Source organism: Ranitomeya variabilis, chromosome 1 (genome assembly GCF_051348905.1).
Source record: "Ranitomeya variabilis isolate aRanVar5 chromosome 1, aRanVar5.hap1, whole genome shotgun sequence".
NCBI lineage: Eukaryota > Metazoa > Chordata > Amphibia > Anura > Dendrobatidae > Ranitomeya > Ranitomeya variabilis.
The window spans coordinates 544751345-544895523 of NC_135232.1; the positions used below are offsets into that span (position 1 = coordinate 544751345).

At 47.0% G+C, this 144179-nt stretch overlaps 1 protein-coding gene across 1 annotated transcript in view; it reads left to right on the plus strand.

Annotated features, from left to right (window-relative positions):
- Positions 1–2334, plus strand: part of ILF2 (interleukin enhancer binding factor 2) — a 4196-nt gene extending 1862 nt beyond the window's left edge. The window contains exons 6-14 of the mRNA XM_077255000.1: positions 185–287; positions 355–420; positions 491–607; positions 678–756; positions 905–992; positions 1061–1122; positions 1197–1311; positions 1387–1477; positions 1953–2334. Of these exons, the coding sequence (XP_077111115.1) occupies positions 185–287; positions 355–420; positions 491–607; positions 678–756; positions 905–992; positions 1061–1122; positions 1197–1311; positions 1387–1477; positions 1953–2110 (879 nt within the window). The 3' untranslated portion in view covers positions 2111–2334. The remainder of the gene's footprint in view (positions 1–184; positions 288–354; positions 421–490; positions 608–677; positions 757–904; positions 993–1060; positions 1123–1196; positions 1312–1386; positions 1478–1952) is intronic.
- The last annotated feature ends 141845 nt before the right edge of the window (positions 2335–144179 follow it).

Consider the following 144179-nt stretch of genomic DNA (forward strand, 5'->3'; position numbering starts at 1 on the left):
TATGCATCCGCATGGCCTGCGTACCCAACGTTAAAGATGGGTGTGCAGGACGCATGCAGACATAGGCGGAGCTGAAGGAAAAGGTGCTGAAGTGGGCGTGGCTTAACGGAGGAAGAAGGCTTTCATCCGCAGCCCTGCCGAAAGCCAGTCTGAAACCAGCGTAACACTGTTCATTTCCACGCAGCAAATTGAGGAGGTTCGGCAGGTGGGCTCCTACAAGAAGGGCACAATGACTGCTGGGCACAACGTGGCTGACCTCGTGGTCATCCTGAAGATCCTCCCCACATGTGAGTGACTGACTTTGCAGCCCCTTTTTGCCATCAAATCAGTCCCCTAACCAGTCTTTTCTTACAGTGGAAGCAGTCTCTGCTCTGGGAATGAAAGTTGTAGAGACACTCCGCACCCAGGACCCGTCTGAAAGTGAGTGCCCCTTGCCCTTTCCTGCCTCTGGTGCATGGACTCCTCACTCACGTCTCATTTCCTCCTGCAGTTCTCACCATGCTCACCAATGAAACCGGCTTTGAGATCAGCTCCGCAGATGCCACTGTGAAAATCCTAATCACAACTGTGCCTCCCAATCTGCGCAAGCTGGACCCTGAGCTGCACCGTAAGTGACGCCGCCTGCAGATGATGCTAGTGTGGGGGCTGTTGTGTGACTAACATCTCGTTCTCATTAGTTGACATCAAGGTCCTACAGAGTGCGCTAGCTGCAATCAGACATGCTCGGTGGTTCGAGGAGAATGCATCTCATTCCACGTAAGACCTTGGTCACTCTGACTTCTGGGGGTGGGGCTCTGGCCTCCTTTAATGCTCCAGGAGTCTCTTCATGACTTGTAACTTTATGTTGGGCTCTGGCCACTATTGCCTCGTAGGTCGGTACCTCATGGTTTTTCTCTCCCTTCAGGGTAAAGGTCCTGATCCGTTTACTGAAGGACCTGAGGAGCCGCTTTCCTGGGTTTGAGCCTTTGACCCCATGGATTCTGGATCTGCTGGTAAGTAGTCTCCCCTGCCGTGTGGACCGTGTTCTTGGCCCAGTCGCTGACTGTCTTTTTATTTCCAGGCTCATTACTCCGTCATGAACAACCCGTCCCGGCAGCCGCTGGCACTGAACATGGCCTACAAGTAAGAGCGGACCCTGGCACCTGGGCAGGGGTGACTGTGGATGGTTGTATAACTATGTCTGCTTTACCCGGCAGGCGCTGTGTCCAGATTCTGGCTGCCGGGCTCTTCCTTCCGGGGTCTGTGGGTATTACGGATCCATGCGAGAGCGGTAACTTCAGGGTGCACACGGTGATGACCCTGGAGCAGCAGGTAAATCTGAGCAGGCAAAGCAATGGGCATCAGATGGATGTCTGGGATCTGATCCTTTCTTCTGCCCCCCTGCAGGACATGGTGTGTTACACCGCACAGACCTTGATCCGCATTTTGTCCCATGGAGGATACCGCAAGATCCTTGGCCTGGAGGGCGACGCCAGCGGTAAGTCACCCGATCTGGGGAAAGTAGACCCTTGTCCCATGGTGGATCCTCTAACCCAGAGGCCCCAACCTTTCTGACCTTGAGAGCCACATCCATTTATGAAAGGGGGTGGTGAGCCACATTCAGCTCAGAGAGGGTAGGGAGCCAAAACCAGCTCCTTCCCTACTCACGGTAGTGACACTGAGAGCCTCCATTACTGGTATAATAACAACCAAAGCTTTTCCACTGAAATCACACCAAGGCAGTATGCCAAGCTCCATGGTTTCCTATCTCTCTATATTCAGATCTGCTCTTGTGTGTAACCCTGCACAGAAGTCACCGTTTAGAGATCTGCACTTAATAGTTATTCACACCTGGTGCTAATGCACCAAGCTGGCAGGCAGCCACGAGTCACACATCATGGGTTCGTGAGCCACTTAAGGCTCCCGAGCTACAGGTTGGGGACTACTGCTCTAATCACTCCATGTCTCTGCAGCGCTTGCCTCCGAGATGTCCACCTGGGACGGAGTTATTGTGACCCCGTCAGAGAAGGCGTATGAGAGACCCCCAGAGCGGAAGGAGGGCGAAGATGACGAGAGTCCTGATATTCCAGAGGGAGCAGAGGAAGAGGAGAACATGGAGACCCAGGAGTGACCTGGAGGTGCATTATTGGGGGTCTCGCTCCATGGGGTCAAAGTCCCAAAGTCTTTCTCTCCAGATGACTACCACCTGTTTTGTTTCTTGGCGTAGATATGGGACCACCCGGGTCCCCTTCGGACCAGCCCCCACTATGCAATTTTTTTTTTTTCCTTCTCGTGTTGTGGTTATTTTATACTGTAGATTTTGTTCTTAAGAATAAATTTTTATTTGGTTAGTTATCCTGGCTCCCTTGTTCTGGGGATCGGTCTGTAGAGTGGGGTTCTTGTGAGCTGCATTATTGTGTGTGTCTTTAGCAGCCTGTGCTGGCTGAGAACAATGCCATGGACGAGATGTGAATGAGTTTTGTAGGGTTAAGGGTGTGCTGGTGCCAGTCTGCTCCCGGCAGCCTACCCTTAGTCAGTCGCTGGTTCTTTACAGCCACCCCAGGGAGGGCTGCAGCAGCTGAGCATCACAGGCACCGATTCATTGCTTAATTTTTCTGATAGTGTCTTAGACGGTGACTTCATGGTAACACTGCTCCTGCCACATGTGGGGACTAGCAGTGGCAGGCTGACCCACAGTCATTGCTGACGCTCCCACTACCTGATCTGCTGCGCCCTTTTATAAGAAGAAAGTGGAGGCGAGCGGTGGGACCTGCCGTTTATCTAATCCTCTCCTGTGTGATACTGTCGGGTGTGAAATGATGTGGAGGCATGGGTCTTGGAGGCTGGAGGCCCTGGGGTGGATGTCTCCAGGTGTTTCCCTCTGAGGTTGACCATGAATGCAGTGTTTATAGTGTATTGGCTCCTGCTGCAGCAGAATAGGTTCGGATCCAGATACAATAATGCTCTGCTGGCATCGGGAGCAGAGCCAGTGCGGGAAAACACGAGAGTTGGGGGGATACAGATATATTTCAGCCCCCCCACAAATCTGCGATAGAACTTAGTCACAGCTCCCCTTACCCTCAGGTCAGCCAGGGAACTGCACATAGGATAAGTAGTCACTGGAGAGGCTGCCCTATTATGTACTGGTTATGGATGCACTCTGTAGTGACTATATATAAAATGCATTTTCTCTCTATATAAATGTAAAAATATAACTCGCCAGTCCCAGGCTCAGAATATATTTATAAACGTCTGGTCTCACAGCCAGGATCCCCTAATAACATCAGAACGGTATGCTGCCTCCAGTTCCTCGTTGGCTATAAGACTGGTCTGTTATCAAGCTTATATCTGGTCACAACCCCAGGTAGCGTATAAAGGCCCCGTCTCACATAGCGATTTACCAACGATCACGACCAGCGATACAACCTGGCCGTGATCGTTGGTAAGTCGCTGGGGAGCTGTCACACAGACAGCTCTCTCCAGCGACCAACGATCAGGGGAACGACTTCGGCATCGTTGAAACTGTCTTCAACGATGCCGAAGTCCCCCTGCAGCACCCGGGTAACCAGGGTAAACATAGGGTTACTAAGCGCAGGGCCGCGCTTAGTAACCCGATGTTTACCCTGGTTACCAAAAAACAAACAGTACATACTCACCATCTGATGTCCGTCAGGTCCCTTGCTGTCTGCTTCCTGCTCTGACTGAGATCCGGCCGTACAGTGAGAGCAGAGCGCAGCGGTGACGTCACCGCTGTGCTGTACTTTCACTTTGCGGCGCTCAGTCAGAGCAGGAAGCAGACGGCAAGGGACCTGACGGACATCAGATGGTGAGTATGTACTGTTTGTTTTTTGGTAACCAGGGTAAACATCGGGTTACTAAGCACGGCCCTGCGCTTAGTAACCCGATGTTTACCCTGGTTACCAGTGAAGACATCGCTGGATTGGTGTCACACACCGATTCAGCGATGTCAGCGGGACCTCAACGATCAAAAAACGGCCCAGGCCATTCCGACACGACCAGCGATCTCACAGCAGGGGCCTGGTCGCTGGTACGTGTCACACATAGCGAGATCGCTACTGAGGTCGCTGTTGCGTCACAAAACTTGTGACTCAGCAGCGATCTCGCTAGCGATCTCGCTAAGTGAGACTGGGCCTTAAGTACTAGCCGGACTCATAGATGTGGGAGATCTTGTTTTGAGATAAAAGAGCAGCCCAAAATTAATTGATATTTTGATTGCCAAAAGGCATACTAGAGAAAATAAATATGTACAGTGTAATATACAGGTAAAAGTAAGGTACAGGTATGGGATTGCAGTTAGCTGTATGTGTTTTATGTTACCGTTTCTTATAACTTGTGGATGAAGGGAAGCTGTTATCCACAGATACCTTCTTAGTTTCTGGTCTGTCTCCGCCTGACGTGACGCGGCTTCCATGGCAGCACAATGGCACTGGCTAAAGTTGTGTGGCTAGCTCTTAACCCCTAGCCCTCCCATATTCACCACCGCCTCTCTGGGTTGGACTGAAATCTCCTCCCTTGACCTAGCTGAAATAATTCACAATATCTTGATGTCATAACTTCCTAGTGCTAGGTCCAAACGGGGCGACTGACTTCTCGATGGGTTCGTTGGGGCTGGACTGATATGCAGAGTCCAAACTTTGGTTCTGGATAGCCAGTCTCTACCTCTATATCTGGGACAGCTAGGGAAAGATGAGAAATGGGTATGTGCGGAGGGCTCCCAGGGTTCTGGTGGTATATTGGACTTAACCCTGAGATGCACAGTACTCTCATAATTCATCTCTAGGTGTCTGTGCCCAAGTTTCTACGCTTTCCCTTGATGGCTGATTGAAGTTGGCTGCCTTGGGGAAAAAAAGACAGCAGGGGTCCCAGCTCTGCTCCTCCTCGCCTGGCCTTTAATTCACTGGCCAAGTGGCAAAGTCCTGTTCTTTTGGGAGTTTGTGTATTTATCCTAAGGGTGGGGGCCACAACACTGCTGTGAAGAGAGATCTCTGGATAAACTATGGGGCCTGAATTAATAAATCCAAAATGGAGTGTCCCTCCCTTTTAGAGGGCACTAGGGGGTATCACATTCCTGTGCTTCCCCCGTGTGCCCTTCCGCAACCTCCCTTTGCCAGTATAACCTGTCGGCATTCTTGTGGTCACACCCCCTTTTGTGGCAAATGGTGAAGTGATATTGTTGTAGCACGAGGCTCCAGCGTCGCAACCTCCCATTCGTCCCGGAGACTGTGTAAACAGCTGATGGGGTTGTCTGTCTCCACAGTGAAGTGGTGCCCGTATAAGTAGGTCTGCAGGGCCCATACAATCGCCAGGCATTCCTTTTTCCATCGTGGCCACTTCCCTCGGCAATAGCTTCCTGCTCAGGTATAAGATGGGAGGTTTCTGGCCTGTCGAGTTAACCTGACTGGATACAACACTGAGGCCAAAGTCGCTGGCATCGGTCTGTACTTCAAACGGCAATTCAAAGTCAGCAGCTTGTAGTACTGGTAAGCTAGAGAGAGTGGTCTTGAGTGCCTGGAAAGCTGTCTCGCAGGGGACTGTCCAGTCCACTGCGATGAGCAGATTCTTGGTGAGGTCTCTCAGAGTGGCTTTGCCTTGGTACTATAGTGTGGGATGAACTTCCTATAGTACCCTACAGTTCCAAAGAAGGACATCACCTGCTTCTTGGTCCCGGGGGTGGGCCAGAATGCAATGGCATCCACTTTCCGAGGCTCTGGCTCCAGAAACCGCCCACCCGGTGACCCAGATCGAGGATGTCACTCATGCCCAGCTGGTATTTTTCTGGTTTCATGGTCAAACCTGCCCGTTGGATCCACCCGAGAGCTCCTGTGCCAGATGCTCTAGGTGATCCTCCCAGGTGGGACTGAAGACGGCAATATCAACCAGGTAGGTGGCCACGTACCCTTCAAAGTCCCTTGAGCAGTGTGGTGACCATCCGCTGAAAAGTGGCAGGGGCATCAGGGTGGACTCGTACAGTCCAAAAAGGGTAATAAAGGCAGAATGTTCCCGTGCCTCATGAGTCAGGAGAATCTGCCAATATCCCCAGCTCAGATCCATGATGGTCGGGTATTTAGCCCAGGCCAAATGGTCGAGCAGGTCATTGATGCGTGGTATGGGGAATGCATCAGTGAGTGTTACAGCATTTAGCCCTCTAGTCCATGCAGAACCGGGTTGTTCGGTCTTTTTTTGGGGACAAGGACTATGGGCAAGGTACCCGGACATGCTGCGATCTAAAAAGGTGCGCCGCATGTCCGTAATCGCAGGGCCGCCGGGTGTGTGTTACCACGCATAGTGGAGACGGGATTTCATAAAATCCCCTCCACTATACTGTAACATCTGGACGCTGTGGCTCCACGCAGCGTTCAATCCGCTGCTATTCCGGATGTAAAACGGCATGTGGACACTTACCCTTACTCCGTGGTGTAACTAATTTGTCATGTGCCGCTCTCTGCACGTGACTTGGGTTGTTCCTGCAAGGGTTAATCTATCTCCCCACTCAGTCCAGGATTCAACCTCTGTCCTATGCTGTAATGGGAGCATAAATCACACACTGACCCAGGCCACACACCCGCTTATACACGCTGCCATCACTCACCGAATACATGGGCGATGAGTCCCGGAAATATTAGTACTAATAATGTCTACCACTCATAAGGCTCACACACCTTAGGTTATGGATTCTTTAAAGGGAAGATGCCATCAAAAAATTTTTTTTTCCAGCGATTGAAAAAATGTAAAGAATTAATGTTTACATTTTATTAAAAAATATTATCATTTGTTTTTAATTTAGTAAAATATGAAAAATAATTTTAAAAGGTTTGGCATTTCCACTTTTAAACACTAAGGGGAGCAGCTAATGAAATTTGACAAAAACCTAGTGTACAACTAGCTCACATTACTGCACTGCAGTAATTATGGGCTGAGTCTGCTGACATGGGTGTGATGTCACTCCTCTCCTCCCCTTCTGGTGTTTGCTAGGGGATGAGAGGATTCAGGAACACAGTGTGCAGCCATTTTGTTGGTGACTGCAAAGCTATACTGACAAGTAGACAGTCACCGAGGATGGCAGGCAGCAAGGATTCTGGGAGATATATGGTGGAGGGAGCAGGGTGACAGCAGCACAGAGTATTTAAAGAGAGCAGTGTGCTGGTCTATGGGGGGCACCCTGTTTGGTGTGCAGAGCAGCCAGGGATTGTACATAGAGCGCTGTCTTTTATACACATGGATGGACCGTCTCCTCAGAAATCCAGGAAACATTTCTGCTGATTGATGGCCTGTTCTGATCCAGACTTTGCATGCAAAGACCCCATTCCCCTCCTCAGATCTTGTCCTGGCGATGTCTGAAAGCGAGGTGACAGGCGCAGTCCGGGGTGATGCTGGGAAGGAAATGTAGCCATATAGTAACGATAAACATGAGACCCCTCTCTTCAGCTGCCTTACCAGCCCTCCCCTGAAGGCACCTAACTGGAGGTCATGCTGCCCCCTCTATTACCCCAGACCCGCGTGCAGCTGCTCAACCGGAACCACCCTAGATTGGGTCCCCTTTCTGCAGATAATACTTCCATAGTGTTCTCACATAATACCGCCATATAGAGCACACAATACCGCCGTATAGAGCACACATAATACTGTCCTATAGTTCTCACATAATACCATCATATAGATCGCAAATAACGACGCCAGAGTGTTCACATAATACCGCCATATAGAGCACACATAATACAGAGCACACAATACCGCAATATACTTCACACATAATACCGCCATATACTTCTCACATAACGACGCCATATAGATCTCACATAATACCGCCATATAGAGCACACATAATACCGCCATATAGATCTCACATAATACCGCCATATAGAGCACACATAATACTGCCATATAGAGCACACATAATACCGCCATATAGAGCACACAATACCGCCATATAGAGCACACATAATACCGCCATATAGAGCACACATAATACAGAGCACACAATACCGCAATATACTTCACACATAATACCGTCATATAGATCTCACATAATACCACCAGTGTTCTCACATATCGCCATATAGATCACACATAATACCGCCATATACATCAAACATAATACCGCCATATACATTACATAGTACCGCCATATACATCACATAGTACCGCCATATACTTCTCACATAGCGACGCCATATAGATCTCACATAATACCGCCATATAGATCTCACATAATACCGCCATATAGAGCACACATAATACTGCCATATAGAGCACACATAATACCGCCATATAGAGCACACATAATACCGCCATATAGATCTCAATACCGCCATATAGAGCACACATAATACTGCCATATAGAGCACACATAATACCGCCATATAGAGCACACAATACCGCCATATAGAGCACACATAGTACCGCCATATAGAGCACACATAATACAGAGCACACAATACCGCAATATACTTCACACATAATACCGCCATATACTTCACACATAATACCGTCATATAGATCTCACATAATACCACCAGTGTTCTCACATATCGCCATATAGATCACACAATACCGCCATATACATCACATAATACCACCATATACATCACATAGTACCGCCATATACTTCTCACATAACGACGCCATATAGATCTCACATAATACCGCCATATAGATCACACATAATACCGCCATATAGATCACACATAACGGAGGAGAGGACTGCATAGGAGAGGATTAGATACACAGCTCAGTCAGTATCATACAGGATAGGATTAGATACAAGGCTCAGCACAGTATCACATAAGATAGGATTAGATACATGGCTCAGCAGACAGTATCACACAGGATAGGATTAGATACACGGCTCAGCAGACAGTATCACACAGGACAGTATTAGATACACAGCTCAGTCAGTATACAGGATAGGATTAGATACAAGGCTCAGCACAGTATCACATAGGATAGGATTAGATACATGGCTTAGCAGACAGTATCACACAGGATAGGATTAGATACACGGCTCAGCAGTCAGTATCACACAGGATAGGATTAGATACACAGCTCAGCAGACAGTATCACACAGGAGAGGATTAGATACACAGCTCAGTCAGTATCACACAGGGTAGGATTAGATACAAGGCTCAGCACAGTATCACACAGGATAGGATTAGATGCATGGCTCAGCAGACAGTATCACACAGGAGAGGATTAGATACATGGCTCAGTCAGTATCACACAGGATAGGACTAGATACACGGCTCAGCAGACAGTATCACAGGATAGGATTAGATATACAGCTCAGCACACAGTATCACACAGGATAGGATTAGATACATGGCTCTGCAAACAGTATCACACAGGAGAGGATTAGATACACAGCTCAGCACAGTATCACACAGGAAAGGATTAGATACATGGCTCAGCAGTCAGTATCACAGAGGATAGGATTAGATACACAGCTTAGCACAGTATCACACAGGATAGGATTAGATACATGGCTCAGCAGTCAGTATCACACAGGATAGGATTAGATACATGGCTCAGCAGACTATCACACAGGAGAGGATTAGATACACAGCTCAGCAGTCAGTATCACACAGGAGAGGATTAGGTATACAGCTCAGCAGACAGTATCACACAGGATAGGATTAGATACACAGCTCAGCAGACAGTATCACACAGGATAGGATTAGATACATGGCTCAGCAGTCAGTATCACAGGATAGGATTAGATACATGGCTCAGCAGACTCACACAGGAGAGGATTAGATACACAGCTCAGCAGTCAGTATCACACAGGAGATAGGTATACATCTCAGCAGACAGTATCACACAGGATAGGATTAGATACACAGCTCAGCAGACAGTATTACACAGGATAGGATTAGATGCATGGCTCAGCAGACAGTATCACACAGGAGAGGATTAGATACACGGCTCAGCAGACAGTATCACACAGGATAGGATTAGATACACAGCTCAGCAGTCAGTATCACACAGGAGAGGATTAGGTATACAGCTCAGCAGACAGTATCACACAGGATAGGATTAGATACATAGCTCAGCAGACAGTATCACACAGGATAGGATTAGATGCATGGCTCAGCAGACAGTATCACACAGGAGAGGATTAGATACACAGCTCAGCAGACAGTAACACATGGGAGGAGATACACTGCTCAGAGTCAGCACCACAAGGGATAGGATTAGATTCCCTCTCCCCCTCCCCACTGATACTTACGGCTCCCTGCTGAGTCCTTTCTCCCTCCTTGGTCTCCTCCTATAGCTGCAGGGCTCCTGCCATTATCCTTGGAAGCTGGAGCTCACAGAGGCAGTGTGAGCTCCAGGAAGATGGCGCCGATCTCCTGCCTCTGCTGTGCTGTGGACGGCTCAGGGGGCGTGGCCAGACCAGAGCAGAGAGCAGCTTATAATGATAGGTATAGAGTCAGCTCCCGACCGCAGATCTCTATGCCCAGGGCTGCCGTAATTGCAGAGTGTAAGTGTCGTGCAGCTTCACTTACACTCCTGCAAAGCAAAATGGCGGTGCCCAGTGGCTGAAAAAAAAATAATAAAAAAAATGTTAAAGTTAAAAAAAGGAAATTTGTATGAAAAATAATTCTTTATATAAACAATTATTTTTAATACAAAAAATAAAATGCGGCACCTTTCTTTTAAGAACATTCAAGGTTCAACTTGTTAAAGTTTTATACTTTAATACAAAAAGGTTCAGTGCTTACAGTAAGAAAAGGTATAAAAATATAATGGCATACGACTTATGCAAAACACTATAGAAGTAAACAGGAGAAAACTTACAGAAATCATCTAACTGGTAGTTTGCTTTCTGCTCCCTGAGGAGTGGTGAATATGGAGTTGGTGGAACACATCAGCGTTGGCTGCCCTCACATGTGAACCCGTTTCTCTGTATACAGCCCTAATTTATAGCTTTGGTCTGGAGGTCAGGTTTCTAGACCAGCCCCTCAGGTTAATATCATAAATGCTTGGTTTTTGATTAGACCATGGCCGTGCCCCCAATGAATATATTTTCTCTTGAGATCCTTTGTGTGAAAGCTCTCACAGAGATACCATCAGGCCATAATTAAAGGGACTCTGTCACCTGAATTTGGAGGGAACAATTTTCAGTCATATCGGCGGGGTTTTCAGGTGTTTGATTAACCCTTTCCTTACCCGCTGGCTGCATGCTGGCTGCAATATTGGATTGAAGTTCATTCTCTGTCCTCCATAGTACACGCCTGCGTAAGGCAAGATTTCCTTGTGCAGGCATGTACTACGGAGGACAGAGAATGAACTTCAATCCAATATTGCAGCCAGCGGGTAAGGAAAGGGTGAATCAAACACCCGAAAACCCTGCCCATATGACTGAAAATTGTTCCTTCCAAATTCAGGTGACGAGTCCCTTTAAAGGGAACCTGTCACCTGAATTTGGCGGGACCAGTTTTGGGTCATATGGGCGGGGTTTTCGGGTGTTTGATTCACCCTTTCCTTACCCGCTGGCTGCATGCTGCTGCAATATTGGATTGAAGTTCATTCTCTGTCCTCCGCAGTACACGCCAGCGCAAGGCAATATTGCCTTGCTCTGGCGTGTACTCCGGAGGACAGAGAATGAACTTCAATCCAATATTGCGGCCAGCATGCAGCCAGCGGGTAAGGAAAGGGTGAATCAAACACCCGAAAACCCCGCCCATATGACCCAAAACTGGTCCCGCCAAATTCAGGTGACAGGTTCCCTTTAACATCTCTCTTCCAAGAGCTAGGAGGTGTCAAATGTTACCTTTGTTCTTGGCTTCCAGCAGGACCCCCTGGTGTGATTGGAGACAGAAGTCTACTTGTCTTAGGAAAATACATATTAACACCTGGGTGAGAACCTGCAGCTTTCAAGACAGATGTTACATTATTGCCAGTGACACAATAAATCTATATAGTTCACGGCACACACACACACATACACATTTCACAAGTACAGATAAAGGTAGGGTGCAGGTATGAGATTGCAGTTAGCTGTAAGTGTCAAGTTACCATTCCTACCATTCCTTATAGCATGTGGACCCAGGCAAGCACTCGAGTCCATAGGTACTTTCTTAGTTTCTGGTCCGTCTCCATGCATGACGTGACGCGGCTTCTATTGCAGAACAATGACACTGGCTGAAGTTGTGTGGCTAGCTTTTAACTCCTAGCTCACCCCCTCCCATATTTGCGACCCCACCTCTAAGCTGACCTGAAATCTCCCCTGACCTCGTAGCTGAAATAACTCGCAATATCTAGAATGGGTCATAACGTGCCAGTGGGAGGGCCAAACGGGATGACTGACATCTCATTGGGGTTGGACCGATATGGAGAGCCCAAACTTGGGTCGGCAACAGTAGCATAGCTAGGGTTTCATCTTTGGGGATGTGAAAAATCTGTGTGGACCCCTAACCAGGTAATCCTGACTACAGCTACGTGGTGTACCCTAATTGTGATTATAGGGTAACATCAGCAGATGACTTTGCTGTGATTGAAAATAAATCTATATCGTGTTCCAAATTATTATGCAAATTGGATTTAAGTGTCAAAGATTTAATTGTTTTGTTTTTCAAATAAACTCATGGATGGTATTGAGTCTCAGGGCTCAATGGATCACTGAAATCAATCTTAAACACATGTGATAATTGGTTTTCCAGGTGATTCTAATTAAAGGAAAACTACTTAAAAATGATGTTCCACATTATTAAGCAGGCCACAGTTTTCAAGTAACATGGGCAAGAAAAATGATCTCTCTGCTGCCGAAAATCAAATAGTGCAATGCCTTGGTCAAGGGATGAAAACATTAGATATTTGCCAAAAACTTAAGTGTGATCATCGTACTGTTAAGAGATTTGTGGCTGAATCTGAGCACAGACGTGTTCGTGCTGATAAAGGCATAATGAGGAGGGTTTCTGCCAGACAAGTTCATCGGATTAAGAGAGCAGCTACTAAAAAGCCATAACAGACCAGCAAACAGATATTTGAAGCTGCTGGTTCCTCTGGAGTCCCTCGAACCTCAAGGTGTAGGATCCTTCAAAGGCTTGCTGTAGTTCACAAACCTACTATTCGGCCACCCCTAAATGGTGTTCACAAGCAGAAACGGTTGCAGTGGGTCCATCATACATGAAGACTAATTTTCAAACAGTCTTGTTTACTGATGAGTGTCAAGCAACCCTGGATGGTCCAGATGAATGGAATAGTGGATGGTTGGAGGATGGTCACCATGTCCCAACAAGGCTGCGACGTCAGCAAGGAGGTGGAGGAGTCATGTTTTGGGCTGGAATCATGGGGAAACGGCTGGCAGGGCCCTTTAAGGTTCCTGAAGGTGTGAAAATGACCTGCAAAGTATATCGAGTTTCTGACTGACAACTTTCTTCCATGGTATAAAAAGCAGAATCGTGCATTCAGGAGAAAAATCATCTTCATGCATGACAATGCACCTTCTCATGCAGCAAAGAATACCTCTGAGTCATTGGCTGCTATGATCATAAAAGGAGATAAACTCATGGTGTGGCCACCATCTTCCCCCTGACCTCAACCCTAGAGAGAACCCTATAGAGAACCTTTGGAGTATCATCAAGCAAAATATCTATGAGGGTGGGAGGCAGTTCACATCAAAACAGCAGCTCTGGGAGGCTATTCTGACTTCATGTAAAGAAATACAAGCAGAAACTCTCCAAAATATCACAAGTTCAATGGTTGCAAGAATTGTGACGGTGATATCAAAGAAGGGATCCTATGTTAACATGTAACTTGGCCTGTTAGGATGTTTTGGAGTTAAATAGCTTTTTTGTTCAGTGAATGTGACCTCCTAATGCTGCAAATTCAACAAATGAGCATTTTCAGTTCTTTAAAACATCAAATGTTTAGAGATTCTACTGTGCCTAATAATTTGGAATATTGAGTTTTTATTCATTTTGGAAATTATACTGTTATCATTGGGAGGTTCTTCAATAAAATTCGATATATACTCTAACGGGTGATGATGATTAGACTGGCTGTCATTTGCACCGACCATTTAGGAAAATCTGAGAAAAATATAATTTACATAATAATTTGGAACATGGTGTATATACAAAAAACAATACTGATATTATTATATGGAGACCATATAGTAGTAGATACCAGTCCTACAAAAAATGTAAGCGATCACAGCACAATTATAGATGGTGACTTACAGCTGACGTTCTTTCTGATTAAATCTTTCACTTTTCCCGCATTTTCCATCTGGCCCAGATCAAGATGACAAATTCGGCTGCAGAGATCACAACACAAACACATTTGACTTCTCACATTTCCTGCACCGTCCATACAGAATGCTGTAGATAAGCCCCTGATGCCGGTGGTCGCAGCTCATCTTCGATTTTTGGGGTGACAGGTGGTTCCCTTTAATTAATAATGGGTCCGGAGCCAACCCACTTAGTAGCGTAATTCACTTCAGAGGACGTAACAGTACGTTATATATAAGGAGAAACAAAGCTAGTAATTTTATATATTTTACTCCCAAAAAGTAGGCAGTATTTACAAAAGAGTAAAAAGATATTATAAAAGAAGACAATTATCGTGTGTGCAGACAATTACAAATAAAAAGGGATTTACGGTGAAAATCAACTTACAGTTTTTTCGTGTCATTCAATGGTACACCATGTAGTGGCTGGAGGGAGGGGACCTTTCCCAAAATCTTCAGGTCATAGTGCACAGCCTGATGTAGCTGAATCCCCGGGAAAAGACTGCCCCCTTGTCTGGGCCTCTGAGTTTTATACCTTTGCCCAAAACTAAGGGTCTCCCCACTGGATGACCTCATGGGGTGGGCAGAGCTATGTAATGCACTCCTCTTTCTTGAGTATATGAAAAACATCCCTCATATCTCTGCGTATGAACCTCGTAGAAAGACGACACCCGTGTCGTTATGCTCAAGCGTGACATGGGGGTTCGTTTCAGTATAGACATAGGGTAGCTGGGTGACCCGGATAAGTAGTAATCAGTTTCTCCATTCTGCTGGTTCTGGAACCTAGAAAACTCAGTGGCTGGTAGTTCTACCGAGGCACATGCCAAAAATGTATTTATCCCACTGCTATCATTTACCGGTGCTATGATATTTACGTTTGCAAGAACAAATAAACCTTGTTTTTTTTTCCCATGTGCTCCTACTTGTACTTTCAGTTTAAGGTCATAAAACTCCTCAGTGAGGGTTGCTGGCACCTGGTCTCACATTATAGCTCTATAGCAGGGGGGAGGGAGGGTGAGTGAAATCGCAGAGTGTGTCTGGAACCATGGTACCTTCTAAAAAATTACTCAGAACATGACATTTTTACATTATCGTGACACCTCAATTCTGAGTCTCTGCCGTATATGTCCTTATGTCATGTCGGACGCTGTTCAGACCAGTTCGTTCGACAGACCGGTAATTCCGCTTTTGACCACTATTTGCTCATTGGCGTCGGCTAGATTTTATCTAGCTGTTCCGGGTTTAATTTACCTGATCCTCGGATTGGAAGCTGGGCCATGCCCATTGCCTTTAAATAGCTCTCCTGAATTGGGCGTTGCCGATTATAGCTTCTGTCTTGTGCGTTGTTATCTCGGTCTGGAGTGGAGAGCTGGTTGTTGGAGATTCGTTGCTGGTGGTGTATTTTCCTTAGTCTTATTTACTCCTTCCTATATTTGTATTTATTTTGCCCTGCACATTTATAGTGTATTCCTGAGTGACTGCGGCGTGGTGTATATTTTCCTTTATCCTTGTCTGTGCTAACTGTGGGTATTGGTGAATTACATCTTCACTGGGTGGTGTGCGGAGGTTTTCAGCCTAGGGTTGAAACAGGAGACAGGGCGAGGGTCGAGGCCTGGACATGCACACCATCAGTGTAAACCCCAGGTAGAGGGTCAGTCAGGATTTCCCTAGTCTGAGGGAAATTGCAGGGGCCCGGGTTATTAGCTCTTGCCCACCTAGTCTCCCCGTGACATTATAATCGGCCCAACAACAACAAAAAAAAAGGGGTTTCTTTTTTTTGTGTTTGTCATGGATCCCATGACTTCCATAACCCACCAGTTGGAGGCGCTGTCCCTACAGGTCACTGAGTTGAGGGGGGCAGTACAGCAACAGGGACTAGCAGTATCTAATGTGCAAGCTGGAGCGACAGGAAGAGTTGCTGAGCCTAAATTTCCTTTGCCTGAAAAATTTGCTGGGGAACGCAGTAAATTTGTTTCTTTTCGTGAAGCTTGCAAACTATATTTCCGTATGCGCCCGATCTCCTCGGGTAATGAGGCTCAGCGTGTGGGCCTGGTGTTGTCATTGTTAAGCGGGGATCCCCAAGCATGGGCGTTTTCTTTGCCATCTGATTCTGCTGCATTTGACTCTGTGGAGTTTTTTTTTCCTCCCTTGGGAAAATCTACGATGAACCTGACAGAATGGCTCTAGCAGAATCTAAGATACGCACTATTCGCCAGGGGGAGCGAGTTGCAGAGGATTACTGTTCTGAATTTCGTCGCTGGGCGATCGATACACAATGGAACGATCCAGCATTGCGGAGTCAGTTTATACATGGGATTTCTGGAAGGGTTAAAAAAGCCCTTCTGATGTACGAGACTCCTACTTCTCTAGATTCCGCTATGAGTCTGGTTGTCCGCATTGATCGCCGTTTGCGTCAGGGGGAGCATGAGACACCGCCTATGGGAGAGGGTTTAGGTTCACATGAGGTTGCTGCAGGTGAGCCCACGGAACCTATGCAAATCGCAGGGGTATCACATGTGAAGCGTCGAGTCCCTGAGCTCAGGAAGCAGGGAGCCTGTTTTTACTGTGGTAAAACTGGTCATTTTGTTAACATCTGTCCTCTTCTGTCTAAGAAAAACGCAACGGCAGAAAACTTCTAAGCTCAGAGGGTGTGGTGGAGACCAATCTGAGCTTATGTATATCCTCCATGGTGGTTTCTCAATGCATGCTCCCTGCTAAGGTTATAATCGCTGGCAGTGAGCTGCCAATTACTGTTTTTGTGGATAGTGGTTCAGCCACAAATCTCATTGATGAGGAGTTTGCGCGCACAGCAGGTTTTAGGATTGAAAAACTGTCTCATCCTATCCGCGTGGTCACCATCAATGCTGCTCCTCTCTCTCAGGGGGAGATTACTGAATTTGTGGCTGAGGTGAAACTCCACATTGGAGTTCTACATTCCGAGCGGGTTACATGTAAGGTGCTCAGGAATCTTCCTGCTCAGGTGGTTTTGGGTTTTCCTTGGTTGTCTATGCACAACCCGGTAATTGACTGGAAAACTCAGGACTAGTGTTGAGCGATACCGTCCGATACTTGAAAGTATCGGTATCGGAAAGTATCGGCCGATACCGGCAAAGTATCGGATCTAATCCGATACCGATACCCGATACCAATACAAGTCAATGGGACTCAAGTATCGGACGGTATCCCTGATGGTTCCCAGGGTCTGAAGGAGAGGAAACTCTCCTTCAGGCCCTGGGATCCATATTAATGTGTAAAAGAAAGAATTAAAATAAAAACTATTGCTATACTCACCTCTCCGACGCAGCCTGGACCTTACCGAGGGAACTGGCAGCGTTCTTTGCTTAAAATGCGCGCGTTTACTGCCTTCCGTGACGTCACGGCTTGTGATTGGTCACGTGCCGCCCATGTGGCCGCGACGCGACCAATCACAGCAAGCCGTGACGTAATTTTCAGGTCCTGAATGCCTAATTCTAGGCATTCAGGATTTGAAAATTACGTTACGGCTTGTGATTGGTCGCGTCGCGGTCACATGGGCGACGCGACCAATCACAAGCCGTGACGTCACGGGAGGCAGGAAACGCGCGCATTTTAAAATTACGTCACGGCTTGTGATTGGTTGCGTGCCGCCCATGTGACCGCGACGCGACCAATCACAGCAAGCCGTGACGTAATTTCAGGTCCTGAATGCCTAATTCTGCATTCAGGACCTGAAAATTACGTCACGGCTTGCTGTGATTGGTCGCGTCGCGGTCACATGGGCGGCACGCAACCAATCACAAGCCATGACGTAATTTTAAAATGCGCGCGTTTCCTGCCTCCCGTGACGTCACGGCTTGTGATTGGTCGCGTCGCCCATGTGACCGCGACGCGACCAATCACAAGCCGTAACGTAATTTTCAAATCCTGAATGCCTAGAATTAGGCATTCAGGACCTGAAAATTATGTCACGGCTTGCTGTGATTGGTCGCGTCGCGGCCACATGGGCGGCACGCGACCAATCACAGGCCGTGACGTCACGGAAGGCAGTAAACGCGCGCATTTTAAGCAAAGAACGCTGCCGGTTCCCTCGGTAAAGTCCAGGCTGCGTCGGAGAGGTGAGTATAGCAATATTTTTTATTTTAATTCTTTCTTTTACACATTAATGTTGTTTTGATACCGATACCCGATACCACGAAAGTATCGGATCTCGGTATCGGAATTCCGATACCCGCAAGTATCGGCCGATACCCGATACTTGCGGTATCGGAATGCTCAACACTACTCAGGACATAATTCAGTGGAGCGAGTTCTGCCAGGAGAATTGCCTGGCCACATGTGTGGCTGCGGTGACTTCAAGCGTTCCGGAGTCACTTCTGGATTTTGTGGATGTGTTCTCTGAGAAGGGTTGTTCAGAGTTGCCGCCACATCGTCCCTATGACTGTTCTATTAGGTTTAAACCAGGGGCCAAATTGCCTAAAGCAAGGATGTTTAACATCTCCGGTCCGGAGAGACAAGCCTTAAAAGATTACATTGCTGAAAGCTTGAGCAAAGGGTACATCAGGCCGTCATCCTCGCCGGTGGCAGCAGGGTTCTTCTTCGTGAAGAAGAAAGATGGCGGATTACGCCCGTGTTTGGATTTCAGGGAGTTGAACCAGATTACGGTTCGTGATCCATACCCTATGCCACTGATACCAGATTTGTTCAACCAGGTGGCAGGTGCTAAGTGGTTTACCAAGCATGACCTCAGGGGGGCGTACAACCTCATAAGAGTCCGTCAAGGTGATGAGTGGAAGACGGCTTTTAATACCCCTGAGGGTCATTTTGAAAATTTGGTGATGCCATTTGGGTTGACTAACGCACCTGCAGTGTTCCAACATTTCATCAATTATGTGTTCTCCCATGTTTTGGGGAAATTCGTTATCGTGTACCTAGATTACATTCTCATATATTCTTGCGACCGTAATGCTCATTTAGATCATGTCAGGCAGGTGTTCCAGCTTCTCAGAGAGAATAAGCTGTATGCTAAACTTGAGAAATGTGTATTTTCTGTTCAAGAGTTGCCTTTCTTGGGTTATATTTTGTCTGCTTCTGGTTTTAAAATGGACGCCGCTAAGGTGCAAGCGGTGCTGCATTGGGAAAGTCCTGATAACCTGAAAGCACTTCAGCGGTTCCTTGGGTTTTCTAACTACTATAGGAAATTTATCAAGGATTTTTCCATCATTGCTAAACCGCTAACTGACATGACTAAAAAGGGTACCAATTTCTCCGTTTGGCCTGAGGCTGCTGTGCGCGCATTTGAATTTCTTAAGAACAGTTTTGTTTCAGCCCCCATTCTTGTGCAGCCAGACGTATCAAAACCTTTTGTTGTGGAAGTCGATGCGTCTGAGGTTGGTGTGGGGGCGGTACTATCACAAGGCTCATCTTTGAGTGGTTTGCATCCGTGCGCCTATTTCTCCAAGAAACTGTCGTCTGCCGAATTTAACTACGATATCGGCAACAGGGAGTTGGCAATTAAGTTGGCCTTTGAGGAATGGTGACACTTCTTGGAGGGGTCGGTACATCAGGTAACTGTTATTACCGATCATAAGAATCTGCTGTATTTGGAGTCAGCCAAGCGTCTGTCCCCCAGGCAGGCTCGCTGGGCATTGTTTTTCACGCGGTTCAATTTTGTTGTCACTTATAGACCGGGGTCTAAAAACACTAAGGCGGATGCTCTGTCCAGGTGTTTTCCGGGGGGAGAACCTCGGGAGGATCCAGTACCCATCCTCCAAAAGGGTGTTGTGGTTTCGGCTCTAACTACCGAGGTTGAGGCTGAGATTGCCGAGGCTCAGGAGGAGGTACCATCTGAGCTTCCCATCAACAAATCTTTTGTACCACTTCATCTCCGCTTAAAGGTTTTGGCGGAGCATTATGATGCTGTCCTGGCTGGCCACCCAGGGGTTAGAGGTACCTTGGAGTTGGTGTCACGTCGGTTTTGGTGGCCCAAGATCCAACAGGACGTGGTCTCATACGTGTCAGCTTGTACCACGTGTGCTAGGGCTAAGACGCCCCGCTCCCGTCCTGTTGGCACACTACTTCCTCTTGAGGTACCTAGTAAGCCGTGAACGGAAATCTCCATGGATTTCATCACTGATTTGCCCTCATCAGCTGGGAACACGGTCATCTTGGTGATTGTTGATCGGTTTTTTAAAATGTCGCACTTTGTGTCTTTGCCTTCGTTGCCTAACGCTAAGACTCTGGCTCAGGTATTTGTGCAGGAGGTGGTCAGACTTCATGAAGTTCCGTCTGACATCGTGTCTGATAGGGGGTCTCAGTTTGTGGCAAAATTTTGGAAAGCATTTTGCTCACGGCTGGGGATCAAGTTGTCTCATTCTTCGGCGTTTCATCCTCAGTCAAATGGTCAGACGGAGCGTATGAACCAAAATTTGGAACAGTACTTACGCTGCTTTGTCTCTGATAACCAGGAGGAGTGGTCTACCTTTCTTCCTTTGGCTGAGTTTGCCATCAATAATCACCGCCAGGAGTCGTCTGGGGAGTCTCCATTTTTTTGTGTTTACGGGCTACATCCAGCGTCGGACTGGAGTACCTTGGGCCCACCAGAGAAAAATCTTTCTTGGGGCCCACCATGCCGTTTAAAAATACCACACAGGATAGATCCTATATACCACACCACACAGGAGAGCTCACGGATCCTCTATATACTACACCACACGGGAGAGCTGACAGATCCTCTATATACTACACCACACAGGAGAGCTGACAGATCCTCCATATACTACACCACACAGGAGAGCTGACAGATCCTCTATATACTACACCACACAGGAGAGCTGACAGATCCTCTATATACTACACCACACAGGAGAGCCGACAGATCCTCTATATACTACACCACACAGGAGAGCTGACAGATCCTCTATATACTACACCACACAGGAGAGCTGACAGATCCACTATATACTACACCACACAGGAGAGCTGACAGATCCTCTATATACTACACCACACAGGAGAGCTGACAGATCCTCTATATACTACACCACACAGGAGAGCCGACAGATCCTCTATATACTACACCACACAGGAGAGCCGACAGATCCTCTATATACTACACCACACAGGAGAGCCGACAGATCCTCTATATACTACACCACACAGGAGAGCCGACAGATCCTCTATATACTACACCACACAGGAGAGCCGACAGATCCTCTATATACTACACCACACAGGAGAGCCGACAGATCCTCTATATACTACACCACACAGGAGAGCCGACAGATCCTCTATATACTACACCACACAGGAGAGCTGACAGATCCTCTATATACTACACCACAGAGGAGAGCTGACAGATCCTCTATATACTACACCACACAGGGGAGCTGACAGATCCTCTATATACTACACCACACAGGAGAGCTGACAGATCCTCTATATACTACACCACACAGGAGAGCTGACAGATCCTCTATATACTACACCACACAGGAGAGCTGACAGATCCTCTATATACTACACCACACAGGAGAGCTGACAGATCCTCTATATACTACACCACACAGGAGAGCTGACAGATCCTCTATATACTACACCACACGGGAGAGCTGACAGATCCTCTATATACTACACCACACAGGAGAGCTGACAGATCCTCTATATACTACACCACACAGGAGAGCTGACAGATCCGCTATATACTACACCACACGGGAGAGCTGACAGATCCTCTATATACTACACCACACAGGAGAGCTGACAGATCCTCTATATACTACACCACACGGGAGAGCTGACAGATCCTCTATATACTACACTACACAGGAGAGCAGTAATGTAGGTCCACTGTGTGTAGTAAAACACTTACCGGTGGCCATATTCCACTGCAATGAAGAAGACACAAGCAACGACACAGCGGCAGAAGACGGCGACTGCTGCGTATTTTATTACACACAGGGAAGCTTTCTGTTGGGGCGAGACATTGTGTTTATTAGTATGATTTTGGGATAGATGTGATTTTTTTTCATCATTTGTTATAGCTTTTTTGTGTAATTGTGGTGAACAGAAAAAAGGACATTTGGCGTTCTTGAGTTGTTTCAGTTTACGGTGTTTACTGATCAAGTTAATTGTTTTTATAGTTTGATAGATCGGACTTTTCTGAACCCAGCAATACCAAATATGTGTTTTTTATTTTATAAATATATTTATTTTCATTTGGATAAAAAGGAATGATTTGAACTTTTAGGAATTTTTTTTATTTTTTTGTTACCTTTCACTGGTACAGTTAGCCCCCTTAGAGGACATGAAGATGCGATCATCTGATCGCATGTGCTATTATATACAGTGCTGCCACAGCATCACTGTATATAGCAGAAATCATGGTCTCCTTTAAAGCCTGGCCACAGGAAGAAGACCCCTGGCTGTCATAACAACCCATTGGCGACCCACGATCACGTCATGGGCGCCAATGGGTGAGAGAATGACGCGCACGCATGTTGGCATGTATTATATGCTGCTGTCAGAGATTGACACTTGCATTTAACATGCGCCATACATGTAAGGCAGATGTCGTAAAGGTGTTAATTGCCTGAGGACCTCCTCCCCCACTGTGTCACCTCTATTTTCCCGTGGGCCCCCTCCCCCACTGTCACCTCTATTTTCCTGTGGGCCCCCTCCCCCACCTCTATTTTCTTGTGGGCCCCCTCCCCCACTATGTCACCTCTATTTTCTTGTGGGCCCCCTCCCCCACTATGTCACCTCTATTTTCTTGTGGGCCCCCTCCCCCACTGTGTCACCTCTATTTTCCTGTGGGCCCCCTCCCCCACTGTGTCACCTCTATTTTCCTGTGGGCCCCCTCCCCCACTGTGTCACCTCTACTATTTTCCTGTGGGCCCCCTCCCCCACTGTGTCACCTCTATTTTCTTGTGGGCCCCCTCCCCCACTGTGTCACCTCTATTTTTTTGTGGGCCCCCTCCCCCACTGTGTCACCTCTATTTTCTTGTAGGCCCCCTCCCCCACTGTGTCACCTATTTTCCTGTGGGCCCCCTCCCCCACTGTGTCACCTCTATTTTCTTGTGGGCCCCCTCCCCCACTGTGTCACCTCTATTTTTTTGTGGGCCCCCTCCCCCACTGTGTCACCTCTATTTTCCTGTGGGCCCCCTCCCCCACTGTGTCACCTCTACTATTTTCCTGTGGGCCCCCTCCCCCACTGTGTCACCTCTATTTTCCTGTGGGCCCCCTCCCCCCCTGTGTCACCTCTATTTTCCTGTGGGCCCCCTCCCCCACTGTGTCACCTCTATTTTCTTGTAGGCCCCCTCCCCCACTGTGTCACCTCTATTTTCTTGTGGGCCCCCTCCCCCACTGTGTCACCTCTATTTTCTTGTGGGCCCCCTCCCCCACTGTGTCACCTCTATTTTCTTGTGGGCCCCCTCCCCCACTGTGTCACCTCTATTTTTTTGTGGGCCCCCTCCCCCACTGTGTCACCTCTATTTTCTTGTAGGCCCCCTCCCCCACTGTGTCACCTATTTTCCTGTGGGCCCCCTCCCCCACTGTGTCACCTCTATTTTCTTGTGGGCCCCCTCCCCCACTGTGTCACCTCTATTTTTTTGTGGGCCCCCTCCCCCACTGTGTCACCTCTATTTTCTTGTGGGCCCCCTCCCCCACTGTGTCACCTCTATTTTTTGTGGGCCCCCTCCCCCACTGTGTCACCTCTATTTTCTTGTAGGCCCCCTCCCCCACTGTGTCACCTCTATTTTCCTGTAGGCCCCCTCCCCCACTGTGTCACCTCTATTTTCCTGTAGGCCCCCTCCCCCACTGTGTCACCTCTATTTTCCTGTGGGCTTACTGAGAGAGGGAAAGGGAAGCCACAGTAAAATCGAGGTGGTTGACACAATGGGGGAGAGGGCTCACAAGAAAATTAGAATATCACTGTGGGCCCCCTCCCGTTACTTTATGGGGCCCCCTCCCCTAACTGCCTCTATGGCCAGAGATCTAGTCAGGGTGCAGGCATCATACAGTTATTTACATAAGGCCCCGTCTCACATAGCGAGATCGCTAGCGAGATCGCTGCTGAGTCACAAGTTTTGTGACGCAACAGCGACCTCCATAGCGATCTCGCTATGTGTGACACGTACCAGCGATCAGGCCCCTGCTGCGAGATCGCTGGTCGTGTCGGAATGGCCTGGACCTTTTTTTGGTCGTTGAGGCCCCGCTGACATTGCTGAATCGGTGTGTGTGACACCGATCCAGCGATGTCTTCACTGGTAACCAGGGTAAACATCGGGTTACTAAGCGCAGGGCCGCGCTTAGTAACCCGATGTTTACCCTGGTTACCAGCGTAAATGTAAAAAAAAACAAACAATACATACTCGCCTTTCGGTGTCCAGGTCCCTTGCCGTCTGCTTCCTGCTCTCACTGACTCCCGGCCGTACAGTGAGAAGTGAGAGCACAGCAGTGACGTCACCGCTGCGCTCTGCTCTCAGTGTACGGCGGCTCAGTCAGTCAGAGCAGGAAGCAGACGGCAAGGGACCTGGACACCGAAAGGCGAGTATGTACTGTTTGTTTTTTTTGGTAACCAGGGTAAACATCGGGTTACTAAGCGCGGCCCTGCGCTTAGTAACCCGATGTTTACCCTGGTTACACGGGTGCTGCAGGGGGACTTCGGCATCGTTGAAGACAGTTTCAACGATGCCGAAGTCGTTCCCCTGATCGTTGGTCGCTGGGGAGAGCGGTCTGTGTGACAGCTCCCCAGCGACCACACAGCGACTTACCAACGATCACGGCCAGGTCGTATCGCTGGTCGTGATCGTTGGTAAATCGCTAAGTGAGACGGGGCCTTTACACTCACACTGACTGAAGCCATCCCTCTGCACAATACATGGCCATGCTGTGTGCTGCTTGGGTAAGGACTGCTGACCAATCACAGCACAGCTCCTTGCCTGAGCTGTGCTGTGAGCTCGCACAAAGAAAACTAACGCGGATTGGCTGCATTGCAGCCAATCAGCGTTTACACTGCTGCCCAGGGCTTTGTGGAAGAGGAGCAGAGGGACAGAGCAGTGAGCGCACAGGAGACAGGTGACTGCGGGTACAGGGGACAGACTGTAGTGTGCGAGTGTGTGTCCTCTCAGACTCAGCCGCACAGTCAGCTGTTCTGCTGACTGTGCTGGCTGAAGTGAGGGTCGGCACACACACACACACAACTCCTGGCAGAGTAATAGAAGCCGGCAGCAGGTGATGTGAAGGAGCTGCGCCTGCACTTCCCATCACCTGTGCAGTCTGCCAGCCGCTGCCGGCTATACAGTAAAGTGCGCCCTGCTCCCCGCAGCTATGAGCAATGCATGCAGGGCAGGCACAAATGAAGGAGGCAGGGGCTGGGGGGCGGGGCCCACCGGAGGATTCTCCGGTGTCCCGGTGCCCCAGTCCGACGGTGGCTACATCCTCAATTTTGTACTTTGAGTCAGAGGGGCTCTTCCGGCGTTCCGGAGGAGGACCAGTTAGGAGCACAATTGTCATCAGTCTGGATGAGAGTTAAACAGCGCCTGTTGAGTGTGGGTGCTAGGTACAAATGTGTGGCTGACAGTAGGCGTGTGCCAGGTCCGGACCTGAGTGTGGATGACTGGGTGTGGTTATCCACAAAAAACATAAGACTCAAAATACCATCCCTTAAATTGGGTCCACGGTTTATTGGTCCATTTAGGGTCACCGCCGTCATTAACCCAGTAGTGTACCGATTGGAGCTCCCTACGGTGTATAAGATACACAACGTGTTCCACAGGTCTCTTCTAAAGAAGGTGGTGGGTTCTGTGGACGCGGCGCCTATGCCACCTCCAGTCTTGGTGGATGGTAATTTGGAGTTTGAAGTCTCCAAGGTGGTTGACTCTCGTGTAGTGCGTCGCACTTTACAGTACTTGGTACACTGGCGTGGTTATGGGCCTGAGGAGAGGTCCTGGGTACCTGTCTCAGACATTCATGCGGATCGGCTGGTCAGGTTTTTTCATCGTCGCCATCCAGACAAGCCGGGTCCTATAAGCCGTGAGGGCCCTGGGGTCCCTCGTAGAAGGCGGGGTACTGTCATGTTGGACGCTGTTCAGACCAGGTCGTTCGACAGACAGCGGTAATTCCGCTTTTGACCACTATTTGCTCATTGGCGTCGGCTAGATTTTATCTAGCTGTTCTGGGGTTAATTTACCTGATCCTCGGATTGGAAGCTGGGCCATGCCCATTGTCTTTAAATAGCTCTCCTGATCATTGGGCGTCGCCGATTCTAGCTTCTGTCTTGTGCGTTGTTATCTCGGTCTGGAGTGGTCTGGACTGCGGCGTGGTGTATATTTTCCTTTATCCTTGTCTGTGCTAACTGTGGGTATTGGTGAATTACATCTTCACTGGGTGGTGTGCGGAGGTTTTCAGCCTAGGGTTGAAACAGGAGACAGGGCGAGGGTCGAGGCCTGGACATGCACACCATCAGTGTAAACTCCAGGTAGAGGGTCAGTCAGGATTTCCCTAGTCTGAGGGAAATTGCAGGGGCCCGGGTTATTAGCTCTTACCCACCTAGTCTCCCCGTGACACCTTATTACTGCACCTGCTGTGTGGTACAATAACGGCTCCTCTTACTGCCCCACATAATACTGCCACCACTGTGCCCCTTACATAGTAATAATGCCTCCTTTGTGCTCTAGATAGTAAATTCCCCCACTAAAAAATATGCCCTGTGCTAGTGCCCTCCAGATTTTGTCCCTAAAAAGTAATAATACTCCATATGCAACTTTGATGGTCTCAATACTTTGAGTGCCCCTGTAACAATAATGTGTAAGTGCCCACTTAACATTTAACAATGTCCCGAATCCCCCCATGTACAGTAATAATGTCCAAAGTCCCCTCATGTACAGTAATAATGTCCCGAGTCCCCCCATGTACAGTAATAATGTCCCTACTCCCTCCATGTACACGAACAATGGCCCCAGTTTCACAGATTCAATCAGGTGTTCATGTAATGACTCCTTTGGCTTTGCTCAATTCTCTTCTATTGAGAGAAGCCAAGCCTTTCTAGTCGACACACTCACATAGCAAACATTTGGTTGCATGACTGCCTGATAATGCCAGTGATATGGGGGGCTTATGCAGCAGGTGCTCCGTTGTCATCATTTGACAGTCACCTTTATTCCAAGCCATAATTACCTTTATAATAATAAATTGCTTATTATTAAAGCACCATTCCGAAAGGGTTTTATTTTTTCACCACTGGAATGGTGCTTTTAGCGCAAGTCCCTTACCGCCATCATATACTCATCCTCCGGTATATTCACCATTTTTTGGCATTTGGCACCGCTCCTGTCCCACGGCGCAAACTTGTGAGCGCAGCTTCTGACTGGCCAAAAGTTGGAAGCTACGTCACAAGCCCTCAATGTAAGTCTATGACAGACAGAAAGAGGTCAGAATGAAGTGAGAAAGAGGCTATCATAGACTTACATTGATTAGAAACCTCTGCGCTGTTCCATGAAACACTGGAGCAGCGGACAGGTCACAAACTGCAGGAGATGGAGCAGAATGGTGGTGAAAACAGATGAAAACGCCGGAAGGAGAGTATCAGACAGTCGGTGAGGTCTTGGATTTTAAGGCGCCACTGCAGCGGTGAAATAAAAAAAAAGTACTGGAGTGGTGCTTAAAGTGAATCTGTCACCCCCCGAGTCGTACAGTATATAACCTCTTATTGTGGGCATACAGGTGATAGAAATGTTACACTAGTTCTACCTGTCTGCCTCATATTAATGATCTTGTGGAGAAATGTTTTATTCTTTCTTTATGGTAATGATTTCTTCCAGGCTTCGGAGCGTGCGGTGCTGTAAGAAATCCCTGCCTCCTCTCCTCATTATAATATTACCCCCTCCCATCAGCGTCAATTACCTCCCCGGAATCCTGAGCCTGCGCCGTGCACTCCCTCAGAAATGTGGGCGCTGCACTAAGGATCTTCTCCATAGACTCCAGAGTTTCACTGTGACCTAAGTTGTGTGCGCCAATAAGATGCTCTTCCCACTTCCTCCCTGCACAGCCATTCCTAGGAACCATGTGTACATGGTGATGACTATGCAGGAAGGAAGTGGGGAGAGCACCTTATTGGCAAGCACTCCGGATGTCACTGGAGCTGAAGTAGCCGGCACCTGCGCAGAAGATCCCTTGGTGCAGCGCTCATGGAAGGATAAGGTATGCATTTCTGAGGGAGTGCAGGGCGCATGTGTAGGGTATGATGGGCCAGTTTAATGCCCTGCACTTGCATATGTTCCTGGTAAGAGCGGTATATTCCATATGTTGTGTAATGTTGATATATTGTATAATGCATTGTACCTATGTTTATGTGTTGTAAAGATATAAGGCTAGTGTAGGACTTAGACCAGTAGGGGGAGCAGAATAGGATAGGGATTAGTTAGACCAATTTGATTTGTCTGGCTAGGAGGGGCTAAGAAAGAGTAGTTGAGGGAGCTTCCTAGAGTAAAGGTACCGTCACATTAAGCGACGCAGCGATATCGACAACGATGCCGATCGCTGCAGCGTCGCTGGAGAGCTGTCACACAGACAGCTCTCCAGCGACCAACGATGCCGAAGTCCCCGGGTAACCAGGGTAAACATCGGGTTACTAAGCGCAGGGCCGCGCTTAGTAACCCGATGTTTACCCTGGTTACCATTGTAAATGTAAAAAAAAACAGTACATACTCACCTTTTGATGTCCGTCAGGCCCTGGCCGTCTGCTTCCCGCACTGACTGTGAGCGCCGGCCGTAAAGCACAGCACAGCGGTGACGTCACCGCTGTGCTCTGCTTTTACTTTACGGCCGGCCGGCGCTCACAGTCAGTGCGGGAAGCAGACGGCCAGGGACCTGACGGACATCAGAAGGTGAGTATGTCATGTTTTTTTTTACATTTACAATGGTAACCAGGGTAAATATCGGGTTACTAAGCGCGGCCCTGCGGGGGCTGTGTCCTGTCCCCCTCCCCAATACCCCAATGCTCTCACATTCATCCTCCAGTGCCCTGTCCCCCTCCCCCACAATACCCCCATGCTCTCACATTCCCCAGTGCCCTGTCCCCACTCCCCCACAATACCCCATTCTCTCACATTCACCCCCCATTCCTCTGTCTTCCACCCCCACAATACCCCCATCCTCTAACATTCACCCCCCAGTGCCCTGTCCGCCTCCCCCACAATACCCCTATCTTCTCATATTCATCCCCCAGTGCCCTCTCCCACAATACCCCCATCCCCTCACATTCACCTACCAGTGACCATGACATGCTTTCATTATTAATTAGTAGTGATGAGCGAGTATACTCGTCGAGATTTCCCGAGCATTCTCGGGGGGTCTCCGAGTATTTGTAAGTGCTTGGAGATTTAGTTTTTGTTGACAAAGCTGTATGATTTACAGCTGCTAGCCAGCATAAGTACATGAGGGGGTTGCCTGGGTGCTAGGGAATCCCCACATGTATTCAAGCTGGCTAACAGATGTAAATCATTCAGCTGCGACGATGAAAACGAAATCTCTAAGCACTAAAAAATAATCCTTGGTGTAACCAATTTGTCATGTGCCCACTCTCAGCACGTGACTTGGGGTTGTGCCTGCAACGGTTAATCTATCTCCCCACTCTCAGTCCAGCATTCAACCTCTGTCCTATGCTGTAATGGGAGCATAAATCCAGGGCCGGCGTCAGCACCTGGTGCACCCGGGCAAGTGCCGGGGCCCTGGCGAGACGGGGGGGGGCCATTTATGGTAGTAGCGTACAAGTACTGAGTCTGTACACACACATGCACACCGCTCCTGGGGGCCCCGCAGCCGGAATACATCCCTGCTGTGTGTGACTCTTACATACACGCAGTCCATAATCCCCGGCGCCCCGGCAGCAGGCGGCACAGAGCTTTCAGAGGGTTTCGCTGGCGCTGCGCAGCTGCAATACTCACCTCCGCCGTCACCATGGATACGAAGAGAGTCACTGTCCTGTGTCACTTCCGGTCGGTGAGAGTGTCTAGAGCTCAGAGAAGAATTCCACGTCCACCGTCCAGGACAGGTCCAGTGGCAGCGCCAAGCAGAAGATGAGCTGCAGTCAGGTGCGGACGGTGCACGGTCGGTGCATGCACCCTGTCCCTGTGTCCACAACGGGGGCAGCAGCGCCATGTGAAGCAGTGAGTCTTTGGTCCCAACACATTGCAGGGGCAGGGGGGATGCAGCCTGCTATGGTATTGATATGTTAGCAATGCTGGGAGTGGGACTTGTAGTTATAGTCATAGACTACTCACTACTGTATATATATGGCTGGCTGTGTTATATACAACGTCACAGGGCTGTGCTATACTACGTGCGCTGTGCTGTATACTACGTGGGCTGTGTTATATACTACTGGGCTGTGCTGTATACTGCATGGGGCCATGGGCTGTGTTACATACTACGTGGCTGTGCTATATACTGCGTGGGCTGTGCTATATACTGCGTGGGCTGTGCTGTATACTGCGTGGGCTGTGTTATATAATGCGTGGTCTGTGTTATATACTGCGTGACTGTGCTATATACTGCGTGACTGCTATATACTGCGGGGGCTGTGTTATATATTACGCGTGCTGTTATATATTGCGCGTGCTGTGTTATATATTGCGCGTGCTGTGTTATATATTGCGCGTGCTGTGTTATATATTGCGCGTGCTGTGTTATATATTGCGCGTGCTGTGTTATATATTGCGCGTGCTGTATTATATACTGTGCATGCTGGGTTATATACTGCGCGTGCTGAGTTATATACTGCGCGTGCTGGGTTATATACTGCGCGTGCTGAGTTATATGCTGCGCGTGCTGTGTTATATACTGCGCGTGCTGTGTTATATACTGCGCGTGCTGTGTTATATACTGCGCGTGCTGTTATATACTGCGCGTGCTGTGTTATATACTGCTCTGTGCTGTGTTATATACTGCGCTGTGTTAAAGGGGGGGGCCCACTGAAACTCTTTCACCCGGGGCCCTCAAAAACCTCGAGCCGGCCCTGCATAAATCACACACCGACCCAGGCCACACCCCCGCTCATACACGCTGCCACCACTCACCGAATACATGGGCGATGAGTCCCGGAAATATTAGTGCTAATAATGTCTACCACTCATAAGGCTCACACACCTTAGACTATGGATTTTTTTACAACATTCAAGGTTCACCTTGTTAAAGTTTTATACATTAATACAAAAAGGTTCAGTGCTTACAGTGAGAAAAGGTATAAAAATATGATAATAAAAAGACATACAACTTTTGCAAAACAGTATAAAAATAAACAGGAGAAACTTACAGAAATCATCTAACTGGTAGTTTGCTTTCTGCTCCCTGAAGGGGGGTGAATGGAGTTGGTGGAACACATCAGCGTCTCAGGCTGCCCTCACATGTAAACCCGATTCTCTGTATAAAGCCCTAATTTATAGCTTTGGTCTGGAGGTCAGGTTTCTAGACCAGCCCCCCAGGTTAATATAATTGCTTGTTTTTTGATTGGAACACGGCAGCTCCCCCAATGAATATATTATTTTCTCTTGAGATCCTTTGTGAAAACGTTCTTATGGAGATACTTTCAGGCAATAATTGACATCTCTCTTCCAAGAGCTAGGAGCTGTCAAATGTTACCTTTCTTCTTGGCTTCCAGCAGGACCCCCTGGTGAGATTGGAGACAGAAGTCTACTTGTCTCAGGAAAATTAGCACAACACAAAATCCCCTTAGCATATAGTGGCACATATAACTGACCAAAGTACAGATCACACACAAGAAAGAACAGTATACTGTGCTATAAAAAGAATTAGCTTTATTGAACAAATACTACAATATGTAGCCAAATCATTAGATTACATTTAATCAGATACCAATAGGTATTAGTACATGAACACTACTTGATAAATTAGGAAAATGCATCAACGTAAGTCTGGTCTACCCTCCATGAAAAAAGTGCACCGTGCTACTCTCAATACTAACCCTAGTGATGTCCTCGCAAGATAGACACCTAAATCCCTAGAGGGTTAAATAAAGACATATAAAATAAGCACTTACTGGAGAGGTGACCTGACCAACGTGGTTTTCCACAGCGCCCCAACGCGCGTTTCGTCCCTTCGTCAGGAGGCGAACGTTATAGGGAGAGTGTGAGCATCTTAAATAGGAACCAATATCCAATGGGGGAACCAGTTTCGTTTTGACATGGTCCCACCTGTTGCTAATCCGGACATCATATCCGCTGTATACTGCGCATGCGCAGCCGGCAACCTCCGTCTCATAGGTGTCCTGGTTTGCGGCCGTGGAACGCAAGCACATACCTGGGCCGTCAACAACAACAACAATAGCAATAATGACTATAATAACAATATGGACCCGGTATCCTCCAGACCATATACTATAAAAACACCCACCCTAAAGGTTAAAATTACCAACCATAGATTATTTATATTCACCAAAAGAAATCTACAAGAAAGAGCTGAATCCAAAGTTTTCATTTAACCCCAATGGTGTCACTGTTTTTAGACGATATATCCAGCGACTTTCAATTTGCGCCAGTTTTTTGAAAAGGTCCCCACCCCTCTGTCCTACTGATACCTGATCTATTGCTCTTATTTTCAGCAGGCTTGAATTTGAGTTGTGAAAATCCCTGAAGTGCCTCGGTATTGTTTTCAGAGGCTCCTCACTGGTGTTCTTATTGGACTTGGATTTTTCAATATCCCTTACGTGTTCTCTAACTCGAATTTTGAGTTCACGGGTAGTCATCCCCACGTATATTTTTGCACATGGACATTGGGCATAGTAGATGACACCCGTGGATGAACATGTGAGTCTGTGCCATATTTTAAATGTATGTGTGCCCTCAGAATTTTGAAAATCCCTACATTTAATCAGGTTCTTACAGGCCTTGCATAGACCACATGGGAAAAAGCCTTTTAATGCCACCAGATCAGATCCTTTGTTCTTCTGATGATCCGCCATATAGTGGATGTTCACCAGGAGGTCCCTAAGATTTCTGGATCTCCTTGCAGTTATCAGTGGTTCAGGAGGGATCACCTTTCTTAGTATGGGGTCTGTTTTTAAAACACCCCAGTGTTTACGAAATATTTCCCTCATAGCATCCCACTGATTAGTAAATGAGGTTATGAACCTTAGTTGATCTCTCTTTTTGTTATCCCTTGGGGGAGAGGGTTTATACAAAAGGGTATTTCTGGAGGACTGATTAGCTCTCTGGTAGCCCTTACGTATTGTTCTGTGGCTATAGCCTCTATCCCGAAATCTAGAATAGAGATCCCTAGACTGCCTCTGAAAGTTTGCTTCAGTAGAACAAATTCTCCTGATATGGAGATGCTGGCCTATTGGGATGCCCCTTATTGTTTTACATGGGTGAGATGACTCAGCATGTAAGATGGTATTTGTGGCCGTGGGTTTTCTGTATACATCCGTAACCAGAACCCCATGTTCATCAACTCGAACATTTATGTCGAGAAAGTTGACCTCTCGACCGCATGTGTATGTGAGTTTGATGTTTTGGTCGTTGTCATTTAGCACATCCATCATGTCCCTCAGTTCCTCCTTAGATCCCTCCCAGATAAACCACACATCATCTATATAGCGGATCCAGTGATGAATCTTGTCCGCATTCTCTATGGGGTTACTTTGAAAAATGTCTCGTTCCCAGAACCCAAGGAACAAATTTGCGTACGAGGGGGCACACGTGGCCCCCATCGCCGTTCCCTGGGTCTGGAGATAGATTTGGTTGTTAAATATGAAGCAATTATGCTTCAATATAAAATCCAAGAGTTCGATGATGAGGTCTGCGAGGGATCTATCCAAATTACTGGACTGGAGGAACCAGGAGACGGCCCTGATGCCATCTGTGTGCCTGATTGATGTATAGAGACTTTCGATATTGGCCGTCACTATTATCATCCCTTCATGTAGAGTCAAACCATCAAAGTGTCCTAGTGCTGAGGTAGTATCCCTAGTGTATGAAGGTAATACAGAGACCAGAGGTTTGAGATAAAAGTCAATCATCTGACATACCAATTCACTAAGCCCCCCAATACCCGACACAATTGGGCGCCCTGGAGGGTCTGTTGGATTCTTGTGCACTTTTGGAACTAAGTAAAAAGTGGGCAGTCTCGGTTTTACAGATATGATGGTTTCCATCATTTTTTTTAGGAATGACATTATTTTCATATGCTCTGGTCACAATGGTAGTCAATTCCCCCTGGAATTTCACTAGTGGGTTGCCTGAAAGTTTTTTATAGCAATTTCTGTCCATCAGCAGTTTCATGGCTTGTTTTTCATATAGTGCCTTAGGCCATATGACAAGGTTGCCACCCTTGTCAGCTGGCTTAAAGCAAACATCAGACCACGATTGCATTTCTTTGATGGCCCTCATCATTTGTTTATCAGCCCAATGTTTTACATTTTTCCCCAGTTTCTCCACCTCTTCAGTAACAAGTTTGACAAATATGTCTATGGCTGAGCATGAATTAAAACTGGGGAAAGTCTTAGATTTAGTAAACATATGGGTAGGGAAATTGCTTACCATTGTTGAGCCTTCCTCTGCTAGGGATTCAAGAATAGCCAATGTCTCCTGATCCTCCTCAGTGTCAGGCACCATGGGTTCAATGTCCGTTTTTTCATGGAACCGTTTTAACATCATTTTCCGTGCGAACAAATGTATGTCCTTGACTATTATGAATGTATCTAGAGGGGCATCAGGAGAAAATGTTAGGCCTTTTTCTAAGGTCTTCATTTGAATATCAGTTAAGACATGAGATGATAAATTCAATACCTTTGGGTGTTCCCCTTTCTTACGACCTTGATTGAAAAAGTATTTTTGAGGTCCAGTGCCCCCAAATCTAGTTTTAATTGTCCGCTGGCTTGTTTCCTCTCTCTCTGAGCTGGTGGAAGCGTTGCTAGTTTGTGAGGAAAGTGGTACATTGGATGCCTTTCTTTTGAGAGACCCATGTGGTTGTCCAGATCTATATTGCCATCTATAGATTCTCTTTGTCTCATAATCATGGGCATCTCTTTGATATTTTTTCATTTTATTGTCACTTATCTCCTTTTCCCACTTACTCAGGTCCCTATCAAGATCTTTGAAGAAGGGTTCCACTGCTTCTTTTTGAAATTTTTTATCTAACTGTGTATAAGAGTTTATAAGTTGTAAATCAATGTCCTCTAATAATTTACTGTTTTTCTCATTAATTATCTGCATAAATGCAAGAGAACATGCCGTGGCCGCCTCCTCCCATCTATTGGTCAGATTTTCATCCTCTAGGGAAAAAGTGGGGTATATTTGGATACGAAGGCCCCTAGGTATTATCTTAAGTTTCAGGTAGTTATCTATAGAGGCCTTTGTCCACCATAGTCTCGTTTTTTTGTGGACCAGGTTTTAAGTTGTCTTAAAATATTCTGGTAATTGCTATTAATGTTAGTTCGGCGATTGGTGGAGCTGATTGCCCTTAAGTAGTATGTGAGCACATTATAGGTAGGCATATGAGGACGGACTTTCTGTCAATAGGCGGAATGGCAATCTGTCATCAGCCGGTTTTAGCATATCCGCACTATTTCACCATGCACGATTGCACTTTAAATTCTAAAGTGGACTTTTTTACCTCCATCCATTCTGTTGTGACGTGTGCGCAGCTGTCACTTCCGTCGGTGCGATGGCGAGCGGGCACTAGGAGCAGGACGCCTGCGCTGTCTCCATGACGGCCCAGGTATGTGCTTGCGTTCCACGGCCGCAAACCAGGACACCTATGAGACGGAGGTTGCCGGCTGCGCACGCGCAGTATACAGCGGATATGATATATAAAAAGACCAGCAATATATAAGAAGTTACATTAACTCAATGATAATTATGATAATTTAAACAGCACCAGAGTTTTTTTCTAAAAGAGTATTTTATTAAACACAAATACTAAAAGTTACCACAAAGGGTGACAGTAGCAAAGAAATAACACAAATGATAATAGTTGTATTGACATGGACTTATATCAATATATAATCTGATCCCAAATAAGGTGCAGTAGTACGCACAGCGGTCGCAGACCCTGTGTAGCAGCAATCAAACAAAAGAATTAAAGGCGTCAGATGTAACTGAAAACCTGCAAGGGACAACTCCACATATATGTAAAAAGGGGGGAAGGAAAAGAACCTTCCACAACCGGTAAAGAGATTCAGTGGATTGTCATCGTGTGCCCATATCAAAGGATTGTTGCTACTAGAGAGTAGAAAATAAACGGTTAATTACCCATGAAGTCTGTAAGGTGATGAGGGACCGGACCGCTATCCCCGACGCACGTTTCGTGAGGATAAACCTCACTTCCTCAAGGGGGCCCCTAGGTATTATCTCAAGTTTCAGGTAGTTATCTATAGAGGCCTTTGTCCACCATAGTCTCGTTTTTTTGTGGACCAGGTTTTAAGTTGTCTTAAAATATTCTGGTAATTGCTATTAATGTTAGTTCGGCGATTGGTGGAGCTGATTGCCCTTAAGTAGTATGTGAGCACATTATAGGTAGGCATATGAGGACGGACTTTCTGTCAATAGGCGGAATGGCAATCTGTCATCAGCCGGTTTTAGCATATCCGCACTATTTCACCATGCACGATTGCACTTTAAATTCTAAAGTGGACTTTTTTACCTCCATCCATTCTATTGTGACGTGTGCGCAGCTGTCACTTCCGTCGGTGCGATGGCGAGCGGGCACTAGGAGCAGGACGCCTGCGCTGTCTCCATGACGGCCCACGTATGTGCTTGCGTTCCACGGCCGCAAACCAGGACACCTATGAGACGGAGGTTGCCGGCTGCGCACGCGCAGTATACAGTGGATATGATGTCCGGATTAGCAACAGGCGGGACCATGTCAAAACGAAACTGGTTCCCCCATTGGATATTGGTTCCTATTTAAGATGCTCACACTCTCCCTATAACGTTCGCCTCCTGACGAAGGGACGAAACGCGCGTTGGGGCGCTGTGGAAAACCACGTTGGTCAGGTCACCTCTCCAGTAAGTGCTTATTTTATATGTCTTTATTTAACCCTCTAGGGATTTAGGTGTCTATCTTGCGAGGACATCACTAGGGTTAGTATTGAGAGTAGCACCGTGCACTTTTTTCATGGAGGGTAGACCAGACTTACGTTGATGCATTTTCCTAATTTATCAAGTAGTGTTCATGTACTAATACCTATTGGTATCTGATTAAATGTAATCTAATGATTTGGCTACATATTGTAGTATTTGTTCAATAAAGCTAATTCTTTTATAGCACAGTATACTGTTCTTTCTTGTGTGTGATTTGTCTCAGGAAAATACATATTAACACCTGGGTGCGACCTGCAGCTTTTCAAGACAGATGTTTCATTATTGCCAGTGGCACAATAAATCTATACAGTCCACTGCACACAAATATAGCTATATATATATATATATATATATATATATATATATATATACACGCACATATTTCACCACACCTCCCTCCTTATGAACTTGCGTGGGGGTTGACCTACAGGTCAGCTCCCGAGCACATATCTGGTTCCGCCCCACCTTGGCGAGATAGGCCATCAGCATTGCCATGATCAACTCCCTTATGCTGAATTGTGAAATCGTATTGCTGTAATATCAGACTCCATCTTAGCAATTTCCTGTTGTCCCCAACTATTCTGTTGAGCCAACTCAATGGGTTATGATCTGTGATCACGGTGAAGTTGCGCCCATAGAGGTATAGTTGCAGCTTCTGCAGAGCCTACACAATTGCCAAACATTCCTTTTCAATGGTGGCATAAGCCACTACTCTGGGCAGGAGTTTCCTGCTTAGGTACAGAATTTGGTGCTCCTCCCCTTGTTGGTTCACCTGGCTGAGAACCGCACCTAGCTCATAGGTGCTGGCATCTGTGTGCACTACAAACCGGCAAGTGAAATCTGGGGCCTGAAGGACGGGTGAACTAACCAATGCCGACTTTATGGCAGAAAATGATTCCTCACACTGAGTACTCCAGTAGACAATTTTGGGAAGTTTCTTCCTGGTCAGATCATTTAACGGTTTGGCCAGAGCACTGTAGTTTGGTGCGAACCTCCTATAGTAGCCAGCCGTACCCAGGAAGGACAGTACCTGCTTCTTGGTTCGTGGGGTGGCCCAGGCTGTAATGGCTTCTACCTTCCCTGGCTCAGGTTTTAGCAGTCCTCCCCCCACCCGGTGTCCTAGGTATTGTACTTCCCGCATGGCTACCTGACACTTCCCTGGCTTAACAGTAAGACCTGCAGTTTTAAGCCTTTGCAACACCTTCGAAAGATGTATGAGGTGTTCCTCCCAATAATCACTAAAAATGGCTATATCATCAAGATAAGCAATGGCAAAATCATCACATCCTTCCAATAAGTGATTGGCCAACCTCTGGAAGGTGGCAGGGGCATTCTTCATACCAAATGCCATCACTAGAAACTCAAACAGCCCGAATGGCGCTATAAAGCAGACCTCTCCGGAGCTTCTCTGGTCAAGGGTATCTGCCAGTATCCTAAATAGCAAAGCCACTAGAGACTCAAGGTCTAAACAAATTCAATTTTCAACAGCAGAAAAAAAGGCAGCAACACTTACCTGCCCAGATCTTGGAACAAATGCACTGCAGGGTACAGCCAGCCCATAAAGCAAGATGTTAGCAACACAGCAAGATCTTAGCAACACAGGTGCAAAATACCAGATTGACAGCTACTCTCCAAATACCCACTCCTGGAGGGGGTGACTGCCCAGTATACAATTGCACAATAAAGGCTCACATAGGGCATTGTTCACGCAATGGTACCGCATAGTGTCTGGTTCACAGCCTATTAGTCACGCCCCTACTTTTTGATTAGGCGGGCTGGCCAGCACACTCTCAATGCATCCCAGTGCGAACTCCCCTCATGCGAGACCGAACGTGTTTGGGCTTGGCTGCACCCTGAAAAATATAGTGCAAAAATATACAAAAATAGTGAGGTATTGGTTGATATTTTGACCAAAATACGCAAGCTCGTAACCCACACCAATATCAACCAATACCTCACTATTTTTGTATATTTTTGCACTATATTTTTCGGGGTGCAGCCAAGCCCAAACACGTTCGGTCTCGCATGAGGGGTGTTCACACTGGGATGCATTGAGAGTGTACTGGCCAGCCTTCCTAATCGAAAAGTAGGGGCGTGACTAATAGGCTGTGAACCAGACACTATGCAGTACCATTGTGTGAACAACGCCCTATGTGGGCCTTTATTGTGCAATTGTATACTGGGCAGTCGCCCCCTCCAGGAGTGGCTATGTGGAGAGTGGCTGTTGATCTGGTATTTTGCACCTGTTTTGCTAACATCTTGCTTTATGGATTGGCTGCACCCTGCAGTGCATTTGTTCCAAGATCTGGGCAGGTAAGTGTTGCTGCCTTTTTTTCTGCTGTTCAAAATTTAATTTTTGTAGACCTTGAGTCTCTAGTGGCTTTGCTATTTAGTTTAGTGTAGGACTCGTAAGAGTGGGGACCCTTGGCGTGGGTTACAAGCTTGCGTATTTTGGCCAAAATATCAACCAATACCTCACTATTTTTGTATATTTTTGCACTATATTTTTCGGGGTGCAGCCAAGCCCATACACGTTCGGTCTCGCATGAGGGGTGTTCGCACTGGGATGCATTGAGAGTGTACTGGCCAGCCCGCCTAATCGAAAAGTAGGGGCGTAACTAATAGGCTGTTAACCAGACACTATGCAATACCATTGTGTGAACAACGCCCTATGTGGGCCTTTATTGTGCAATTGTATACTGGGCAGTCACCCCCTCCAGGAGTGGGTATGTGGAGAGTGGCTGTTGATCTGGTATTTTGCACCTGTGTTGCTAACATCTTGCTTTATGGGCTGGCTGCACCCTGCAGTACATTTGTTCCAAGATCTGGGCAGGTAAGTATCTGCCAGTATCCCCTACTTAGGTCCGTGATGGTGAGGTACGATGCTTTAGCTAGCTGCTCTAACAGCTCATCTATCCTAGGCATGGGGTAGACCTCACATGTAGTCAATACATTTAATTTCCTGTAGTCTACACAGAACCGGGTAGAACGGTCCTTTTTTGGGACAAGAACCACAGGCGAGGCCCAGACACTCTGGGATTTTTGTATCACCTTGAGGTTCAGCATCTCCTCTACCTGTTTGTCTTCACCTTTGCTGACACACGGTAAGCAGACTGCCGTACTGGGGGATTAATACCAGTGTCCACATGGTGAGCTGCTATGTACACCCTCCTAGGCTCCCCTGTGGAGACTTCGGTGAACTCGCTGAGCGCCCCAATCAGCTCAGACCTCTGACTGTGGGATAGCTCAGGGTTAAACTCTGCTGACTCCAGGGACTCCATGTACTGAATCCCAGCCCCCACATCTAGTAACAGATGAGCCTCTTCCTCTTCAGACAGGCTACAGACAGGTAAGACAAAGGTCTCCCTGTCATGATGAGCCTTCAGCATATTCACATGAAATACTTTCTGACGCTTTGCATGCTCATCTAGTGTCACCACATAATTAACATCATTTAGCCGCTTTTGTACAGTGTATGGTCCCTCCCATGCGGCCTGCAATTTATTCTGTAACATAGGGACCAACACCCAAACCTTCTGCCCCTCCTCGTATGCCCTCAGTCTGGCATTACGGTCGTACCAGACCTTCTGGTTTATTTGGGCCTGCGTCATGTTCTCATGGGCCAGGTTTCTCAGTTTTTGCATTCTCTCTCTGAGCCGCAGTACATATTTGACCACTGAGACTCCAGTACTTCTGGGGTCATCCTCCCAACAAATCAAGCAGCCCCCTAACCCTCCTCCCATAAACCAGTTCAAAGGGGGAGAATCCTGTAGACGCCTGGGGTACCTCTCTGTAGGCAAACAACAGATGGGCGAGGTACCGCTCCCAGTCTCTCCCTTCAGTTTCACCAGCATTTTGAGCATTTGCTTTACTGTTCTGTTAAAATGCTTGCAGAGTCCATTGGTTTGGGAATGATAGGCGCTGGCCACCAAATGCTGTACTGGTATTTTTTCGCAGAGGCTTTCCATTAGATTGGACATCAACTGGGTTCCCTGATTGGTTAACACTTCCCTGGGGAAACCCATACGAGATAAAACAGTCAGTAAAGCATCCGCCAATTTGTCTGTTCGGATGGAGGACAGTGCCACAGCTTCCGGGTATCGTGTCGCATAGTCCACCACTGTGAGGATGTACTTTTTTGCCAGAGTTGCTAGGGATTGCAAGTGGCCCTATGATATCCACAGCCACTCGCTGGAAAGGCTCATCGATCACTGGCAGTGGTATCAATGGAGCTTTCTCTATATTCCCAGAATTTCCAACTCTCTGACAAACTACACATGATCGACAGTAATTGGCAATATCTGTCCCCATCGTGGGCCAATTCTCAATAATTGTTCCCTAAATGGATAAGGGACGATCAGCCGCTTTTCATAGTTCCAATGTTCTGTAGTATCCATGGAAAGAGTCTCTTTATACAGTCTGCCCTGGTCCCAGTATACTCTTTCTTTGTCAGAAGCAGCAAGGGGTTGGTCTGCAAGACAATGAGCTCCTCCAGACTGACATCTGTCTGCAGGGCCTCCTGGAGCTCTGACAGTCTGCAGGCCCTGGCCTAGTGTGACAGCCAGGCGCTAGTCTGAAGCTGAGTCTTCAGTGTCTGTTATCAGGGACCTTGATCGGCCTACCATGTAAGGAGGCTCCGGGACCACAGTATGGGCCTCCTGTCTTGGCAGTTCTGTCTGAGACTCATCCTCTAATCTCTGGACCTGAGTCTGAGCCGCAGCCTGACTCCGGGTCACAGCTGCCACATATTTACAGTCCTTATATAGACCCGGAGAACAAGGAGCAAGGCACAGGATTATATATAAACAATTATTTTATTGATACAAACATTAAAACATGATTATCAGTAATAGGTCAAAGTACAGACGTTTCCAATAAATGAGTGAAGGAAGAACCACCTCCCCACAAACCCCTCACAAACTGTGGGCAATAGCCCAGGTAACATAAGGTCCCTGCAGGGATGTACCATAAATGAACCCATATGAGTATAAAAGTGCTGTGTGCCTTAAGTCATCCATCCCTAACATAGGGGTAACACCACACGTAGTGTAGGCATTCAGGGCATATTCGCAGGAAAGACAAGTATGCTTACCACAGGAGAGGTGAGAAGGGAAGGGCACAGCCAGAGAGCTGTTTGTATCAATAAAATAATTATTGATTCAATAATTGCTCCTTGTTCTCCGGGTCTATATATATTGGTGGAGCGGATCCAATTTTTCTGGGGGTTCACCATTTTTTTGTGCATTCTCCCAGATTGTCGCCATGTTTTTGGGACCTTGTATATTATATTTACAGTCCTGTGCATTGGGACATTTTCCCTCCTCGCACAGGATCTGAGGTGGGTCACTTTCTTCCACCTTCTCTGTATTATTTACTTGCAAGGGAGGAACATAGTGGGACACCATCCTCCCCAGGTCCGTGCCTAGCAGCACCTTGGTGGGAATAGCCTCTGATACTCCCACTTCCCTCCATTCTTTCCCTGCTCCCCAGTCCAGGTACACACGGGCCATGGGCACAGCAGGGTTTACCCCTCCAATCCCTATTATAGACATAGTCTTTCCTGGTATGATATCGGCAGGGGTTATCATGGCTGGACTCACCAGGGTCACCTCTGCCCTTTTGTCCCTGAGACCAATGGTGACTTTATTACCAACAGTGACAGATTGACAGTTCTCATTAGCCGTCGCATCAGAGCCGGCCACAAAGAGGACAGATGGTGGGGACACAGACGGCATTGTGGTTGGGCGTTTCTCCCTATCAGGGCAGACAGCGCTAACATGTACCACTTTGTTGCAGGAGAAACACCGGTGTGCATCGCCTAGAGAATGTCTATTCCCCGGGGCCCCATAAAAGGTGAGCTTGGACAGCACCGGTGATCGGCCGGCAGAGGGAGAAGGGTCCCCGTTTGGCTTACCTCCCTTTCAGCTTAATCCCGATCGCTTCCGCACCTCAGGCATCCTGTTAGCCACATAGCAGTCCGCAATCCTTGCAGTCTAAATTGATCCTTGACCATAAGATCCATTAAGTCCTCAAAACTGTTAACAGAAAGTCCCATGATCCATTGGTGGAACGTGGTCCTCAAGGTGCTCACAACATCTGCATAGCTGTCAGTTGATCCACGTTGTAGGTTCCGGAACTTTCTTCGATACACTTCTGGTGTTAGGTTGTATTTCCTGATCAGGGCCTCTTTCATGGCCTCATAGTTCCCATCTAGCTCTGGTGGGAGGTCAGCAAAAACTTACAGGGCTTTGCCTCTCAACCCTGTGGTTAGATACTGCACCCACTGCTCATGGGGTAGATGGCATTGCCTGCAGGTTTTTTCAACCCCTGAAGGAAAGTATCTAAGTCCGTATCCTTCTCCATCACAGGGAAGTTTTCCAGACGTGGTCTCCTTGGATTTATGTCCTGGGAGGGGGTTAGCTGAGGACTGATACCCCGCTCTATTTGAGCCATCTGAAGCTGGAAAGCTCTGTCTTCCCGGCGTTCTGCATCCTCTCTCTCATCCTGTCGGTGCTGTAGAATAAGCTGCAGGCTCAGATTGGGATCACTTGTTCCCAGCCGTTGTAAGTCCACTTGCAAAGTACAGTCCATAGGCACCTCAGCACTGTTATTGCTGACACTTCCATCAGGCATCTCCGGTGCAAGAGCTGGCATTGCTGGGTCTCTCTGAGATGAACTCTCTCCCTGGCCAGATGTTCCTGCACTTTGCTCCATGTCCTGCTCAACCAAGGCATGTATCAGCCTCTCCCTGGATCTGTCGGCCGTCTCTATTCCTCTCTGCTCACAGAGGCCGGTCAGAGCCTCTTTGCTCTGCTTCTTGTACTGGGCTGCCATATCGATGAACAGCCTTTGCCAAATAAAAGAAAAGAAAAAAAGGGGGGGGGGGGGAAACTGTTTGCAAGTATGTCTAAGTAAGCACTGAGTTGAACCTTGTAGAACTGGTGCACTCCTCGCAAGGATACCAATTCTTTAGTACAGGGAATAATTGCTTAAACCATGCACTAATGCTCTAATAGAAATAATTATATCCCACTGCTGTGCCACCAATTGTCACGGATCCCTTACTCCGTGGTGTAACTAATTCGTCACGTGCCTGCTCTCAGCACATGACTTGGGGTTGTGCCTGCAAGGGTTAATCTATCTCCCCACTCTCAGTCCAGCATTCAACCTCTGTCCTATGCTGTAATGGGAGCATAAATCACACACCAACCCAGGCCACACACCTGCTCATACACGCTGCCACCACTCACCGAATACACGGGCGATGAGTTCCAGAAATATTAGTACTAATAATGTCTACCACTCATAAGGCTCACACACCTTAGGCTATGGATTCTTTTAGACCATTCAAGGTTCAACTTGTTAAAGTTTTATACTTTAATACAAAAAGGTTCAGTGCTTACAGTGAGAAAAGGTATAAAAATATGATAATAAAAAGACATACAACTTATGCAAAACAGTATAAAAATAAACAGGACAAACTTACAGAAATCATCTAACTGGTAGTTTGCTTTCTGCTCCCTGAGGGGGGGTGAATGGAGTTGGTGGAACACATCAGCGTCTCAGGCTGCCCTCAGATGTGAACACGATTCTCTGTATACAGCCCTAATTTATCTGCTTCTTGGTCCCGGGGGTGGGCCAGAATGCAATGGCATCCACTTTCCGAGGCTCTGGCTCCAGAAACCGCCCACCCGGTGACCCAGATCGAGGATGTCACTCATGCCCAGCTGGTATTTTTCTGGTTTCATGGTCAAACCTGCCCGTTGGATCCACCCGAGAGCACCTGTGCCAGATGCTCTAGGTGATCCTCCCAGGTGGGACTGAAGATGGCAATATCAACCAGGTAGGTGGCCACGTACCCTTCAAAGTCCCTTGAGCAGTGTGGTGACCATCCGCTGAAAAGTGGCAGGGGCATCAGGGTGGACTCGTACAGTCCAAAAAGGGTAATAAAGGCAGAATGTTCCCGTGCCTCATGAGTCAGGAGAATCTGCCAATATCCCCAGCTCAGATCCATGATGGTCGGGTATTTAGCCCAGGCCAAATGGTCGAGCAGGTCATTGATGCGTGGTATGGGGAATGCATCAGTGAGTGTTACAGCATTTAGCCCTCTAGTCCATGCAGAACCGGGTTGTTCGGTCTTTTTTTGGGGACAAGGACTATGGGCAAGGTACCCGGACATGCTGCGATCTAAAAAGGTGCGCCGCATGTCCGTAATCGCAGGGCCGCCGGGTGTGTGTTACCACGCATAGTGGAGACGGGATTTCATAAAATCCCCTCCACTATACTGTAACATCTGGACGCTGTGGCTCCACGCAGCGTTCAATCCGCTGCTATTCCGGATGTAAAACGGCATGTGGACACTTACCCTTACTCCGTGGTGTAACTAATTTGTCATGTGCCGCTCTCTGCACGTGACTTGGGTTGTTCCTGCAAGGGTTAATCTATCTCCCCACTCTCAGTCCAGGATTCAACCTCTGTCCTATGCTGTAATGGGAGCATAAATCACACACTGACCCAGGCCACACACCCGCTTATACACGCTGCCATCACTCACCGAATACATGGGCGATGAGTCCCGGAAATATTAGTACTAATAATGTCTACCACTCATAAGGCTCACACACCTTAGGCTATGGATTCTTTTAGACCATTCAAGGTTCAACTTGTTAAAGTTTTATACTTTAATACAAAAAGGTTCAGTGCTTACAGTGAGAAAAGGTATAAAAATATGATAATAAAAAGACATACAACTTATGCAAAACAGTATAAAAATAAACAGGACAAACTTACAGAAATCATCTAACTGGTAGTTTGCTTTCTGCTCCCTGAGGGGGGGTGAATGGAGTTGGTGGAACACATCAGCGTCTCAGGCTGCCCTCAGATGTGAACACGATTCTCTGTATACAGCCCTAATTTATAGCTTTGGTCTGGAGGTCAGATTTATAGACCAGCACCTCAAGTTAATATCATAGTTGCTTGTTTTTGCATTGGACCACGGCCGCGCCCCCAATGAATATATTTTTTTCTCTTGAGATCCTTTGTGAAAACGTTCTCACAGAGATGCTTTCAGGCCATAATTCACATCTCTCTTCCAAGAGCTAGGAGGTGTCAAATGTTACCTTTCTTCCTGGCTTACAGCAAGACCCCCTGGTGAGATTGAAGACAGAAGTCTACTTGTCTCAGGAAAATGCATATTAACACCTGGGTGCGACCTGCAGCTTTTCAAGACAGATGTTACATTATTGCCAGTGACACAATAAATCTATACATAGTCCACTGCACACATATATACATACATATATATATATATATATATATATATATATATATATATATATATATATATATATACACATACACACACACACATATTTCACCACACTATTAATTAGTGATTAGTGAGTGTACTCGTTGCTTGGGTTTTCCAGAGCACGCTCGGGTGGTCTCCGAGTATTTGTTAGTGTTCGGAGATTTAGTTTTCCTCGCAGCAGCTGATTGCATGTGGGAATTCCCTAGCAGCCAGGTAACCCCCACATGTACTCAGGCTAGGTAGTAGCTGCAAATCATTCAGCTGAGGTGCTGAAAACAATCTCCGAACACTAACAAATACTCGGAGACCAGCGTGCTCGGGAAAACCCGAGCAACGAGTACACTCGCTCATCACTATTATTAATCAATCCACTAAATTCCATCCCCACTTACCAAGTTTGCAGTCAGTGAGGCAGGACCAGGAAGTGTCTGAGAGAAATTCAAGGTGAGCACTAGGACCCAGTGTGCTTGACTCAATCCCAGCGTGCACAAAACTGCAACTTGGCAGAAGCTTCTCAGGTCAGTAAAGCCTGCAGGGTGCACTGCAGGAGGGAGACTGGGCTTCAGCATGCAGAATCTCCATCAGGCAGGGGAGCAGGCATTTTGCTGCTCTCCTCCTGTGCTGTGTTCTGCCACTTCTGTGATGAGTTTCTGCCAGTGGGCCCTTTCATGTGACGGAGCCTGGGGCGACGGCCCCCCAGTAGCTACACTACTGGTCGGCTAAGGCTATGTGCACACTTTGCGGTGTGCTCTGCGGGTTCTCCCGCAGCGGATTTGATAAATCTGCAGGGCAAAACCGCTGCGGTTATCCCTGCAGATTTATTGCGGTTTGTCTTCCAGTTTCCGCTGCGGGTTTTACTCCTATACTATTGATGCTGAATATGCAGCATCAATAGTAATGTTAAAAATAATAAAAAATGGTTATACTCACCCTCTGACGTCCCGATCTCATCGGCGCTGCACGCACGGTCCGGGTCCAAAGATGCTGTGCGAGAAGGACCATGTGACCGCGGCGTCATCACGGTCATGTGACTGCGACGTCACCGCAGGTCCTGCTCGCACAGCAACCCTGACACCGGACGGCCGCGTGCAGCGCTGAGAGGTGAGTATAGCATTATTTTTTATTTTAATTCTTTTTTTTTTTTACACAAATATGGTTCCCAGGGCCTGGAGGAGAGTCTCCTCTCCTCCACCCCGGGTACCATCTGCACATTATCCGCTTACTTCCCGCATCGTGGGCACAGCCCCATGCGGGAAGTTAGCGGATCAATGCATTTCTATGTGTGCAGAATCGCTGCGATTCTGCACAAAGAAGTGACATGCTGCGGGTTGTAAACCGCTGCGTTTCTGCGCTGTTTTTCCCGCAGCATGTGCACAGCGGTTTGCGGTTTCCATAGGGTTTACATGTAAATGTAAACGCTATGGAAACTGCTGCGGACCCGCAGCATCAAAATCGCCGCGGATCCGCGGTAAAACCCGCAAAGTGTGAACATGGCCTAAGTGGTTGTGGAGAGCCAGTCTCGATAGCTCGGTATCCGGGACAGCTAGAGAAAGGTGAGACACAGGGGTGTGTGCGGAGGGCTCCCAGTGTTCTGGTGGTATATTGGACTTAACCCTGAGATGCACAGTACGCTTATAATTCTTATCTAGATGTCAGTGCCCAAGTGTCTATGCTTTCAATTGATAGCTGATTGACGTGGGCCGCCTTCCACAAAAGACAGCAGGGGGTCCCAACTCTGCTCCTCCCCGCCTTCATTAACACGTGACCTCTTTCTCTGGCCATATGGCAAAGACGTGTTATTTTTGGGAAAGTGAACTTATCCCAAGGGTGATGTCCACAACCCTGCTGTGAAGGAAGATCTCTGGATAATCTTTGGGGCCTGAATTAATAAATCCAAAATGGAGTCTTCCTTGTCTCTCACACCAGTGTATCCTGCTGTCACTGACTGCAGGTCCGGGCTGCACACGAGGTCTCGGTGTATCTGGCTGTCACTGATGACATGACTGGGGCGCGCACAAGGTCTCGTTGTATCCGGTTGTCACTAACACAAGGTCCGGGCTGCACACGAAGTCCCGGTATATCCAGCTGTCACTGATGGCAGGTCTGGGCCGCGCATGAGGTCACGGTGTGTCCTGCACTCACTGACGGTTGGTCTGGGCCACACACGAGGTCCTGGTGTATCCTGCTCTCACTTACGGCAGGTCCGGGCCACGCACGAGGTCCCGGTGTGTCCTGGCCTAACTGATGGCAGGTCCAGGCAACGAACGAGGTCCCAATGTAACCATTTTCCAATGATGGCAGATCCGGGCCACTCACAAGGTCCTGATGTATTCTGCTCTCACTGACGACAGGTATGGGCCATGCACGAGGTCCAGGTGTATCCAGCTCTCACTGATGGCAGGTCCGGGCCACGCACGAGGTCCCGGTGTGTCCTGGCCTAACTGATGGCAGGTCCAGGCAACGAACGAGGTCCCAATGTAACCATTTTCCAATGATGGCAGATCCGGGCCACTCACGAGGTCCTGATGTATTCTGCTCTCACTGACGACAGGTATGGGCCATGCACGAGGTCCCGGTGTAACAGTTTCTCAATGACGGCATGTCCGGGCCGCACACGAGGTCCCGGTGTATCTGGCTCTCACTAGTAATTTCTGCTGCTTCCAGCAGGTGGCAGTCATATTGCAGTAGTCAGGGCCGATCCGGGATCATTCTCTGTTCTCGGTAGGAGGGAAATATCTTGAGTTTGCGGGGTCCGCAGCAGGGAAGGGGGGCTCATCACCTGCGCATGGTAACGAGGCCGCCACTTGTGTGTGGCTCCTCAGAACCACCGGGTGCACGCGACTGATTGCCATCACACATTGTCATACACAACACACACAAGGGGCAGCCATACTCATACACATCACACACAGGAGGCATACCCAGTCATACACATAACACACCCAGAGCACACACAGTCATACACATCACACACACTTAGCACACATAGTCATACATATCACACACAGTGAGCACACATAGTCATACTCATCACACACAGGAGGCACACTGTCAGGAAATATGACGTATTGCTTAGGGTTCCAATTACACATACAGCTGCAGTTTCCTGTGTCTGAGTGTGATTCCACTCCCCCCCTCCCTCTCTCCTGCTATACAGGTTGTGTAACATGAAACCGAAAGTAAAAGGTTAGGAGCACATGGCTTTTTGTCTTTTCCTTTGTGTATTTCAGATCTCATATAGTAACACGTATTTGGCATAGAGGCAGGAAACTTATGTATTTGGAAACTACATCCCTTAAGCTATTCACCACAGCATTGGACAACGTCTACACCCACTGGAAAGCGAGTAAAGGTTTTCTGCCTCACAGTAATAAATAGACCTATGATGAGTGGTCTTAAATTAAAGAGAAACTCCTAAGCAAACCTATGATAGTCCTGCCGTCACCCTAGCTTTCCACCAAGAGTTATGGCCAATAGAAGGTTTTTCATAACTTTCAAAAGGGGAGTACATGCCGTAGCTCTACCCACTCAGTGAGGTCATGGGAGAGAGGGTATAAGGCAATGAAGCCCAATTAGCAAGTTGTCTTTCTGCCTGGGAAATCAGCCAGGAGAGGTTGTGCATTTTGACCTGATGATTTGGGGACGTTCCCCTCCACCAACCTCCACATGACGTGCCATTGACTGATAACTATAAGTTTCATATTTTAATCCCTGTTATTTTGTAATTGCCTGTATATACTGTAATTGTCTTGTTGGTAACATATTTTTATACTTTTGTAAATACTGCCTATTCTTTTTGGAGTAAAATCTATAAAACTTTACTAGCTTTGTTCTCCTTGCTCTAAACATGCCCTCCATGCTAAAACTATGCTACTGTTAAGTTGGCTCCTGACCCGATATTGATTTTAATATCAGAACTAGGATCTGGTGACAGCAAAGTGTGTCCTGGGGTATGTGGGGTGACTCTGGCAGTGATGGACGGAGGTTATTATGTGTGTATTACCCACCTGAGACTGGGGACATACATACCACCCTTCCTGCAGAGTGCCCAAAAGCCAGTACACAGCATGGCAGCCCTTCTGGCGACTACTTATACCAGGTGTAGTTCCCTGACTGACCTGAGGGAAGCAGGGCGCCAGAGAGCTGCAAGTTCCAAAACAGGAACTGAAGGTGGGATCGTGAATTAGGATCCCTGACATATTGGTGGCAGAGCGGTGGGATAATAGAGCATTAGTGATCACTCCTCTCACTAAAAACTTGCCCGGTTTTTGCAAGAACCCTGCGCAAAAAGTTTTGGAGAACGAACTCAGTGTTTATTAGTGCTGAGACAATACTGTGTATATAAGCAGTTACCCCTCCCCTTATCTTGGTTTTTCTGTCCTATTTTTTATTTGGCAATTATGGCTGCGAAAGGAGAACTCTGGTACTCCCAGCAGAAAAAGGACACTCTTGCTGGAATATGTAAGTTCCAAGGCCTTGACCCCATGGCAAAACTATTGAACAAATGGTCGCGGAACTGGTGTAACTTAAAGCGGATCAAGCCCGTTCCCTGAGCCCAGCAGAGGCAGGGGTCAGCCAAAGTATGGACGTTACTAGCCCAGAGGCCTAAATGGGGCAGACTAGCCCTACTCGCAACCAGGGTAGTGTGGACCACTAGCTGCAAATGGCTCTACAACACTGCCCCGCAGACGATCAGGAGAGATGTCTGCAGCTGATCCAGCAATACCAAGAGAGAGCTGAGCCCAACCTCAGAGAGAACATGAACTGCGGCTAGCCCAACTCATGGGCAGTACCATCCACCACCATCATTGTCATACACATCACCCACACGGGGCACACATAGTCATACACATCACACACGGAGCACACAATTATACACATCACACACATGGGGCACACATATTCATGCACATCACACACACAGGAGGCACACATAGTCATACACATCACACACAGGAGGCACACACAGTCATACACATCACACACACAGGGCACACATAGTCATGCACATCACACATACGGAGCCCACAGTCATGCACATCACACACAGGGGAAACACACACATACACATCACACACACAGAGCACACATAGTCATACACATCACACACAGGAGGCGCACACAGTCATACACAACACACACAGAGAGCACACATAGTCATACACATCACACACATGTGGGACTCGTAGCCATGCACATCACGCATACGGTGCACATATAATCATACACATCACACACAGGAGAAAAAACTAACTCCTCAAATGAGGTTCAATATTTTATACCCTCTGCTCGTGACATCACTGAGGGGCTGGATACGCCCCCTTTGGAAAGGTATGGGAAACCATCTATTAAACATAGCTTGGGGTATGAACCTCTTATAGCGATGACGGAACTACCATTCTTCCGAGCATGAGCTGGGCATTAATTTGAACCCAAACAATGCCACTGAGCTGGTGCATCTCTCAGCTAGTGTGACACATGCAGCAGCTGTGGTTTTCCCCCACAGACCCCCCTCTTCACACTGCCTAGAAAGCTCTCCTTTTCACTTGCCTGCATGTAATTCTAAACCACTTGTCAGGAATATGATATATTTGATTGTCTATGATCACGCACACTGAGCTCTGCTACATCCATTAAAGCTGAGCACAGACACACTCTGCGGGATTTCTGATCCCCCTTCCTCCCAACTCTCGCTCCCTGCTGATAATACAGCTGTAACATGAAACTTCAGTGTGGGACTCTGTCCCCCCTCCCTCTCGAAGCAGGAGTGTGCAGAAAACCAGTCTTTTGTTTGAAACCATGTGCTCTTTTGTTCATATACAAACTTAATAGTAAGGCACAAGTTGACCCCAATTAGTGACAGAGATATCAAAGTTATATATTTGGTATGTGCATCGGCCGGGCCATCACCCAGTGTGTTTTCCAATTTCCTGTACCCTTGGTATCAGAGAAACGAATTACTGCTTATTTGCAGTGCATAGCCCCGTCATGTTTGGTCTTAATAGAATGCTAGTCGCAAAATAAGATGAATGATAATTCCGTCATCGCTATACGAGGTTGCATCCTGGAGCTACGGTGGATATGAATGTTCCATAACTCTGAGTCCCTCTGAGAAAGTAGGAGTGCACTCCATAGCTCTGCCTACTCAGTGATGTCACGACCAGAGGGCATACCTTAACTTTGCTGAGTTGTGAGTGAGCCTTTGACCAGCTAGCTGGGAGACACTCTGTAATGCATTCTGATGTTCGCCCCTCCCCCAGCCACTTGATTTGCCATAATCTGAAATGATATGAGAGAACTGTAAGTGTTTTTTTCAACTTTAATCCCATTTTATTTGTAATTGTTTGTACATGCGATACTTATCATCTTTTATAATATCCTTTTACCCTTTTGTAAACACTGCTTACCTCTTTGGAGTAAAATATATAAAATTACTAGCTTTGTTTCTCCTTGCTCTATAACGTACTGTCAAGTCCTCTGAAGTGAATTACGCTACTAATTTGGGTTGGCTCCGGACCCGTTATTAATTAAGGAATCGGCGCTGGTTGCAGCAGAATTGTCCTGCGCGTTTGGGGAACCTGGTAGCGATGGACGGCGTTGATAATTATTGTTCACGCCTGAGTGGGAGTAGCTATATTACCCTCGCTGCAGTGTGCCCAATAGCCAGTACAAAGTAAGGCAGCCTTTCTGGCCACTAATTATCCTAGGTGCAGTACCCTGTTTGACCTGAGGGTAAGGAGGGCGCCAGAGAGCTGCAAGTTCCAAACCGGAACTGGGAAGTGGGATATAATTAAATCCCCTTCAGAAAGAACTGGGCAACCAAACAACCTCGGTTCATGACATATTGGTGTGAGTAGTGGGGATGATAAAAATATCCTCTCTGGAATCCGTGACATATTGGTGGCAGAGCGGTGGGATCATAGAGCATTAGTGATCGGGGTTTGAGCAATCATTCCTTTCACTAAAAACTTGCACAGTTCTTGAAAGGACTCTGCGGAAAAAAGTTTTGGAAAACGAGCTCAGTGTTTACTAGTCCTGAGACGATACCGTGTGTACTTTCGATTACCCTCTCCCTTTCTCTTTGTTTTTCTATCCTATCTTTTATTTGGCAATGATGCCCGCAAAAGGAGAAGACTGGTACACCCAGCAGAAGAAGGACACTCTTGTTGGAATATACACGTACTACAGCCTGGACCCCATGGCAAAACCAAGGCCCAAATGGTTACAGAACTGGTGCAATTTGAAGTGGATCAAGCCCGGCCTCAGAGCCCAGCGGACGCAGAAGCCAGCACCAACGCAGGTGGTGCTGCTGCCGAGGGCCAACCTCTGAATGCTGGCCCTACTTGCAACCAGGGGAGCGCGGACCCCTGCCTGCAGCTGGCTCTGCAACAATGCTCCGCAGATGACACAGAGAGATGTCTGCAGCTGGTCCTGCAATTCAAAGAGGCTGAGAGAGCTGATCGAGAGGCCCAGAGAAACCATGAACTGCGGCTGACCGAACTCAGAGCTGTACCATCTACCACACGGATTAATGAGTCCAGCAACACTCTGTCTCCTAAACCCCAGCCAGAGCACTTTCCTGTGATGGAAAAGGATGGGGACTTGGGCACTTTTCTGCAGGCATTTGAAAAGGCCTGCAGACAGTACCAGCTTCCTGGGAACCAATGGGCCCGATACCTGACCCCAGGGCTAAAAGGCAAAGCTCTGGAGGTGTCTGCTTCTCTCCCGCCAGACCAAGATGAAGACTATGAGGCCATCAAGCAGGCCCTGATAGCAAAGTACCAGCTTACACCTGAGGTTTACCGTAGAAAGTTCCGGAACCTCCACCATGGCTCACACAACAGTTATAGCGATGTGGCGCATGGACTCGGGACTCACTTTTGACCAGTGGACCCAAGAATTGTCAGTGACCACCTGTGCACAGCTGCGGGACCTGATGATCAAATACCAGTTCTTACATCTTTGCCCTTCTGAGGTGCGACAGTTTGTAATGGACCGAGAGCCCAAAGGCATGGCTAAAGCAGAGCAGATTGCTGATACCTATGAGGCAAACCATAAATTGGAAGTGCGGAAGCCAGTCACTGCCAGCTGGAGAGGGGGCAAGCCTGCAACCAACCTCAGTACCCCTGCCAGCCGACTCACCAGAGGCCCGGTCCCCGTTGCCAACAGCCTCAGACCTCTGTTGTGGATTCTGTTTTTGGGCTCCCTCTGGTGGTTACGGCTGGTACTGGGTGACTTTGGTGGGTTGCGGTCTCTGGTTTCCACCTGTCCATCAGAGGCTGGGTGTTTCCTATTTAACCTGGCTTTCCTGTCATTCCCTTGCCGGCTATCAATGTACTCAGATGTGCTCAGTTTGGTTCCTGACTACCTGCTCCCAGATCTCTCAGGATAAGCTAAGTTCTGTTTTTCAGTTGTTTGGTTTTTTTGTCCAGCTTGCTAATTATGACTCTATGCTAGCTGGTAGCTCTAGTGGGCTGAGGTTCTCCCCATGTGCCATGAGTTGGCACATGGGTTCTTGTAATCTCAGGATGGTTTTTGATTAGGGTTTTTTGCTGACCGCTCAGACCCCTTTTGTATCATTCTGCTTTCTAGTTATAGCGGGCCTCTTTTTGCTAAATCTATTTTCATCTCTATGTGCGTGCCTTCCTCTCATTTCACCGTCAATACATGTGGGGGGCAACTATACCTTTTGGGGTTCATTCCTCTGGAGGCAAGCTAGGTCTTTATTTCCTCTGCAGTGCTAGTTAGCTCTTAGGCTGGCGCGTGGCGTCTAGAATCAACGTAGGCACGCTCCCTGGCTATTTCTAGTTGTGTTTGTCAGGAGTAGGGCAGCGGTCAGCCCAGGTTCCATCACCCTAGAGCTCGTCCGTTATTTATGTTATTTTGCTTGTCCAGTGCGATCCCCAGCCATTGGGATCCATGACAGACCTCCCACCGACCTTCGCCAGTGGTTTTCCTGCAAGCAGACTGGTCATATCAGTGCCCATTGTCCAGAGAAGCAGAAGAACCCCCCAGCCAAGGCCCCAGAGCCTAGTGAAGCAGTTCTTTTGGTGGGTTGGGCGATTGGGAAGGTCTATGACAATGTGCAGCACGTCACTGTGGTGTGCCATGTCGCTAAAGACCTCAAGAACATCGAGGCTGAACAAACACTCATCCGACCCGAACTGGCGGCCCTTGAAGAGATTATTCCAGTGAAAACCCTGACTGTCACCGGGATTGGGGGCATCCGTTGTCCCCTGCCAATGGCCCGGGTGTATATAGATTGAAGGAAGTGGGGCTGTCTGATACCTTGCCCCACTGATGTTTTATTGGGAACTGATTTGGGGCAGAGGGTTGCATATTATGTCCCTGACTCCCCTCCCCGATCAAATGCTGATGACAGCGATGGGAAATTGCATGTGCAGCGCCCCAGAGTCCTGGTTGTTGCAGTACTGATGCTCCGCCGCTAAGGGGGGCTATGGTACGTCTGATGGCACTGAAGGAGTTCACCTGACCAGGTATCACAGACACCAATACACTTCACAGTCTGGCCTCCAGGGGGAGCTAAGGGTGCTATGTATTAGGCCACTCCTCACAATCTGGTAAAACTGGGGGTTAGATAGGAAGTTAGTCAGAAGCTGACTGGGTTGGAACCAGGCAACATCCTGTGGCAGAGGGTGTTGCAGGGGAAGATTCAGGGGGGTCCCTGTCAGGGGTGGGATCCTGACAGAGGCCTAGTGAACAGGAAAGAATGTTACGGGACTGCGCCTGCACTTCATCGCGGTGGTACCCCAAGAAAGGACAAGAAGCGAGGTTTATTGTGCTGAGTGAGAAACGATATCAACGCAACAAGGAGAAACACCAGTAGGAGTCGTGCTGTAAGATGAGGCAACATCCTACTGAGGCGCGTAGCCGGTGGCCGGAAACGCTGAGGAAGTATTGAGCTCCAGGCCTTACTTCAAACCTACGGCAGGACAGTCAGTTATAGGCGGGCTGTCTCACTCAAATCACCTAAGAAGACATAGGGGGCAACAGTTGGAGAGGGGCGACACTAGGGTCCCGGAAGAGCTCCGAGCCTACCCGTCATACGGGTGCGTCCTAGCAATATCATCTGGGGGGACGAAGAAGAACATCAAAATCGAGTTGTGAGGGAACTTCAGAAACAGACACAACAGTTGTGGGGACTATCCCGTAAGCACAGCAGGGGAGGACCACAACACACAAGCGCTAGAAGGTAGGCACAGATTCCCACCTGCAAAGGGAACTCTGGAGGTGCCATCGGACCGGCCGGACTCACGCAGCCCGGTTAACCGTATTCCGGACTGAGGATCCTGAAGCCTTCAGTAAAGAGGTAAAGAGACTGCAACCTGGTGTCCTTGTTATTTACTGCGACCTGCACCGCACCACAACCTCATCACATTCTCAACTTTCACTGGACGCCTGTTATGACCCCAATGGCGAGGGTCTCAGAGGAACGTGGAAGTCTGCAGAATACAAAAATCCAGCTCATAGGGCAGTGGTAACTGGGTTGACCATCTATCTACTCCTAACGCCAACACTAGAAGTAGCCGGGGATCATTCCTACGTTGATTCTAGATGACACGCGCCAGCCGGAGAATCTAGCTACCCCTAGTAGAGGAAAACAAAGACCTTTCTTGCCTCCAGAGAAGGGGACCCCAAAGCTGGATAGAAGCCCCCCACAAATAATGACGGTGAGGTAAGAGGAAATGACAAACACAGAAATGAATCAGGTTTAGCACAGAGAGGCCCGCTTACTGATAGCAGAATAAAGAAAGGTAACTTATATGGTCAACAAAAACCCTATCAAAATCCACACTGGAAATTCAAGAACCCCCGAACCGTCTAACGGTCCGGGGGGAGAACACCAGCTCCCTAGAGCGTCCAGCAAAGGTCAGGATATAGATTTGGAACAAGCTGGACAAAAATACAAAACCAAAACAAATAGCAAAAAGCAAAAGGCAGACTTAGCTGATATAACTGGAACCAGGATCAGTAGACAAGAGCACAGCAGACTAGCTCTGATAACTACGTTGCCAGGCATTGAACTGAAGGTCCAGGGAGCTTATATAGCAACACCCCTAACTAACGACCCAGGTGCGGATAAAAGGAATGACAGAAAAACCAGAGTCAAAAAACTAGTAACCACTAGAGGGAGCAAAAAGCAAATTCACAACAGTACCCCCCCCTTAGTGAGGGGTCACCGAACCCTCACCACGACCACCAGGGCGATCAGGATGAGCGGCATGAAAGGCACGAACTAAATCGGCCGCATGAACATCAGAGGCGACCACCCAGGAATTATCCTCCTGACCATAGCCCTTCCACTTGACCAGGTACTGAAGCCTCCGCCTGGAGAGGCGAGAATCCAAGATCTTCTCCACCACGTACTCCAACTCGCCCTCAACCAACACCGGAGCAGGAGGCTCAGCAGAAGGAACTACAGGCACAATGTACCGCCGCAACAAGGACCTATGAAATACATTGTGAATAGCAAACGACACAGGAAGATCCAGACGAAAAGATACAGGATTAAGGATTTCCAATATCTTGTAAGGCCCAATAAAACGAGGTTTAAATTTGGGAGAGGAGACCTTCATAGGAACAAAGCGGGAAGAAAGCCATACCAAATCCCCAACGCGTAGTCGGGGACCCACACCGCGGCGGCGGTTGGCAAAGCGCTGAGCCTTCTCCTGTGACAACTTCAAGTTGTCCACCACATGATTCCAGATCTGCTGCAACCTATCCACCACAGAATCCACCCCAGGACAGTCAGAAGGCTCCACATGACCCGAAGAAAAGCGAGGATGGAAACCAGAGTTGCAGAAAAAAGGCGAAACCAAGGTGGCGGAACTAGCCCGATTATTAAGGGCAAACTCAGCCAACGGCAAGAATGTCACCCAATCGTCCTGATCAGCAGAGACAAAACACCTCAAATAAGCCTCCAAAGTCTGATTGGTTCGCTCCGTCTGTCCATTAGTCTGAGGATGGAAAGCAGACGAAAACGACAAATCAATGCCCATCCTACTACAAAAGGATCGCCAGAACCTGGAAACGAACTGGGATCCTCTGTCTGACACAATATTCTCAGGGATGCCGTGCAAACGAACCACGTTCTGGAAAAACACAGGAATCAGATCGGAAGAGGAAGGCAGCTTAGGCAAAGGAACCAAATGGACCATCTTAGAGAAGCGATCACATATCACCCAGATAACGGACATGCCCTGAGATAGCGGAAGATCAGAAATGAAATCCATGGAGATATGTGTCCAAGGTCTCTTCGGGACAGGCAAGGGCAAGAGCAAACCGCTGGCACGAGAACAGCAAGGCTTAGCTCGAGCACAAGTCCCACAGGACTGCACAAATGACCGCACATCTCTTGACAAGGAAGGCCACCAAAAGGACCTGGCCACCAGATCTCTGGTGCCAAAAATTCCCGGGTGACCTGCCAACACCGAGGAATGAACCTCGGAAATGACTCTGCTGGTCCACTTATCCGGGACAAACAGTCTGTCAGGTGGACAAGACTCAGGCCTATCAGCCTGAAATCTCTGCAACACACGTCGCAGATCCGGAGAAATAGCTGACAAGATAACTCCATCTTTAAGAATACCAACAGGATCAGCGACTCCAGGAGCATCAGGCACAAAGCTCCTAGAAAGAGCATCGGCCTTCACATTCTTTGAACCTGGTAAATACGAGACAACAAAATCAAAGCGGGAGAAAAACAATGACCAGCGGGCCTGTCTCGGATTAAGGCGTTTAGCAGACTCGAGATACATCAGATTTTTGTGATCAGTCAAGACCACCACACGATGCTTAGCACCCTCGAGCCAATGACGCCACTCCTCAAATGCCCATTTCATGGCCAACAACTCCCGATTGCCCACATCATAATTTCGCTCGGCAGGCGAAAACTTCCTAGAGAAAAAGGCACAAGGTTTCATAACAGAGCAACCAGGGCCTCTCTGCGACAAAACGGCCCCTGCCCCAATCTCCGAAGCATCCACCTCAACCTGAAAGGGAAGTGAGACGTCAGGCTGGCACAAAACAGGCGCCGAAGTAAACCGGCGTTTCAACTCCTGGAAAGCCTCCACGGCAGCAGGAGCCCAGTTAGCTACATCGGAGCCCTTCTTGGTCATATCCGTCAAAGGTTTCACAATGCTAGAAAAATTAGCAATAAAACGACGGTAGAAGTTAGCGAAGCCCAAGAACTTCTGAAGACTCTTAACTGACGAGGGCTGAGTCCAATCAAGAATAGCTCGGACCTTGACTGGGTCCATCTCCACAGCAGAAGGAGAAAAAATGAACCCCAAAAAGGGAACCTTCTGTACACCAAAGAGACACTTTGAGCCCTTGACAAACAAAGAATTTTCACGCAAAATTTTAAAGACCAACCTGACCTGCTCCACATGCGAATCCCAATTATCAGAAAAAACCAAAATATCATCCAGATAAACAATCAAAAATTTATCCAGATACTTCCGGAAAATGTCATGCATAAAGGACTGAAAAACTGAAGGCGCATTGGAGAGCCCAAAAGGCATCACCAAGTACTCAAAATGACCTTTGGGCGTATTGAATGCGGTTTTCCATTCATCACCTTGCTTAATGCGCACAAGGTTGTACGCACCACGAAGGTCTATCTTGGTGAACCACTTGGCACCCTTAATCCGGGCAAACAAGTCAGACAACAGCGGTAAAGGATACTGAAATTTGACAGTGATCTTATTTAAAAGCCGATAATCAATACAAGGTCTCAAAGATCCGTCCTTTTTTGCCACAAAAAAGAATCCCGCACCAAGAGGGGAAGAAGACGGACGAATATGTCCTTTCTCCAGAGACTCCTTGATATATGAACGCATAGCGGTATGTTCAGGTACCGACAGATTAAACAGTCTTCCCTTAGGAAACTTACTGCCTGGGATCAAATCTATAGCACAGTCACAGTCCCTATGAGGAGGCAGTGCACTGGACTCAGACTCACTGAAGACATCCTGATAATCAGACAAATACTCCGGAACTTCCGAAGGCGTAGAAGAAGCAATAGACACAGGCAGGGAATCCTCATGAATACCACGACAGCCCCAACTTGAGACTGACATAGCCTTCCAGTCCAGGACTGGATTATGGGTCTGTAACCATGGCAGCCCTAAAACAACCAAATCATGCATTTTATGTAAAACCAGGAAACGTATCACCTCGCGGTGTTCAGGAGTCATGCACATGGTAACCTGTGTCCAATACTGCGGTTTATTTGCTGCCAATGGTGTAGCATCAATACCCCTAAGAGGAATAGGATTTTCTAATGGTTCAAGAGTAAAACCACAGCGCTTAGCAAATGAGAGATCCATGAGACTCAGGGCAGCACCTGAATCTACAAACGCCATGACAGGATAAGATGACAGTGAGCAAATCAAAGTTACAGACAGAATAAATTTAGGTTGCAAATTACCAACGGTGACAGGACTAACAACCTTAGCTATACGTTTAGAGCATGCTGAGATAACATGTGTAGAATCACCACAGTAGTAGCACAAGCCATTCCGGCGTCTATGAATTTTCCGCTCATTTCTAGTCAGGATTCTATCACATTGCATTAAATCAGGTGTCTGTTCAGACAACACCATGAGGGAATTTGCGGTTTTTCTATCACATTGCACCGAATTAGGTGTCTGTTCAGACAACACCATGAGGGAATTTGCGGTTTTGCGCTCCCGCAACCGCCGGTCAATTTGAATAGCCAGTGCCATAGTATCATTCAGACCTGTGGGAATGGGAAAACCCACCATAACATTCTTAATGGCTTCAGAAAGGCCATTTCTAAAATTAGCGGCCAGTGCACACTCGTTCCAATGTGTCAGCACGGACCATTTCCGAAATTTTTGGCAATACACTTCAGCCTCGTCCTGCCCCTGAGACATAGCCAGCAAGGCCTTTTCTGCCTGAATCTCAAGATTGGGTTCCTCATAAAGTAAACCGAGCGCCAGAAAAAACGCATCAAGATCAGCCAATGCCGGATCTCCTGGCGCCAGCGAAAAAGCCCAATCCTGAGGGTCGCCCCGTAAGAACGAAATAACAATTTTTACTTGCTGAGCAGAATCTCCAGATGAACAGGGTCTCAGGGACAAAAACAATTTACAATTATTCACGAAATTCCTAAACTTAAACCTGTCTCCGGAAAATAGTTCAGGAATCGGTATTTTAGGTTCTGACCTAGGATTTCTGATAACATAGTCTTGTATGCCCTGCACACGAGTAGCCAGCTTGTCCACACTTGTAATCAAGGTCTGGACATTCATGTCTGCAGCAAGCATAGCCACTCTGAGGTAAAGGGGAAGAAGAAAGGAAAAAAAAAAAAAAAAAAAAAACTCAGAATCTTCTTTCTTATAATCCCTCTTCTGCAATGCATTAAACATTTAATACTGGCCTGGCAAACTGTTATGACCCCAATGGCGAGGGTCTCAGAGGAACGTGGAAGTCTGCAGAATACAAAAATCCAGCTCATAGGGCAGTGGTAACTGGGTTGACCATATATCTACTCCTAACGCCAACACTAGAAGTAGCCGGGGATCATTCCTACGTTGATTCTAGATGACACGCGCCAGCCGGAGAATCTAGCTACCCCTAGTAGAGGAAAACAAAGACCTTTCTTGCCTCCAGAGAAGGGGACCCCAAAGCTGGATAGAAGCCCCCCACAAATAATGACGGTGAGGTAAGAGGAAATGACAAACACAGAAATGAATCAGGTTTAGCACAGAGAGGCCCGCTTACTGATAGCAGAATAAAGAAAGGTAACTTATATGGTCAACAAAAACCCTATCAAAATCCACACTGGAAATTCAAGAACCCCCGAACCGTCTAACGGTCCGGGGGGAGAACACCAGCTCCCTAGAGCGTCCAGCAAAGGTCAGGATATAGATTTGGAACAAGCTGGACAAAAATACAAAACCAAAACAAATAGCAAAAAGCAAAAGGCAGACTTAGCTGATATAACTGGAACCAGGATCAGTAGACAAGAGCACAGCAGACTAGCTCTGATAACTACGTTGCCAGGCATTGAACTGAAGGTCCAGGGAGCTTATATAGCAACACCCCTAACTAACGACCCAGGTGCGGATAAAAGGAATGACAGAAAAACCAGAGTCAAAAAACTAGTAACCACTAGAGGGAGCAAAAAGCAAATTCACAACAGACGCCCCTCAGCAGGGTCACGGACCGGGCCTAGCCACCGTGACAACCCCAGGACTGAGACGTAGAGGCCCGGTACCGGGTACCCCTCGTGTCATGATTCTCAATGGCGAGAGAACATAGCCCAGCATATATGAGAACTAGCTCTTGGAAGATGGAAACTATACTGACCATGAACTAAACCTGCCGCACAACTAGAAGTGGCCGGGTAGCATGCCTACGTTTTTTTATTCCTAGATGCCCAGCGCCAGCCGGAGAACTACCTAATCCTAGCAGAGGAAAAGACAGTCCTGGCTCACCTCTAGAGAAATTTTCCCAAAAGGCAGACAGAGGCCCCCACATATATTGGCGGTGATTTTAGATGAAATGACAAACGTAGTATGAAAATAGGTTTAGCAAAATCGAGGTCCGCTTACTAGATAGCAGGAAGACAGAAAGGGCACTTTCATGGTCAGCAGAAAACCCTATCAAAACACCATCCAGAAATTACTTTAAGACTCTAGCATTAACTCATAACACCAGAGTGGCAATTTCCGCTCACAAGAGCTTTCCAGACACAGTAACGAAACAGCAGCTGTGAACAGGAACAAAATGCAAAAACACACAAGGACAAAAGTCCAACTTAGCTGGGAGTTGTCTAGTAGCAGGAACATGCACAGAAAGGCTTCTGATTACATTGTTGACCGGCATGAAACTGACAGAGGAGCAAGGTTATATAGCGACTCCCACATCCTGATAGGAGCAGGTGAACAGAGGGGATGATGCACACAAGTTCAATTCCACAAGTGGCCACCGGGGGAGCCCAGAATCCAATTTCACAACAGTACCCCCCCCTCAAGGAGGGGGCACCGAACCCTCACCAGAACCACCAGGGCGATCAGGATGAGCCCTATGAAAGGCACGGACAAGATCGGAGGCATGAACATCAGAGGCAGTGACCCAAGAATTATCCTCCTGACCGTATCCCTTCCATTTGACCAGATACTGGAGTTTCCGTCTGGAAACACGAGAGTCTAAGATCTTTTCCACAACGTACTCCAACTCACCCTCAACCAACACCGGAGCAGGAGGCTCAACGGAAGGCACAGCCGGTACCTCATACCTGCGCAACAATGACCGATGAAAAACATTATGAATCGAAAAGGATGCAGGGAGGTCCAAACGGAAGGACACAGGGTTAAGAATCTCCAATATCTTGTACGGGCCGATGAACCGAGGCTTAAACTTAGGAGAAGAAACCCTCATAGGGACAAAACGAGAAGACAACCACACCAAGTCCCCAACACAAAGCCGAGGACCAACACGACGACGGCGGTTGGCAAAAAGCTGAGTCTTCTCCTGGGACAACTTCAAATTGTCCACCACCTGCCCCCAAATCTGATGCAACCTCTTCACCACAGCATCCACTCCAGGACAATCCGAAGATTCCACTTGACCGGAGGAAAATCGAGGATGAAACCCCGAATTACAGAAAAACGGGGACACCAAGGTGGCAGAGCTGGCCCGATTATTGAGGGCGAACTCCGCCAAAGGCAAAAAAGCAACCCAATCATCCTGATCCGCAGACACAAAACACCTCAAATATGTCTCCAAGGTCTGATTAGTCCGCTCGGTCTGGCCATTAGTCTGAGGATGGAAAGCAGACGAAAAAGACAAATCTATGCCCATCCTAGCACAGAATGCCCGCCAAAATCTAGACACGAATTGGGTCCCTCTGTCAGAAACGATATTCTCCGGAATACCATGCAAACGAACAACATTTTGAAAAAAACAGAGGAACCAACTCGGAAGAAGAAGGCAACTTAGGCAAGGGAACCAGATGGACCATCTTAGAGAAACGGTCACACACCACCCAGATGACAGACATCTTCTGAGAAACAGGCAGATCCGAAATAAAATCCATCGAGATGTGCGTCCAAGGCCTCTTCGGGATAGGCAAGGGTAACAACAATCCACTAGCCCGAGAACAACAAGGCTTGGCCCGAGCACAAACGTCACAAGACTGCACAAAGCCTCGCACATCTCGTGACAGGGAAGGCCACCAGAAGGACCTTGCCACCAAATCCCTGGTACCAAAGATTCCAGGATGACCTGCCAACGCAGAAGAATGAACCTCAGAGATGACTCTACTGGTCCAATCATCAGGAACAAACAGTCTACCAGGTGGGCAACGATCAGGTCTATCCGCCTGAAACTCCTGCAAGGCCCGCCGCAGGTCTGGAGAAACGGCAGACAATATCACTCCATCTTTAAGGATACCTGTGGGCTCAGATTTACCAGGGGAGTCAGGCTCAAAACTCCTAGAAAGGGCATCCGCCTTAACATTCTTAGAACCCGGTAGGTAAGACACCACAAAATTAAACCGAGAGAAAAACAACGACCAGCGCGCCTGTCTAGGATTCAGGCGCCTGGCAGACTCAAGGTAAATTAAATTTTTGTGGTCAGTCAATACCACCACCTGATGTCTGGCCCCCTCAAGCCAGTGACGCCACTCCTCAAAAGCCCACTTCATGGCCAAAAGCTCCCGATTCCCAATATCATAATTCCGCTCGGCGGGCGAAAATTTACGGGGAAAAAAAGCACAAGGTCTCATCACGGAGCAGTCGGAACTTCTCTGCGACAACACCGCCCCAGCTCCGATTTCAGAAGCGTCGACCTCAACCTGAAAAGGAAGAGCAACATCAGGCTGACGCAACACTGGGGCGGAAGAAAAGCGGCGCTTGAGCTCCCGAAAGGCCTCCACAGCATCAGGGGACCAATCAGCAACATCAGCACCCTTCTTAGTCAAATCAGTCAATGGTTTTACAACATCAGAAAAACCAGCAATAAATCGACGATAAAAGTTAGCAAAGCCCAAAAATTTCTGAAGACTCTTAAAAGAAGAGGGTTGCGTCCAATCACCAATAGCCTGAACCTTGACAGGATCCATCTCGATGGAAGAGGGGGAAAAAATGTATCCCAAGAAGGAAATCTTTTGAACCCCAAAAACACACTTAGAACCCTTCACACACAAGGAATTAGACCGCAAAACCTGAAAAACCCTCCTGACCTGCTGGACATGAGAGTCCCAGTCATCTGAAAAAATCAGAATATCATCCAGATACACAATCATAAATTTATCCAAATAATCGCGGAAAATGTCATGCATAAAGGACTGGAAGACTGAAGGGGCATTTGAAAGACCAAAAGGCATCACCAAATACTCAAAATGGCCCTCGGGCGTATTAAATGCGGTTTTCCACTCATCCCCCTGCTTGATTCGCACCAAATTATACGCCCCACGGAGATCAATCTTAGAGAACCACTTGGCCCCCTTTATACGAGCAAACAAATCAGTAAGCAGTGGTAACGGATATTGATATTTAACCGTGATTTTATTCAAAAGTCGATAATCAATACACGGCCTCAAAGAGCCGTCTTTCTTAGACACAAAGAAAAAACCGGCTCCTAAGGGAGATGACGAAGGACGAATATGTCCCTTTTCCAAGGACTCCTTTATATATTCTCGCATAGCAGCGTGTTCAGGCACAGACAGATTAAATAAACGACCCTTAGGGTATTTACTACCCGGGATCAAGTCTATGGCACAATCGCACTCCCGGTGCGGAGGTAGTGAACCAACCTTGGGTTCTTCAAAAACGTCACGAAAGTCAGACAAGAATTCAGGAATCTCAGAGGGAATAGATGATGAAATGGAAACCAAAGGTACGTCCCCATGAGTTCCTTTACATCCCCAGCTTAACACAGACATAGCTCTCCAGTCGAGGACTGGGTTATGAGATTGCAGCCATGGCAATCCCAGCACCAAAACATCATGTAGATTATACAGCACCAGAAAGCGAATAACCTCCTGGTGATCCGGATTAACACGCATAGTCACTTGTGTCCAGTATTGTGGTTTATTACTAGCCAATGGGGTGGAGTCAATCCCTTTCAGAGGTATCGGAGCCTCCAATGGCTCCAAATCATACCCACAGCGTTTGGCAAAGGACCAATCCATAAGACTCAAAGCAGCGCCAGAGTCGACATAGGCGTCCGCGGTAATAGATGACAAAGAACAAATCAGGGTCACAGATAGAATAAACTTAGACTGTAAAGTGCTAATTGAAACAGACTTGTCAGGCTTCTTAGTACGCTTAAAGCATGCTGATATAACATGAGTAGAATCACCACAATAGAAGCACAACCCATTTTTTCGTCTAAAATTCTGCCGCTCGCTTCTGGACAGAATTCTATCACATTGCATATTTTCTGGCGTTTTCTCAGTAGACACCGCCAAATGGTGCACAGGTTTGCGCTCCCGCAGACGCCTATCGATCTGAATAGCCATCGTCATGGACTCATTCAGACTCGCAGGCACAGGGAACCCCACCATAACATCCTTAATGGCATCAGAGAGACCTTCTCTGAAAATCGCCGCCAGGGCGCACTCATTCCACTGAGTAAGCACAGACCATTTGCGGAATTTTTGGCAGTATATTTCAGCTTCATCTTGCCCCTGAGACAAGGACATCAAGGCCTTTTCCGCCTGAAGCTCTAAATGAGGTTCCTCATAAAGCAACCCCAAGGCCAGAAAAAACGCATCCACATTGAGCAACGCAGGATCCCCTGGTGCCAATGCAAAAGCCCAGTCTTGAGGGTCGCCCCGGAGCAAGGAAATTACAATCCTGACCTGCTGTGCAGGGTCTCCGGCAGAGCGAGACTTCAGGGACAAAAACAATTTGCAATTATTTTTAAAATTTTGAAAGTGAGATCTATTCCCCGAGAAGAATTCAGGCAAAGGAATTCTAGGCTCAGACATAGGTGCATGAACAACAAAATCTTGCAAATTTTGTACCTTTGTGGCGAGATTATTCAAACCTGTAGCTACACTCTGAAGATCCATTTGAAACAGGTGAACACAGAGCCATTCAAGGATTAGAAGGAGAGAAAGAGAGGAAGGCTGCAGTATAGGCAGACTAGCAAGTGATTCAATTAAGAGCACACTCAGAACTAGAGGGGAAAAAAAAAAAAAAAAATTGTAGCCGACTTCTTTTTTCTCTCCTTTCTCAGCCAGTAATTTAACCCTTTTTTGGGCCGGTCAAACTGTCATGATTCTCAATGGCGAGAGAACATAGCCCAGCATATATGAGAACTAGCTCTTGGAAGATGGAAACTATACTGACCATGAACTAAACCTGCCGCACAACTAGAAGTGGCCGGGTAGCATGCCTACGTTTTTTTATTCCTAGATGCCCAGCGCCAGCCGGAGAACTACCTAATCCTAGCAGAGGAAAAGACAGTCCTGGCTCACCTCTAGAGAAATTTTCCCAAAAGGCAGACAGAGGCCCCCACATATATTGGCGGTGATTTTAGATGAAATGACAAACGTAGTATGAAAATAGGTTTAGCAAAATCGAGGTCCGCTTACTAGATAGCAGGAAGACAGAAAGGGCACTTTCATGGTCAGCAGAAAACCCTATCAAAACACCATCCAGAAATTACTTTAAGACTCTAGCATTAACTCATAACACCAGAGTGGCAATTTCCGCTCACAAGAGCTTTCCAGACACAGTAACGAAACAGCAGCTGTGAACAGGATCAAAATGCAAAAACACACAAGGACAAAAGTCCAACTTAGCTGGGAGTTGTCTAGTAGCAGGAACATGCACAGAAAGGCTTCTGATTACATTGTTGACCGGCATGAAACTGACAGAGGAGCAAGGTTATATAGCGACTCCCACATCCTGATAGGAGCAGGTGAACAGAGGGGATGATGCACACAAGTTCAATTCCACAAGTGGCCACCGGGGGAGCCCAGAATCCAATTTCACAACACCCTCGGCCCTGCGGCAGTGGGGGCGCTCCACATGTGTTACCTGACATTGCTTTACCAATTAATGATGTACCTGATAATAATTTTTCTGAAAATGCAGAGGGTAATACTGATGCTGCTGATGATGAAAATGTGCATGTGTTAACTGCTAACCATTTATTTCCTAAGAATGATGTTTTCATATGTACAGGAGTGCTCACCCACGTCACTTTACAGGGTGTGATGGCTGAGAAACCCTTAACAGGAGTACCACATGGTGCTAAGGGAAATGGGGAGATGCATGGGAACCGTGAGGAAGGTGATACCGTGTAACTGACCAGTGCCACAGAGGAAGGTAACTGCTCCTGAGATTTTGGGGGTGGATAGGGAGGTAGTACCCATAGCAGCGCCAGCTGATGATTCTGTCACCCGCAGTCAGAGTGCCCGGAACGCAGATAATGTTCTGCCTTCTGGACCCTCCTCAGTCACAGGGGTGACTGAACTGGAAATGGACCCAGAGCAGGTCCCAGAGGGTCCCCGTGGGGAAGGGACCCTGACATCACTTCTGGCTGCCTCCAGCCAGGAGTTTCAGGCTGCTCTGCACTCAGATGTGAGCCTGGAGAACTTGAGGCACCTCGCTGAGACGCCCACCTCCGTGACTGATAAGGAGAGGGTGTCCTGGGAAGGAGGGATGTTGTACTGGGAGACAGTTCCCAGTAAATTCCAAAAGGAGTAGTTGAGGGAAAGACAGCTGGTCGACCTGTATCAATTCAAGGGTAAGTTGTTGTGGAATGCCCATGAAATTCCACTCGATGGACACTTGGGAATCAGCAAAACTAAGGCCCGGCTGTCTCAACACTTCAATTGGCCCAAGATGGGGACAGATGTAACGAACTACTGCTGCTCCCGTATCACCTACCAAAGAATGGGGAAGTCGGGCCTGCTCTTATGCTACCCTGATCCCTTTGCCAGTGGTAGATGAGCCTTTCCAGGGGATCATGGTGGGCATTGTGGGCCCGCTGGCCATCCTCAGCAGCTCTGAAAAGCAATACGTCCTCACTGTGGTAGACTATGCTACCCAGTACCCAGAGGCAGTGGCTCTGTCCTGAACTAGGGCAGATAAGGTGGCAGATGCACTGTTGGCCATCTTTGCACAGGTAGGATTTCCCAAGGAGATGCTTGCCGACCAAGGGACCCAATTCAAGTGTCGCCTAATGGAGGCTCTCTGTAAAAAAATGCAGGTGAAGCATCTGGTATCGAGTGCGTATCCCCCCCAACCAATGGTTTGTGTGGGTGCTTCAAAGGTACCCTGAAACAGATGCTACGCATGCTGGTTGAGACCCGAGGACGCAACTGGGAGCGATACCACCAACACCTGCTATTCACTTACTGAGAGGTTCTCCTCCTTCGAGCTCCTGTATGGCAGGCGAGTACAGGGACCCCTTGGGTTGATAAGGGAATCCTGGGAAGAAGAGCTGAACCCTTCTGAAGTGTCCATCGTTGAGTATGTCATGTGCTTCCATGACAAAATGCAGACCTTGATGCAGTTGGTGCATGACCACATGGCGCAGGCTCAGGCTGACCAGCACTGGTACGACCAAAATGCCCGGGAGTGGACCTACCAGGTGGGTCAGAAGGTGTGGGTGCTGGTCCCCGTACCAAAGGATAAGCTTCAGGCAGCCTGGGAAGGCCCGTTTGTCGTCCACCAACAGCTCAACCCAGTCACTTATGTGGTCATGCTTGACCACGCTCATAGTAGACGTAAGGCCTTTCATGTCAATATGACGAAGAGGCATCACGAACGTGAATCCTGCATCCTACTGGTCTGCAATCTGCCCAAGGATGTGAAGGCAGACCCCCCTCTTGGACATGCTGGCCCAAGATAAGGCCGGTGGGTCAATCGAGGATGTGGAGGTAAGCGCCTTGCTAACCGAACACCAGCATATGCAGATGCGAACCATGCTGGAACCCTTCCAAGCCGTGTTCTCCAACCGACCCGGAAGAACTGAGTTAGCGGTCCAAGAGGTGGACACCGGGAATCATGCCCCACTACGGCGAACACCCTATCAGATCTCTGACGAGGTGCAGCAGGTTATGCGCCAGGAGATCGATGAGATGTTACAGCTGGGGGTGATTTAATGGTCCAAAAGTGCATGGATCTCACCTGAAGTTCATTGTGGATCTCTGAATCATCCAATGTTGTCCTAAATGCCTAAATGCCTAATGATGATAAATATAATAGACCTGTGTGTAATCAAGTCTCTGTATAAATGCACCTGCTCTGTGATAGTCTCAGGGTTCAGAGTGCATCATGAAGACCAAGGAACACAACAGGCAGGTCCGTGATACTTTTGTGGAGAAGTTTAAAGCTGGATTTGGATACAAAATGATTTCCAAAACTTTAAACATCCCAAGGAGCACTGTGCAAGCGATCATATTGAAATGGAAGGAGTATCATACCACTGCAAATCTACCAAGACCCAGCTGCCCCTCTAAACTTTCATCTCAAACAAGAAGATGACTGATCAGAGATGCAGCCAAGAGGCCCATGATCACTCTGGATGAACTGCAAAGATCTACAGCTGAGGTGGGACAGTCTGTCCATAGGACAACAATCAGTCGTACACTGCACAAATCTGGCCTTTATGGAAGAATGGCAAGAAGAAAGCCATTTCTCAAAGATATCCATAAAAAGTTTTGTTTAAAGTTTCCAACAAGCCACCTTGGAGACACTCCAAACATGTGGAAGAAGGTGCTCTGGTCAGATGAAACCAAAGTCGAACATTTTGGCAGCAATGACAAACGATATGTTTGGCGTAAAGACAACACAGTTCATCACCCTGAACACACAATCCCCACTGTCAAACATGGTGGGGGCAGCATCATGGTTTAAGCCTGCTTTTCTTCAGCATGGACAGGAAAGATGGTTAAAATTGATGGGAAGATGGATGGAGCCAAATACAGGACCATTCTTGAAGAAAACCTGTTGGAGTCAGCAAAAGACCTGATTTGTCTTCAAACAAAACAATGATCCCAAACATAATCTAACAAAATCTAAAATGGAATAGTTCACAAATAAATGTATCCAGGTGTCAGAAGTCCAATCCAATTGAGAATCTGTGGAAAAAGCTGAAAACTACTGTTCACAAACGATCTCCATCAAATCTCACTGAGCTCAAGCTGTTTGCCAAGGAAGAATCGATGTACAAAACTGATAGAGACATACCCCAAGCAAATTGCAGCTGTAATCAAAGCAAAAGGTGGCGCAACAAAGTGTAAGTTAAAGGGGCAGAGTAATATTTCACGCTCCACTTTTCAGTTTTTGAATTTCCACAAAAATTTAAAATAACCAATACATTTCGTTCAACTTCACAATTGTTTTCCACTTGTTGTTGATTCTTCACCAAAAATGTACATTTGACATCTTTGTTTGAAGCATGATATGTGGGAAAAGGTTGAAAAGTTCAAGGGGGCCGAATACCTTTGCAAGGCACTGTACATTTACAGAGCTCTCAGCTGCAGTTTCCTGTTGTGATTCGGTTATTTGGTTCCCCCAGTGGTCGCTTATGGTACTGATGTCTTGTGAGCTTTTCACCTGTTTCTATCAGGATGTGGGAGTTTCCTATTTAGCTTTGCTCCTCAGTCATTCCTATGCCGGCCATCAATGTAACCAGAGTCTTTCTGCTGCATGTACCTGCTCCCAGTCTGCTGACCAGCTAAGTTGGACACATTTGTCCTTAGTCTATTTTTGTATGTTTTGTCCAGTTTGCAGTTATGTGATTCTCTGCAACTGGAAGCTCTTGTGGACCGAAATTACCACTCCGGTGTCATGAGTTGGCACATGAGTTTAAGGTAATTTCAGGGTGGTATTTTATAGGGTTTTGTAGCTGACCGCGAAGTCCACTATTGTATCCTTCTGCTATCTAGTTAGTGGGCCTCGCTGTGCTAAATCTGCTTTCATACTACGTTTGTCTTTTCATCTGCACTCACCGTTATTATATGTGGGGGGCTACTATCTCCTGTGGGGATTTTCCTCTGGAGGCAAGCCAGGACTGTGTTTCATCTACCAGGGGTAGTTAGATCTCCGGCTGGTGCGAGACGTCTAGCGAAAACGTAGGTACGTTCCCTGGCTACTATTAGTTGTGTGTATAGGTTTAGCATCGCGGTCAGCTCTAGTTTCCATCACCCGAGAGCTTGTCCGTTTTTCTATGCTCGTGATGTTCCCCTGCCATTGGGAACCATAACAGTATGGCCGGCCTACATGTTTAATCTATGGGCTGAAGCAGGAGAGAAAAGGAACTGTGTGGTATTTTTTTTTTTTTTCTCTCTGAAGTTGCACTCCAGCTCTAATTGCAGTCTCCTGCTTTCCTCTCCTCTTAACCCCTGAATGGCTCAGATTTTATCTGTTGAAATATGGATCTCCAGAGTCTGGCTACAAATTTGAATAATCTTGCTGCTAAAGTTCAGAATATACAAGATTTTGTTATACATGCTCCTCGGTCTGAGCCTAAAATTCCTTTACCAGAGTTTTTCTCCGGAGATCGATCTTGTTTTCTGAATTTTAAATACAATTGTAAATTGTTTCTTTCTCTGAGATCTCACTCTGCTGGAGATCCTGCACAGCAGGTTAAAATAGTGATTTCATTATTGCGGGGTGACCCTCAAAATTGGGCATTTTCATTGGCGCCAGGGGATCCTGCGTTGCTCAATGTGGATGCGTTTTTTCTGGCTTTAGGGTTGCTTTATGAGGAACCTAATTTAGAGATACAGGCTGAAAAGGCCTTGATAGCCCTCTCTCAGGGGCAAGATGAAGCCGAAATATATTGCCAAAAATTTCGAAAATGGTCTGTGCTTACTCAGTGGAATGAGTGCGCTCTGGCGGCGAATTTCAGAGAAGGTCTCTCTGATGCCGTAAAAGACGTCATGGTGGGGTTCCCTACGCCTACGGGTCTGAATGAGTCCATGACAATGGCTATTCAGATTGATCGGCGTTTACGGGAACGCAAACCTGTGCACCATTTGGCGGTGTCTTCTGAGAGGGCACCAGAGAGTATGCAATGTGATAGTTTTCTGTCCAGAAGCGAACGACAGAATTATAGGCGCAAAAATAGGTTATGCTTCTATTGTGGGAATTCAACTCATGTTATATCAGCATGCTCAAAACGAACAAACAAAGTTGCTAAATCCTCTGCTATTGGCACTTTGCAGTCCAAGTTTATTTTGTCTGTGACTTTAATTTGTTCGTTATCTTCTATTGTCGCGGATGCTTATGTGGATTCTGGTGCCGCTTTGAGTCTTATGGATTGGTCCTTTGCCAGGCGCTGTGGGTTTGATCTAGAGCCTTTGGAAGTCCCTATACCTTTAAAGGGTATTGATTCTACACCATTGGCTAGTAATAAACCACAATACTGGACACAAGTGACTATGCGTATGACTCCAGACCATCAGGAGGTGATTCGCTTCCTTGTGTTGTTTAATCTACATGATGTATTAGTGCTGGGATTGCCATGGTTGCAAACTCATAACCCAGTTCTTGACTGGAAAACTATGTCTGTACTAAGCTGGGGATGTCAGGGAATTCATGGTGGCGCTCCTTTGGTCTCCATTGCTTCATCTATTCCCTCTGAGATCCCGGCTTTTTTGTCTGATTATTGTGATGTTTTTGAGGAGTCTACTCTTAATTCTCTTCCTCCTCACAGAGATTGTGATTGTGCCATAGATTTGATTCCTGGCAGTAAATTCCCTAAGGGTCGTTTATTCAATCTGTCTGTACCTGAACATGCTGCTATGCGAGAGTATATTAGGGAGTCCTTGGAAAAAGGACATATTCGTCCTTCTTCGTCTCCTTTAGGAGCAGGGTTCTTTTTTGTAGCCAAAAGAGATGGTTCTTTGAGACCTTGTATTGATTATAGACTCTTAAATAAGATCACAGTCAAATATCAGTATCCTTTGCCATTGCTGACAGCTTTATTTGCTCGCATTAAGGGAGCTAAGTGGTTCTCTAAGATTGATCTTCGCGGTGCGTATAATTTGGTGCGAATTAAGCAGGGGGATGAGTGGAAAACCGCATTTAATACACCCGAGGGCCATTTTGAGTATTTGGTAATGCCTTTTGGTTTGTCAAATGCCCCTTCGGTCTTTCAGTCTTTTATGTACAATATTTTCCGTGAATGTCTGGATAAATTCATGGTTGTGTATCTGGATGATGTTTTGATTTTTTCGGATGACTGGGAGTCTCATGTTCAACAGGTTAGGAAGGTTTTTCAGGTTTTGCGGACCAATTCTCTGTTTGTAAAGGGTTCAAAGTGTGTTTTTGGGGTTCAGAAGATTTCTTTTCTGGGGTACATTTTTTCCCCTTCTTCTATTGAGATGGATCCTGTTAAGGTTCGGGCAATTTGTGACTGGACGCAGCCGACTTCTCTTAAGAGCCTTCAGAAATTTTTGGGCTTTGCTAATTTTTATCGTCGATTCATAACTGGTTTTTCTAGCGTGGTCAAGCCTTTGACTGATTTGACTAAAAAAGGTGCTGATGTTGCCGATTGGTCTCCTGCTGCTCTGGAGGCCTTTCGAGAGCTTAAGCGCCGCTTTTCTTCTGCCCCTGTGTTGCGCCAGCCTGATGGTTCACTTCCTTTTCAGGTGGAAGTTGATGCTTCCGAGATTGGAGCGGGGGCGGTTTTGTCACAGAAAAGTTCTGATGGTTCAGTGATGAGACCTTGTGCGTTCTTTTCTCGAAAATTTTCGCCCGCCGAGCGAAACTATGATGTTGGTAATCGGGAGCTTTTGGCGATGAAATGGGCATTCGAGGAGTGGCGTCATTGGCTTGAGGGTGCTAGACATCAGGTGGTGGTCTTGACTGATCACAAGAATTTGATTTATCTTGAGTCGGCCAGACGTCTGAATCCTAGACAGGCGCGCTGGTCGTTGTTTTTTTCTCGGTTTAATTTTGTGGTCTCGTATCTGCCAGGTTCTAAAAATGTGAAGGCAGATGCCCTTTCTAGGAGTTTTGAACCTGATTTCCCTGGTGATTCTAAACCTACGGGTATCCTTAAGGATGGGGTGATATTGTCTGCTGTCTCCCCTGACCTGCGACGTGCTTTACAAGAGTTTCAGGCGGATCGGCCTGATCGTTGTCCGCCTGGTAGATTGTTTGTGCCGGATGAGTGGACCAGTAGAGTCATCTCGGAGGTTCATTCTTCTGCGTTGGCAGGTCATCCGGGAATTTTTGGTACCAGGGAATTGGTGGCTAGGTCCTTCTGGTGGCCTTCCCTGTCTCGGGACGTGCGTACTTTTGTGCAGTCTTGTGATGTTTGTGTTCGGGCCAAGCCTTGTTGTTCTCGGGCTAGTGGATTGTTGTTGTCCTTGCCTATTCCTAAGAGGCCTTGGACACACATCTCTATGGATTTTATTTCTGATCTCCCTGTTTCTCGGAAAATGTCTGTCATCTGGGTGGTGTGTGACCGTTTTTCTAAGATGGTTCATTTGGTGCCTTTGCCCAAGTTGCCTTCCTCATCTGAGTTGGTGCCTCTGTTTTTTCAGAATGTGGTTCGGTTGCATGGTATCCCGGAGAATATTGTTTCTGACAGGGGATCCCAGTTTGTGTCCAGATTTTGCCGGGCGTTTTGTGCCAGGATGGGCATTGATTTGTCTTTTTCGTCTGCATTTCATCCCCAGACGAATGGCCAGACGGAGCGTACTAATCAGACCTTGGAGACTTATTTGAGGTGTTTTGTGTCTGCTGATCAGGATGATTGGGTCACCTTTTTGCCGTTGGCAGAGTTTGCCCTTAATAATCGGGCCAGTTCTGCCACTTTGGTTTCCCCTTTCTTTTGCAATTCGGGGTTCCATCCTCGTTTTTCATCCGGTCAGGTGGAATCTTCGGATTGTCCTGGAGTGGATACTATGGTGGACAGGTTGCATCGTATTTGGGGTCAGGTGGTGGACAATTTAAAGTTGTCCCAGGAGAGGACTCAGCATTTTGCTAATCGCCATCGTCGTGTTGGTCCTCGTCTTCGTGTTGGGGACTTGGTGTGGTTGTCTTCCCGTTTTGTCCCTATGAGGGTCTCTTCTCCTAAGTTTAAGCCTCGGTTCATCGGTCCTTATAAGATTTTGGAAATTCTTAACCCTGTGTCTTTTCGTTTGGACCTCCCAGCATCCTTTGCTATCCATAATGTTTTCCATCGGTCGTTATTGCGGAGGTATGAGGTGCCAGTTGTGCCTTCTGTTGAGCCTCCTGCTCCTGTGCTGGTTGAGGGTGAGTTGGAGTACGTGGTGGAGAAAATCTTGGACTCCCGGGTTTCCAGACGCAGACTTCAATATCTGGTTAAGTGGAAGGGCTACGGTCAGGAGGATAATTCTTGGGTTTCTGCTTCAGATGTTCATGCCTCTGATTTGGTCCGTGCCTTTCATAGGGCTCATCCGGATCGCCCTGTTGGTTCTTGTGAGGGTTCGGTGCCCCCTCCTTAAGGGGGGGGGTACTGTTGTGATTCGGTTATTTGGTTCCCCCAGTGGCCGCTTATGGTACTGATGTCTTGTGAGCTTTTCACCTGTTTCTATCAGGATGTGGGAGTTTCCTATTTAGCTTTGCTCCTCAGTCATTCCTATGCCGGCCATCAATGTAACCAGAGTCTTTCTGCTGCATGTACCTGCTCCCAGTCTGCTGACCAGCTAAGTTGGACACATTTGTCCTTAGTCTATTTTTGTATGTTTTGTCCAGTTTGCAGTTATGTGATTCTCTGCAACTGGAAGCTCTTGTGGACTGAAATTACCACTCCGGTGTCATGAGTTGGCACATGAGTTTAAGGTAATTTCAGGGTGGTATTTTATAGGGTTTTGTAGCTGACCGCGAAGTCCACTATTGTATCCTTCTGCTATCTAGTTAGTGGGCCTCGCTGTGCTAAATCTGCTTTCATACTACGTTTGTCTTTTCATCTGCACTCACCGTTATTATATGTGGGGGGCTACTATCTCCTGTGGGGATTTTCCTCTGGAGGCAAGCCAGGACTGTGTTTCATCTACCAGGGGTAGTTAGATCTCCGGCTGGTGCGAGACGTCTAGCGAAAACGTAGGTACGTTCCCTGGCTACTATTAGTTGTGTGTATAGGTTTAGCATCGCGGTCAGCTCTAGTTTCCATCACCCGAGAGCTTGTCCGTTTTTCTATGCTCCTGATGTTCCCCTGCCATTGGGAACCATAACAGTTTCCTCTGCCTGCCAACACAAGGCTGGAATTCTGAGCCACTCTTTCTCCCTCTGCCTGTGTGTGTAACCCTAAACTCCTCATTTCCCCTTCCCTTAAGAATTTATATGGCTCCATGCTGCAGCAGGCAGGTCTCCCTACACTCCTCATTCCCCCCGTCCCATCGGATACTGGGTAAAACAGGTATAGAAAGTAGGAGCTTCTATTGTTCGTTTAAGGTTATATATATTGGTACCGATCAGGGCTAGAGACATAATGATTATTTATTCCGGATGTCCATCGAGGGATCTATAACTCACTAAAACCGATAGAAGCTAAACACAACGAGCGCAAAGAGCGGGTTTCTCCGTAAGCGGGTCATGTAATTACACCGTGTCTACGCTTAACCCCTTCATGACCCAGCCTATTTTAACCTTAATAACCTGGCGATTTTTTGCAATTCTGACCAGTGTCCTTTTATGAGGTAATAACTCAGGAACGCTTCAACGGATCCTAGCGATTCTGAGACCATTTTTTCGTGACATATTGGGCTTCATGTTAGTAGTAAATTTAGGTCAATAATTTTTGCGTTTATTTGTGAAGAAAAGAAATTTGGCGAAAATTTTAAACATTTTGCAATTTTAAAATTTTGAATTTTTATTCTGTGAAACAAGAGAGTTATGTGACACAAAATAGTTAATAAATAACATTTCCCACATGTCTACTTTACATCAGCACAATTTTGGAAGCAACTTTTTTTTTTGCTAGGAATTTATAAGGTTTAAAATTTGACCAGCGATTTCTCATTTTTACAACAAAATTTACAAAACTATTTTGTTTTTTTCAAGAAGTTTATTAACCCTTCAGGTGTTTCACAGCAGCAGAAGCAACATGGAAAGAAAAAATGAACATTTAACTTTTTAGTCCAAAAAATGATTTTTTAGCAACAATTTTTTTATTTTCCCAAGGGTAAAAGGAGAAACTGAACCATGAGTTGTTGTGCAATTTGTCCTGAGTATGCAGATACCCCATATGTTGGGGGAACCACTGTTTGGGCGCACGACAGGGCTAGGAAGGGAAGGAGCACCATTTGACTTTTTGAATGAAAAATTGGCTACAATCTTTAGGGGACACCATGTCGTGTTTGGAGAGCCCCGTGTGCCTAAATATTGGAGCTCCACCATAAATGACCCCATTTTGGAAACTAGACCCCCCAAGGAACTTATCTAGATGCATAGTGAGCACATTAAACCCCCAGGTGCTTCACAAATTGATCCGTAAAAATGAAAAAAAAATTTTGCAAAAAAAGTTCTTTTAGCCTCAATTTTGTCATTTTAACATGGGCAACAGGATAAAATGGATCCTAAGATTTGTTGGGCAATTTCTCCTGAGTACACCGATACCTCACATGTGGGGGTAAACCACTGTGTGGGCACACGGCAAGGCTCGGAAAGGGAAAGAGCGCCATTTGACTTTTTGAATGAAAAATTAGCTCCAATCGTTAGCGGACACCATGTCGTGTTTGGAGAGCCCCTGTGTGCCTAAACATTGGAGCTCCCCCACAAGTGACCCCATTTTGGAAACTAGACCCCCAAAGAACTTATCTAGATGTGTGGTGGGCACTTTGAACTCCCAAGTGCTTCACAAAAGTTTATAACGCAGAGCCGTGAAAATAAAAAATAATTTTTCTTTCCTCAAAAATGATTTTTTAGAACGCAATTTTTTATTTTCACAAGGGTAACAAGAGAAATTGGACCCCAAATGTTGTTGTCCAGATTGTCCTGAGTACACTTATACCCCATATGTGGAGGTAAACCACTGTTTGGGCACATATTGGGGCTCGGAAGGGAAGTAGTGACGTTTTGAAATGCAGACTTTGATGGAATGGTCTGCGGGCATCAAGTTGCGTTTGCAGAGCCCCGGATGTGCCTAAACAGTAGAAACCCCCACATGTGACCTCATTTTGGAAACTAGACCCCCCCAAGGAACTTATCTAGATGTGTGGTGAGCACTGTGAACCCCCAAGTGCTTCCCCGAAGTTTATAACGCAGGGCCGTGAAAATAAAAAATAATTTTTCTTTCCTCAAAATTGATTTTTTTTTAGCCCGCAATTTTTTGAGTTAACCCTTTCACCCAATCTGCAGGAACGCGATCATTCTGTGATGCACCATATGAGTCACAGGTCGGATTGGCACTGTGTTTCATGACGTGTACGCTGTGTCACAGGTCGGGAAGGGGTTAAAAGAATCCCCCTGATATCGGGCACATCCTGATCATTGTGTCTTTCGTATAAGAGATTCATACAGCGAGCTAGGCATAACAGTGATTGCCATAACTCTAAGTAAAGGGGAGGTTTCAGCCTCTAAGTGAGGTCACCACAGGGGAGTTTCTGGGTTTCAGGCTAGGAAAGAAGTGAGTGAAGCAGCAGTCTTCACGTGTCTTTGTCCGGGGTCTAGCTGCTATACAGATGCATGCTATGCATTTAGATGTGTCCCCTCCTCCACAGTACACGGTCAGCCATGAGATAACATGACATAGCGAAATGTAAGTGTTTTGTTTCAACTTTAAGCCCATTTTATTTGTAATTGTATTGTACATACGAGGCTTGTCTTCTTTATAATACCGTTTTTATACCTCTGTAAACACTGCCTACCTTTTTTGGAGTAAAATATAAAATTACTAGCTTGTCCCTCCTTGCTCTATAACGTATGGTCACATCCTCTGAAATGAATTATGCTACTAATCTGGGTTGGCTCTGGACCCGTTATTAATTAAGAAATCAGAGCTGGTGGCAGCGGATTTGTCCTGTGTGGTTGGGAGTCTTTGTAGCGACATGCGGCCTTGATAATTGTTGTTATATCACCCTTGCTGCAGTGTGCCCAATAGCAAGTACATAGAAGGCAGCCTTTCTGGCGACTAATTATCCTAGGTGCAGCTCCTGGTCTGACCTGAGGTCAGGTTTCTTCAGAAAAGAACTGGGGCAACCAAACAACCCCGGTTCATGACATATTGGGGTCAGTGGGTTGGAAGATAAAGTTATCTCCTGTGATTTGTGACATATTGGTGACAGAGCAGTGGTTAATAGAGCATTAGTGATTGGGTTTGAGCAATCATTCCTCTCAATAGAAACGTGCAGAGTTCTTGCAAAGACTTAGCGCAACAAAGTTTTGGAGATCAAGCTCAGTGTTTACTAGTCCTGAGACAATAGTGTGTGCTTGAGATTACCTCCTCCCTTTCTCTTTGTTTTTCTATCCTATCTTTTATTTGGTAATGATGGCCACAAAAGGAGAAGGCTGGTACACCCCGCAGAAGAGGGACACTCTTGTTGGAGTATGCACGTACCATGGCCTGGACCCTCATGGCAAAACCAAGGCTCAATTGGTCATGGAACTGGTGCAATTTGAAGCGGACCATGCCTGGTCTCAGAGCCCAGTGGCTGTAGAAGCCAGCACAAGTGAAAATGGTGCTGCAGCAGAGGTCCAACCACTGAATGCTGGCCCTACTTGCAACCAGGGTGGATTGAACCACCACCTGCAGGTGGCCTTGGAAAAACTCCTGGCTGATGACCGTGAGGGACGTCTGAGGCTGATCCAGCAATACCAGCAGGAGGCCCGAGCCGAGCGGCAAGCAGAGCGGGAGCACTGGCTGGAGTTAGCCCGACTCCAGGGTCAAGGTCTTCCCAGTCCAGCAGTGAACCCAACAGCGCTCAGACCAGTAAACCCCGGCCAGAGCACTTTCCTGTGATGAGGATGGGGACTTGGACACTTTTCTGGGGGCATTGAGAAAGCCTGCAGACAATACCGGCTGCCTGGGAACCAATGGGCCCGAGACCTGACCCCAGGGCTAAAAGGCAAAGCTTTACCGATTAATGATGTACCTGATAACCAGTTTTCTGAAAATAACGAAGGTGATACTCATAATGCGGATGATGAAAATATTCATGTGTTACGTGCTAACCATTTATGTCCCAAAGATGATGTGTTCACAGGTGCAGGAGTGCTCAGTCACATCACTCTGCGGGATGGGATGGCTGAGGAACCCCTAACAGGAGCAAGCGATGGTGTTAAGGGAAATGGGGAGATGCATGGGAACCGTGAGGAAGGTGATGCCGTGCAACTGAGTGAAGCAGCAGTATTCACTTGTCTTTGTCTGGGGTCTAGCTGCTATACAGATGCGTGCTATGCATCTAGATGTGTCTCCTCCTCCACAGCGCACGGTCGGCCATGAGATAAGATGACATAACGAAATGTAAGTTTTTTTTCAACTTTAAGCCCATTTTATTTGTAATTGTATTGTACATACGAGACTTGTCTTCTTTATAATACCTTTTTTATACTTCTGCCTACCTTTTTTGAAGTAAAATATAAAATTACTAGCTTGTCCCTCCTTGCTCTATAACGTATGGTCACGTCCTCTGAAGTGAATTACGCTACTAATCTGGGTTGGCTCCGGACCTGTTAATAGTTAAGAAATCACAGCTGGTGGCAGCGGATTTGTCCTGTGCGGTTGGGAGTCTTTGCAGCAACTGGTGGCATTGATAATTATTGTTCCTGCCTGAGTGGGAGTAGTTATATCACCCTCACTGTAGCATGCCCAAAAGCCAGTACATAGAAGGCAGCCTTTCTGACGACTAATTATCCTAGGTGCAGTACCTGGTCTGACCTGAGGGTAAGGGGGCGCCAGAGAGCTGCAAGTTCCAAACCAGAACTGGGAAGTGGGATATAGATAAATCCCCTTCAGAAAGAACCAGGGGCAACTAAACAACCCCGGTTCATGACAAATTGGTGTGAGTGGTGGTGATGATAAAGGTATCCTCCCCGTGAACCGTGACAACGAACCTCACCAGGATGAAGCTACCCCAAACAGTCGACTGGACAGGCAGCTGTGAGGTGGCTTTCCGGGCTTTGAAAACAGCCCTGAGCAGTTTCATCGGTGCTAAAAGTCATCGACAGCAGTAGCCCGTTCCTGGTACAGACCGATGCCAGCGAGTTTGGCCTCAGTGCTGTGCTCGTGGAACCAAGAGTACCCCGTGTTGTACCTGAGCTGGAAGCTTCTGCTGAGGGAAGTGGCCTATTCCATCATCGAGAAGGCGTGCCTTGCCATGGTTTGGGCCTTGCACCGTTTGCAGCCCTACCTGTATGGTGACGCACCTTCACCCTGGTGACCGACTACAACCCCCTGAGCTGGTTGCATACTTTGGCCGGTACCAACGGAAGGTTGCTACGCTGCAGCCTTGCCCTCCAGCAGTATGACTTTACAGTAAAACACAAAAAGGCAGCAAGCGAGGCAATGCCGATGGGTTGCCCCGCCAAGGCGAACCTGCCAAGGTGTGCATGGAGGAGTACCGAGAGGTCCTGCCTCCATAGCACAATCCAAAAGGAGGAGGTGTTGTGAATATACACAGCTCTGCTACATCTCTCTCTGGTTATGTAACTGACAAGCTGCAGCTATGGTTCCTCCACAGCCCCTTCCTCCTCTTTCTGCAAGCTTTCTCTTTTCACTGTCAGCCCCTCCCTTCCCCCTGTATTCAGCTGTAACGTGAGTTCCTTTCCTCCCCTTTAAGGTTTGACGAGGAGTTGTTCCAACACTAGGATGTTTCTTAGTCAGGTGGGGGATATGTACAATGGGTTCAGGGAAAAGGGGTATCCCAGGCATGTTCTCGACATGGCATTCAAATCTGCTGCAAAGGAGGAAAGACAGTCCCTTTTGCAGAAAAGGAAAAAAGAGACCACCAATAAGATCATGAGGATCATAGGGACATTTGATTATCAACATCATAGGGTCAGAGATGTAATCAGCAGACACTGGGATGTTTTAAGAATGGACCCAGACCTTTGGAACACTGTAGGGGAACGTCCTTATATTACATACAGAAAAGGGAAGTCCCTAAAAGACATGCTAGTACACAGCCACTATAAGAGACCAGCAGGGAAGGACACTTGTTTAGACAGGAAACCATGTGGATTTTTTAAATAAGGTAATTGCCAGATGTGCAAATGGATTAAGCCCAATAAATTATTTAAAAGCTCGTCAACTTTTTTTATCAAAGGGATTTCTCCAATTGCAAAACTTTGAGGGTTGTGTACATGGCTACCTGTCCTTGTCCAAAGGATTATATTGGAAAAACAAAAAGGGAATTTCATAGAAGAGTTCGAGAGCATTTGACAGACATTAGGAAGAACAGAGACACACCCCTGGCCAGTCATATGAGGCTGCACCATCTGGAAGATATTAATAACATCAAATTTATGATTATAGAGGTGGTGAAACCCAATCCCAGAGGTTGAAACCATGATAGGGCCATTCTGAGAAGAGGGTGTGAATGGACCTTTACAATGGATACACTTGAACCTAAAGGAATTAATGAACAGATGTTTGCCTACTTTGTATAGAATCACCCTCTTACCGTTTGGACCGTGATTTATGTAATAGGTAATAATTAATTAGCCATTTTTTTGTTCCCCCCTTTTTTTCTTTTAATGGGTGCACAGATTACTGTGTGATATTATGGGATCAAAACTCCATTTTTGATGAGCCAGCTCAAGGTCTTGTGTTCCACCTGAAATGTGGGAAAATTATATCTCCATAATAAATGGGAAAGTGGTTAATACAAATAGGAGGGACTTGCCCGGATATATCGATGTTTGAGTTATCACCATAGTTACCGGATGTGGTGAATGAATCTCCACTTTATCATGATTGTATGTCCGAATGCGCTGAATGAGTTATTTATTTATTTGCCTTTGCGCCTAAATATATGGTGGGGCTGTTTCCCTTGAATATATGCGCAATTGTGGCAGGTCTCTAGTTGTATTTGCAATTTTGCGGGGATTGGGTTTGCGCGGTGGACACATCCAAATATCATATATATTGTGAACCGGAAATAAATCTTCCGTGGCCTGGAACGCAAGCTTTGGATGTGCTTTCCAGCGAAGATATGTGCAGTGGACATTTACCCACAACATACCGGCACCGGAAACTGAGTTTGTTATCTTTGTGCGCTCCTTTCTGAAGTAAATCATCCGGAAATGCGTGGTTCCATCCAATCGTGCTGAGGGGGAGGTCCCACATGTGACACAGCGGGCTATTTAGAATGGAGGTGAGTGTATTGGAGACAACACATCACATCCTATCGGGAAACATTGATTTGATATCAGGCCTTGTTAAATATTAATTATTAATTGAATTATTATTATACTCAATTCTGTACTGAGCCTCGTGGAAGGTTTCGCTGACATTACAAAAAGCTATTTCTGTATATTTAGCTCAGAGTAAAAGTTAACACCATATAGAGAGAACACGTGCTCTATGGGACATATATAATCACTTGCGGGCTGTCACTTGGAGTCTCCTCCTGCCTTCTCCCTCACTCTCTATGGACTACAGACTTCACACAGATGGAATGAACAGTTCGTATGTGAGTTAACAAGGATGACTACTACCATACTCCATGACAGGGACAGACGCCATTTACCATTCAGAATCTCAGGAAAGATGGGGGACAAACTTTCATATGGACAAATGGACAAGCTCTTTGTAACTATTTCACCTATTTTATGTTTTGCTGCAATGATGCTTTTTGGTGGACAATCCAATAAACTACTACATTTTTTATGAGACATCTGTCACAGACCGCCTGCAGGCCCCGGATCCAAAATGGCCACGGGGCTACTTCTGGGTCCTGTAGGGAGGTGGCCTACCAGCACCTGCTCAGAGCAAGCACTGGTAAGCCTGCAACCCTGCATGTCAGATCACTGATCTGACACAGTGCTCTGCAAAGTGTCAGATCAGTGATCTGACCTTATAATGCAGCGCCCCAGAGTCCTGTTCGTTGCAGTAATGTCGCTCTCCCACCAGGGGGAGTGATGGTACGTCTGATGGTACTAAAAGAGTTCACCTGACCAGGTATCACAGTCACACTACACTTCACACTCCGGCCACCAGGGGGAGCAAAAGGTTCTATCTATTAGGCCACTCCTCACACTCCAGTAAAACTGGGGGTTGGATAGGAAGTTAGAGAAGCTGCCTGGGTGAGACCCAGAGAAGACCTTTCAGGCAGACAGGGAGAGGAGGAACATCAGAGCTGCAGACAGAGGTCTGTCATGATCTCAATGGCAAGAGAACATAGCATCAGCATATATAGGAACTAGCTCTTGGAAGATGGGAACTGAGCTGACCATGAACTAAACCTAACGCACAACTAGCAGTGGCCGGGTAGCATGCCTACGTTGATTCTAGATGCCCAGCACCAGCCGGAGGACTAAATAAAGCTAGCAGAGGAAAATATTAGTCCTAGCTCACCTCTAGAGAAATACCCCGAAAGGAGACAGAGGCCCCCCACATGTATTGGCGGTGAATTAAGATGAAATAACAAACGTAGTATGAAAATAGGTTTAGCAAATTTGAGGTCCACTTACTACATAGCAGAAGACAGAAAGGACACTTTCATGGTCAGCTGAAAACCCTATCAAAACACCATCCAGAAATTACTTTAAAACTCTGGCATTAACTCATAACACCAGAGTGGCAATTCCTGTTCACAAGAGCTTTCCAGACACAGTAACGAAACTACAGCTGTGAACTGGAACAAAAATGCAAAAACAAACATGGACAAGAGTCCAACTTATCTAGTAGTTGTCTAGGAGCAGGAACAAGCACAGAGAGGCTTCTGGTAACATTGTTGACCGGCAAGCAACTAACAGAGAAGCAAGGTTATATAGCGACTCCCACATCTTGATGGGAACAGGTGAACAGAGAAGATGAAGACACCAGTTCAATTCCACCAGTAGCCACCGGGGGAGCCCAGAATCCAAATTCACAACAGTACCCCCCCCCTCAAGGAGGGGGCACCGAACCCTCACCAGAACCACCAGGGCGATCAGGATGGGCCCTATGAAAGGCACGAACCAGATCAGAGGCATGAACATCAGATGCATTCACCCAAGAATTATCCTCCTGGCCGTATCCCTTCCACTTGACCAGATACTGGAGTCTCCGTCTGGAAACACGGGAGTCTAAGATTTTCTCCACAACGTACTCCAACTCACCCTCAACCAACACCGGAGCAGGAGGCTCAACGGAAGGCACAACCGGTACCTCATACCTGCGCAATAATGACCGATGAAAAACGTTATGAATAGAAAAGGATGCAGGGAGGTCCAAACGGAAGGAAACAGGGTTAAGAATCTCCAATATCTTATACGGGCCGATGAACCGAGGCTTAAACTTAGGAGAAGAGACCCTCATAGGGACAAAACGAGAAGACAACCACACCAAATCCCCAACACAAAGCCGAGGACCAACACGACGGTGGCGGTTGGCAAAAAGCTGAGTCTTCTCCTGGGACAACCTCAAATTGTCCACCACCTGCCCCCAGATCTGATGCAATCTCTCCACCACAGCATCCACTCCAGGACAATCCGAAGATTCCACCTGACCAGAGGAAAATCGAGGATGAAACCCCGAATTACAGAAAAACGGGGACACCAAAGTGGCAGAGCTGGCCCGATTATTGAGAGCGAACTCCGCCAATGGCAAAAAAGCAACCCAATCATCCTGGTCAGCAGACACAAAACACCTCAGATATGTCTCCAGGGTCTGATTAGTCCGCTCGGTCTGGCCATTCGTCTGAGGATGGAAAGCGGACGAAAAAGATAAATCTATGCCCATCCTAGCACAGAATGCCCGCCAAAATCTAGACACGAATTGGGTCCCTCTGTCAGAAATGATATTCTCAGGAATACCATGCAAACGAACAACATTTTGAAAAAACAGAGGAACCAACTCGGAAGAAGAAGGCAACTTGGGCAGAGGAACCAAATGGACCATCTTAGAGAAACGGTCACACACCACCCAGATGACAGACATCTTCTGAGAAACAGGCAGATCTGAAATAAAATCCATCGAGATGTGCGTCCAAGGCCTCTTAGAAATAGGCAAGGGCAACAATAATCCACTAGCCCGAGAACAACAAGGCTTGGCCCGAGCACAAACGTCACAAGACTGCACAAAGCCTCGCACATCTCGTGACAGGGAAGGCCACCAGAAGGACCTTGCCACCAAATCCCTGGTACCAAAAATGCCAGGATGACCTGCCAACGCAGAAGAATGAACCTCAGAGATGACTCTACTGGTCCAATCATCAGGAACAAACAGTTTATCAGGTGGGCAACGATCCAGTCTATCCGCCTGAAACTCCTGCAAGGCCCGCCGCAGGTCTGGAGAAACGGCAGACAATACCACTCCATCCTTAAGGATACCTGTGGGCTCAGAGTTACCAGGCGAGTCAGGCTCAAAACTCCTAGAAAGGGCATCCGCCTTAACATTCTTAGAACCCGGTAGGTATGACACCACAAAATTAAACCGAGAGAAAAATAATGACCAGCGCGCCTGTCTAGGATTCAGGCGCCTGGCGGTCTCAAGATAAATCAAATTTTTGTGGTCAGTCAATACCACCACCTGATGTCTGGCCCCCTCAAGCCAATGGCGCCACTCCTCAAAAGCCCACTTCATGGCCAAAAGCTCCCGATTCCCAACATCATAATTCCGCTCAGCGGGCGAAAATTTACGGGAAAAGAAGGCACAAGGCCTCATCACGGAGCAGTCAGAACTTTTCTGCGACAACACTGCCCCAGCTCCGATCTCAGAAGCGTCGACCTCAACCTGAAAAGGTAGAGCAACATCAGGCTGACGCAACACAGGGGCAGAGGAAAAACGGCGCTTAAGCTCCCGAAAGGCCTCCACAGCATCAGGGGACCAATCAGCAACATCAGCACCCTTCTTAGTCAAATCGGTCAATGGCTTAGCAATATCCGAAAAACCAGCAATAAATCGACGATAAAAGTTAGCAAAGCCCAAAAATTTCTGAAGACTCTTAAGAGAAGAGGGCTGCGTCCAATCACAAATAGCTTGAACCTTGACAGGATCCATTTCAATGGAAGAGGGAGAAAAAATATATCCCAAAAAGGAAATTCTCTGTACCCCAAAAACACACTTAGAACCCTTCACACACAAAGAATTAGACCGCAAAACCTGAAAAACCCTCCTGACTTGCTGGACATGAGAGTCCCAGTCATCCGAAAAAATCAGAATATCATCCAGATACACAATCATAAATTTATCCAAATAATCGCGAAAAATATCATGCATAAAGGACTGGAAAACTGACGGAGCATTTGAAAGACCAAAAGGCATCACTAAATACTCAAAGTGGCCCTCGGGCGTATTAAATGCGGTTTTCCACTCATCCCCCTGCCTAATTCGCACCAAATTATACGCCCCACGAAGGTCAATCTTAGAGAACCACTTGGCCCCCTTTATGCGAGCAAACAAATCAGTCAGCAACGGCAATGGGTATTGATATTTAACAGTGATTTTATTCAAAAGCCGATAATCAATACATGGTCTCAAAGAGCCGTCTTTTTTTGACACAAAGAAAAAACCGGCTCCTAAGGGAGATGACGATGGACGAATATGTCCCTTTTCCAAGGACTCCTTTATATATTCTCGCATAGCAGCATGTTCAGGCACAGACAGATTAAATAAACGACCCTTTGGGTATTTACTACCCGGGATTAAATCTATGGCACAATCGCACTCTCGGTGCGGAGGTAACGAACCAAGCTTGGATTCTTCAAAGACGTCACGATAGTCAGACAGGAACTCAGGAATTTCAGAGGGAATAGATGATGAAATGGAAACCACAGGTACATCCCCATGAGCCCCCTTACATCCCCAGCTCAACACAGACATAGCTCTCCAGTCGAGGACTGGGTTGTGAGATTGCAGCCAAGGCAATCCTAGCACCAAATCATCATGTAGATTATACAGCACCAGAAAGCGAATAATCTCCTGGTGATCCGGATTAATACGCATAGTTACTTGTGTCCAGTATTGTGGTTTATTATTAGCCAATGGGGTGGAGTCAATCCCCTTCAGAGGAATAGGAGTCTCCAAAGGCTCTAAATCATACCCACAGCGTTTGGCAAAGGACCAATCCATAAGACTCAAAGCGGCGCCAGAGTCGACATAGGCGTCCGTGGTAATAGATGACAAAGAGCAAATCAGGGTCACAGATAGAATAAACTTAGACGGTAAGGTGCAAATGGAAACAGATTTATCAAGCTTTTTAGTGCGCTTAGAGCATGCTGATATAACATGAGTAGAATCACCACAATAGAAACACAACCCATTTTTCCGTCTAAAATTCTGCCGCTCGCTTCAGGACAGAATTCTATCACACTGCATACTCTCTGGCGACTTCTCAGTGGACACCGCCAGATGGTGCACTGGTTTGCGCTCCCGCAAACGCCTATCGATCTGAATAGCCATTGTCATGGACTCATTCAGACCCGCAGGCACAGGGAACCCCACCATAACATCCTTAATGGCATCAGAGAGACCCTCTCTGAAAGTCGCCGCCAGGGCGCACTCATTCCACTGAGTAAGCACAGACCATTTACGGAATCTTTGGCAGTAAATTTCCGCTTCATCTTGCCCCTGAGATAGGGACATCAAAGTTTTTTCTGCCTGAAGCTCCAAATGAGGTTCGTCATAAAGCAACCCCAAGGCCAGAAAAAACGCATCTACATTGAGCAACGCAGGATCCCCTGGTGTCAATGAAAAAGCCCAGTCTTGAGGGTCGCCCCGGAGCAAGGAAATCACAATCCTGACCTGCTGTGCAGGGTCTCCGGCAGAGCGAAATTTCAGGGACAAAAATAATTTGCAATTATTTCGAAAATTCTGAAACCCAGATCTATTCCCCGAGAAAAATTCCGGCAAAGGAATTCTCGGCTCAGATACAGGTGCATGACAAACAAAGTCTTGCAAATTTTGTACCTTCGTGGCGAGATTATTCAAACCTGCAGTTACACTCTGAAGATCCATTACAAACAGGTGGACACAGAGCCATTCAAAGATTAGAAGGAGAGAAAAAAAAAAAAAAAAAAATTTCAGCAGACTTCTTATTTCTCTCCTTTCTCAGCCAAGGATTTTAACCCTTTAGTGGGCCGGTCAAACTGTCATGATCTCAATGGCAAGAGAACATAGCATCAGCATATATAGGAACTAGCTCTTGGAAGATGGGAACTGAGCTGACCATGAACTAAACCTAACGCACAACTAGCAGTGGCCGGGTAGCATGCCTACGTTGATTCTAGATGCCCAGCACCAGCCGGAGGACTAAATAAAGCTAGCAGAGGAAAATATTAGTCCTAGCTCACCTCTAGAGAAATACCCCGAAAGGAGACAGAGGCCCCCCACATGTATTGGCGGTGAATTAAGATGAAATAACAAACGTAGTATGAAAATAGGTTTAGCAAATTTGAGGTCCACTTACTACATAGCAGAAGACAGAAAGGACACTTTCATGGTCAGCTGAAAACCCTATCAAAACACCATCCAGAAATTACTTTAAAACTCTGGCATTAACTCATAACACCAGAGTGGCAATTCCTGTTCACAAGAGCTTTCCAGACACAGTAACGAAACTACAGCTGTGAACTGGAACAAAAATGCAAAAACAAACATGGACAAGAGTCCAACTTATCTAGTAGTTGTCTAGGAGCAGGAACAAGCACAGAGAGGCTTCTGGTAACATTGTTGACCGGCAAGCAACTAACAGAGAAGCAAGGTTATATAGCGACTCCCACATCTTGATGGGAACAGGTGAACAGAGAAGATGAAGACACCAGTTCAATTCCACCAGTAGCCACCGGGGGAGCCCAGAATCCAAATTCACAACAGAGGTCCCTGTCAGGGGTGGGATCCTGACAGAGACTTAGCAAGAGATAGAACGTTACGGAGCTGCGCCTGCACCTCATTGCTGCAGCATCCTAAGAAAGGACAAGAAGCGAAGTATATTGTGGAGAAGTGAGAAACGAAGTCACAGCACAAGGAGATAATACCAGGAGGAGTCCTGCCTTAAGATCGGCAACATCCTTCTGAGGCGCGTAGCCGGTGGCCGGAACACCGAGGGAGTAATAGGCTCTACGCATTACTTCAAACAATGGCAGGACAGTTAATTCCAAGTTGACTGCCCAACCTTTAACCTAATGAAGACAACGGAGGCAAATTGTGGGAGAGGGGCGTCATTAGGGTCCCTATAAAATAGCTCCAGGCCTACCCCGTCATATGGGTCGTCCTAGCCATACCATCTGGGGGACGGAGAGAGAACATCAGAAACATACACGACAGTTGTGAGGACTATCCCGTGGTGCTCAGCAGGGAGGTACTACAACACACAGGCGCTAGTAGGAAGGCTACTGATTTCCACCTGCAAAGGGCCCTGGGGACACACTTCGCCTGTGGGAAGGTACACCATCTAGCTGCTATAACATCACCCCAGCGGACCCCTCAGCAGCGTCGGTCATCCTGACCGAATACCACAGGTGGCATCACGAACACTTGACAAACTATACCTTTAATTGGGCACCCCTTAGCAGGGCCACGGACCGGGTCGGGCCACCGTGACATCCCCAGAACCGAGACAGAGGGACCCAGTACCGAGTACCCCGCTGCCCTGCGCCTGGGGGCGATCCAATAACATGATGCCCCATCCCGGGGAAATGTTATAAAGTAAAAAAAAATATTTAGATGTGTGAAAAAAAAATAAATTCCTAAATAATAAAAAAATATATATTGTTTCATAAATACATTCCTTTATCTAAATAAAAAAAACAATAAAAGTACACATATTTAGTATCGCCACATCCGTAACAACCCGACCTTTAAAACTGTCCCACTAGTTAACCCCTTCAGTGAACACCGTAATGAAAAAAAAAAAAAAACGAGGCAAAAAACGCTTTATTATCATACTTCCGAACAAAAAGTGGAATAGCATGCCATCAAAAAGACAGATATAAATAACTATGGTACCGCTGAAAACGACATCTTGTCCCACAAAAAACGAGCCATCATACAGCATCATCAGCAAAAAAATAAAAAAGTTATAGTCCTCAGAATAAAGCGATGCAAAAATAATTCTTTTTTTCTATAATATAGTTTTTATCGTATAAAAGCGCCAAAACATTAAAAAAATGATATAAATGAGGTATCGCTGTAATCGTACTGACCCAAAGAGTAAAACTGCTTTATCCATTTTACCAAACGCGGAATGGTATAAACACCCCCCCCAAAAGAAATTCATGAATAGCTGGTTTTTGGTCATACTGCCTCACAAAAATCGGAATATAAAGCGATCACAAAATGTCATGTGCCCGAAAATGGTACCAATAAAAACGTCAACTCGTCCCACAAAAAAACAAGACCTCAAATGACTCTGTGGACCAAAATATGGAAAACTTATAGCTCTCAAAATGTGGTAACGCAAAAATATATTTTTTGCAATAGAAAGTGTCTTTTAGTGTGTGACAGCTGCCAATCATAAAAATTGGCTAAAAAACCCACTATAAAAGTAAATCAAACCCCTCTTCATCACCCCCTTAGTTAGGGAAAAATAAAAAAATTAAAAAAATGTTTTTATTTCCATTTTCCCGTTAGGGTTAGGGCTAGGGTTAGGGTTGGGGCTAGGGTTAGGGTTAGGGATGGGGCTAGGGTTAGGGTTTGGATTACATTTATGGTTTGGATTAGGGTTAAGGGGTGTGTCAGGGTTAGGGGTGTGGTTAGGGTTATGGTTTGGATTAGGAGTTTGTTGGATTTAGGGGTGTGGTTAGGGTTGGGGTTAGGGGTGTGGTTGGGATTAGGGGTGTGTTTGGGTTAGGGTTTCAGTTAGAATTGGGGATTTCCACTGTTACTGAAAAAGTAAAACAGTGCTCCTTCCCTTCCGAGCTCTCCCGTGCGCTCAAACAGGGGTTTACCCCCACATATGGGGTATCAGCATACTCAGGACAAATTGGACAACAACTTCTGGGGTCCAATTTCTCTTTTTACCTTTAGAAAAAAAAATTGGGGGGGCTAAAAAACATTTTTGTGGGAAAAAAAGAATTTTTATTTTCATGGCTCTGCGTTTAAACTGTAGTGAAACACTTGGGGGTTCAAAGCTCTCACAACACATCTAGATAAGATCCTTAGGGGGTCTACTTTCCAAAATGGTGTCACTTGTGGGGGGATTCAGTGTTTAGGTACATCAGGGGCTCCCCAACGCAACATGGCGTCCCATCTCAATTCCAGCCAATTTTGCATTGAAAAGTCAAACGGCGCTCCTTCCCTTCCGAGCTCTGCCATGCACCCAAACAGTGGTTTACCCCCACATATGGGGTATCAGCATACACAGGACAAATTGCCCAACAATGTTTGGGGTACAATTTCTTCTGGTACTCTTGGTAAAACAAAACAAATTGGAACTGAAATAAATTTTTTGTGAAAAAAAAAATTAAATGTTCATTTTTTTTAAACATTCCAAAAATTCTTGTGAAAAACCTGAAGGGTTAATCAACTTCTCGAATGTGGTTTTGAGCACCTTAAGGGGTGCAGTTTTTAGAAAGTTGTCACACTTGGCTATTTTCTATCATATAGACCCATCAAAATGACTTCAAATTTCATGTGGTCCCTAAAAAAAATGGTGTTGTAATAATGAGAAATTGCTGGTCAACTTTTAACCCTTATAACTCCCTAACAAAAAAAAATTTTGTGTGACATATCTCTGTGATTTAAGGGCATAAAAATTCAAATTTGGAAAATTGCGAAATTTTCAAAATGTTTGCCAAATTTCTGTTTTTTTCACAAATAAACGCAGGTAATATCAAATAAATTTTACCACTGTCATGAAGTACAATATGTCACGAGAAAACAATGTCAGAATCATCAGGATCCGTTGAAGCGTTCCAGAGTTATAACCTCATAAAGGGACAGTGGTCAGAATTGTAAAAATTGGCCCGGTCATTAACGTGCAAACCACCCTCGGGGCCTAAGGGATTAATAGTGGATAAGTGCAATCACACATCAATATGGTTTGTCAAGAAAATCTACATTCAGAACCTTTTTTCAAAATGATAATTTTATGGTATTTTTTTTTAATGGTTACATAGATGGGTAGAAATCATATATCACAGCCCTAACTAAAACATTTTATTACTTAAAAACAGGCAAACTAAAGTGACAAAAACCTCAAACAAAACAGGTGCTCAAACAAAAAATACCCAAAACCTTATGGGGAAACCTAGATGCCCTAGCTCCAATATCTATGATTGTCCCTTCCTGGCTGAGGAGGTTGACACCCTAGGGGGGAACGTTGTGGCGCCTAGTTCTTCCCTAGCACAGATTGTTCTCTGTTTAGTTATAGAGGATCCTTTAGTCCATGGGTAGAGGCTCTCACTAGTGGCCGTAGGACGTATCAGGGCCTTTAGGGTCAGCCATTGTGGAGCGGGGGCGCCACAACGTTCCCCCTAGGGCGTCAACCTCCGCAGCCAGGAAGGGACAATCATAGATATTGGAGCTAGGGCATCTAGGTTTCCCCATTAGGTTTTGGGTATTTTTTGTTTGAGCACCTGTTTTGTTGGAGGTTTTTGTCACTTTAGTTTGCCTGTTTTTAATTAATAAAATTATGTTTTAGTTAGGGCTGTGATATATGATTTCTACTTCTGTTCCCCTGTAACAAGTGTAGGGGTTATACTCACTCAGGTGCGATGGCTGACACTCAGGATGCAGGTTCCAACAAAAGTTCAAAGGTTTATTGTTCCATAAACCAGTTAGCATAAACAGAAAACAAATAGCCTTTAGCTCAGGCAAATTAAAAAAAAACAAGTGTCCATTCCTTCAGGCTCAGTCCTGGAGTCTTAACACACCCTGGAGGCTAGCACCTCCACACATATATCCTGTGTTAAGCATTAGCCTGTCTTATATAGAGCTAACCACACCCAGTAACCCATCACATGATTAGCCATGTGGTCTGACATCACCACAGGTCCTGAAACACATATATATACATGGTTATATACAACAAAGAAATACTCCGGGCTACATTACAGCAACAAGGCACTTATGTGGCACATACCTCCCGTCGACTACACACCCTTTAGCCATGCTACATACCTCCCCCCTCTGCCTAAAGCCATGGGGCTTGGCACTTTCCCCCACTAATCAAGGGATTCTTGATAGGGCATCCGCATTACCGTGCAGCTTTCCGGCCCTATGTTCCACATGGAAACTGAAGTCCTGCAGGGCTAAGAAGCAACGGGTGACCCTAGCATTTCTACCCTTTGTTTCCCTCATCCATCTAAGTGGGGCATGGTCAGATATTAGTCTGAATTTACGACCCAGCAGATAGTACCATAACGTGTCCACCGCCCACTTTATGGCCAAACACTCTTTTTCCACGACTGAGTAGTTCTTCTCAGATGAGGACAGCTTTCTACTCAGATAGAGAACAGGATGCTCCTCCCCATGTAGCTCTTGGGAAAGGACTGCTCCTACCCCAACATCTGAGGCATCTGTCTGAAGAATAAATTCTTTGTTGAAGTCTGGGGCCATCAGAACGGGCTGCTTACATAGAGCCCCTTTCAACTCTTGGAAGGCTGACTCTGTCTCTTCGGACCATTTAACCATCACCGATTTTGTCCCCTTTAGCAGATCAGTCAGAGGCGCAGCCACAGTGGCGAAGTTCGGGATGAACTTCCTGTAATATCCTACGATTCACAGAAAGGCTTTAACTTGCTTTTTGGAGAGTGGTTTCGGCCATGTTTGGATTGCCTCCACTTTCCTGATTTGGGGCTTTATTTCTCCACGACCCACTATATAGCCTAGGTATTTAGCTTCTTCCTTACCCAAGGCACACTTCTTTGGGTTTATTGTAAACCCCGCCTCTCTTAGAGCATCAAACACCACTTGGACTTTCTCCAGATGACTCTCCCAGTCCGGGATATTGATGACGATATCATCTAGGTACGCAGCAGCGTAGGCCTTATGGGGTGCAAGGACTCTATCCATAGCCCTCTGGAAGGTCGCCGGAGCTCCCTGTAGGCCAAACGGCATCCGGACATACTGGAAGCATCCATCAGGTGTCGAAAAGGCCGTCTTCTCCTTGGCTTCCTGTGCCATGGGGATCTGCCAATACCCCTTTGTCAAATCCAAGGTGGGTATATATCTGGCATGCCCAAGCCTTTCGATGAGCTCATCAACGCGGGGCATGGGATAAGCGTCAAACTTGGAGACCTCATTCAACTTCCGATAGTCGTTGCAAAACCTCCACTCTCCATCAGGTTTTGGGACCAGGACAATTGGGCTCGACCAACCGCTCTTGGATTCCTCAATGACTCCAAGCTTCAACATGCGCTCCACTTCCTTGGAGATAACTTCTCGACGAGCCTCAGGAATACGATAGGGCTTCACGTTCACCCGCACATGTGGCTCTGTTAGGACCTCGTGCTCTATGACCTTCGTGTGTCCTGGCAACTCTGAAAACAGGTCCCTGTTTTTCTGGAGTAACTCCCGGCACTGCTGGGTCTTCGATAGCGTCTCCGCTATAGTAACCGCTCCAACCTCACCTTCTGGGTTGCTTAACAACGATGGAGTTACTGTCGGCTCTCTATCTTGCCACGGCTTGATGAGGTTGACATGGTATACTTGGAATGGTTTCTGTCTTCCTGGTTGGTGAATTTTATAATTTACTTCACCAAGTTTCTCGACAACCTCATATGGCCCTTGCCATTTGGCCAAGAACTTGCTCTCCACCGTCGGAACTAACACAAGAACTCGGTCTCCCGGATTGAACTGCCTCACTCTTGCAGACCGGTTGTAGACTCTGGCCTGAACTTCTTGTGCCTGGAGGAGGTGTTCTTTCACAATAGGCATCACCTTTGCAATCCTCTGCTGCATCAGGGCCACATGCTCAATGACGCTTCTGTGGGGCGTGACTTCGGCTTCCCAGGTTTCCTTGGCTATATCCAGGAGTCCTCGCGGATGTCGGCCATATAGGAGCTCAAACGGTGAGAACCCTGTGGAGGCCTGTGCAACTTCACGAATGGAAAACATCAGATAGGGTAAGAGACAATCCCAGTCTCTACTGTCTTTCTCTATAGCTTTTCTCAGCATGCTCTTCAGTGTCTTGTTAAATCTCTCAACAAGGCCATCTGACTGGGGATGGTACACCGAGGTCCTCAGCTGGGAGATTTTCAGGGCTTGGCATAACTCCCTCATCACTTTGCTCATGAAAGGTGTCCCCTGGTCAGTCAGAATCTCCTTCGGCAGACCTGTCCGGGAAAAGACATGGACCAACTCGCGGGCTATACTCTTCGAGGAAGAATTTCTCAGAGGAATTGCCTCAGGATAGCGTGTGGCATAGTCCAGGATGACTAATATATACTGATGGCCCCGGGCTGATTTAACTAAGGGACCGAACAAGTCCATGGCAATTCTCTCGAACGGCACCTCAATAATGGGCAGGGGCACAAGGGGGTTCCGGAAATGAGGAGTGGGAGCAGTTAGCTGACATGTAGGGCAGGACCTGCAGTAGATCACTATTTCCCGGTGACACCCAGGCCAATAGAACCTCTGCACAACCCGTTCCTGCATTTTTTCCACCCCTAGGTGTCCACCCAAGATGTGTGAATGGGCCATGTCCAACACCTTCCGTCTATATGGACCCGGCACTACCAACTGCTCTACCAACTCCTCCCTTATTTTCGTGACCCGGTACAACAACTCCCCACTCATCAGAAAATGGGGAAATCTTGTGTCTGCCCCCGGCTCCTGTACCACCCCGTCAATAACTGTGACATTATTAAAGGCTTCCCTCAGAGTGGGGTCCCTATGTTGGGCAGTCCCAAAATTTTCACCGGTTACCTCTAACTCCAAAATGTCAGATGCAGGGGACACTTCCTCCTCATCCCCAACCAGAACACAAAAAGGAAACCTGTCTGACTCCGGGTGTGGCGACACCCTTCCAGGGTTCATTGGTTCCCTACTCTTGCTAGGGAGCTCAGAACCTTTTCCCCACAAATCCCAAAACAAACAGAAATCCCGGCCAATAATTATAGGGTGCAACAAATCCTGCACGACGCTGACTATGTGGGACTCAGTGCCACATGCCGTTTCAATGTCCACCCTGGCCAAAGGGTAGTCCTTTGCATCACCATGTATGCACCGCACTCTGACCTTCTTTCCCGGGAGCAGGTGGAGAGGAAAAGTGGCCCTCACCAGGGTCACTAGGCTCCCCGAGTCTAAAAGTGCTGTTACTGCTCGACCGTTCACCTTTACGGGACACGCTTGAGGTCCCTCGTTGGGCGGAGAGTTCACACTGCAGGCTGGATACGCATAGTATGAACAACGGCATCCCTTGCTGCAGTCCATCTGCTCAGTGGTCTGGGAACAACGGGCAGCTACATGTCCTGGCCCGTGGCACCTCCAGCAAATAATATCACCCGTAGGGACCTTGGGCACCACCTCCCCCGCCTTTTGTGACCTTGGACGCGCCACCCCTTTTTGGGACTCAGCACCTTTCTGGGACCCCCAGTACGGCATGGGCTGCCTCCCAAAGGAGCCTTCCATCCCTTGGTATCTCTCGACCAGTCCGATCAGTTCGTCGGCATTCTGGGGATCACCCTGGGCAACCCAAGTCTGTATGGACCTCGGGAGGGAATGCACAAACCGATCCATCATCACCCGTTCTACCATCTGTGCAGGCGTAGAGGACTCTGGCTGTAGCCATTTCTGGACCAGGTGCAACAGGTCAAACATTTGGGAGCGAGGCGGTTTGTCCCGGTGATAGGCCCAGCAGTGAACTCTCTGTGCCCTAACAGTTAGTGTCACCCCCAAACGTGCGAGAACCTCGGCTTTCAATTTGTGATACTCCTTGGCATCCTGCAAGGTCAAATCATAGTATGCCTTCTGAGGTTCCCCCGTCAGGTAAGGCGCCAATACCTCTGCCCACTACTCTGGCGGAAGTTTTCCCCTCTCAGCAACCCTCTCAAACACCGTCAGGAAGGCCTCGACATCATCCCCGGGAGTCATTTTCTGCAATGCGCGTCTTACCGTCTTCCGGACGTGGGTGTCATCAGCCAGACCTGAGGTTTGGGCACTCGTCTTGCCCTGGATGGCGGTTGCCAGAAGCTGCATCTGCTGCCGTTGCTCCTGCTGGCTCTGCCTTTGCTCCTGCTGGCTCTGTTGTATTTGCTGCATCAACAGCTTGTTGGTCTCTTGCTGGTTCTGTTGCAACTGCTGCATAAACAGCCTGTTAGCCTCTTGCTGCTGTGACTGCGACTGCCTGTTGGTCTCTTGCTGCTGTAACTGCAACTGGACCAAATGTTTCAGCAGTTCCTCCATTTTCCCCGGCTGGCTTACAACAGACTTGACCCAGGACATTCAATAACAGACTTTTCGTCTCCGCTGGGAACGCTGCCCGCATGTCTACCACCAATTGTAGGGGTTTCACTCACTCAGGTGCGACGGCTGACACTCAGGTTGCAGGTTCCAACAAAAGTTCAAAGGTTTATTGTTCCATAAACCAGTTAGCATAAACAGAAAACAAATAGCCTTTAGCTCAGGCAAATGAAAAAAAACAAGTGTCCATTCCTTCAGGCTCAGTCCTGGAGTCTTAACACACCCTGGAGGCTAGCACCTCCACACATATATCCTGTGTTAAACATTAGCCTGTCTTATATAGAGCTAACCACACCCAGTAACCCATCACATGATTAGCCATGTGGTCTGACATCACCACAGGTCCTGAAACACATATATATACATGGTTATATACAACAAAGAAATACTCCGGGCTACATTACAGCAACAAGGCACTTATGTGGCACATACCTCCCGTCGACTACACACCCTTTAGCAATGCTACACAAGATATATTTGTTTGAGAGTAATACAATTAGTTTCCAAGCTTCGTATGGCAAGTTTCTTGGCTGGACCTGTAAACTCTAATTTATGGTTAGAAAATGCTAACCAGGCATTCAGTGTAGGTGGTACACAGGAGGTTGGCACGGGTCCCCTTGCCTTGAAGAATTTGTTTAATGAGGTGTATGGTGGGTACAAAGAGTATCTGAAATCCTGGTGGGAAATTAGGGCACTAGAAAATTATTTTAAAAATCGCATTGTCCCTAGGGGATTGAGGATCAACATTACCCCCTCACAAAGGATTGCATCACCTGAGTTTTTGAGCATCTGGTCTAAAGAATCTGTGGAGTCATCCATTAGATTCATGTAAATCCTCTTGGTTGAGGAGAAAAAAAGTCTTTGAGAAAACAACTAGACAGCTCAATCAACTCATTGAGCGGGTCCTTAAATGTAAGTCAGACTCAGACTTTAATAGGAGGGAGGGGTTGCTACAGACCTCAGTTGAGAGATATCAAGCACTATTGAAGGAAAGGAAACACCTACAATTCCAAAGGGATCTAAAAGAGTTTAATGAAAATAAGGGTTGTACCCCTCAGGCAGAAAGATCATCTGAAGCATCTTCTTCAGATATAGATACATCTGATACAGAGAGGTCTGACTTTGCAGGAAGGGGGCCATCAGACGAGACAGAGATGGCAAGGTGGAAGGGAAAAATCTGTGAAGAGGGGGAGGGGAGCATACAGGAATGGTGGGGGCACTATGACTCCGTTCTTAGAACCCAACTCAGCACCGGTCCAACCCCCTGGGGCCTCTTCATCATCATCTGCCTCTTTTTTGGAGCAGGGTGCGAGAACAGGATATCAGCTCAGAACCCGATTCAACTGAGCAGGGGCCAAATTATAAACCTGTCCTTGCACACACTTTCGAGGGAAGAATATAGCATACTCCAGAGAGGTCTCAATTTCGTTCCAACTAACAATTTTAACTGTTTTGAGTGGGTCAAAGACCTTAACCTATTTGGTAGAAAACTAAAATGGCAAAAATTCTTTAAGCACAAGACTCGTGAGGAATGCCAAGAATTAGGATTTAATGAGGAGGATATAGAAGGGTATGAGGCCCTTTGTGGTCTATTACAGGAGAATAACAGAACCCCCGAGGAGGGAAAAGGACCGTTTACCTCATTGAAAAATAAAAGTGTAAGAATGCCACAACAGGGGGATATGGGAAATATTGACCTGTTCTTACTATTGGTAAAAAGGGACCTCAGAACACTGGGGAAAAAAGACTGGTATACTGAGGATAACCTTACGGAGAGTGAACGGGGGGCAATAGATGCCCTTAGGAGGCATGACCAACTGATTATAAAACCCTCTGACAAGGGGGGGAAACTTGGTTATTATGAATCACCCTGAATACCGTGCTATGTGTACCTCAATTCTACAGGATAAGACAACGTATGAGATACTCACGACTAACCCAGTTGAGACGTTTAGGAACGAATTGAGACTTATTCTGGAGGAAGCTCTGTCTAATAGATTGATTTCACCGAATGAATTTGACTTCATGCTACCAAAATGTCCTCTGGTGGTGACATTTTACACATTTCCCAAGGTACATAAGGGGTGCCAGCCCCTTAAGGGGTGTCCCATTGTCTCTGGGGTGGACTCCCTGACACAGATCTATGGGCTATATGTTGATCAGGTTCTTCGTCCCTTCGTCACCTCCATCCCGTCCTACTTGAGGGATACATCTGATTTATTACTCAAGTTAGAAGGAGTGCATTTGGGGCAAAATGCCTGGTTGGCTTCCATCGACATTGAAGCACTATAGCAGCAGTATCCCCCATCAAGCTGGGATTAATGGGGTGAGATATTTTTTACAACAAAGATCGGTAACGTGCTGGGAGCACAATGATTTTGTGCTTACACAACTTCAATATATTCTTACCCATAATACATTCAGTTTTGATGGGAAATACTTCCACCAGCTCAGGGGCACTGCGATGGGGTGTCCCCGTGCCCGGTCGTACGCAAATATGTTCCTGGGCTGGTGGGAGGAGACCATGGTTTTTGGGGGTGATGATAGGTGGTGGCACAAGTATATATCTATTTGGTATAGATATATTGACGACGTCTTCTTGGTGTGGATGGGCTCCAAGGAGCAATTTGGAGAATTCATGGTACATCTGAATATGAATGATGTAGGTCTGAGGTTTACCTCTGAAATTATGAATGAAGAACTAGCATTCCTGGATTTAAGAATTGTTAAGGAGGCAAATGGGGGAGTCGCCACAAGTATTTATAGAAAACCAACGAGCACCAATAGCTTGCTGCATTGGCAGATCCACCACCCAGCCTCTCTCAAGAGGGGGATCCCTAAGGGTCAATTCCTTAGATTGAGAAGGAATTGCTCTAGGTATGACATGTTCACAAGCCAGGCGGGGGACATGTTTAATAGATTTGATGAGAAGGGGTACTGTTGTGAACTCTATTTTTGGGCTCCCTCTAGTGGTCACAAGCGGTACTGTGTAGTGTTGTCTTTCTGCAGGTTGGCAGCATCAGCTGGTTCATTATCCTTGGTTGGTTTCCTATTTAGCTCACCTGGATACTCAGTTCCTTGCCTGCTCTCAATGTATTCAGTGCTCTTCAGATTCCTTGTGACTACCTTGCTCCCAGTCTCTCCAAGACAAGCTAAGTTTTTGTTTGTTTATTTTTTGATTATCAGCATTCATCATGTTTCTTGTCCAGCTTGCTAAAATGTGATTTCCTCACTTGCTGGTTGCTCTAGGGGACTGAGTTTCTCCCCCCACACCGTTAGTTGGTGCGGGGGTTCTTGAAATCTCAGTGTGGATATTTTGTAAGGGTTTTTTACTGACCGCACAGACCCCTTTTCTATTTTCTGCTATCTAGTATTAGTGGGCCTCATTTGCTGAATCTGCTTTCACCCCTGTGTATGTGCCTTCCTCTTACCTCACCGTTATTATTTGTCGGGGGCTTCTATATCTTTGGGGATTATTTCTCTGGAGGCAAGTGAGGTCTTTCTTTCTCTCTAGGGGTAGTTAGTTCCTCAGGCTGGCTCGAGACGTCTAGGATTTTAGACACGTTCACCGGCTACCTTTAGTGTGTTGGATAGGTTCAGATTTGCGGTCAGTCCAGTTTACCACCTCTCTAGAGCTTGTCCTATGTTTTGTTACTTAGCTGGAGTATTTTGTGATCCTCAACCACTAAGGATCATAACAGTAGAGCAGGCCAAAAAGTGTTTAATGCATCGCAGAAGTGGGATAAAAAGAAGACCGGAGTAAATTTTTTTTTTCTCCTCCCGCTTTTCCTTTGCTGCAGTCTGTTTAGCTTCTTTCACCCCCTTGAACTCTGGGTGGTTTTGAGCTCAGCTGCAGACATGAATGTTCAGACTCTGGCTTCTAGTGTGGATCATCTTGCTGCACGGGTGCAAAGTATTCAGGATTTTGTTATTCATAGCCCTATGTCTGAACCAAAAATACCCATTCCTGAGTTGTTTTCTGGAGATAGATCTAGGTTTCTAAATTTTAAGAATAATTGTAAGTTATTTCTATCTCTGAGACCTCGTTCCTCTGGTGATTCCGCTCAGCAAGTTAAAATTGTTATCTCCTTGTTACATGGCGACCTTCAAGATTGGGCTTTCTCTCTGGCGCCAGGAGATCCTGCATTGCTTAATGTAGATGCATTTTTTCTGGCTCTTGGACTGCTTTATGAGGAGCCTAATCTTGAGAATCAGGCAGAAAAAGCGTTGCTGGCTATCTCTCAAGGTCAGGATGAAGCAGAGGTGTATTGTCAAAAATTTCGGAAATGGTCGGTGCTTACTCAATGGAATGAGTGTGCCCTGGCTGCAAATTTCAGAGAAGGTCTTTCTGAGGCCGTTAAGAATGTTATGGTGGGGTTTCCCACCCCTACAAGTCTGAGTGATTCTATGGCTTTAGCCATTCAGCTTGATCGGCGTTTGCGGGAGCGCAAATCTGCTCATCCTTTGGCGGTATTTTCTGAACAGAGACCTGAGTCTATGCAATGTGACCGAACTCTGACCAGAATTGAGCGACAAAGTCATAGACGTCAAAATGGGTTGTGCTTTTACTGTGGTGATTCTACTCATGTTATCTCAGCATGCTCTAAACGCTTAAAAAAAATCGCTAAACCTGTCACCATTGGTACTATGCAGCCTAAATTTATTTTGTCTGTTACTTTGATTTGTTCTTTGTCTTCCTACCCGGTTATGGCTTTTGTGGATTCGGGTGCTGCCCTGAATCTGATGGATTTGTCGTTTGCCAGGCGCTGTGGTTTTTTCCTGGAGCCTTTGGAATTTCCCATTCCTCTGAGGGGAATTGATGCTACGCCATTGGCTGAGAATAAGCCTCAGTATTGGACGCAAATGACCATGTGCATGACTCCCGTACATCAGGAGGTGATTCGCTTTCTTGTTCTGCATAATTTGCATGATGTTGTCGTTTTGGGTCTGCCATGGCTGCAGGCTCATAATCCACTTTTAGATTGGAAAGCTATGTCTGTGTCAAGTTGGAGTTGTCAGGGAATTCATGGCGATGCTCCGTTGGTGTCTATTGCTTCTTCCACTCCTTCTGAGGTCCCTGAGTTTTTGTCTGACTACCAGGATGTATTTGATGAGCCCAGGTCCAGTGCCCTGCCCCCTCATAGGGATTGTGACTGTGCTATAAATTTAATTCCTGGTAGTAAATTCCCTAAGGGACGACTTTTTAATCTGTCTATACCAGAGCATGCCGCGATGCGGAGTTATATAAAGGAGTCTTTGGAGAAGGGACATATTCGCCCATCCTCTTCCCCTCTTGGTGCAGGATTTTTTTTTGTGGCCAAGAAGGACGGTTCTTTGAGACCTTGTATAGATTATCGTCTTCTGAATAAAATCACAGTCAGATTTCAGTATCCTTTACCACTATTGTCTGATTTGTTTGCTCGGATTAAGGGTGCCAGTTGGTTCACCAAGATAGATCTCCGTAGTGCGTATAACCTTGTGCGCATTAAGCAGGGAGATGAATGGAAAACAGCATTTAATACGCCTGAAGGCCATTTTGAGTACTTGGTGATGCCTTTTGGACTCTCTAATGCTCCTTCTTTGTTTCAGTCCTTCATGCATGACATCTTCCGAGAATATCTGGATAAATTTATGATTGTTTATCTGGATGACATTTTGGTCTTTTCAGATGATTGGGAGTCCCATGTGAAGCAGGTCAGGATGGTGTTTCAGGTCCTGCGTGCTAATGCTTTATTTGTGAAGGGCTCAAAATGCCTCTTCGGAGTACAGAAGGTCTCCTTTTTGGGTTTTATTTTTTCTCCTTCTACTGTGGAGATGGACCCAGTCAAGGTCCAGGCTATTCATGACTGGACTCAGCCCACGTCTGTTAAGAGTCTTCAGAAGTTCTTGGGTTTTGCTAATTTTTACCGTCGTTTCATCGCTAATTTTTCTAGCGTGGTTAAACCTTTGACGGATTTGACCAAGAAGGGTTCTGATGTTACTAATTGGTCTCCTGCGGCCGTGGAGGCCTTTCGGGAGCTGAAGCACTGGTTTTCTTCAGCTCCAGTCTTATGTCAGCCAGATGTCTCTCTCCCCTTCCAGGTCGAGGTTGATGCTTCTGAGATTGGAGCAGGGGCTGTTTTGTCGCAGAGAAGCTCTGATGGCTCTGTGATGAAGCCATGTGCTTTCTTTTCAAGAAAGTTTTCGCCTGCCGAGCGGAATTATGATGCTGGTATTCGGGAGTTGTTGGCTATGAAGTGGGCATTTGAGGAGTGGCGACATTGGCTCGAAGGAGCTAAACATCGCGTGGTGGTCTTGACTGATCACAAAAATCTGATTTACCTTGAATCTGCCAAGCGCCTGAATCCTAGACAGGCTCGTTGGTCGTTGTTTTTCTCCCGTTTCAACTTCGTGGTCTCATACCTGCCTGGTTTGAAGAACGTGAAAGCTGATGCACTTTCTAGGAGTTTTGTGCCTGACTCTCCGGGAGTTTCTGAGCCGGCTGGTATTCTCAGAGAGGGAGTGATTTTGTCTGCCATTTCCCCAGATTTGCGACGAGTGCTGCAGAAATTTCAGGCGGATAGACCTGACCGTTGTCCACCAGAGAGACTGTTTGTCCCGGATAGATGGACCAGCAGAGTTATTTCCGAGGTTCATTCTTCTGTGTTGGCGGGTCATCCTGGGATTTTTGGTACCAGAGATTTGGTGGCTAGGTCCTTCTGGTGGCCTTCCTTGTCGCGGGATGTGCGTTCCTTTGTGCAGTCTTGTGGGATTTGTGCTCAGGCTAAGCCTTGCTGTTCTCATGCCAGCGGTTTGCTTTTGCCTTTGCCTATTCCGAAAAGGCCTTGGATGCACATTTCCATGGATTTTATTTCGGATCTTCCAGTATGTCAGAAAATGTCTGTCATCTGGGTGGTGTGTGATCGTTTTTCCAAGATGGTCCATTTGGTGCCCTTGCCTAAGTTGCCTTCTTCCTCTGATTTGGTTCCTCTATTTTTTCAGAATGTGGTTCGCTTGCACGGCATTCCTGAAAATATTGTGTCTGATAGAGGATCCCAGTTTGTGTCCAGGTTTTGGCGGACTTTTTGTGCTAAGATGGGCATTGATTTGTCTTTTTCGTCGGCCTTCCATCCTCAGACTAATGGCCAAACCGAGCGAACTAATCAGACGTTGGAAACTTATTTGAGATGTTTTGTTTCTGCTGATCAGGATGATTGGGTGACTTTTTTGCCATTGGCCGAGTTTGCCCTTAATAATCGGGCTAGTTCTGCTACTTTGGTTTCGCCTTTTTTCTGCAATTCTGGTTTCCATCCTCGTTTTTCCTCAGGTCAGGTTGAGCCTTCTGACTGTCCTGGGGTGGATTCTGTGGTGGATAGGTTGCAGCAGATTTGGAACCATGTGGTGGACAATTTGAGGTTGTCACAGGAGAAGGCTCAGCGCTTTGCCAACCGCCGCCGCGGTGTGGGTCCCCGACTTCGTGTTGGGGATTTGGTGTGGCTGTCTTCTCGGTATGTTCCTATGAAGGTCTTCTCTCCTAAATTCAAGCCTCGCTTCATCGGGCCTTATAAGATCTTGGAAATCCTTAACCCGGTATTTTTTCGTTTGGATCTCCCAGCATCGTTTGCCATTCATAATGTGTTCCATAGGTCTTTGTTGCGGAGGTATGTGGTACCTGTGGTTCCTTCTGTTGAGCCTCCTGCTCCGGTGCTGGTCGAGGGCGAATTGGAGTACGTGGTGGAGAAGATTTTGGATTCTCGTATCTCTAGACGGAGGCTTCAGTATTTGGTTAAGTGGAAGGGCTATGGTCAGGAGGATAATTCCTGGGTTGTCGCCTCTGATGTTCATGCAGCCGATTTGGTTCATGCCTTCCACGCTGCTCATCCTGATCGCCCTGGGGGTCTTAATGAGGGTTCGGTGACCCCTCCTCAAGGGGGGGTACTGTTGTGAACTCTATTTTTGGGCTCCCTCTAGTGGTCACAAGCGGTACTGTGTAGTGTTGTCTTTCTGCAGGTTGGCAGCATCAGCTGGTTCGTTATCCTTGGTTGGTTTCCTATTTAGCTCACCTGGATACTCAGTTCCTTGCCTGCTCTCAATGTATTCAGTGCTCTTCAGATTCCTTGTGACTACCTTGCTCCCAGTCTCTCCAAGACAAGCTAAGTTTTTGTTTGTTTATTTTTTGATTATCAGCATTCATCATGTTTCTTGTCCAGCTTGCTAAAATGTGATTTCCTCGCTTGCTGGTTGCTCTAGGGGACTGAGTTTCTCCCCCCACACCGTTAGTTGGTGCGGGGGTTCTTGAAATCTCAGTGTGGATATTTTGTAAGGGTTTTTTACTGACCGCACAGACCCCTTTTCTATTTTCTGCTATCTAGTATTAGTGGGCCTCATTTGCTGAATCTGCTTTCACCCCTGTGTATGTGCCTTCCTCTTACCTCACTGTTATTATTTGTTGGGGGCTTCTATATCTTTGGGGATTATTTCTCTGGAGGCAAGTGAGGTCTTTCTTTCTCTCTAGGGGTAGTTAGTTCCTCAGGCTGGCTCGAGACGTCTAGGATTTTAGACACGTTCACCGGCTACCTTTAGTGTGTTGGATAGGTTCAGATTTGCGGTCAGTCCAGTTTACCACCTCTCTAGAGCTTGTCGTATGTTTTGTTACTTAGCTGGAGTATTTTGTGATCCTCAACCACTAAGGATCATAACAGGGTACCCTAGGTATGTGGTTGGAAGAGCTTATGATGTTGCAAAGAAGGCAGATAGACAAGCTCTGCTGCAGAAACGTACGAAGGAAGACCTGGGTAACAATTTGAGGATCATCGGCACATTTGACACGCAGCACCAGGATATAAGAAAGATCTTTACCAGGCACTGGGATGTGCTTAGGTTTGATCCTGACCTTGCGGATATAGTGGGTGAGCGCCCGAATATCACATTTAGAAAGGGCAAATCTATTAGGGACATGCTGGTGCACAGCCAGTATCAGAGACCTAAGCCTGGGGACACATGGTTAGACAGGAGACCATGTGGGTTCTTTAAATGTGGTGACTGCAGCCTGTGTAAATGGATGAGACCATGTAAAAGGTTCCAGAGCTCCACCACGGGTAAAATCTTCTACCAACGTGAATTCTCCAATTGTAAGACAGTAGGTGTGGTGTATTTGGCATCCTGCCCCTATCCGAGAGATTATGTGGGGAAAACTAAGAGGGAGTTCAGGAGAAGAGTGGGGGAGCATATGGGTGATATCCGTAACAAAAGAGATACCCCACTGGCCAAACACATGCACACTTTCCATAGTGGAGATCCAACGGAGGTGAGATTCATGATCATAGAGGTGGTAAAGACAAACCCAAGAGGGGGAAACCACGACAGAATGATCCTCCAACGCGAATGTGAGTGGATCTTTAGGTTGGAATCTCTGGAACCAAAGGGACTCAATGAGCAGATATCGTATGCTTGTTTTCTGTAAACGAGTGACAGACATGTTTCCACCACACTGTCTGTAGAGTTTTATTGTTTGGTCTTTCTCAAGTGAATTTAGCTATACCAATATCTTGATGTATTCCCCATGTTTTGGGTGAATCACATGGATTTCCATGGTATATTGAATTTATCTCTATATTCTTGTATATTTTTAGGTTCATCTGCTTTTTAGCACTTACCGCCTAGCTGCACATACCAGCTTAGCCACTAGGGGCATATGAACATATGATTCTCTATTTTTTTTTTTTTAGGGGATCTTTAGATTTTATAACATGATATCTAACGACCATGATACCAGCTATTATGTTCATTTGCTTTGTTCCATATATCCTTCTGACTCCTCCCACATGGGCTTTTTGTAGCAGCTATACTATGCCCATGTATATATTTTTTTTACTATAGTGGGTGTCAGAGTGGATACTTTGATGGGTTTACATCAGTCCTGAGTGTGTGAACAGTTTAGTGACCGCTGTTGCGGTTTAGGAGAGTAGGTGTCAGAGAGTGCGGTCTAAAAAATAAAGTGTCATCTTAGGTTGCGTGTCAACCATGGGTGTGCGCGTTAAGGTATGCTTATATATATGCGCATACAATGTCCCGTACGAGATATAGGATGCCAAACTCATATAGATCGTTTTGATTTGAGTTATGTGTCTGACGTGCTATGTTATAGGGATGTCATTTTCACATGTTTATTTAAAGCGGACGTATGCTATCAGTGGCCGATAGTATGTACACTCTGGGGGGTTGATATTAGCCCACAGCTGGTCCAATGCGCAATGCAATGGACTGGTATAATATGCCAAGATGTGCTATCTATGAGATTGCATCTTAGGTTGCTTAGCGACCATTAGTATGCGCGCCGGTATTATATACATGCAGTGTTCCTATATTTAGTACGGCGTGTCAAGGTTGCAGACCGTGCGATGTGGGTTATTGTTCCTTCATTTTCTCTCTGGCACAGGCATGATATCGCCTCCGTGGTACCTTAATAGAGCTTATCTTGTAGGCATTTATATACTTTGTCCTGTGACCTAATGGACTACCCCCGGATTGGTGTGCTGGGACCGGCGTCATCAGGGGGCGGGCTTATCATTTTAGCTTGCGGTCCAGAATGAGCAGGCGTGTTTGCCATAGCGTTGTGTTTGCGGTCCAGAATGGGCATGCGCAGTAGACAGCCCTGGACGCCAAAGGAAACGGAAGGGAGGTACAGCTTCGGCTGTGGCGGTACGGCGGTGATTATAAAAGTAGGTGAACCTTACTTGGCAGATAGCTACTTATCATTGGATATGACACATACCATCTTTATATCGGGCCTCCTGATGAGCCTAAGTTGGCGAAACGCGTTGAGGAGTTAATCAGTAACGGCGAATGATGAGTTACCGCTGATACATTCGGAGATGAGTATCTATGTGTCCCACAGATTATTACTTTTGATGCAGGTTGTATGTGATATCAGTAACAGTCCTACCTGTATGGGGTTGATACTATTGACGAATATATCAGGTCAAAGTAAAAAGGGATCCCCAATTGTATTTATGTATGTGGACTGTATAGGTGGATTGGTCACCTTGGTTCCATAAGGTGGGATATTTATGATGTATCTATGTAAACTACCTTGGTTGGAATAGTACTGCCCACCGGTAGAGCGGTATCATCTATTTTTTTCTCACTAGAATTTGCCATGTGTTCATACATTGTTTTTATACTCATTGGGGACCTAGTTCCTCCCTAGCACAGATTGTTCTCTGTTTAGTTATAGAGGATCCTTTAGTCCATGGGTAGAGGCTCTCACTAGTGGCTGTAGGACGTATCAGGGCCTTTAGGGTCAGCCATCGTGGAGCGGGGGTGCCACAACGTTCCCCCCTAGGGCGTCAACCTCCGCAGCCAGGAAGGGACAATCATAGATATTGGAGCTAGGGCATCTAGGTTTCCCCATTAGGTTTTGGGTATTTTTTGTTTGAGCACCTGTTTTGTTTGAGGTTTTTGTCACTTTAGTTTGCCTGTTTTTAACCCCTTCCCGACCTTTGACACATACGCTGCGTCATGAAAGTCGGTGCCAATCCGACCTGTGACGCACCGTATGCGTCATGGAGGGATCGCGTCCCTGCAGATCGGGTGAAAGGGTTAACTCCAATTTCACCCGTTCTGCAGGGACAGGGGGAGTTGTACTTTAGCCCAGGGGGGGTAGCTTTGCCCCCACGTGGCTACGATCGCTCTGATTGGCTGTTGAAAGTGCAACAGCCAATCAGAGCAATTTGCAATATTTCACCTATGAAAATGGTGAAATATTGCAATCCAGCCATGGCCGATGCTGCAATATCATCGGCCATGGCTGGAAATCCTGATCTGCCCCCCCCCCCACTGCCACCGATCTGCTCCCCGGTCCTCCGTTCAGTCCGGTACTCCCCTGCGTCCGCCTGTCCACTCCCCCATCCTAGTGTCCGCTCCCCCCTGTGCTCCGATCCACCCCCTGTGCTCCGATTCACCCCCCCACCACCCCTTCATACTTACCGATCCTCCCGGAGTCGGTCCGTCTTCTCCCTGGGCGCCGCCATCTTCCAAAATGGCCGGCATATTCGTTCAATGTACATTTTGATCACTGTGATATAACCCATCACAGTGATCAAAATAAAAAAATAGTAAATGAACCCCCCCTTTATCACCCCCATAGGTAGGGACAATAATAAAATAAAGAAAATATTTTTATTTTTTTTTCCACTAGGGTTAGGGGTAGGGTTAGGGTTAGGGGTAGGGTTAGGGGTAGAGTTAGGGGTAGGGTTAGGGGTAGAGTTAGGGGTAGGGGTAGGGTTAGGGGTAGGGTTAGGGCTAGGGTAAGGCTATGTGCACACGTATTCTGGTACTCTGCAGATTTTTCCGCAGCGGATTTGATAAATCCGCAGTGCAAAACCGCTGCGGATTTACCGCGGATTTACCACGGTTTTTCTGCGGTTTTTCTGCAGATTTCACTGCGGTTTTACAACTGCGTTTTCTATTGGAACAGTTGTAAAACCGCTGCGGAATCTGCAGAAAGAAGTGACATGCTGCGGAATGTAAACCGCTGCGTTTCCACGCAGTTTTTTCCGCAGCATGTGCACAGCGTTTTTTGTTTCCCATAGCTTTACATTCAACTGTAAACTCATGGAAAACTGCTGCGGACCCGCAGCTGCGGAAACGCTGCTGCGGACCCGCAGCTGCGGAAACGCTGCTGCGGACCCGCAGCTGCGGAAACGCTGCTGCGGACCCGCAGCTGCGGAAACGCTGCTGCGGACCCGCAGCTGCGGAAACGCTGCTGCGGACCCGCAGCTGCGGAAACGCTGCTGCGGACCCGCAGCTGCGGAAACGCTGCTGCGGATCCGCAGCGTTTTCTGCAGCGTTTTCCACAGCGTGTGCACATACCCTTAGAATTAGGCTATGTGCACATGGTGCGGATTTGGCTGCGGATCCGCAGAGGATTGGCCACTGCAGATTCGTAGCAGTGTTCCATCGGGTTTACAGTACCATGTAAACCTATGGAAAACCAAATCCGCTGTGCCCATGGTGCGGAAAATACCACGCAGAAATGCTGCGTTGTATTTTCCGCAGCATGTCAATTCTTTGTGTGTATTCTGCAGCATTTTACACCTGTTCCTCAATAGCAATCCGCAGGTGTAATCCGAACAAAAAACACTAGAAATCTGCGGTAAATCTGCATGTAAAACGCAGTGCCTTTTACCTGCGGATTTTTCAAAAATGGTGCGAAAAAAATCTCACACGAATCCGCAACGTGGGCACATAGCCTTAGGGTTAGGGTTGGAATTAGAGTTAGGGTTGGAATTAGGGCCGGGGTTGGAAATAGGGTTAAGATTAGGCTTGTGGTTAGGGTTATGGTTAGGGTTAGGGGTGTGTTGGGGTTAGGGTTGTGGTTAGGGTTAGGATTAGCGTTAGGGTTGGGATTAGGGTTAGGGGTGTGTTGGGGTTAGGGTTGTGGTTAGGGGTGTGTTGGGGTTAGGGTTGTGATTAGGGTTATGGCTAGAGTTGGCATTAGGGTTAGGGGTGTGTTGGGGTTAGAATTGAGGGGTTTCCACTGTTTAGGCACATCAGGGGTCTCCAAACGCAACATGGCGCCACCATTGATTCCAGCCAATCTTGCGTTCAAAAAGTCAAATGGTGCTCCCTCCCTTCCGGGCCCTGACGTGCTCCCAAACAGTTTTTTACCCCCACATATGGGGTACCAGCATACTCAGGACAAACTGGGCAACAACTATTGGGGTCCAATTTCTCCTGTTACCCTTGTGAAAATAAAAAATTGCAGGCTAAAAAAATCATTTTTGAGAAAAGAAAAATTATTTTTTATTTTCATGGCTCTGCGTTATAAACTTCTGTGAAGCACTTGGGGGTTCAAAGTGCTCACCACTTATCTAGATATGTTCCTTGGGGGGTCTAGTTTCCAAAATGGGGTCACTTGTGGGGGGTTTCTACTGTTTAGGCACATCAGGGGCTCTGCAAACATAACATGATGCCCGCAGGCCATTCCATCAAAGTCTGCAATACAAAGCGTCACTACTTCCCTTCCGAGCCCCGGCATGTGCCCAAACAGTGGTTTTCCCCCACATATGGGGTATCAGCGTACTCAGGAGAAACAGGACAACAACTCTTGGGGTCCAATTTCTCCTGTTACCCTTGGGAAAATAAAAAATTGTGGGCTAAAAAATCATTTTTGAGAAAAGAAAAATTATTTTTTATTTTCATGGCTCTGCGTTATAAACTTCTGTGAAGCACTTGGGGGTTCAAAGTGCTCACCACATATCTAGATAAGTTCCTTGGGGGGGTCTAGTTTCCAAAATGGGGTCACTTGGGGGTTTCTACTGTTTAGGCACATCAGGGGCTCTGCAAACATAACATGATGCCCGCAGGCCATTCCATCAAAGTCTGCAATACAAAGCGTCACTACTTCCCTTCCGAGCCCCGGCATGTGCCCAAACAGTGGTTTTCCCCCACATATGGGGTATCAGCGTACTCAGGAGAAACTGGAAACAACTTTTAGGGTCAAATTTCTCCTGTTTCGCTTGGGAAAATAAAAAATTGAGGGCTAAAATATCATTTTTGAGAAAAGAAAAATTATTTTTTATTTTCATGGCTCTGCGTTATAAATTTCTGTGAAGCACTTGGGGGTTCAAAGTGCTCACCACACATCTAGATTAGTTCCTTGGGAGGTCTAGTTTCCAAAATGGGGTCACTTGTCGGGGAGCTCCAATGTTTAGGCACAGAGGGGCTCTCCAAACGCGACATGGTGTCCGCTAATGAATGGAGCTAATTTTCCATTCAAAAAGCCAAATGGCATGCCTTCCCTTCTGAGCCCTGCCGTGCGCCCAAACAGTGGTTTACCCCCACATATGAGGTATCGGCGTACTCAGGAGAAATTGCCCAACAAATTTTAGGATCCATTTTCTCCTGTTGCCCATGTGAAAATGAAAAAATTGAGGCTAAAAAAAATTTTGTGTGAAAAAAAAGTACTTTTTCATTTTTATGGATCAATTTGTGAAGCACCTGAGGGTTTAAAGTGCTCACTATGCTTCTAGATATGTTCCTGGGGGGGTCTAGTTTCTAAAATGGGCTCACTTGTGGGGGAGCTCCAATGTTTAGGCACACAGGGGCTTTCCAAACGTGACATGGTGTCCGCTAACGATGGAGATAATTTTTCATTCAAAAATTCAAATGGCGCTCCTTCCCTTCCGAGCCTTACCATGTGCCCAAACAGTGGTTTACCCCCACATGTGAGGTATAGATGTACTCAGGAGAAATTGCCCAACAAATTTTAGGATCCATTTTATCCTGTTGCCCATGTGAAAATGAAAAAATTGAGGCTAAAATAATTTTTTTGTGAAAAAAAAGTACTTTTTCATTTTTACAGATCAATTTGTGAAGCACCTGGGGGTTTAAAGTGCACACTATGCCTCTGGATAAGTTCCTTGTGGGGTCTAGTTTCCAAAATGGGGTCACTTATGGGGGAGCTCCAATGTTTAGGCACACGGGGGCTCTCCAAACGCAACATGGTGTCCGCTAAAGATTGGAGCCAATTTTTCCTTCAAAAATTCAAATGGCGTTCCTTCCCTTCCGAGCCCTGCCGTGAGCCCAAACAGTGGTTTACCCCCACATATGAGGTATCAGCGTACTCAGGACAAATTGCACAATAACCTTCGTGGTCCAGTTTCTCCTTTTACCCTTGGGAAAATAAAAAAATTGTTTCTAAAAGATCATTTTTGTGACTAAAAATTTAAATGTTCATTTTTTCCTTCCATGTTGCTTCTGCTGCTGTGAAGCACCTGAAGGGTTAATAAACTTCTTGAATGTGGTTTTGAGCACCTTCAGGGGTGCAGTTTTTAGAATGGTGTCACTTTTGGGTATTTTCAGCCATATAGAACCCTCAAACTGACTTCAAATGTGAGGTGGTCCCTAAAAAAATGGTTTTGTAAATTTTGTTGTAAAAATGAGAAATCACTGGTCAAATTTTAACCCTTATAACTTCCTAGCAAAAAAAAATTTTGTTTCCAAAATTGTGCTGATGTAAAGTAGACATGTGGGAAATGTTATTTATTAACTATTTTGTGTCACATAACTCTCTGGTTTAATAGGATAAAAATTCAAAATGTGAAAATTGCGAAATTTTCAAAATTTTTGCCAAATTTCCATCTTTTTCACAAATAAACTCAGAAATTATCGACCTAAATTTACCACTAACATGAAGCCCAATATGTCACGAAAAAACAATCTCAGAACCGCTAGGATCCGTTGAAGTGTTCCTGAGTTATTACCTCATAAAGGGACACTGGTCAGAATTGCAAAAAACGGCCAGGTCATTAAGGTCAAAATAGGCTGGGTCATGAAGGGGTTAATTAATGAAATTATGTTTTAGTTAGGGCTGTGATATATGATTTCTACTTCTGTTCCCCTGTAACAAGATATATTTGTTTGAGAGTATTACATAGATGGGTACACATCTTCAGACAAATATATGGCATAAAGCTGATATGACAGTTAGAAAATAATTATTTCTAGGTTTGGTTTTTACAAATGAATTTTTTCATAAAAATTTTTTTTTTGGTATTAACCCCTTTACCCCCAAGGGTGGTTGGCACGTTAATGACCGGGCCAATTTTTACAATTCTGACCACTCTCTCTTTATGAGGTTATAACTCTGGAAAGCTTCAACTGTTGTCCCTTGAAATATTGTTCTTCATGTTAGTGGTAACATTTCTTTGATATTACCTGTGTTTATTTGTGAAAAAAACAAATTTGGTGAAAAATTTTGAAAATTTAGCAATTTTCCAACTTTGAATTTTTATGCCCTTAAATCACAGAGTTATGTCACAAAATACTTAATAAGTAACAATTTCCACATGTGAAAAAAAGAAAAAAGTATTCAGCTCACCCATCAAGAGTCCAAATGCAATGGGAAAATCCGAGCAGGGAAAAAACGTCCAGCCAGCGACGTCATGGATACAAGAAAAACTAGAAAATCCAGCTCCAGGAAAGAGAAATAGTCTGTATATAAAATCCAAGATAGCTTTATTGAAATAATAAAATTAAAAATGTGGACTCCGATAACAAGCGGCTGACTAAAGAATCACATATCAGCTCTCACTGCACTGAACGCGTTTCGAACACGGCTGTGTTCTTAATCATCAGTACTGTATTTTAACATTTTTTTTTGTTAGGGAGGTATAAGGGTTAAAATTTGACCAGCAATTTTTCATTTTTACAACACCATTTTTTCAAGGGACTACATCACATTTGAAGTCACTTTGAAGGGTCTATATGATAGAAAATACCCAAGTGTGACACCATTCTAAAAACTGCACCCCTCAAGGTGCTCAAAATCACATTCAAGAAGTTTATTAACCCAAAGGAAGAGGGAGAGCTAGGGAGCACTACCAATGGGCGAGGAGCCAATTGCGACCTATAAGGTAAGTATAATAAGGGGTGCAGCTCAATGCATAGCAGCAGCATATACCAAACAAACAAGAAAAGAGACTATGCATATAGTATCAGGCAGTCCAGAGTGTGGCGTCAGCCGTAATACAGTCAGAAGAGAATGGTCCCAGGACCCAAGTAGTGTGGGGAAAGCCCCACGCGTATCGCTGCAGGATGCAGCTTCATCAGGGGAAGTGACGGGGGAGGGGGTCAAGACGTCTTAAGTAGCGGTCAGGTTGGTCCAGATTAATGACAGGTGGGGAAGAAAAGTAAAAAAAAAAGAAAAAAGCAGAGCAGAGTGTTCGGCTCCACAATAAGGCGCAGATACAAGAAACACAAGCGCCACCTTTTGGCATCGCACGTACACAGAGTACAATACCCTATAACACAATATGGCACAAGCGTGAAAAGCAACAAAATAGACGCTAAATATAGGTGCCGACATGCCAAAGCCCCAACTATATTTGCTGATCTAAAGGGAACAGATTAAAATATGCAAAATATGCAAAGTATGCAAAAAGGGGGAACTGTGTAGAATATTGCTCAATGATTTGCTTGTATTGCAGACATATAATAAAGAGAAATTCATTCAAGGAAAATATCAGCAGATGTAAGAAACTGTGGAAACCATGACCATGGCCCACACTTAGGCTCACAAAGATGCCAGCACAATAAGGACAGGCCACAAATGCATATTCAAATATGTAGAACGAAAATTGTCCATTAAGGCGAGAGCCCAAAACTATAAATGTCCAAGAGAATTAACGTTCCATTACTTTCTTCTTTCTTCTCCCCTCTATCTGAAGATTCCCTCCTCTTTTGTCCTTTACATCAAATGGAATCATCCTAGAAAACTTGTAAATAGAAGTTCTTCATTAAGTCCAGTAGGTGAGAGACTCCTTAGATCGAAAATCCACCGAGATTCGATTTGGAGCAATCGCTTCCTGTAGTTTCCACCTCTAGCGTTGAGCTGAATTTTCTTTAGGCCAAAAAAGGAAATGTGAGCAGAGGAGCCACCATGGTCAGTCAAAAAATGCGCGGCGATTGGGGACACGGTCCTGCCCTTTTTAATGTCTGAAGCTGCCAGGTGTATTGTGGACAGATGTTTCTGTGCCCTCTTTCTGAGCTCTTGAGAAGTCTGGCCCACATACACCTTATTGCATGGGCAGACGATGGCATAGATCACATCAACAGTCTTGCAGTTAATATAGGATGTCAACCGAAATGACTTTGAGTCAAGCGGATTAATGAAAAAATCCCTAGTAACTGGAATGTATTGACAAACACTGCATTCCCCACAAGGGAATGACCCCCTTAATCGTATGCCGCGATTCAGACTGATAGAGGGACGTAAAAAGTGACTCCTAGTCAGAATATCGCCCAAATTGAGAGCTCTCTTGGCCGTTAAGGCAGGATGGGGAGTGACCAAGGGAGAGGTTTGTGTGTCTGTTGTAAGGATATCCCAATGGGATGCTAGAATATTCCTTACCCTATTCCATTGGTCATTGTAGTCCGTGATGAATCGGACGCTCCTGTCCTGATGGCGATTACAGGGAGAAATTAACAGATCCTGATTCAATTCCTTGGCCCTTTGAAATGCATGGGAGATTGTTTTCTTCGGGTATCCCCGCTGCCTGAATCTTGTAGTAAGGGCCCTAGATTGTGATAAAAAGTCCTCATCCAGAGTACAATTACGACGAGCCCTTAAAAATTGGCCGGTTGGGATACCCCTTCTAGTGTGGAGGGGATGAAAACTGTCATACCTGAGTAGGCTATTGGTTGCGGTGGACTTGCGGTAAAGATCCGTAACCAGGCCTTTATCCCGGACAGAGACTTTCAGATCCAGGAATGTTACTGAATCGGGGGACAGTGAATGTGTAAGGATGATGTTCAGATTGTTGTGGTTCAACTCATCAAGAAAGTCAAGGCATTCCTGCTCCGTACCTGTCCATAAGAAGAACACATCATCAATAAAACGATGCCAGTGCCGGACATGTCTTTTGAATGAATCAGACCCATACACAATAGTTTCTTCCCACCAGCCTAAAAAGACATTGGCATAAGCCAGTGCACATCGCGCCCCCATGGCCACGCCAGATACCTGCCAAAAAAAAGCTCGGTCAAACAAAAAGTAATTGTGATTTAAAATAAAATTAAGCAGGTCAATCAGAAAAGAATCATGGAAACGGTCAGGGTTGGTTTGTTTATTTAGAAAAAAAGCCACTGCCTGTAGACCATCAGGGTGACTAATGTTTGAATACAGCGATTCATGTTATGATCCTGTTGGCAAGGATCGCAAACTGACCTGCTAAGTAACAGAAATTCTTAGGACAAGCTCTGGGGATGTGGGAGCTATACTGACCGCAACCCTGATTCTATCAATACACACTATAGGCAGCCGTGGAGCGTTACCTAAAATCCTAGACGCCTCGTCACAGCCTGAGAAACTAGCTACCCCTAGAGAGAAAGCAAAGCCTCACTTGCCTCAGAGAAATCACCCCAAAGTTTTAGACAGCCCCCCACAAATAATAACGGTGAGTTAAGGGGAAAACACAAACGTAGAAATGAAAACAGGTTTTTAGCAAATGAGGCCCGCTAACACTAAATAGTCAGAAGACAGCAAGGGATCTGTGCGGTCAGTATAAAATGCTATCAAAAATAATCCACGCAGAGATTACAAGAACCCCCACACCGACTCACGATGTGAGGGGCGCAACTCTGCACCCCAGAACTACCAGCAAGCGAGAATATTACATATAAGCAAGCTGGACAGAACTCATCATATACAGAGAAACATTTTCAAGGAAATAATGAGCAAACATGAACTAGCAAGACTTAGCTTCTCAGGAGGAGACAGGTCACAAGGAAAATCCAGAGAGATCAGAACCAGTACTGAATACAATGACAGCAGGCAAAAAGTGAAGGTCCAGGTGGAGTTAAATAGAGGCCAGACTAGCAGAAAACGAGGCAGCTGGATTCCAGCTACAGACCCGCAGTAAGCACTAAAGGCCACCAGAGGGAGCCCAAGAACAGAACTCACACAATACCACTCATGACCACAGGAGGGAGCCCGAGAACGGAATTCACAACAGTACCCCCCCCTTGAGGAGGGGTCACCGAACCCTCACCAGAGCCCCCAGGCCGATCCGGACGAGCCAGATGAAAGGCAAGAACCAAATCAGCCGCATGGACATCAGAGGCGACAACCCAGGAATTATCCTCCTGACCATAGCCCTTCCACTTAACCAAGTACTGAAGCCTCCGTCTCGAAATACGAGAATCCAAGATCTTCTCCACCACATACTCCAATTCTCCCTCAACCAACACCGGAGCAGGAGGATCAACAGAAGGAACCACAGGCACCACATACCTCCGCAACAATGACCTATGGAACACATTATGAATGGCAAACGATGCTGGGAGGTCCAAATGAAATGACACAGGGTTAAGGATTTCTAAAATCTTATAAGGACCGATGAAACGAGGCTTGAACTTAGGAGAGGAAACCCTCATAGGAACGAAACGAGAAGACAGCCATACCAAATCCCCCACACGAAGTCGGGGACCCACACAGCGACGGCGGTTAGCAAAGCGCTGAGCCTTCTCCTGTGACAACGTCAAATTGTCCACTACGTGGTTCCAAATCTGTTGCAACCTATCCACCACAGAATCCACCCCAGGACAGTCCGAAGGCTCAACCTGACCTGAGGAAAAACGAGGATGAAAACCAGAATTGCAAAAAAAAAGATGAAACCAAAGTAGCAGAACTAGCCTGATTATTGAGGGCGAACTCAGCCAATGGCAAAAAGGACACCCAATCATCCTGATCAGCCGAAACAAAACATCTCAGATAAGTCTCCAAGGTCTGATTAGTTCGTTCAGTTTGGCCATTCGTCTGAGGATGGAAGGCCGACGAAAACGACAAATCAATGCCCATCTTAGCACAAAAGGACCGCCAAAATCTGGACACAAACTGGGATCCTCTGTCAGACACAATGTTCTCCGGAATCCCATGCAAACGAACCACATTCTGAAAAAACAGCGGCACCAAATCGGAGGAGGAAGGCAGCTTAGGTAAGGGCACCAAATGGACCATTTTAGAAAAACGATCACAAACCACCCAGATGACAGACATCCTCTGAGAGACTGGAAGATCCGAAATAAAATCCATGGAAATATGCGTCCAAGGCCTCTTTGGGACAGGCAAAGGCAAAAGCAAACCACTGGCACGAGAACAGCAAGGCTTGGCCCGAGCACAAATCCCACAGGACTGCACAAAGGAACGCACATCTCGCGACAAGGACGGCCACCAAAAGGACCTAGCCACCAAATCCCTGGTACCAAAAATTCCAGGGTGACCCGCCAACACCGAAGAATGAACCTTGGAAATTACTCTACTGGTCCATCTATCCAGGACAAACAGTCTCTCCGGTGGACAACGGTCAGGTTTATTGGCCTGAAATTCCTGCAGCACCTGCCGCAAATCAGGGGAGATGGCAGACAGAATCACCCCCTCTCTGAGGATACCAGCCGGTTCAGAAACTCCCGGAGAGTCAGGCACAAAACTCCTAGAAAGGGCATCAGCCTTCACGTTCTTTGAACCCGGAAGGTATGAAACCACGAAATTGAAACGGGAGAAAAACAGCGACCATTGAGCCTGTCTAGGATTTAACCGTTTAGCAGACTCGAGATAAGTCAAATTCTTGTGATCCGTCAAGATCACCACACGATGTTTGGCTCCCTCAAGCCAATGTCGCCACTCCTCAAATGCCCACTTCATTGCCAACAACTCCTGATTACCAACATCATAATTCCGCTCGGCAGGCGAAAACTTTCTTGAAAAGAAAGCACATGGCCTCATCATAGAGCCATCAGAGTTTTTCTGCGACAAGACAGCCCCTGCTCCTATCTCAGAGGCATCAACCTCGACCTGGAAAGGGAGAGAGACATCCGGCTGACGCAAGACAGGAGCCGAAGAAAACCGACGTTTCAGCTCCTGAAAGGCCTCCACGGCCGCAGGAGACCAATTGGTCACATCAGAACCCTTCTTGGTCAAATCCGTCAAAGGCTTAACCACACTAGAGAAATTAGTGATGAAGCGACGGTAAAAATTAGCAAAGCCCAAGAACTTCTGAAGACTCTTCACTGATGTAGGTTGAGTCCAGTCATAAATAGCCTGGACCTTAACTGGATCCATTTCAATAGTGGAAGGAGAAAAAATAAAGCCCAAAAATGAAACCTTCTGGACTCCGAAGAGACATTTAGAGCCCTTCACAAATAAGGCATTGGCACGCAGGACCTGAAATACCATCCTGACCTGCTTCACATGGGATTCCCAATCGTCAGAAAATACCAAAATATCATCCAGGTACACAATCATAAATCTATCCAGATACTCTCGGAAGATGTCGTGCATGAAGGACTGAAACACGGAAGGTGCATTAGAGAGCCCAAAAGGCATCACCAAGTACTCAAAATGGCCTTCGGGCGTATTAAATGCCGTTTTCCATTCATCGCCCTGTTTTATATGCACAAGATTATACGCTCCTCGAAGATCTATCTTGGTGAACCAACTAGCCCCCTTAATCCGAGCAAACAGATCAGACAGCAATGGCAAAGGATACTGAAATTTGACCGTGATGTTATTTAGAAGGCGATAATCTATACAAGGTCTCAGAGAACCATCCTTCTTGGCCACAAAAAAGAACCCCGCACCCAAAGGGGACGAGGACGGGCGAATATGCCCCTTCTCCAGAGACTCCTTTATATAACTCCGCATAGCGGTATGTTCTGGTACAGATAAATTGAAAAGTCGTCCCTTAGGGAACTTACTACCAGGAATCAAATTTATAGCACAATCACAATCCCTATGAGGAGGTAGGGCACTGGATTTGGGCTCATCAAATACATCCTGGTAGTCCGACAGAAATTCAGGGACTTCAGAAGGAGTAGAAGCAGCAATTGACACCAAAGGAGCATCGCCATGGATCCCCTGGCAACCCCAACTTGACACAGACATTGTTTTCCAATCCAGGACTGGATTATGAGCCTGCAGCCATGGCAGACCCAACACGACAACGTCATGCAAATTATGTAACACAAGAAAACGAATCACCTCCTGATGTGCAGGAGTCATGCACAGTCACTTGAGTCCAGTACTGAGGCTTATTCTTGGCCAATGGCGTAGCATCAATTCCCTTTAGTGGAATAGGAAATTGCAAAGGCTCCAAGATAAAACCACAGCGCCTGGCAAATGACAAATCCATCAAGTTCAGGGCAGCACCTGAATCCACAAAAGCCATAACTGAGTAGGATGACAGGGAGCAAATCAAAGTAACAGACAAAATGAATTTGGGCTGTACAGTACCAATGGTGACAGATTTAGTGAACCTATTTGTGCGCTTAGAACAATCAGAGATAGCATGAGTAGAATCACCACAGTAAAAGCACAACCCATTCTGACGTCTGTGATTCTGCCGTTCAATTCTGGTCAGAATCCTGTCACATTGCATAGACTCAGGCTTCTGCTCAGAAAATACCGCCAGATGGTGCACAGGTTTGCGCTCCCGCAAACGCCGATCAATCTGAATGGCCAACGACATAGACTCATTCAGACCCGCAGGCGTGGGGAACCCCACCATAACATCCTTAACGGCTTCAGAAAGACCTTTTCTGAAAATTGCTGCCAGGGCACACTCATTCCACTGAGTGAGCACAGACCATTTCCTAAACTTCTGACAGTAAACCTCTGCTTCATCCAGACCCTGAGAGAGAGCCAGCAAAACCTTTTCTGCCTGGTCTATTAGATTAGGTTCCTCATAAAGCAATCCAAGCGCCAGAAAAAACGCATCCACATTTAGTAATGTAGGATCTCCTGGCGGCAGAGAGAATGCCCAATCTTGAGGGTCACCACGTAACAAAGAAATAATAATTTTAACTTGCTGAACAGGGTCACCAGAGGAACGAGGTCTCAGAGAAAGGAATAATTTGCAATTATTTTTGAAATTCAAAAACCTAGATCTATCTCCAGAGAATAACTCAGGAATTGGTATTTTAGGCTCTGACATAGTACTGTGAACTACATAATCCTGGATACCTTGTACCCTTGCAGTGAGATGATCCAGACTAGAGGACAGACTCTGAATGTCCATGTCTGCAGCTGAATTCTGAACCACCCAGAGATTAAGGGGAGGAGAGAGGCTAGACACACTGCAGAGGAAAAAAAAAATGAACTCAGGATCTCTCTTATCCCTCTTTTGCGATGCATTAACTCTTTTTGGCCTGCTGTACTGTTATGATCCTGGTGGCAAAAATCGCAAACTGACCTGCTAAGTAACCGAAATCCTTAGGACAAGCTCTGGGGATGTGGGAGCTATACTGACCGCAACCCTGATTCTATCAATACACACTATAGGCAGCCGTGGAGCGTTACCTAAAATCCTAGACGCCTCGTCACAGCCTGAGAAACTAGCTACCCCTAGAGAGAAAGCAAAGCCTCACTTGCCTCAGAGAAATCACCTCAAAGTTTTAGACAGCCCCCCACAAATAATAACGGTAAGTTAAGGGGAAAACACAAACGTAGAAATGAAAACAGGTTTTTAGCAAATGAGGCCCGCTAACACTAAATAGTCAGAAGACAGCAAGGGATCTGTGCGGTCAGTATAAAATGCTATCAAAAATAATCCACGCGGAGATTACAAGAACCCCCACACTGACTCACGATGTGAGGGGCGCAACTCTGCACCCCAGAACTACCAGCAAGCGAGAATATTACATATAAGCAAGGTGGACAGAACTCATCATATACAGAGAAACATTTTCAAGGAAATAATGAGCAAACATGAACTAGCAAGACTTAGCTTCTCAGGAGGAGACAGGTCACAAGGAAAATCCAGAGAGATCAGAACCAGTACTGAATACAACGACAGCAGGCAAAAAGTGAAGGTCCAGGTGGAGTTAAATAGAGGCCAGACTAGCAGAAAACGAGGCAGCTGGATTCCAGCTACAGACCCGCAGTAAGCACTAAAGGCCACCAGAGGGAGCCCAAGAACAGAACTCACACAATACCACTCATGACCACAGGAGGGAGCCCGAGAACGGAATTCACAACAGATTCAACATCGCAAGTCACCAAAAGTGTTTGTTCTGAACAGGCTATGTCGCGACACGTGCAAATGAAATGAGCCGAGTCCCTGATGTAACATGGTAAAGAAATAGCCAGTGGTTGCAGAAAAAAGTCAACATACACATTGGCCTTTTCGCAGAGGCTCCCTATACTGGACACTATGGGGCGTCCAGGAGGTGTAGTTAGGCACTTGAGCACCTTGGGAAGTAAATAAAAAGTAGGAATAACTGGAAATTCCACCTGAAGGTACTGTTTTGTACTTTGGTTAATGATACCATAGTCAAAGGCTTTACAAATCAAGGACTGATATTTGATGGAGAAAGTTTCAGTGGGGTCAGAAGGGAGCTTGGTATAAAATTTACTGTTACTCAACTGCTTATGTGCTTCCGTTGTGTAAAGGTGGACAGGCCAGAGGACCACATTGCCACCTTTGTCCGCTTCCTTTATGACAAAGTCCTTGTTGTTTTTAAGAGAGATAAGTGCTCTTTTTTCACTAGGGGTAAGGTTGCTGGGTACCCCTGATGAAGTTTATTAACCCTTAAGGTGTTTCACAGGAATTTTTGGAATGTTTAAAAAAAATGAACATATAACTTTTTTTGACAAAAAGAGGCCCAGGAGAAATTGGACCCCAAGAGTTGTTGTACAATTTGTGGTGAGTATGCTGATACCCCATATGTGGGGGTAAACCACTGTTTGGGAGCATGGCAGAGCTCAGAATGGAAGGAGCGCCATTTGACTTTTCAATGCAAAATTTAATGGAATTGAGAGAGGATGCCATGTCTCCTTTGGAGAGCCCCTGATGTGCCTAAACATTGAAACCCCCCACAAGTGCCACCATTTTGGAAAGTAGACCCTCTAAGGAACTTATCTAGATGTGTGGTGAGCACTTTGAACCCCCAACTGTTTCACTACAGGTTATAACGCAGAGCCGTGAAAATAAAAATTATTTTTTCCACAAAAATTATTTTTTAGCCCCCAGTTTTGTATTTTCCCAAGGCTAACAGGAGAAATTGGACCCGAAAAGTTATTTTCCAATTTGTCCTGAGAACGCTGATACCCCATATGTGGGAGAAAACTACTGTTTGGGTGCACGGCAGAGCTCAGAAGGGAAGGAGCGCCGTTTGGAATGCAGACTTAGATGGAATGGTCTGCAGGCGTCACGTTGCATATGCAGAGCCCCTGATTTACCTAAACAGTAGAAACCCACCACAAGTGACCCTATATTGGAAACTAGACCCCCCAAGGAACTTATCTAGATGTGTTGTGAGAACTTTGAACCCCCAAGTGTTTCATTACAGTTTATAACGCAGAGCCGTGAAAATAAGAAACCATTTTTTTTCCCACAAAAATTATTTTTAGCCCCCAGTTTTGTATTTTCCCAAGGGTATCAGGAGAAATTGGACCCCAGAAGTTGTTGTCCAATTTGTCCTGAGTACGCTGATACCCCATATGTTGGGGTAAACCCCTGTTTTGGTGCACGGGAGAGCTCGGAAGGGAAGGAGCACTGTTTTACGTTTTCAACGCAAGAATTGGCTGGAATTGAGATCGGACGCCATGTAGCGTTTGGAGAGCCCCTGATGTGCCTAAACAGTGGAAACACCCCAATTCCAACTGAAACCCTAACCCAAACACACCCCTAACCCTAATCCAAACCCTAACCATAACCCTAACCACACCCCTAACTCGAACATGCCCTTAACCCTAATCCCAACCACATCCCTAACCCCAACACACCCCTAACCCCAATCCCAACCCTAATCTCAACCGTAAATGTAATCCTAACCCTAACCTTAGCCCCAACCCTAACCCTAACTTTAGCCCCAACCCTAACCCTAACTTTAGCACCAACCATGACCCTGACTTTAGCCCCAACCCTAACCCTAACTGTAGCCCCAACCCTAACTGTAGCCCTAACCCTAACTTTATCCCCAACCCTAACTTTAGCCCCAATCCTAACCCTTACTTTAGCCCCAACCCTAACCCTAACTTTAGCCCCAACCCTAACTTTAGCCCCAACCCTAACCCTAACTGTAGCCCCAACCCTAACCCTAGCTCCAACCCTAACCCTAATTGTAGCCCCAACCCCAACCCTAACTTTAGCCCCAACCCTAACCCTAACTTTAGCCCCAACCCTAACTTTAGCCCCAACCCTAACCCTCACCCTAAGTCGCCACTCAAAACTCGCCAAATGCAAAATTTGCCACATGCAAAACTCGCCACATGCAAAACTAGGCTCACGCAAAACTCGCCACATGTGCAAAACTCACCTCATGGAAAACTCGCCACACGAAAAACTTGCACACGCAGAAAAATTGCCACATGTACAAAAGTTGCAACACATGCAAAAGTTGCCTCACACAAAACTTGCACATACTTAAAACGCACCACACATAAAACTCGCCACGCGCAAAACTCACCATGCGCAAAACTTGCTGCACACAATTTGCTACACTAACCTGTCACATGCAACTCGACACACAAAAAGTTGCAACACACATGTCACCACTAGTGTTGAGCGATACCTTCCGATTTTCGGAAATATCGGTATCGGATTGGATCGGCCGATATCAAAAAAATAAAAAAAAATATCGGATATCGCCGATACCGATACCCAATACCAATGCAAGTCAATGGGACAAAAATATCGGAATTAAAATAAACCCTTTCTTTCCTTGTAGGTTAATTCTACATGAAGGAAAACAACTAAGAATAATGTAGAATGTATTGGGGGAGGTGGAGGAGACATTAAAGGCATAGAGGTTTATCCCAATCAAATGGAATAGCAGGAATTAAATTTTTTTTAAGACGTTCAGAGTTACAAAGATATTGACTATGTTAAGATTATTTATATTTTGTCAGATATTTGTTTCACTACTTCCTTGCTCTTCACCTTCTTTTTTACATCTCCCACACTTTCTTCTTCATCATCCTCCTCAGCAGCAGCATCTTTTTCATCAACTTTTTCTTTATCTTATTCATCTTCTTCTTCTTCACCTTCTTCCTATTATTTTTTTTTACATTCTTCATATTCTTTTTATTCAACTATTATTCTTCTTCATATTCTTCTTCTTCATCATATTCTTATTTGTGACATGCATTTCTTAGTTGTTATCTATAAAAGTTTGAAGATTACACCTTTTGTTCTGCCTGTCACAAAAGATTTACAACAGGATTTGTCAGCGAACAGTTTGGCCTGCAGCAGCAGGTTTTTTCCAGGGGCACCACGAGGAGGAACGGACTCACCCCCATGCACTGCTTAGTCTTCTTCTGCTTATAATTTACATAATATCTTTTGCTCTGATTTTTACTCTTATGCTTAATGTTCTTCTGCTTTTTGTTCAGCAGCTTCTTGTTCTTCTGCTTCTCGGTCTTCTTCGGGGTGGTCTTCAGGTTCATCGTCTCCAGGGTCATTGTCTCCAGGGTCGTCATCTCCAGAGTCATCGTCTCCGGGGTCGTTGTCTTCTTCGGGGTGGTCTTCAGGGTCGTCGTCTCCGGGGTCGTCATCGTTTTCTTCGGGGTGGTCTTCAGGGTCATCGTCTTTAGAGTCGTCATCAGGGAGATCCAGAGTGATTAACAAAAACCATTTCTTGAAATTGAACTTGGAAATGTAGCAGAAGGTACAAGAAGGCTGAGGAACTGCCGAGAACCAGCTGACGGTACTGGAACCCGGATGGCTACCCAAAGGTACAAGAGCCAATGGAACTACCGAGGACCAGCTGACGGTACTGGAACCCGGTTACTAAGCAGGAGATACCCGTGCCAGAAAGCACTACCAAGGACCACCAGACGTTGGCAGAACTCGGATACCGAGAAGGAGGCACCTAAGCCAAAGGCTCTGCCTGGAAGTAGCTGACGGTACTGGAACCAGGGGGACCTATTCAACATTATCTTCCAAAGAACCAGCTAATGGTGCTGGAACTCAGATAGGCAGCAGAAGGTCCACATGAAAAAAAATTGCTAGGCCGCGGGCCAGCCGTAGTTACCGAAAACCCACAGTCCTACAGGGGGAGCTTGTCCTATCGGCACTAAGGAACCAGCCTTGATTGCCAGTTCCCACAGCCCACATCGGAAGCACCTAAACTGCAGGCACCATAGAGTTGGCTAACCCGACCGCAACCCGACAGGACAACGTATTGGAGGCAAAGTGACCATGACACTACCCGGAAACAGCTGGCATGCTGGAACCAGGCTGGGCAGGAGGGAGTACCCGTGCCAAAGACACTGCCGAGAACCAGCTAACGGTACTGGAACCTGGATGGGTAGCCAAAGGTACAGGAGCCAATGGAACTACCGACGACCAGCTGACGGTACTGGAACCTGGTTACTAAGCAGGAGGTACCCGTACCAGAAAGCACTACCAAGGACCACCAGACATTGGTGGAACTCAGATACCGAGAAGGAGGCACCTAAGCCAAAGGCTCTGCCTGGAACCAGCTGATGGTACTGGAACCAGGATGGGTAGCAGAAGGTACAAGAGCAAAAGACACTGCCAAGAACCAGCTGACAGTAATGGAACCCGGATGGGTAGCAGAAGGTACAAGAGCCAATGGAACTACCAAGGACAAGCTGATGGTACTGGAACCCGGTTACTAAGCAGGAGGTACTCGTGCCCGAAAGCACTACCAAGGACCACCAGACATTGGTGGAACTCGGATACAGAGAAGGAGGCACTTAAGCCAAATGCTCTGCCTGGAACCAGCTGAAGGTACTGGAACCAGGGTGACCTATTGAAGATTGTCTTCCAAAGAACCAGCTAATGGTGCTGGAACTCAGATAGGCAGCAGAAGGTCCACATAAAAAAAAATTGCTAGGCCGCGAGCCAGCCGTAGTTATTGAAAACCCACAGTCCTACAGGGGGAGCTTTTCCTATTGGCACAATGGAACCAGCCTTGATTGCCAGTTCCCGCAGCCCACATAGGAAGCACCTAAACTGCAGGCACCATAGAGTTGGCTAACCCGACCGCAACCTGACAGGACAACGTATTGGAGGCAAAGTGACCTTGACACTACCCGGAAACAGCTGGCGTGCTGGAACCAGGCTGGGCAGGAGGGAGTACCCGTGCCAAAGACACTGCTGAGAACCAGCTGATGGTACTGGAACCCGGATGGGTAGCCGAAGGTACAAGAGCCAATGGAACTACCGAGGACCAGCTGACAGTACTGGAACCCGTTTACTAAGCAGGAGGTACCCGTGCCAGAAAGCACTACCAAGGACCACCAGACGTTGGTGGAACTCGGATACCGAGAAGGAGGCACCTAAGCCAAAGGCTCTGCCTGGAACCAGCTGACGGGACTGGATCCAGGGGGACCTATTCAAGATTGTCTTCCAAAGAATCAGCTAATGGTGCTGGAACTCAGATAGGCAGCTGAAGGTCCACATGAAAAAAAAATTGCTAGGCCGCGAGCCAGCCGTAGTTACCAAAAACCCACAATCCTACAGGGGGAGCTTGTCCTATTGGCACTACGGAACCAGCCTTGATTGCCAGTTCCTGCAGCCCACATCCGAAGCCCCTAAAATGCAGGCACCATAGAGTTGGCTAACCCGACCGCAACCCGACAGGACAACGTATTGGAGGCAAAGTGACCTTGACACTACCCAGAAACAGCTGGCATGCTGGAACCAGGCTGGACAGGAGGGAGTACCCGTGCCAAAGACACTGCTGAGAACCAGCTGACGGTACTGGAACCCGGATAGCTACCCGAAGGTACAAGAGCCAATGGAGCTACCGAGGACCAGCTGACGGTACTGAAACCCGGTTACTAAGCAGGAGGTACCCGTGCCAGAAAGCACTACCAAGGACCACCAGACATTGGTGGAACTTGGATACCGAGAAGGAGGCACCTAAGCCAAAGGCTCCACCTGGAACCAGCTGGTGGTACTGGAAGCAGGGGGACCTATTCAAGATTGTCTTCCAAAGAACCAGCTAATGGTGCTGGAACTCAGATAGGCAGCAGAAGGTCCACATGAAAAAAAAATTGCTAGGCCGCGAGCCGGCCTTAGTTACTGACAACCCACAGTCCTACAAGGGGAGCTTGTCCTATTGGCCTTACTTAACCAGCCATGATTGCCAGTTCCTGCAGCCCACATAGGATGCACCTAAACTGCAGGCACCATAGAGTTGGCTAACCCGACCGCAACCCGACAGGACAACCTATTGGAGGCACAGTGACCTTCACACTACCCGGAAACAGCTGGCATGCTGGAACCAGGCTGGACAGGAGGGAGTACCCGTGCCAAAGACACTGCTGAGAACCAGCTGACGGTACTGGAACCCGGATAGCTACCCGAAGGTAAAAGAACCAATGGAACTACCGAGGACCAGCTGACGGTACTGAAACCCGGTTACTAAGCAGGAGGTACCCATGCCAGAAAGCACTACCAAGGACCACCAGACGTTGGCAGAACTCGGATACCGAGAAGGAGGCACCTAAGCCAAAGGCTCTGCCTGGAACCAGCTGACTGTACTGGAACAAGGGGGACCTATTCAAGATTGTCTTCCAAAGAACCAGCTAATGGTGCTGGAACTCAGATAGGCAGCAGAAGGTCCACATGAAAAAAAATTGCTAGGCCGCGGGCCAGACGTAGTTACCGAAAACCCACAGTCCTACATGGGGAGCTTGTCCTATTGGCACTAAGGAACCAGCCTTGATTGCCAGTTCCTGCAGCCCACATCGGAAGCACCTAAACTGCAGGCACCATAGAGTTGGCTAACCCGACCGCAACCCGACAGGACAACGTATTGGAGACAAAATGACCATGACACTACACGGAAACAGCTGGCATGCTGGAACCAGGCTGGGCAGGAGGGAGTACCCGTGCCAAAGACACTGCTGAGAACCAGCTAACGGTACTGGAACCTGGATGGGTAGCCGAAGGTACAAGAGCCAATGGAACTACCGAGGACCAGCTGACAGTACTGGAACCCGTTTACTAAGCAGGAGGTACCCGTGCCAGAAAGCACTACCAAGGACCACCAGACGTTGGTGGAACTCGGATACCGAGAAGGAGGCACCTAAGCCAAAGGCTCTGCCTTGAACCAGCTGACGGTACTGGGCCCAGGATGGGTAGCAGAAGGTACAAGAGCAAAAGACACTGCCGAGAACCAGGTGACGGTAATGGAACCTGGATGAGTAGCAGAAGGTACAAGAGCCAATGGAACTACCGATGACCAGCTGACGGTACTGGACCCCGGTTACTAAGCAGGAGGTACCCATACCAGAAAACACTACCAAGGACAACCAGACATTGGTGGAACTCGGATACCGAGAAGGAGGCACCTAAGCCAAAGGCTCTGCCTGGAACCAGCTGACGGTACTGGAACCAGGATGGGTAGCAGAAGGTACAAGAGCAAAAGACACTGCCAAGAACCAGCTGACGGTAATGGAACCCGGATGGGTAGCAGAAGGTACAAGAGCCAATGGAACTACCGAGGACAAGCTGACGGTACTGAAACCTGGTTAGTAAGCAGGAGGTACTCGTGCCCGAAAGCACTACCAAGGACCACCAGACATTGGTGGAACTCGGATACAGAGAAGGAGGCACTTAAGCCAAATGCTCTGCCTGGAACCAGCTGAAGGTACTGGAACCAGGGTGACCTATTGAAGATTGTCTTCCAAAGAACCAGCTAATGGTGCTGGAACTCAGATAGGCAGCAGAAGGTCCACATGAAAAAAAATTGCTAGGCCGCGAGCCAGCCGTAGTTATCGAAAACCCACAGTCCTACAGGGGGAGCTTGTCCTATTGGCATAACGGAACCAGCCTTGATTGCCAGTTCCCGCAGCCCACATAGGAAGCACCTAAACTGCAGGCACCATAGAGTTGGCTAACCCGACCGCAACCTGACAGGACAACGTATTGGAGGCAAAGTGACCTTGACACTACCCGGACACAGCTGGCGTGCTGGAACCAGGCTGGGCAGGAGGGAGTACCCGTGCCAAAGACACTGCTGAGAACCAGCTGACTGTACTGGAACCTGGATGGGTAGCCGAAGGTACAAGAGCCAATGGAACTACCGAGGACCAGCTGACAGTACTGGAACCCGTTTACTAAGCAGGAGGTACCCGTGCCAGAAAGCACTACCAAGGACCACCAGACGTTGGTGGAACTCGGATACCGAGAAGGAGGCACCTAAGCCAAAGCCTCTGCCTGGAACCAGCTGACGGGACTGGAACCAGGGGGACCTATTCATGATTATCTTCCAAAGAATCAGCTAATGGTGCTGGAACTCAGATAGGCAGCAGAAGGTCCACATGAAAAAAAAATTGCTAGGCCGCGAGCCAGCCGTAGTTACCAAAAACCCACAATCCTACAGGGGGAGCTTGTCCTATTGGCACTACGGAACCAGCCTTGATTGCCAGTTCCTGCAGCCCACATCCGAAGCCCCTAAACTGCAGGCACCATAGAGTTGGCTAACCCGACCGCAACCCAACAGGACAACGTATTGGAGGCAAAGTGACCTTGACACTACCCGGAAACAGCTGGCGTGCTGGAACCAGGCTGGGCAGGAGGGAGTACCCGTGCCAAAGACACTTCTGAGCAGCAACTGGTGGTGTTGGAGCCCAGGGATTACAGGAGAAACAGAGTGTAGGCTGAGGCCTAATTGGAGCAAGTGGAAATGGAACCTATAACCCCCCCCAGGCATTTGTAACTAAAAGAGCCACCTAGGAAAAGGTGGCTCTTTTAGTTATGCTCCTTTCACACGCTGAAGTAAACACTTATAAAATGTGCCCCCTCATACCGTGAAACCGTCCCGGAGACGGGACTTTCCTTCTTAATGAGACGCAGCACAGCCATCATTCATACCCCCTTGGCGCCGGGCACCGCCTCCTCAGCATCGTTTGAATCTGTCCCGGAGCCTGCGCTGTAATGTTATCCCTTGGGCATGCGCAGTTAGCGCTGCCCGTCTTCAGACATCATTTGTTGTCAGGCTGACTACGCCTGTGCGGCCGCGCTGCCCGAGATCCCGCCCCGCAGTGTCTTCTGATTTATTCACACTGCGGGGCTGGGATTCATGAGCATGCGCTGGGCATATCTTCGCCTCTCACTCATCTCTTCCCGCCTTCTTCAGACTGTGCGGCGTCAGCTGATCCCTAAGCGCATGCCACGGTGATCAGGGATCAGCTGACGCACGGCGCCAATGGGGTATGAATGACAGCTGTTCCATGTCTGATTAGGAAGGAAAGTCCCGCCTCCGGGACTTTCACGGTATGAGGGGGCACATTTTATAAGTGTTTAGTTCAGCGTGTGCAAGGAGCATATCTAAAAAAACACCTTGTCCAAATGCAGCATTAGTGCTGCACAAGATGGCTCTTTTAGTTACAGGGTCAATGCTAGAAACAGAGTGGAGAAATTACCACACACACAGTAGGGGAGCAGCTGGCGTTACTGAACCCCAGTAACAGAGGAGCAACTGTTGACTGTGCAGACGGCACTTCCGAGCAGCAACTGTCGGTGTTGGAGCCCAGGGTCAATGCTAGAAGCAGAGTGTAGGCCGAGGCCTAATTGGAGCAAGTTTAATATCTGTTGTAGTCTTAGTGTGGAGGGAGCAGGAGAAATTGCCGGATACAGAGCAGGGGATCAGCTGACATTACTGAACCCCAATAACACTGGAGCAGGTGTTGACTGTGCAGACAGCACTTCCGAGCAGCAACTGGCGGTGTTGGAGCCCAGGGAATCCAGGAGAAGCAGAGTGTAATTGGAGCAAGTTTAATATCTGATGTAATGTGAATGTGGAGGGAGCAGGAGACATTGCCGGACACACAGCAGGGGAGCAGCTGACGTTACTGTACCCCACTAACACATGAGCTAGTGTTTTCTCTGTGCAGACAGCACTTCCGAGCAGCAACTGGCGGTGTTGGAGCCCAGGGTCAATCAGGGTGTAGGCCGAGGCCTAAGTGGAGCAAGTTTAATATCTGATGTAATGTGAGTGTGGAGGGAGCAGGAGACATTGCCGGACACACAGCAGGGGAGCAGCTGATGTCACTGTACCCCACTAACACAGGAGCTAGTGTTTTCTCTGTGCAGACAGCACTTCCGAGCAGCAACTGGCGGTGTTGGAGCCCAGGGTCAATCAGGGTGTAGGCCGAGGCCTAATTGGAGCAAGTTTAATATCTGATGTGTAATGTGAATGTGGAGGGAGCAGGAGACATTGCCGGACACACAGCAGGGGAGCAACTGACGTTACTGAACCCCAGTAACACAGGAGCTAGTGTTTTCTCTGTGCAGATGGCACTTCTGAGCAGCAACTGGCAGTGTTGGAGCCCAGGGTCAATCAGGGTGTAGGCCGAGGCCTAACTGGAGCAAGTTTAATATCTGATTTAATGTGAGTGTGGACGGAGCAGGAGAAATTGCCGGATACACAGTTGGGGATCAGCTGACGTTACTGAAACCCAATAACACTGGGTCATGTGTTGACTGTGCAGACGGCACTTCTGAGCAGCAACTGGCGGTGTTGGAGCCCAGGGATTACAGTTCAGGTGGTAGAAACATGAACACAACAGGAGACCAGGATAATGTTGCCAACCAATTATTTAATCTGGAAAAGGAGTGGCAAAATCCTGTGAGATCCAGGCCTTGTTCATTTTCAGAAAAGTAAGCCGGTCAACGTTATCGGAGGATAGTCGCATGCAACGATCTGTTAGTACACCACCTGCGGCACTACAGACGCGTTTCGATAATACACTAGCAGCAGGTCAAGCCAGCACTTCCAATGCAAACTGGCTAAGCTCTGGCCATGTATCCAGGTTAGAGACCCAAAACTTGAAGGGGGAAGAGCCGTCTGGGAGTATACTGAGAGGGCAAGACATGTAGTCTGTCACCATCTGACGGAAACGTTGCCTCCTGCTGACTGGAGCGTCTGTGATGGTGTAGACAGAAGGCGGGGTAGAGGGAAGAGTGCCAGGGAGGCTAGTCCTGATCTGGCACACCCCAATAAGTTTGCTCAGTTGGCAGATGAGGGGGGTGCCAGTACAGGGGTAGCACTGCTGCAGCCAGGCATGTCCTCTGAAAGCCGGAGGAGTGACTGCTCCAGTAAGGAGGGAAAAAGGAGAGCAGGGCAGGCCAGACAGGTGCTGGTAGTGGGGGACTCAATTATTAGGGGAACAGATAGGGCAATCTGTCACAAAGACAGGGATCATCGGACGGTGTGCTGCCTACCTGGCGCTCGAGTCCGACACATCGCTGATCGGGTTGACAGGTTACTGGGAGGGGCTGGTGAGGACCCAGCGGTCATGGTGCACATTGGCACAAATGACAAAGTTAGAGGTAGGTGGAAGGTCCTTAAAGATGATTTCAGGGAATTAGGCTGCAAGCTGAAAGCAAGGACCTCCAACGTGGTATTTTCCGAAATACTGCCTGTACCACGTGCCACGCCAGAGAGGCAACGGGAGATTAGGGAGGTTAATAAGTGGCTCAAGAATTGGTGTAGGAAGGAGGGGTTTGGGTTCCTGCAGAACTGGGCCGACTTCTCAGTTGGCTACAGGCTCTACGCTAGGGACGGGCTGCACCTCAATGGGGAAGGTGCAGCTGTGCTGGGGGAGAAAATGGTTAGGCTACGTTCATATTTGCGGTCCTCGCCGCAGCGTCGGGCGCCGCAGCGGCACCGCATGCATCATGCGCCCCTATATTTAACATGGGGGCGCATGTACATGCGGTACACTTGCGTTTGGCGCCGCATGCGTCCCTGCGGCGCCCGCGTCGGGGCGCAGAGGACGCAGCAAGTTGCATTTTTGCTGCGTCCGAAATCAATGAAAAAAAGGACGCATGCGGCGCAAAACGCAGCGTTGTGCATGCGTTTTGCCGCGTTTTTGTTTGCGTTGTGCGCTGCGGCGCCGACGCTGCGGCGCACAACGCAAATGTGAACGTAGCCTTAGAAGGTTGGAGGAGTGTTTAAACTAGGGATTGGGGGGGAGGGTATTCATTTTATAGGTGGGGAAGATAGTGCAGATAGAGACCTGGGCACAAATAAGGAAGTTGGGGGTGGCGGTGGCATGGGGGGTGGGGTTAGAACAGTTAGTAATTTAAGAAAGAATAGAGGTACAGAGAGGAACATCAAGTGCATGTATACTAATGCCAGAAGCCTCGCCAACAAAATGGACGAATTAGAACTAATGTTGTTGGAACATAATTATGACATGGTGGGGATATCTGAGACGTGGCTGGATGAGAGCCATGACTGGGCTGTTAACTTGCAGGGCTATAGCCTTTTCAGAAATGACCGTACAGATAAGCGAGGGGGAGGGGTGTGTCTATATGTAAAATCTTCCTTAAAACCCATCCTGCGTGATAATATAGGTGAATTTAATGAAAATGTAGAGTCCCTGTGGGTGGAGATAAGGGGAGGGGGAAAAAATAATAAATTACTGATAGGGATTTGTTATAAATCTCCAAAAATAATGGAAGCAATGGAGAATATCCTCGTAAAGCAAATAGATGAAGCTGCGACTCAAGGAGAAGTCATTATTATGGGGGACTTCAACTACCCTGAAATAGATTGGGGAACAGAAACCTGCAGTTCCAGCAAAGGTAATCGGTTTTTGACAACTATGAGAGACAATTACCTTTCACAACTGGTTCAGGACCCAAAAAGGAGGGGGGCACTGCTAGACCTAATATTAACCAACAGGCCAGACCGCATATCAAATATAAGGGTTGGGGGTCACTTGGGGAATAGTGATCACAAAATAATAAGTTTTCATGTAACCTTTAATAAGATGGGTAGTAGGGGGGTGACAAGGACACTAAACTTCAGGAGGGCAAATTTCCAACGGATGAGAGAGGATCTTGGTGCAATTAACTGGGACGATATCCTGAGACACAAAAATACACAAAGAAAATGGGAGACGTTTATTAGCATCCTGGATAGGACCTGTGCACAGTATATACCGTATGGGAATAAACATACTAGAAATAGGAGGAAACCAATATGGCTAAATAGAGCTGTAAAGGGCGCAATAAGTGACAAAAAGAAAGCATTTAGAGAAATAAAGGAAGTAGGTAGTGAGGAGGCATTAAATAAATACAGAAAATTAAATAAATTCTGTAAAAAGCAAATCAAGGCAGCAAAGATTGAGACAGAGAGACTCATTGCCAGAGAGAGTAAAAATAATCCCAAAATATTCTTTAACTATATAAATAGTAAGAAACTAAAAAATGACAGTGTTGGCCCCCTTAAAAATAATCTGGGGGAAATGGTGGATGAGGATGAGGAAAAAGCCAATATGCTAAATGACTTTTTTTCATCAGTATTTACAAAAGAAAATCCCATGGCAGCCAATATGATCAGTGATAAAAATTCCCCATTAAATGTCACCTGCTTAACCCAGCAGGAAGTACGGCGGCGTCTAAAAATCACTAAAATTGACAAATCTCCGGGCCCGGATGGGATACACCCCCGAGTACTGCAGGAACTAAGTACAGTCATTGATAGACCATTATTTTTAATCTTTAAAGACTCCATAATAACAGGGTCTGTACCACAGGACTGGCGTATAGCAAATGTGGTGCCAATATTCAAAAAAGGGGCAAAAACTGAACTCGGTAATTATAGGCCAGTAAGCTTAACCTCTACTGTGGGTAAAATCCTGGAGGGCATTCTAAGGGATGCTATACTGGAGTATCTGAAGAGGAATAACCTCATGACCCAGTATCAGCACGGGTTTACTAGGGACCGATCATGTCAGACTAATTTGATCAGCTTCTATGAAGAGGTAAGCTCCGGTCTGGACCAAGGGAACCCAGTAGATGTAGTATATATGGACTTTTCCAAAGCTTTTGATACGGTGCCACACAAAAGGTTGTTACATAAAATGAGAGTAATGGGGATAGGGGAAAATATGTGTAAGTGGGTTGAGAGCTGGCTCAGGGATAGGAAACAAAGGGTGGTTATTAATGGAGCACACTCGGACTGGGTTGCGGTTAGCAGTGGGGTACCACAGGGGTCAGTATTGGGCCCTCTTCTTTTTAACATATTTATTAATGACCTTGTAGGGGGCATTCAGAGTAGAATTTCAATATTTGCAGATGACACTAAACTCTGCAGGGTAATCAATACAGGGGAGGACAATTTTATATTACAGGATGATTTATGTAAACTAGAAGCTTGGGCTGATAAATGGCAAATGAGCTTTAATGGGGATAAATGTAAGGTCATGCACTTGGGTAGAAGTAATAAGATGTATAACTATGTGCTTAATTCTAAAACTCTGGGCAAAACCGTCAATGAAAAAGACCTGGGTATATGGGTGGATGACAAACTCATATTCAGTGGCCAGTGTCAGGCAGCTGCTACAAAGGCAAATAAAATAATGGGATGTATTAAAAGAGGCATAGATGCTCATGAGGAGAACATAATTTTACCTCTATACAAGTCACTAGTTCGACCACACTTAGAATACTGTGCACAGTTCTGGTCTCCGGTGTATAAGAAAGACATAGCTGAACTGGAGCGGGTGCAGAGAAGAGCGAGCAAAGTTATTAGAGGACTGGGGGGTCTGCAATACCAAGATAGGTTATTACACTTGGGGCTATTTAGTTTGGAAAAACGAAGACTAAGGGGTGATCTTATTTTAATGTATAAATATATGAGGGGACAGTACAAAGACCTTTCTGATGATCTTTTTAATCATAGACCTGAGACAGGGACAAGGGGGCCTCCTCTACGTCTGGAGGAAAGAAGGTTTAAGCATAATAACAGACGCGGATTCTTTACTGTAAGAGCAGTGAGACTATGGAACTCTCTGCCGTATGATGTTGTAATGAGTGATTCATTAATTAAATTTAAGAGGGGGCTGGATACCTTTCTGGAAAAGTATAATGTTACAGGGTATATACACTAGATTCCTTGATAAGGCGTTGATCCAGGGAACTAGTCTGATTGCCGTATGTGGAGTCGGGAAGGAATTTTTTTCCCCATGGTGGAGTTACTCTTTGCCACATGGGTTTTTTTTGCCTTCCTCTGGATCAACATGTTAGGGCATGTTAGGTTAGGCTATGGGTTGAACTAGATGGACTTACAGTCTTCCTTCAACCTTTAACTATGTAACTATGTAACTATGTAACATTTGTGGCGGGCACACAAAACTTTGCCACATTTGGACCATACTGGTCTTGCCTTGTGCTGAGGCACTGCTTCTGCTCCCTCTTTGTGCAGAGCTTCCTCCACTGCCTCGAGGCACTGAGCTGCTTTGTAAAGCACTAGCAGCACTGCTCTTGGTTGGAGTGGAGAATATGATGGAATGCACCAGTGTTTCTTGGTACTCCCGCATTTTACGCTCCCGGGTCAACGGTGTTATGAAGCTTTGTAAGTTGTCCCGGTAGCGAGGATCTAGGAGGGTGTACACCCAATAATCAGCCGTGTTGAGAATGTGGGCGATGCGGCGGTCTTTTCTCAGGCACTGCAGCATGAATTCAACCATGTGCTTCAGACTGCCAACTTGCCAAGAAACGCTGTCCCCTGCTTGAGGCGTCATCTCTGCCTGCTCTGCATCACCCCACCCTCGCTCTACATACTGACTACTAGAGCATTGTGTAACTCCCTCCTCTGGACAGATGTCTTCCTCCTCCTCCTCATCCTTCTCACAAAGTGTCCCCTGCCTAGGCCTTTGTGAGGAACCACGTTGCGCAGACTGTCCAGAAGCAGATGGCGTTTTTGACTCCTCATCCTCCACCTCTTCCACAACCTCGTCCCTTAGTGCTTGCAGTGTTTTTTCAAGCAGGCAGATAAGTGGTTTGTCATGCTGACTAGTGCATCATCTGCCCTCGCCATCCACGTGGAATCATCGAAGGCATGCAAGACGTGGCAGATATCCTTCTTAGAGGCCCACTCAGTGGTGGTGAAGTGTGAATGGCGTGCAGTGCGACTTGTTTGCGCCTGATGCAGCTGGTACTCCATTACTGCTGCCTGCTGCTCACACAACCGCTCCAACATATGTAACGTTGAATTCCACCTGGTGGGTAGGTCACATATGATGCAATGTTCTGGAAGGCGGAATCAGCGCTTCAGAGCTGCAATGCGGGATCTTGCCATGCTGGAACGCTGGAAAGTGAGGGCACTCTAGGCGGACCTTGTGCAGCAGTGTGCAGCAGATACTCCCTCAAAAAACTCTGCACGACCAAGTTGAGCACATGTGCCAGACATGGGATATGAGTGAGGTTGCCTAGGCCCAGAGCTGCCACCAGATTACGGCCATTGTCACACACTACCATGCCTGGCTGGAGATTCGCTGGCACAAACCACATGTTGCTCTCCTGCTGGATGGCATTCCAGAGCTCCTGCGCTGTGTGGCTACGATTCCCCAAAGAAATTAATTTCAATATGGCCTGTTGACATTTGGCCACGGCTGTGCTCATATCGGTCGTAAAAGGTAAGTGTTCACGGGTCCATGTGGAGGTAGACTGTGATGGCTCCTGCAGCAGTGATTCAGAGGAACTGGAGTATGAGGAGGAGTCAATGTGTGCAGACTGGATTCCTGCAATCCTTGGAGTTGGCAGAACACGTACAGCACCACTCTCAAGATCTGTCCCCGGCTCCACAACATTTACCCAATGGGCAGTGAGGGAAAGGTATCGTCCCTGTACATGGTGACTGGTACACGCATCGGTGGTCAGGTGGACCTTGCTACTGATGGCGTTTAGTAGCGCATGTTTAATTTTTCCCTCCACATGCTTTAGCAGGGCAGGGACGGCTTGCCTGCTGAAATAAAAGCGGCTGGGCACGTTGTATTGTGGGACTGCCAATGCCATGAAGTTACTGAAGGTGTCAGTCTCCACCAGCCTGAATGAGAGTATTTCAAGGGACAGTAGTTTTGCAATGCCAGCATTCAGAGCCTGTGCTCAGGGGTAGTTTGCCGAGTATGGCTGCCTTTTCTCCCATGCCTGTGCTACCGATGGCTGTAGTCTGGCCTGGGAGTGTGAGGATGACAGGGAACGTGGTGCTGTGGGTGGAATTACACTGTGTCTCTGTCCAACAGTGCCAGAGGTTCTTCCATGGCGATCCTGTGAGGAAGCTGAACCAGCTGTGTGTGAGCTGGAGGAAGAAGCTACAACACGAGCTGAAGAGGTGGTAGATGCCGCTGTAGGTTGGCCTAGGTCTTCAGTGTGTTTTTGTAACTCCACCACGTGCTTGGTCCGCACATGTTTCCACATATTTGTGGTATTGAGGTTGCTGACACTTTTCCTTCTTTTGACTTTCTGATTACACAGCTTGCTTTTGACAAAGCAAATGTCATCTGTAACTGTGTCAAAAAAGGATCAGGCATTGCAAGTCTTGGGAGCACCCGTTTTGGCTTTTGGAAGAGGCATGCTCCTAATGGGTGCCGAAGTGGAGGCTACAGGCAATGCAGTCTTCCCCCTCCCTCTCCCTCCTTTTTGGGCCGTTCGGGGAATCTCTTCCTCAGAGCTGCTCCCACCACCTTCCTGTACCTCACGCCATGATGGGTCAAGGACCTCATCATCTACACTACCATCTTCCAACAACTGCTTCTCCTGGGTAGTCTCGGCAGCACAGTACACACCAGAAAGTGGCACCTGTCTCATCATCAGATGCGTACTGAGGTGTGCTGACCGTAGGTACTGGCCCACCCACCTCTTTGGATTCAGAGAGACAAAGCTGTTGCGTATCACTGCATACTGCCTCTTCTTCAGTTTCTCGAATGCTGCTTGGCTGGCGCCCTCTTTTCAAGCCAAGAGATTCAGAGAACAGAAGTAGAGATGGCTCCTGTCCTGGGCTCTCTGACTGCCTGGGCAATTTAGCAGGTGGTAAAGAGACAGATGGGTGCTCTTCAGTGCTCTGTGCCTGGGAGGATGTGGCACTAATTGAAGTCGATGCGTTAGCTGCCATCCATCTGACAACGGCTTCAATTTGTTCGTCCTGCAGCAGTGAGGTACGGCAAGCTCCTACAAAGCTGTGCATGAAGGACTGTTTCCTGCTAAAACTGGGGGATGATGAGTCACCGTTGCCCGCAGCAGGCACAGAATCTCCACATCCTCTCCCTGCAGAAACTCCACGCCCACGACCACGTGCCTTACTCCCTGCCTTCTTCATCTTGGTAGACTGATAAAGATAGGCAGAAAAGTATTAAAGGCTTAGTGTGCTTATTCCTGAACAGCTGCTAACAGGTATAAGAAACTAATTTTATAAAGTGTGGACTAGACTTTAATATGAGCTAATGTGGCCTACACAACTGTAAAGTGGAGTGTTTGGTGAACGTTATTAACTTTTTGTTTTTTTTCACAAAAAGACACTGGATGTGCCCAAAGATGTAAAACCGATAGTATCACAAACATTTTGTAGCGATTACAATGCAGGAAGGTAACCTACAATAGATGAGGCTCCAAAAAATAGGCTAATACTAATCTGGCTGGGGCTGCAGGGCACAAGGCTTCAGAAAGGCTCCTCTATGTACTCCTATATAGTGTTTTTCCCAAATCTAGCAGGATACGGATGGAAACCCACTAATAGGATAAATCAGGGAAAATGTGCAGCAGGCAGCACTAATTGAAAAAAGGACAATGGAACAGAATGAGGTAGCGATACACGCTGAGCTGACTACAACCAGCTGTGGCTGCAGAACAGGCTACAGCCTGAGCTGCACTCACACACAGACCTTGCA